The sequence below is a fragment of the Arvicanthis niloticus genome, chromosome 2 (assembly GCF_011762505.2).
Source record: "Arvicanthis niloticus isolate mArvNil1 chromosome 2, mArvNil1.pat.X, whole genome shotgun sequence".
In the NCBI taxonomy this organism is placed as follows: Eukaryota; Metazoa; Chordata; class Mammalia; order Rodentia; family Muridae; genus Arvicanthis; species Arvicanthis niloticus.
Window position 1 is genome coordinate 41,294,489 of NC_047659.1, and position 144,179 is coordinate 41,438,667.

Genomic DNA, 144,179 nt, shown 5'->3' on the forward strand with positions numbered 1-144,179 from the left:
GTGTGTATGTGTGGGGGGGGGCATGTAAAGCAACTTATGTTTGGCACCTTGTGACAGGTTCGGAATCCATAAAGGGGTCCTTAAAGGCCATTGTTGAAGGAGAAGCAGCCATTAAAGTAGATAACCCAGAGCTGTGTGGCACCTAACAAGGAGAGCAGCCAATGGGAAGTGGTGCCAGCTTAAGCCTGGGAGACAAGCTGAGGTGCCACAGATAAGATGGTAGAACAGCAGTAATGAGGCTGCCCAAACCGCTTGGAGCTCAGAAGATGGCACGCACATATGTTAAAGTTTAATGTGTAACATTTAAGACTGTTAGGAATTTTACAACTATTTATGTTTTAATAATGCAAACATACCTCTTTTAACTTTGTTAGTATTTTCTGGTATTTTTCCCATTATACTAGATAATTACTCATGAGACAATCTAAGGAAGGAATGATGTGTCTCATGGTTTCAGATGGCTCCTTGTTATGTTAGAACTTACAGGACCTAACCATCTAACTGAAATACCACACCCCCCGGTGTGCTTTAGTAACCCCCTAGGCATTTTAGTTCAATTAAAATTAACTACTGCAGCAGGCAATCCAAAGCAAGCAGCACCTCTAGAATAAGGACTGCAGAGCAAGGACTTCAGAGCCCTTTCACCTTGCTCTCCTAGCCTGAGAGAATTTCTCTGGAATGATTGTGAATTCATCCATGCATGACTACAGCCTATTGAAAACCCTTTCATCTCTCTCCTTAAATATCTGATGACCCCAAAGACTTTAGGGTAGTTGTCTCATCGGGTGCTGAAAGTATATGTTCACTATGCTAAATCCTGAAATTATCCTTGCCCTGCCAGTGTACCTGTAAATTATTAAAATGAAGATCTACATGATTAAGTATTGAAATAAAACCTCAGTCATACAACATACTTCTAATTGAAGATGAAACTACTGTTTCACTAATAAAGTTAATTTAACTAAGTTCTTTGGTCCCATAGCTTCTGCTAACAACAGCTATTATTTGTAATCCATAGATATGAGGTACACAGTATTTTTCGTGTGTGTGTGTGTGTGTGTGTTTGTCATTTTCTCACCTGATCATAGGATGAGCTATGTGAATGTAGATGATAATAAGCTGAGGAATTATATTTATTAAATATTTTAAAACTGTTATTTTCATTCACATTTCTGAAATAATTGGTTTTACTGCTTGTGTATCTAAATATTGACAGTAATATACTCTGCTGATCATAGTCGATGAAAGAAATAGAGGAGAGGAAATTAACAGTTATGTATTCCGTATCTTGTGTACACTATGATCTATTAACAGACTTAAATGAAAAAGGAAGCGGCGACAACATGGGTTCATAAACGCCAGTGCACATGCGCAGTACAACCATAGGCGAAGGGCAGCTCTCCATCAATCAAAGTCGGAGTTTTCTTAAAGGATGATGGCATTTGAGATGGCCTAAGAAAAGTTGGTAATGATTTGTTCTGAAAAAACAATTGAGAGGCGAGAGGGGGAGAGGGAAGAACGTGCAGGTGAAGAAGTAGCAAGTGCAGACGGAGAGAGGTCAGAGCATCAGGGTGCTGGAGAATACGTATTTTGAGGGGTGGAGGGGTGTGGATTTGAAGTGTTTGATAGATGGTGGTGGTGGAGCATCTGTAGAGGACATTATACGATTATTTCTTACTTCACGACAAGAATTGATTTCCTACGTGTTTGAGTCCTGATTAGGTTTCAGGGTTTTAGATATGTCCTCCAGAAGGTCGTTAGAATTATGGAGGACAGAAAAGCTCTGGGGATGAGCAAAAAGAAATATTGCAAACAGAAGGACCAGAGGAGCAATGATGGATACATCAAAATATTACCTACCTTGGCTACAGTGGAGTATTGCTGTGGGTGTTGTTATAAGAGAATGACATACATGTTTAATTCTTTTATTATGGTTGAAAATATGCATTAACTCAACCTCTTGGAGTAGTATGTTAAATGTTTTTTTAATGACAACCAGATTTATTCCTCTGGGACAATTTCCCAAATGACTAGTGATTTACTGGCTTTGATATAGTGTATTGTATACCAGATGTCATCTGTTAGAATTCTGTAATATACAAAAGAAACAGTAACCCTTCTTTCAATTATTTAGAATATCATTCAACTCTAAGAAGACATTTTTATTCATTTGATTAATGTCAGAATGAATGGTATGTTTCTGATTATTATTTGTTTTCTGAGTAATTTTTCAAAGGCAGATTGACAATATACATTTTTCCAGGTTAATGTTACCTCTTTAAAGAACACAATTCACTTGAATATGCAATTTGTTTTTGAACATAAAATTGAAGGCGTGATCATGACAGGAAAATACAGACTATAAACTGAAATATTAACAACAATAACAACCATAATAAGCTAACTTTCAGAGAAAGGTTGGTAACCAATCCCTACCTGAAGCGCATATAATGAACAGAACAGGCTTGGGAAAGCCCAATATACAAACTTGGAAGAGGTAGATGTTGTGTCAATGTCAAATAAAGAAGTATACATCTTGTGGCCCAATGCCTGGGCTTCTTCAGCTGTCCCGCCCACTCCCATTCTTGGTTGTATTTTCCATTTTAATAAACTGTCTACATTTCTAGTCACATGTTCCTAGTACAATCCTTTGTCTTGGGAAAAAGGGGCTTGCCTGGACCTGTGGTATCTTTTTCCTTTTCTCTAATTTTGCCTCCCTGGATACTGACCCAAAGTCAAAACATGCATTTTCTCTGACACTCTTGGCTTTCCTCGTTTCTCTGACTCCCATGCATAACTTTCTGTCTCCCCAACTCCACCTCCCTCCTCCAGAAGCTATTTAGAATTACAGATTGCCCAATTCATTGTTTGTCTTTAAGACTCTACTAAAAATTGTTCTCAACATTTCTTCTGAGTCTGTTTTTAATTTTTTATGTTATTATTGTTATTGTTTATTATGAGATTAAGAAGTCAAATGGGAGCTTTTGACTCTCTGGTAACAATGTATAGAAAACAACCCCAATTCAAGGTCACCATGCTAGAAGAGAGAGAGAGAGAGAGAGAGAGAGAGAGAGAGAGAGAGAGAGAGAGAGAGAGAGAGAGAACTGAAATTGCACTGAATTACACCTTTAATCTGATGCCAAAAATGGAGCTGAGGACACAGGTCAGGACTTCTGGCCCGATCATATTACATTTTTAATAAAATGTCACTATTGATTTCCTCAACAATTACTCTGAGTAGATACAATACATAGAAGTGGGTTTCATGGTGTTTATTGTGTCCTACATACTTGAAATGTCAGTCAGAAGCATTATTTTACATAGTTCATTATCCTTGGCTGCAATTATTGAAAATCAGAATGCATATTTCCCTTACATTTCTCAAAAACAAAAGAAATCAAAGCTATTTATACTAATATCCCTTGTTACTAAAACTAAGTTTTCTTCATGTCATAGTATTGTTGCTTCTGGAAGAAAGAATTTGATTGACTCACTGTTATTTTTCACACAAAATTCCAAAATAAAAAAAATTTTAACTGGAAGGATTTTATTATTCACAAAAGCAGTTATTTTAAAAGTCTATCAAATTATATCTATGCCTCTATATTTGGATAACAACACTTTTCTAGAAAGGTATCTTTCAGAGGAGTTCTTTTCTCAACTGAAGCCATTATACACTACATTGGAAGACAGTGGCACTGATGTAATGCATATTAATTGTTTGCTTCCAGAGGCATGGTTAGTGATTATATATCACGGTGCTTTAAAAGACTTAGGATTTGGCAAATCAGTATTTCTGGTATTGGTCAAACCTGTAAATTGACTTGAAGAATTGGAAGAAGCCAATAAATGAATCCCATTAGTCACTTTATGGGATTTATTTTGGGACAATTATGAAATACATATTTAGATCTAAGTCTTCTTAAAAGCATTCATTACAATGTGAGTTTTCTGTTGAGATATATAGGTTCAGGGTATTGAATGGACAAAAATGTAAGAAACCCTGAAAAGCTAATGCAAATTCTTAATGCCTGTGTCATTTATACTTCATAGGCTACAGAGCGTGTTATGAAATGAAGTGTGAGTGAAATGTCATTCACCAACATGTTAGGACACAACACTATGGATACCCAGAGTGTCGAGATTAGATTCTTAGGAATTCATTAAATGAACTGAAATTGACAGTCAGTGGTGAGGGCTACTGCCAGTATTGTCAAACCGGAAGGTGCAATCACATGGGCTGCTCTTTGGATGAAGGAATAGTTCACAAAATTGCTTTTAACTAGTCTTTATTTTGACAAACTTCTCGGTAGATAATGTAGCAGGGTGTTACAAAACTCGTGTGAACTCCTATGAGTACAAATGTTGAATCCAATACAGGTTTTCTCTAGTTGTGTAAATTTTTAACCTGCCAATAATTAAAAAAAAAAAAAAAAAAAACTCAGTCCAACAAATAAGATACAGTTAAAAAAATGAAATATTTATTCTTTTGGCTCAATAATGAAGTAGCTCACCATTCTTTTAGTAGTAGCAATTCCCTGCATGCAGTTCATCAGTACACTACAGTAAATAGTTTTGTAAAGGAATAAACAGTAAACTTTTGGTTTATGAAAAAAAAAAAAAAAGAAGAAGAAGGAAAAGAAGAAAAGAGTTGTATCATGTTAGGTAATTGCACAACTTTCCCACGTTGTTCCTGGTTAAAAAGGACAGAGCCATTGTTATATCCGTGATAGCTTTAGAGCAACAGGATTTAAAAAAATAAGCCTAGTCTGCATATGCAAATACTACAAAAGTTGAGTTAAAAAAAAACCAAACTTCCATGAGTGAAGGATTCTCTGCAGGCAGCCAGAGTTGGTAGAAAACGGTCAGGGTTTGAGAATGTGACCAACATATGTCTTATTAGAATGGTAGAAAGTATACTGTAACAAAGAAATCCACAAGACCCATTGTCTAGCTTTTATTTTAGGAAATTATCTGCTGAAAAGTCTTCTGGATGCAAAAGTTTGGAGTTTTGATTTAAAAAATAAGAAGCAAAAGGATAAGGTAAAATAAATTGCCATGTCATTAACCTGAAAATAATTTTCTTATGTACAAATGCTGACAAAGAAAACCGATTATATTTTACATTATTTATATTTAAACAAATTTTGGACTTTTTTTTTTCTTAGCAAACTATGAAGTATAGGATCTGGTAATAGGCTATACAGTGTGTCTCCTTTAAATAATAAAGACACATTGTGATACTCAAGTTGAATTAACAATGCAAAAAAATAAAGGTGTTTTAAAGTAATATCAATGAGAATTTCTTGACAGGTAGACAGAGAGCAGATTGAATTCATTCTACCACCAACATGTGAGTCTTCTCACCAAAACTGTGATAAATGAACTGATTAAAATAGAGCAGCTTAGGCAATATTAGCATGCATTAGTGATAGCCTCCCAACTATTTCTGTGTAATGAATGGTACAAGATACCTTCCTGTTGGAAGCTTGCAAAAGACACATACACTGTGGTACATATGTGATTTAATAGAATTTGTGTATTAGGCTATATATACGTTTATATATATATTTGCCCAAACATGCACCACAGGATAAAGTAACTATTTACATAACAGAGGGTGCTTAATTGACATAAATTGTCAGTGTTGCTGAGAGCAGAAGATGGCAAAGAAATACTGCCACACTAAGTGGAGCAACTATTCTAAAGTGATACTTTGGATAGATTTTTTTTCAGAACAGAAATATTAGATAAATTTTTTTGGAGGGAGGACACGTAACAAAAATTAAATATAGAACTCTGAAACTTAGAATAAAATTTGCACTTGTTGAAACAAAATATTTTGCATAAAAATAATCCTTTAAATATTAGAGGAGTCTTTACAGGCACATAACTGCTCAGATATAAACAAACATAACAGACTAAAAATACTTGTAAGCTAACACCATCCAGAAAGTTTAAGTATTTGAAACTGTTAACATTAGAATTTATTTTTTCTTTGTTTTGAGCAATAATTTCATCTCTCAGGCAAAATATTTTTTTATGATTACTGGAGAAACTTGTGGACTTAGCAACATGGGATTCTTATATATATATTTTCCCTTAACGTAAACTTCATTTACAAAAATAGTGACATAGTATTATGAACAGACTATGAGTGGGAATCAGGAAGATACACCGGGGCAGATTTTGTAAAAATATGGCAAATGTGAATGTTAAAAACAGATGACAGGAACGTTGTACTAATGGTGTTTGGTGGCGTGATGATGGTCACTTTCACAATGGAGTTCTCTTCAGCAGTGTCAGCTGGTAATGGAAGCAGCAACCTCTTGTCAATGTTGATACCCTGTCTCACAGAGTGGCAGTGACAGAGGTCACTGTCTGGTATAGGCACTGACCTTGAGTATTTGTTGAAACAGTCAGTTTGGCATGGACCTTTCCTTAAAGTCCAGTTGACACAGACACTTTACCTTCAGAGGCTGTAAACAATTGATTACAAAGACATTTCTTTGTTTCTTTTTTTACTTTTGATTCTCTCTGACCTCTTTCCCTTTGCTTTCTTTTTCCGGTTTGTCTTTCTCGAACTTTTCCTTATCTGGTTTTGTTACACTGTCATAGGAAGGAGGAGAGGTGGTAGAGGAACTCCCATCAGTCTTTTCTGGGGTGGAATTCCCATTTAATTTGTCAATAACCATATCTCCTTTTATAGGTAAGTCAATCCTTCCCTTGATTGTCTCTTTGTCATATTTACTTGATATGTTTTTTAACCTTTGTTTTAAAAGATAACATCTGTAATTACGCTGAATGATAGCAGCAGACACCTCCTCTTGTTTGCGTTTCAGAGTCGTGGTAATGGGCTCATAAGAGACCTTGGAGGGATTAGAAGCCATGAACCGATCTTCCATCTGGATTCGAAGGGCATCCATCTCTCCGCTCTCACCCAGGACCCGCTTTGTAAAAGCAAATAAGATGTCCAGGCAGTGGATGCGGTCTCCACTCACCATGGGCAGGTCCATGGCAATGAGCTGGACTTTGTTTGGCTTTGCGATGAGGAGGGGAGGATCCAGGGCAGCCGCAAAGTCAGAGAGCTTGCAGAACTCTATGAACTGAGTGGCGTCAGGGTCGAACTTCTCCCAGACCTCGTAGAACATCTCAAAGTCGTCCTCACTCAGGGGCTCAGCACTTTCTTCAGTGGCAACGCTGAAGTTCTCCAGGATGACAGCGATGTACATGTTCACCACAACCAGGAAGGATATGATGATGTAGCTGACAAAAAAGAAAATCCCCACAGATGGATTTCCACAGTCCCCCTTCACCGAGCTTCCAGGGTGAATTGCATCGGGGTCACAGTCGGGGGGTGCACTGTTAAGGATGGGAGCCAGCAGTCCATCCCAGCCTGCAGAGGTGGTGATTTGGAACAGGCAGATCATACTGTTGCCAAAAGTCTCAAAGTTGAACATGTCATCAATTCCAGCCTCCTTTTTAACATAAGCAAAGTTGGACATCCCAAAGATGGCGTATATGAACATGACCAGGAAAAGCAGGAGGCCGATGTTGAACAGGGCAGGAAGTGACATCATCAGAGCAAAGAGCAGTGTGCGGATCCCCTTGGCGCCTTTAATCAGGCGTAGGATTCGTCCAATCCTGGCCAGGCGGATGACTCGGAACAGGGTAGGGGACACGAAATACTTCTCTATCAGCTCAGCAAGGAACATTCCTATGGAAAATTAGAGAAGCCAGATGAACAGTGGGTATATTGATGTTTATAGGAATGTTGTATGTGTGTTCCTCCTTTTAAAAAATAAACTTACCGAAACCCGAACTTCAAGTTTGAATCCACTATAACATTGACATTTAAATGCCTAAGAGTCTTATTAAAATGATTTTATAACATGATTTTATAAAGGAATATAATTTTTTGTAAATTTCAACATAATCTGAAATATTACTATGCCAATTCAAGGTTATACTTATTATATTTCTCTACTATACATAAAATATGGCAATGAAAATAAAGATTCTTTCTGAAAGAAGTTAATTTACTGTTCTCAGCAAGAGTGATACTTTTTGTAGTTGGAGAAAATGGATCACATCTGAACTAAAGTTTCTACATTTGGAGCTTTATAATATTCTCATTTTTCTTTTCCTCTTGGTAAGACCCCCTCTACCTTACAAGAGCTGTGTCAGATGCCACCGCTCTTTGTTCTGAAAGGCTATTGAATGCTTTGGGCAGTGTTCGTTATCTCCTCTTGATAAGGAGCCTCAAAGCAGGCAAAAGAGTCAGAGACAGCCCCTTGTCTCAGTTTTAGGAGTCCCACAAAAATATCAAACCACACAACCATCACACATATGCAGAGGACCTAGGTCAGACCCATACAGGCTCCCTGATTGTTGCTCCAGTCTCTTTGAGCCCCTATGTGCCCTGGTTAGTTGATTCTGAGGATCGTATGCTTATGGTGTCCTTGAACTCTTTGGCTTCTACAATCCTTCCTTCTCCTCTTCCACAGGATTCCCAGGGCTCTGCACCATGTTTGAATATCTCTGTATCTGCTCCTATCAGTTGCTGGATAAAGTCTCTCTGATAAAAAACTGTAGAGCTGGATCAGCAGTTAAGGGCACTGACTGCAATTCCAGAGGACCAGAGTTCAGTTCCCAGCATCCACATGGCAATTCACAATTGTCTCTAATTCCAAGATCTGACACCCTAAATAGACATAAACACAGGCAAAGGAACAATGCACATAAAATTAAAATTAATGTTTTTTTTTAAAAGACTCTGACGATGATTGTGCTAGGTTCCAGTCTATGAGCATAGCAGAATAGTATCAGAAATCATTTCATTGATTTTTTTTTTTTTTTTTTTGCCAGTCCTGTCTAGGGCTTTGAGGTTTCTAAAGCCCATACCAGGTCTGATATCCCACCCCTCCTCTTCCTACTGCCTGTGAATCAGGATGTAAAGCCCTTGGCTAATGCTCCATTGCTGTGCCTCTCTTCTTCCTGCTATGATGATCATGAGCTAACCCTCTAAAACTGTAAGCAAGTCCCTAAGTAAATGCTTTCTTTTTTAAGCACAGTGTCTTCACAACACGAAGACAGTGACCAAGACAAGTGCTAACACTACTGTTAATCATGATGTGTTTAAAAAAAAAAATGTGCCTAGCCCCTAACCTGACTCTGTTTACCACTAGCAGAACACTGTGGTTTGAATAGATGCCATTGCCATCAGCTCTGAGTGTTTTAGACCCCTGCTGATGTAGCTGGTTGTGGTATTATGGAAAGTTGTAGAACATTCAGGACGTGAAGCTTTATTAGGATAAATGGCTTTGGGTGGGGGCAGGGTTTGGCAATTTATATGACATCCGAATTTCTTGTCCTCACTTTCATTCCCAAATGCAGATTCACCTTAACCAGCTGTACCTTGGGCCCCATGCCAGGCTTTCCACATAAGGATGGAGTGTGTCCCTACTCTTGTGAGTCAGAATATATTCCTTCCTTTGTTAAGTTACTTCTTGTTTATTCTGTCCCAGCAAGGAGAAAGTTCCCCCAATCCAATATTGATAATTTAATTTCTCACCAGTTAGCTTTGTTAAGAAACACAAGTTTCAGGATTTTATTGAAATACGTTAGCATTTAAAATTTCACTCCACACACCCCACTCTCCTCCAACTGCATTTCTATGTCAAACTGTGGGCAGGATTTGGGGAAAAATGTTCTCTAGAAAGGCATGTCTCTGTAACTGAACTGTTCTTACCCACAATCGAGAGGATCACCACCACAAAGTCAAAGATGTTCCACCCTATTGTGAAGTAGTAGTATCTGAGAGAGATGAGCTTCAGCAGAAACTCCCCAGTGAAGAGGACGATGAACACCAGGTTGATTCGGGACAAAACCAGGGTCATGTATTTGCTCTGGTCGTCCGTTTCCACCATCATGGTCACCATGTTCAGACAGATGAGGATCATGATGCTGATGTCAAACACTTGTCTGGTTACAAAGTCGAAGACCATCCCTTGAAATTTGTTCTAGAAAGAAAAGAAATAGTGTCAGTGCACACATTGCATATTCAGTGGTCTGGTTACACTGCAAATAAGACCTTTCCACATCTGCCTCTGGGGTATCCACCCACCTTACTACACACTACATAATCTCTAAGTTCCATTTCACTTCATATATTTTTAAAAAATGAGAGGTACCATACCACATGCCCATAACAAACATATTTTGTTTACTTGTGTCTCATAGGAAAACAAAGCAAAATAACCCTGAAACTGGTGGCAACTGGCTGAAAATATTCAGAGGCTATTTGTTAATTATGATCATGTCTATAAAAATGATTTTAACTAGTAGTGAAGGTTTAAGAAAAGGTAAACATAGACTTTCAGATGAATAATCTACTTCATTAATCAGTATTCTAAGAATTTTCTGATATTCCTCATTTTACCCCTCAAACAATGGAAGTTAAATGTATTTAGTTCTACCATTTCTACTTCTGTATGCTTGTGAGTTTATTTGTTAATTTATCGGTTTTTCCAGAGGACCAAGGTTCAATTCCCAGCACTCATGTGATGGCTCATAACTCTTGGTAATTTTAGTTCTAGGGTTCTGGACTCCATCTTCTACCTTCCATGAGTACAGGCACGCACACGGTGCACAGGCATATGCATAAGCAAATTATCTGTGCCCCCCCCCCCGTATCGTTTTAAAGATGCATGAGAAATGCTTGTATAATTAACACCCATTTCAGAAAACATGTGCTTTTAGAGTCCTGTGTAAATACAATGTTAAATGTGGTTTTATTAGATAATTAAAATAATTTATAATAAGCACACAAAATCCCATGGCTTATGGAAAAATCCAAGGTCATACACCAACTGTGTTTCCAGATATCAGTGACCAGATATCAGTGAGTGGGTTCATTCATTTCTTTCTGTGTGAGGTACCTTCCCATCCTTCCTCCCTACCTCATATCTCCCAGTTTTAATTATTTTAAATATATAGTAAGGTGAAGTCACCAATAGGGTTCATGAACCTTTCAGGTATGAATTTTGCTGATCATGGGTTATGTAAACAGGGGTACAGTTATGTTATGGGCCTCAACTGTCTTACCATTTTCTCTATCTGAGAAGGCAGGTGAGTTAGGGTACAGTTCTGCGAATGTGACCCACTATCATCATGCCGTTCCACATTAGGAAGCATCACAGACTATACATTTGAATGTTTTTAATTCTCTTTCAGTGAAAGTAAATTCTTAGAGACAGTTTTCCTTTCCAAGCAAATTGGGAATATTCTCTAGCCTCAAGAATGAGAGAACCCAGAAAGACAAATGGTTTTCTCATGTGTAGAACCTAAACTTAATAATATATTAAGTTACAAATAATATGAAGAGAAAGAATGTCATGAATCTAGGGGAGCACGGCAAAAGAAAGGTTGTAAGGGATTGTGGAGAGAGCTATAGAGTATGTGTAATATGAGGTGGAAACAGGAGGTTACTAGTTACAGGGAGGAAGGCCCCTGGACTGAAGGGTACAGACAGCATAGGAGAGGCCAGAAGGAGACAGAAGTTATAACAGTCTAATGATTCATATGTATGAAAATTCTATGAAATATTGTTTACTTTGTATGGTACCATAAAGGGTAATAAAAGAAAAAAAAAGCTAAAATGGGCTTTATGACAGGGAGGGGAAGAAAGGAAAGGAAGAAGCCATAACATGGAGAAAAGATGGAGAGATGGACAGGGATATCTGGGAGCCTAAAGGACACATCAATACAGTCAGAGGGGCATAACTACACGTGTCTGCAGCAGGAGGATGACTCTTGCTTTGGTGCCAGTTCTTGGGAACTCTTGAGTTGGAGGTCTCAACTCACCAACTATCAAGAATGTCCCAGTATTTTAGGAACTTGACACTTGCTACCAAGCATTGCGGCAGCTTGAGAGTCTGCCGCACAGCACAGTATGGGATTCGTGATTAGATTGGTGCGATAAATTGGTGACATCACCCAATGTGTTCTGATCCAGATACTAGAACTGAAACACTGTCTTAGAATTTTAATGAGTACAAGGTAGACTTCTTACTGCAGGCCGAGGGATGGGCTTCTGAGGTTTTTTGGAGCCAAGTTTCTTCATTGCATTGTAGTATTTTTTCTGTTCTTCTGTCATAAAGATGTCTTGACCTCCAAAGTAAACACACAGAATAGCATGGTTACAATCCTAACCTGTGTTACAACAGTATTTTAACTGAAGTATTTCTGAGCTTTCTTTTAGTCTTGTCTCAATTTTGAATGGATATTATCTTGATAAATATAGATTTATTTGTCTGCTTCTCCCATTTATGTGAAATGCTGAAGACTTTAATATTATGCAAAACCCATAAGCACATAAAATTCTGATTAGTCCAGCATCCTAATTGGATTATATTAGGTTCACAATGAATTTTAAGGTCCTTAAATATATTTTCAGGGAGCCAAATATGTTTTCTTCCTCTCTTGCTGTTTAAAGTTTTCCTGTTTTTGTGGGCCAAGCAATGTGATAGGCATAAGAATCACATAGGTATATAACATGGTATCATGTTCCCTAAGGGGGCAGGTGGAAAAAATGTACAATATTGTGCAAAAGAGGGTGAGGTTAAAAAAAAATCAAGCAAATGAACAGGAGGAAGGAAGGAAAGTCATTGTAGACACAGCAAAAATTGAGAGAGCCTGGCTTGAGCTTAAGGCTTTAATGTACAATAAAGAGTTTGCTTGGCAATGCATCTCAGGAAGAGAAAATATCACTTATAAAGCCATGGGGAGACCATTGTGTGGCTGAGTTCTGAAAAGGTCAGGGAGACTTGTGCAGCTGCCTTGTAACGAGTGCTGTTGGTGATGTTGGTGCTGAGGGAAGGAGTGCAAAATAGGAAAAGGATAAAAATGAGGTGAGAGAGAAGAGGCTGAGAAACTGGGGAGGGTTATTCCTGCAAGACCCCATCCGCCATGCTAAGCACTGGATAACTGTTGATGTGCTGAAGCAATGGTTATACTACAGAGTCAGAAAGACAGCTGTAACCATGGATGAAAGGAGAGAGCCAGTAGATTACCAGGCATGTAGTGAGACTGAAAATCATATAAACAATCTAAGTATGTCATGACTCCAATGGTCTGGTTGGCTCTATGACGGATGGGTGCTTTGAGTAGGGAAGGGTAGGAGGTGAGAAATACTCATCTTTTTCTTCTGCTGGTTAAAGTTGTCTATGATGACACCGATGAATAGATTCAGAGTGAAGAACGACCCGAAGATGATGAAGATGACAAAGTACAGATACATGTACAGATTTTCTTCATATACAGGCTGCAGTTTGACCTAAACAATAATGAAAATATTTAATATCATTAGCAAAGAGGACCCTCGAGCTAAATAATATAGTGAGTGCTGTTACTTAACATGAACTTATTATGTCTTTAGATATCATTTTACAAAAATAATTACTTTCTCTAACAACCATGAGTTGTTCAAAAGTAAAACCATTTTACTTTTGAAATGGAATGTTTTTCCATTGTCTCCTGCTTGACAAGTATTCCTCAGTACAAGTAAAACTGATACAAATTCAGCTAAAAGTTTGGGCCTGTTATTTTATTATCATAGTCATCATTATTATTATTATTATTATTATTATTATTATTATTATTATTCCAACATTTTTGGCAATGTCTTCACTTTGTCTTCGGAAAAGCTTTAGTAGCAGAAAATCAACTAAGAGGAAAACACAGGATAAGCAGACATGCTTTAGCTATTTCTTTGTATCTCTGAGTTTGGTTTCCTTGAAGTCTCCTAGCATGTCTGTGTTCTAATGTTCCTGGAAGCTGCTTCATAGACTGGCCGATCATGTCTTCTAAAGAAACAGAAAAGCAAGTGACTCCTTTACACTGAGGTACCTTCGTACTCCAATTAGTTCTATTTTCAGGGCTAATCTGATGTCTTCTACTCATGTAACTTGAGAATTTTTCACAGTAGACATGTTATCTATTACATACCATACCTGTAGCAACCAAACTACTATCCACACTGTGAGCACTCTGTCAATCATTTCTACTGTACTGGTAAATACTATATGTGGATTCTGAGTCTCTCAGTTCACTTTTTACCAGTGTTTACCATGCTAGTAGCTGTAAAGAGCATCTGAGAGCTACTTACATCCCGTGAATCAACAGCTGCATACATAATATCCATCCAGCCTTTGAATGTGGCCTGTATTGAACACATATTAGAATTATTTATGAATATCTCACTCAAACTCATTGCATTTACCCGACTTTAATACAACAGTATTTTTATAAGTATTTTTTCATATGATACCATGACATTTCACAGGTGTTCAAATGAGTTGAATGGGGGGCGTCATCAAGTACCTCCCTACTACTAAGAAACCAAATTTGTATTTAGAATTTAGTATTTCTTTTCTTCTCTTGGGAGCTACTCTATGCTATTTTTCTATAATAAAACATAATGGAGACTTGATTAATGAAAATCCCACTTTAATCTCGTCTTAAAACCTTCCAGTAAGAAGATAAAACCTGTGGTTGACAGCTATGGTTGTATTCAAGCACAACTCCTTTTCACTAATAACTGATTAACAAATATGCTGTCATGAAGTTAAGAAATTAAGCATTACATATTTCGTAAAGTATCCCTTGAGATTTACATTTCTGCATATAATAGCATCTTATTATTTTAGACACTACTATGGAAAGTCTCTGGCTAAAAGTTTGTACACTTAATTCATTCATATAATATATAATTGATATTTCAATATATATAATTTTACAGAAAAGTAAAAATCAAAACAATGATTAACAATATAACAAGAAAGATATAGGAAGAAGAAAGGAATCCTGTAAAGACATTAAAAACTGCATTCCTGGGGAAATAAAAAAACTGCAATGACTTCCTAAGAGCCAAATAACTAATTTGAGGGGTTATCAACTACCTTTCTACTGTTAAATAAGAATTATTCAGAGTGCAGCAGGAGGGGTCTTGGATAGCATGCTTTGAAATGTTTTCAGGCTCATACAGTAGCCACATACCACTTGCAGCAATGCCAGGTAGCCGGCCCCAACGTTGTCAAAGTTGACTTTCACATTCTTCCACCGGGCTTGCTTGCCAAGAGCCTGACAGTCGCTGAAATTGTTGACTTCACTCATGTCAAACATGTTGCCGGTAGTCATGTTAACACAGTGATAGAACTTTCCAGCAAACAGATTTACACCCATGATACTAAAGATCAACCAGAAGATGAGGCACACCAGTAGCACATTCATGATGGAGGGGATTGCGCCAACAAGAGCGTTCACAACCACCTGTGGAAGGGCAGGACAGCAATCACTTGGTAAAGTGGAAGCCATTGCAGATGTGTATGCATTCGGCATGAAGATACTATTTGGATAGGGTTAAATGCGTATCTCCATAGATTTCTAGCCCTAGAATGTTTGTTCCAGTGTTTTTTACTACATATTGTGGAGGGTAGACAAACAACAATACAGCTAAAGAGTTAAGCAAGAAAGGAAATCAAAATGCAACAAACATTGAAAGGAAACAAATACAACCTGGATATAGTAAGATCTTCAAAAATATACACGATGTGCAGGGAGAGTGGTAAGGGTGAAAATATGCATTAAACGAAATAATCATTTGCTGTAGCATGTATTAAGTCTTTTGAACATGTGTGAATTAGTGACAATCTGAAAGAGGAATTATGTCGCCTCTTCACAAATAAAGCATGACAAAAATGAAGTAAATTTGTATCCTCAGATCAGGTATATTTATATGACTATGAAGGTCAGGACTAAGGGTTTTCAAGTCTTTTTGTTTCATTCTAGAAAAATCTTACTCTTTTAGACATAGAATGAATTACCATCAGATTTATCTTCAGATGCATTAGTATCAAATATATCCCATTATTATTACTTGGCAATGTCCCGAGTGTTCTCCTTGAGCCTATGCTATTTGTTTTTATAAGGCTGACCTGCTTAGTGAAGAAAAACACTCACCCTTCTTTTGTTTTTCTGAATCTAGAAAAGGTGAAGATGTGTTTTAAGATCTCAAAGATAGCAAAAGTAGTTTTTCTAACACCACTTACTCTAATTGACAGTGGACTACATGGTTAAGTGCTTATAGTCAATGAAACTATTGTTTATTTAAAATATTATAAACATTATTTTTTAGAAATAAATTTGAAATCCAAAATTCTAGTGGTTTCCTATATTAATTGAATTTTATTTCCTTTAGAAATTAAGTCATGTTTGTTATACTTGTCAATTTTCTTTTCAGATTAAAATGATGTACAATGGCCTTTTCCATACCCTTACAATTTTTTTTTATCTTCAAATAGATGTTGCTACATTTATCTGAATTAAAATACTAATCTAGAATACTTTTTAGATTAGAGGAAAATTGTAAGTCTTCAGACTTGTTCAACTGATATTTTTTCTCTCTGATATAAGTTATAAATATGTTTGTTGGCCAAAGAGTTCCCATGGAAACCCTCAAACAACCCAGGTTATTACTAAGGCTTTAAGTTGCTCTCAAACTGATGACAAGGCCCCATTGCTGAAGACAACATCAAACACAACTCATTGAACACAGAGAATCAACTTGGTGCCCAGAAAAAGCCATCACTCCTATGTGCTAGTATCTTTGGTACAGGAAAGTACTTTGCAGGATACCAAAAGAAATGTAAACCAACCCAGCTACAGACCCTTTTATATATAACAGTGTTCTGCCTGCAAGTTAAACAGAAGTTTTATGGCAGTAAGCAACCAAAATCTGATTTGACTTAAGGCCCACTCCACAAGATAGATTCCATGTCTGATACTGCTTGAGTGACCAAGAACCCGTATCTTAGTCCGGGAACCTAGGTTAAAACCAAATAGTACTGTTCTAAACACAAAAACAACAAATAAACAAATAAAAATGTAGCATTAAGATGACATTCTGCTATACTCATAGATCAGTGTCTTGCTCATCCATCATCAGAGAAGCTTCTCCCTGTAGTAAATGAGAATAAAACCAGAGACCTACAGCCATACATTATCCAGAGGGTAAAAGACCTTGGAACACACTCTCAGCTCTAAGTGTCTCTATCAACTCCCTCCCCTCAGGGTTCTGGGAATTTTGCATAAGAGTAGACAGAAAGTATGACAGCCAGAGGGACTGGGGAACACCAAGTAAACAAGGCCCTCTAAGTCAACAAGATCAATGTACTTGGGAACTCACAGAGACTGGGGCAGCATGCGTGGGGCCTGCACAGGTCTGCAGGAGATGGGCTCCTAGTGATGAAAGAAGTGGATACATTCCCTCATTTCTAGCCTCAAAGCTATCTCCAATCGATAACTACTTGAAAATGAAAATTTTGTTTTCTTCAAAGGGAGTCTCACGGGGAGGGGGTGTGTGGGGGGGAACAAACTATATGAGGGGTGGGCTGCATACCCAGCAGTCAATGGCCAACACAAAAATAAAATCAGTGTCATCTGCGGAGGCTCCTTGTCTCAAAATGTCATGTCAAGGATTTATTTTCTCTAAGCTTTATTTTTTTATTTTAATATACATTAGTATATATAACATGACTAATGATATATATTCTCTCTCTTGTTTTTACTCTACAGGTCATTTGTGACTATATTATGGTTTCCTGTTTAGTGTTTTTATGGATTCCCGAGTGTACCAATGAGGGGGTCTTTGCATCTATATATGTTTCTTGAGCTTTTTTCCTATTTTTTGTTTGTTTTTACCCTATTTAAATGTTTTAGGTTTTTTTTTCCATCTTTTTTTTTTTTTTATTGTCCCTTAGAAGCCTGTTTGTTTTCCAGTGAGAGATAGAGGGGTTGGATCCATATGGGAGGGGAGGTGGCGAGGAACTGGGAGGAGAAGAAGAGGGGAAACTGAAATTAGGATATAGTGTATGAGTAAAAGATCTATCTTTTATTTAAAAAATAAAATTAAATAAACCATCACTATGAAGTCACGAAGCATGGCGTAGGCTCAGATGATGTCAGCACTGAAAGAAGATTGTTATTTCCAACAGATTTTTATGAGTTTGTTAACATAGGCAATCAAATAGATTTTGAACCAGGCAAGCCAAGCGTATCTCTCTGCTCAGTGCTGCAGGAGCAGCTGGAGGGTGGTTTCATTTTCCACGATGAGTAAATTCTTCAGTCAAGGCTGAAGGGGTTTATTGCCCCAAACAAACCACCTCCTAATATAAAAACCCCATGGCCTTGAAGAAATTCAATATCCGTGTGCATTTGCAAAGCAGATTAAACAAAGCTGGCCTTTGTGCAAAGCAGTTCTGAAGGCGTGGCAGCGTGCATTTTATATTGTGAGACAAGATACACTTGCTAAGGGAGAGAGCAGGGGAGGATGAAGCTGGGGCTGTGGAAAAAACAAACCTCACTCAGAATGGTGCTTAAAAAAAAATCTGTGAAGTCAGGCTTGTTAGAAATATGTAGCTAATTATCCTAGCAACTTGTTTCAGATATGAGGGATGCACTGGTTCTTCTGAATTCTATGATTTACATTAATTCAAGAAACAAAAGCATTCTGAAATTACTTTGCCTTTAAAAAAAAACCCTGACACCTTTTGAAGACCTCAAACTTATCTACTGAAGGCTTTGGTAGGATGAGTGCTGTCAGCAGTCATTCCAAAGAACCCAAACTATAAAAACAGTAGTGTGTGGAGGTTCTGTGTGTGTGTGTGTGTGTGTGTGTGTGTGTGTGTGTGTGTGTGTGTGTGTGTGTGTAAAGGTGTAAAGAGACTACCACGGCTCTGAGTCACTATTGGCTCATAACTCTGACTTGAGTTTTAAAAAGCATCATTGTATTTTCTTACCCTCATGCCTTCAAAACGGGATAAGGCTCGGAGCGGCCTGAGAGCTCTCAGTGTCCGGAGAGATTTGATGGCACCAAGTTCTGAATAACCAAGAGCAGTGGCTACCAGGCTAACCAAAGAAACCTGTAGATGGAAAACAAATAGTTGATCTACTACGAAACAAACTTTTAGATAGAGGCACAGCATGTACTGGCCATTCTTTTGTGAGAGCCAATAACATAGGAATATAACTATTCTATCTTTATCTTCTACATGGTTGTGCCATCTGATGCTGTCCTTTTCCTACCTGCAAAATGTGATAGTTGATCATACTAACACTTACAGGTATGCCATGTCACAGAACTCTTTGCAAAATATGTGTATTTTTTACCACAGAGCTTAATTCAAAAGCCTGATCCCTCATAGACCTTTGCTTAACCCTGTCAATTAAACTGTACACTGCTCTCCTGAATTTTATGATATTAAGGTTGTGGATCATAGAGATATTTGCCAGGTACCAGAGTTGGCCAGCTGACTTGATGTTTAATTTCTCCCTCTGTATCATACTGTATCATTCTGTATCATATTATTAGCTGGGGTGAAACTCTATTCTTAACATACCTAATGTGGTCTGGCTAGATATACATTAATGGAGCCATTCGTTTCCCACTGAATAATTTAGCATATCACTTATCAAATTCAAAACAACAATGCTTTGGACTAATAAGATGACATTTATGTGAAAACGTTTTATCTGCAGTGGTTGTTTAATAAGAATACAATGCTTCTTCACAGTGATCACGCTCACTCATCTTTTTGATACTTCTAATTATGTTGAATTTTAGTTAAACATATACAACATTAAATAACACATATCTTTTTAGAGTTAGGGGAATTACTTTGTTTTGATGTTCTTTCAATATACTTTGATGCTACAGGCACAAGGCTGAAGGAATCTAAACTGCTATTGTCTCCTATGCGTTGGTGAGGAAGCTGAGCATCAGTCTGACCACACATATCCTGATAAAAAAGTAAAAAGTAAAATAAGGGAAGGAAGAAAGGATGGGAAAAAGAAGGAAGGAGGAGAGAAAGAAAAGGGGGTAAAGATGGGCTAGAGAGATGGTTCAGCAGTTCAGAGCACTGGCTGTTCTTCCAAAGGACCAGGTTCAATTCCCAGCACCCACTGTGTATGGCTCACAACCATCTGTAACTTCAGATCCATGTCTAGGAGAAATAAAACAAAAACAAAATAAAAAGGAAAGGAAAAGAAAGAACAACGTTATTCACAGATAGAAAGGGGCAAAGTTGGAGAGGACTGGAACCCAAATCATCTGACTTCAAATTGTATTTTAACCTTTACAACCACTTAAAAAGTGCATTCCTCATCAGAGTTGTAGAACACCTAAAATGACTCCTGTGACCACTTTCTCATTCTTTGTATGGGTAACACATCAAAGTTATTCTGTCTTCTCTCTCTCTCTCTCTCTCTCTCTCTCTCTCTCTCTCTCTCTCTCTCTCTCTCTGTCTCTCTCTTTCTTTTTCTTTTGAGAAACATTAATTCATTATATTAGGGGCATGAGAGCTTAATGTTCTGTGTGAAAAGAAATTGGGAGACTAAGGAAAATCTCCCTGACACTCTGAGGAAGACAGAGTCACTGATTTACTCAAGCAAACATTTCTTTACTCGTGCCTGGGCTTGTCACTACAGAGGACCAGGGTGATTAGACTGGCTATTAGTGAGCTCATAGGTTTCTATGTTCTGAGCTCCTTATCTCAGGAGATGTTAACAACTGTTTAATTCTATTTTTCTGGAATCATATCAAAAGATAACTATTTCTTATTCTTGTTCTGCTTGTTCTTGTATTTTTCCTCCTCTTCTTTGTCCTTTCTTCCTTCCTTTTCTCATTCATTCTCCTCCTGTGCCTCCTGTGCCTCCTGTGCCTCCTGTGCCTCCTGTGCCTCCTGTGCCTCCTGTGCCTCCTGTGCCTCCTGTGCCTCCTGGGCCTCCTGGGCCTCCTGGGCCTCCTGGGCCTCCTGGGCCTCCTGGGCCTCCTGGGCCTCCCTCTCCTCCTCCTCCTGGGCCTCTTCCCTCCTCCTTTTCTTCTCTGTGTAGCCCTAGATGTTCTGAATTTTTTTTTTTTTTTTTTTTTTTTTAGACCAGACTGGCCTCAAACTCAGAGATCCACCTGCTTATGCCTTCCGAGTGCTGGGATTAAAGGCCTGTGCCACCATCGCCCAACAATCTGAAGTCTTCCTATCCTCCCAACCAAGCCCTTTATGTAAGACTAGGGCTTTAAATAAGTAAGTGGCTGTTGATGGCTCATGACCATAAAGGATATCAGCTCATACATTAAAAGGAAAGGAGTAGACTTTCTTCTCATGTCTACACGCAGTGGGTTCTGGAGCATAGGAAGCACTATCTTTAAAGGCTTGATGCAGGACTAGCATTTATTCACCCAGGACTGGAATGGCAATATTGCTTGAGAAGCTGATAATAAAGCTCAGTTTCTAATGGAACTTAGAGTTGAGGAGACAAACCATCAGAACTGCACTGAGGCACAATGAGAGCATTACATTTTATACATATATACATGTGTGTATATGTATGTGTGTATGTGTATATATTATACATATATATTTAATTTCATATATTTATATAAATATCTCATATACATACACATATACACACATACACACATATACACATATATACACATATACATACATACATACATATATACATACATACATATTCTGTGTGTGCATGTGTAATGTCTAGACCAGAGATTGGCATCTAGTGCTTTCCTCAATCCCTCTCTCTCTTATTTATTGAGACAGGGTCTTACACTGAAGCTGAAGCTTACTGCTTCAGCTATATTGACTTCAGCTATATTGACTGGTCCCCATCTCTCCAGCATCAGGCTTATGGGTGCATGTAACTACACTTGACTTTTTGCATGAGTGTTGGAGTTCAGAACATGGTTCTTCCTGCTGCAGCAAGCAGCTCTCTGCCAGAGCCAGTTTTTTAGCCCTTTATTTCTATAATATAGTTTTAGGGCAGATCACCAAAACTTGGCTAATCTTCTCTGGATTTGTAATGAATTTGATTTATTTGGGAAAACAAAGGGGCTTTTTAAAAATGGGGAGGGGGGTAGGTTTGTTTAATCAAGAAATTTAAAATAATTGTTTTTCATGCCAATAACTCTAAGATTGTCACAATTTTGATAGTTAATACCTGTATGCTTTACATTTGACTTAACTTAAAGCAAGTCTCCCTATATGGCAGTGAGATGACAATGTCCTAGAATGGTGGCCCAGGCCCAACTAGGCCTGATTCTTTGTGGGTAGACAGGAGAACTGTTAGCAGGTAAACACAAAACCCCACACAGCATTCCCTAGAAACCTTACAATGCCCGTTGCAAGACAGAAAGTGTTATCTTCCACTGCCTCTGCATCAGTATCAGCTCCTGACTCCAGCTTCCTGTCTTAAGTTTCTACCTTGGCCTCTCCAGAAGCCAAACAATAACACAGGCAGATTCTATCTAAACCCAAATTTTAACCTATCTTTTGAGTAAAGATTTACTTCTACTCCCTATCTGGATGAAATTCATGAAAGAAAAGGAAGGCAGAGAAATACAGAAAAGAGAGCAGGAGAAAATGAACTGATTAATGTTAAAACATGCTGGATCATAGAAAGCCCAGACATGATGACTTTCTCTTTAAAGGTAGAGTGACAGAGAGCCACGCATCTACAGGAGTAAGAAAGCAGTTTAATGAGCTTGCAAAAGGCTCTGGACCTGCAGCCATTAGGCTGCTTGAAAATAAGCTGGAGCTACACAGAAAAGTGATTGCTGAATTTTATTGCTTGCCTTCATCCACTCTGTGGAGGCTACCTGTGGAGCTGTGACTAAAACTCCAGTCTAGACAGGTAACAATTCTAATCTGGAATTGAATATCTGAATTTTCATATATATATATATATATATATATATATATATATACATATATACACATGTATATATTCATAAATACACACATGCAATTATATATTTATAATTTATTATATATACCAAATCATATAATTTATAATATATACAAAATTAGATGTTTTATATTTTATTGTATATGTGATATATAATATATAGTTATTTATATATATAGCACACAATTTTTAGCTAAATTAGAGCAAAAGAACACAAAATCCACATGGGACCATCTAAAAGCCTAGAAACTCGCTGTTCTTTGCTTCATTATAATAAATTCTTTTTTTGCCTTGCAAAATTGTCAATCCCCTTCATTCAGATTATGTTATCAGAAAATATATAAGGGCAGAAAAATAGGATGTTGTATGGTATGGTGCTTTTACTTCTGGTTACAATATGGCACTGTTTTTGGACTTCATCCCTGGTAACCATGGCAATAGTGGACAAGTCTAAGGTAATGATAATGACACTCTCCAGGAAAAAGAGAAAGGGAGGGTCAGGAAACGCTCACCAAATATTGTTTCTCTGTCCCTTCCTTCAGCTGTAAAGGATTTGGTGATTATATGATGAGCAAAAGATTAGTTTCAAATGGACACTGCCACACAGTTTCCAAGATGTCACCACCCATAATGGGTGGGGCTTTGCTATGGTGTCTGTGTGCTTGCTTGTTGAAAGCTACTCATGCTCTTTGGGTCACACCCAGCATGGCAAAAATAGGGTAACAGCAGGACTGGGGGTGGGGGTTCTACTGTAAGCATCCCTTCCTCCCGAATACTATCAAGTACTGGATTTCATAGATAGCAACCCACCCTGCTGACTACATGCTCTCCAGAAAGCCAAGAGCAACCTGCATAAACTACTCCACCAATGAGAAAGCATCAGAGACCACCACGGGAGGGTAAGAACGGCCCACTGTGAGATCTACGGGACAAGCAAATATTCTCATCTCTGTGGTTTATCTGCTCCCCCCACAATGCTTTAGGCTCTATAGGAAAATCTGGTAAATTCAATAGTATTAAGTTGGGCTTTCTGTCTTTAATGCTCCAGAAGAAAGGTGAACTGAGTCTGTAGGTCTCCTCCAAAAATTTGGTGCAACAAAGGAGTAACCTTATTGTGGGAAATTCCCAACACATTCCGAGGATTCCATGTCTTCTCCTTGCTGTAACTGATCTTTCCCATTAAAGTTTACCAAAAGGAGCTATCCAAATCTCTGTGACCCATTGCTCCCCCTGTCCTCTGACTCGATGCAGATCCTCATTGCTGAGTAGTGCTGAGCTGGTTAAGCACAACCCCAGCCTTGCAACCTTCTCTTCAAATATCCACAATCGCTTCTGAAGTGTGTACTGTGTCCTATGGTAAATTTTCTTCCCATTCGTTGTTCTGTTTTATCTTTGATTGTTTGCTCATTTCATTACCAGTAATTTGAACTGGCAAACACTGGGCTGAAGCCTCAGTTTGCTCTCTTAACTTGAGAACATCCCTGCACCCTAACACACACACTATTCACTACCAGCAACAATAGGGGTTTATACCACAGGACATTTGAACTTATTTTCTTCTTCAGTCTTATAGCATATTTGTTGGTCTTGATTAGAAAAATCCTAAGGCTCTGAAGTTATGGAAATCCTGATCATTGAGGGTTTGGTTGTGAGAAAATGACCTCTCATTTTCTCTGGGTAAGCTCATCTCTGGGTAAAGGGTAAGTCCAGTGTGGTAGACACATCACTGGGGAGTACTACATGGTACTTACAAGTCATGGCTTCCACAGGCATTTTCCATAAACATTTTAAACACTATTTTTGTTCATTTAAAAGTGCGTATTTTAAAACATGTGGTTTCTCCATGTTTACTTCTTTAATCCTTTAAGGTGATTACAACAGAATCACACTGCATGTTATTTATGCTAAAAAAACAAATCACAGTGTCTTTGTTAATGGATACATCATCTTTAATCAAGTGCAAGCCTGGATTTGAAGTGTTGATTTGACTGTGAGAATGATTACGTTTGTTTATAACATCTATAATTATAAGTGATGGCGATGAGTTGGCTGATAGATGATGCTTTGCTTGCATAAAAACTCACAAGGACTATACGGATTCTGATTGTTTTCAAGAAACGTCAAGTAAATATTAATTAGGTCATGCATTTAGTCTACCAGCATTGGTTTAAAATATAGTTTCTATAATTCCGGAAATATTACAGCATATTATGCAATTTGTGAGGATGATATCATTTCGATAGGAAAAAGTTACAGAAATGGAAAAGGGGATCTGTCTAGTACAGTATTGTGGTAGACAGAGACATGGTTTGGGTGGCCTTCTTGATTCTAAGTTGAATCATCATGTTTGCTGTGGGCCTCTTTATTCAGAACTTATTCTGTATTTTTTTGTTTATTTATTTGTTTATTTGTTGTTGTTGTTGTTATCTTTTGCCCAACTTCTTAATGTTAAAGTTCAGACTTTATTTCTGTGCTCCTTTGTTCATTTTTATTCTCTGCCTAGGAGTTAAAGCATGTTTGTAGCTTCAAAAAGGATCTCTAGCCTGGTAGCCCCTAAATTCATGCATAGGGGTCTGGCTTCCCTCTTCAGTGCAAGACATGTATAAAATTCACCATCTACTCCTCACTGTCTGGTAGATACACCTCCCCCTCTCCTCCACCCACTGTGCCAAACTTGTTTTTTGATAGTCCACTTCATAGGTGATGGTTCTGTCTGATACTCTTGGGTTCAAGGTAGAAGAAAACCCATATGCTGGAGCCACTCTGTTTCTTCATTCCATATGCTCATGAGTAAATCATGACCTTGGTCTGAGACAAAATCTCCTTTCCTCGATGACTAAAGCAACTTTCTCATCCACCGCCCCACTTCCATTATTTGCTTTCCTTCCTCCAAATGTCATCATTTAAAAAACGTTAGTTACACCTCTGCATGACCTGACTCCCCAAGTCTTTCTCTCATAATTCTGTATCATAAACTGTCAAAATATTCTGCATATACAATTAGAGTGTCTGGTGAGGCCCCTGGTCCATTTGGGACTAAATTTCCATGTTTCCCTCTGTGTTTCATTCCAGGTTAGTAGAGCAATTCTCTTCCTTGTTTATTCCATTTCTACTTCTCATTCTCATGTTAGAGCCAAGCATTAGAGCCAAGTGACTTGTTCTTTCTTCCCTCCATTCTCTGAATGAAGGCTGCCTCCCTCTGAGCACCTCTTAGGGACACCTACTTGGACAGTAACTGACAGTGACTTCCTGCTCCTAACAGGGAGTCACATCCTGTCCTAGGACTCTTTGTTATTACACAGCAGTAATCTTATTTTAGATTTAGTTGGTTTAACAATTAAAGCTTATTTACAGTACTTCTCATCCCTTGGAGTACAGTTTCTGCTAGAAGTTTGCTTGTCTCCACCTATCTCCTTTGTCTCCCTTGTCTCTGAGTCTGAAAACAAGAAGGTTTTCACATAGATTTACAGAGTAACTGGATTCATTTTAGGAGGTTAAAAAGACCACTATGGTCACATTTAGTAGGATCTGAAAAAGTAACATTTTAAAAAACAGCTATATGCCTCAAATATATGAATGCATTTTTCAAAGATAAATATTTCTTGCTGCAAGTCTTATCTTTTTGTGGCAGTTTGGTATAGGCTCAGCAATTTTCTTTTAAGGTATTTTCTTTAGGGTTTAGAGATGTGGCTCAGAGGTTAAGAGCAGTAACTGCTCTTCCAGAGGAGCTGGGTTTGATGCCCAGCATCCACATGACAGCGTATGACCATCTCTAACTCTAGTTCTGGTGGACCTAATTTTTCTGACCTGTGTGTGCACCCAGCACATGTGTGATGCACAGACATATACTCCACTAAGGTACCCATACACATAAAAAGAAAAATAATAGAAAATAAAAAGATTTTTTTTTACTTTAAAAATATTATCTAGTGTATACTGAAACCTAACTCAGTCGATCTAGTTCTTTGAAGTTAAATTGTTATCATCTGTTAACATGAATTCATATGTTTCAGATCTTGTTTGAGGTTAGAAGATGAAAATATAATATAAATATAAGTAGAACGTTTTCACTAATCAGTAGCAGTCTGGCATTTTTTTTACTCACTAAAAGACAAATACTTTTGGCATAATTGGCTTGTTCTTTTAAAATATCATTCAATAGAAGATACCGAAATATCTGTATTACATAGTTTATATGTGTTATATAATTATAACACACACACACACACACACACACATACACACACACACACACACACACACACATATATATATATATATATATATATATCCTTGTGGTTACCTCATTAGTAAATTGTTGTCATACATAGCAAAAATAAAATTGTGAACAGTTAGACAGGGAACGTAGAAGGAAAAAAAGCAATCTAGTTGAGAATCAAGGAGTTTGGAAACAAGTGTCAACTTTGTGATTAGTAGTTATTTCAGGAAAATTATTTAAACTTCAGTTTTCTAATGTCTAGATTACAGTGAAGGCCATCTTTAAAAATCCATTCCAGCTTATACTTAAGAATATGAAACTTCCCTTTGTGGAGAGACATTTTTAAGGAAAACCTACAAATAGTCTCTATTACTCATGAAAGACCAGCCATGAAGACTGGAAGTCATTTATGGAGTATTCAATGAAACTTAGCAGACTTCTGGTGAACTCAGGGGGCTGAACACATTTTGGCTGTAGAACAATGAGTTAGTGTAGGTAAGAAGGTCAGTAGGAGTTGGACAGACCTAGGTTTGCTGAAATTGCTACAATGAATGGATGTGCATATACAGCAACCACTGCTTCATATTCAAGTGTTACAGCTAAAAATGGCGTGCTTTTTGACTGCCCAGAAGGCAGGGCATGGAGAACCTTGTTTCGTTTGGGAGACTATGTGGTCTTTACAGTGAGACATCTTTGACTACAGGGCAGCACCAGCTGACCATTATTTCTCTAGTGTGTCTCTATTACTTAGATTAAAAAGATAAAATAGTCCCAAATCCAGACATACTCCATGTTACGATATTCCTCTCACCACTCACCTCAGCTGAATAAGCAGACCTTTGTCTTATTCTTTGCATGGTAAATATTTCACTAGCTACAGGGATTCCTAACTACCTATTGTAAAATAAAGAAGTACTTTATTGTCTCTATACACATGTGACTGAAGGAATACAGAAAACAAGTTAGTTTATTATTGTTTAGTAACAAGTAATTTTGTTGGGACTTAAAGTGAAAAATCTCAAAATTCTTGGCCCTCAATTGATTGTGATTGAGTCTCCTGAAGATTGTTAAAGATCTGTGAATAAGCTAAATGCTTAGATCTAATCCATCAGCAAATAGACTTGCTTACTTTATCTGTGACAAAACCTCAAATGTCTGCCTTTGGTACAGTCTGTGTGTTTTCTCTTACCACTTCTACATTTGGGGCACATCCTCTTTTCTTGCACAAGATCTAGGACTCCATGTGGAATTTACTCTAGGCTTTGTTGCTGTTGCTGTTGTTTGTATTGTTTTTATCTCCACAGTTACATTAGCATGAATGAACCAAGGTTCTCAGTGCTAAGGTCTCAATCACACAAGTATATGGAAACTCATTCTTAAGAAGTGATTCCTAATAGCTAAGATCAAAAACTCAGGTGATGGTAGATGCTGGCGAGGATGTGGAGAAAGAGGAACACTCCTCCATTGTTGGTGGGATTGCAAGCTGGTACAACCACTCTGGAAATCAGTCTGGCAGTTCCTCAGAAAATTGGACATAGCATTACTTGAGGATCCAGCTATCCACTCCTGGGCATATACCTAGAAGATGCTCCAACATATAACAAGGACATATGCTCTACTATGTTCATAGCAGCCTTATTTATAATAGCCAGAAGCTGGAAAGGAACCAGATGTCGTTCAATAGAGGAATGGATACAAAAATGTGGTACATTTACACAATGGAGTACTACTCAGCTATTAAAAATAATGAATTCGAGAAATTCTTAGGTAAATTGATGGAACTAGAAAATATCATCCCAAGTGAGTTAACCCAATCACAAAAGAACACACATGATATTTACTCACTGATAAGTGGATATTAGCCCAAAAGCTCACAATACCCAAGATATACAGACCACATGAAGCTCAAGAAGAAGAAAGACCAAAGTGTGGGCCCTTCAGTCCTTCTTAGAAAGAGTAACAAAATACTCATTGGAGCAAATATGGAGACAACGTGTAGAGCAGAGGCTGGAGGAGGGACCATCTGGAGACTGCCCAACCTGGGTATTCATCCCATGTGCAGTCACCAAAGGTAGGCACTGATGTGGATGTCAGGAAGTGCATGCTGACAGGAACCTGACATAGTTGTCTCCTTAGAGGTCTGCCAGAGTCTGACATATTCAGAGGTGGATGCTCACAGCTCACCATTGAACTGATCAAGGGGTTCCCAATGAAGGAGTTAGAGAGAAGACTGAAGGAGCTGAAAGGTTTTGTGGCCCCATGAGGAGAGCAACAAAAACAACCAACCAGAGTTCCCAGGGTCTAAACCACCAGCCTGGGAGCACATAGGGAGGGACCCATGGCTCCAGCTGTATATATAGGGGACGATGGCCTTGTTGGGCATAGGTGGAAGAGGAGATACTTGGTCCTATGAAGGCTGGACACTGAGTGTGGGGGAATTTGATGGTGGGGAGGTGGGAGTGGGCAGGTCGGTGGGGGCACATCTTCATAGAAGCAGGAGGAAGGATGGGATAGGGGGTTTCTGGGTGGGGAGGGAATGGGATAAGGGGTTAAAATCTGAAATGTAAATATAATATCCAATTTAAAAAAAGAAAGAAAAGAATCTTAAAGCCATTTGAGTCATAAACAAACAAACAAACAAAAAAGAAGTAATTCCTAGGGCTGGAGAGATGGCTCAGCCATTAAAGGCTAGGCTCACAACCAAAAATATAAGAAGTAATTCCTAGAAATCACCTCTGATACTCACATCAACAATCAGGAAGTCCAGCCAGCACCAGGCATTGGTGAAATAGGTTTGAAATCCATAGGCCACCCACTTTAGAAGCATCTCCAGGATGAAGATGTAAGTGAAGACCTTGTCAGCATACTCCAGCATGGTCTTGATGGTCTTCCGCTGCTCGATATAAATGTCTTCAAAGGCCTATGAATCAAGAAAACTTTATTTACTTTAATGGTCTGCCTTCCCAGAAACATTTACAGATACTTCTAGTATAATATTGAGAACCAAGAAACACTTAGAGTATTATTGGCTTAAATCACTCAAATATTTTTCATCAGGCAGAAGCTAAAGACCAAAAGCTAGCTGGGGAATATTGGCACAGGAAAGTTGGCATCTACACTGATTTTATACATACTGTTATCTTTACTTCTCACCCAAAAGTAACTACCTCAGTCACTGCCAAAAGCCATGTTTCCATTCATGGAAGATGAACTAAAGACATTCAGTTCATAAGAGATAGAACTGGCTTCTTCCAAAAATATCTTCTGTGATTCCATCTCTTATTCTCAAAAAATTAGTTCATTGTACTTAAAGGAAGCAAGATTTACAGATAATACATAAATACAATTATTAAGGTAGACTGGATGACATTTGACTGGGATGTCAGCACAGGGGAATGCCTCTACAAATGGTATGTCAGTGAGGAAAACACCTGATGGGCAAACAGCAGATGTGAAATTCCTTCTGGCTGTTTCATGGTTCTCAAAAATAAATAAATAAATAAATAAATAATTAATTAAATAAATAAATAAATAAATTGCAGAGTTCTCAGCTTTGAATGACACAGATACACCTATCCTTTCGTTTTCTAAACTGAGTGGGCACTTGAGTATTGCCAGAGAGTTGGCTACTTCAATAGAACTTGGTTCGTGCCAGTACACAGTCACTTACCAAAGCGCCACTACTGAGGAGAATCATGAACACAATGAATGTCTCAAACCAGTTGTGTTCCACAATGCTATAGCAGGTCTTCCTAAGATTCCACCAGATTTTTCCTTTACCTTCTTCTGTACTTACTTGACAGAAGGGAAATTTTTTAATGCATCCTAAAAAGCAATATTAATATAATAAATTCAGAAAAATAGACTTTGATCATTAGTATGAAAAAATAACATTTTTACTTCTTCCTTACCCCAACTTGAGCTCATTTTATAGGTAGCCGACTGCTTTACTGTCCAGTTTTGTTTCAACACTCTTTCATATAATGAGTCATACTTAAACTTATAGATTTAGAATTTGTGGAATTTCTGTACAGTTCCTTGAGTTAAAAAATGCTTTGTTTTTTTTTTTTAAATACAAGTTAGAATCTCTCTGCCTTGGGGCCACTAAGGAAAATAGAGTTGTTTTTTTTTTTTTCATCACATTAGTTTAGGAGCAAAATCAGATATGCAAGTTGTTTATTCATATTCCCATGTGACCCTGGGTACTCACTCCCTTCCTTTTGAGCATAGAAAACTGCACTGTCTCCCCAGGTGTCAGCCACTGTCAGTTTTCTCAAGCTAATTTATATTCAGCCTCGCTTCTTTTCTTAGTCACACCTATGACTCATTTTGCAGTTCATGCCTCTTATTCTGCTGTCTTCTCCTCTGCCTCCTCGACATCATATGATTTCCAATTTCTGTCTAATCTGTTGCTCTCTCTCAGCTACTACTTGTCACATCGAATCCAACTGCAATGAATCGATAAATCATTATTGATTTCTGTGCAGGTTGAGTTGGTCACTAGGAGAATCACATGGCAGCATGCCAACACTCTACAGCACAGCTCACCATTTCCAAACAGCTCTGGTCAGAGCACAAATTAGACAAATTTGGAACTGGGAGGAATGGGTGTGATTACTGTAGCTTGTATAAGTCCAGTTACCCCACTCCCGGTGTATTTTGAAGAAACTGTCATGTCAATGACGTGATAGTCCAGAATGCTGTGCATCTCAAATATTATTACATTCTGAGGGATAGGGACAACAAGAGCAAAACAGAAGAAACAACAAAAACAACATATGCTCTTAGCACACTTTCTCATTTGTCCAAACGCAGGCTCGGCTGTAGTCTAATCTGGAAATTCTAAGATCTGAAGCAACTTAAGACATATAGTGTGGATGAAACAGGGAAAACAAAATAAATATGCCTTCGCCATTTCTTTTATGTCTTTTAAATGTGGCTTATTCACATTCTGTAGGGACGGAGCATTTCAACAAGTTAGTTTCTTTACCTTCAGTAAAGCAAGCTTCTGGCTTAAGGTCCTCCTCGGGTTCAGTTTCAGCTTGTTCACCTTCTCGGGGTGGGGCAACATCAACTGTGCTTCCTTCAGAAGAGCTGGTTGCATTTAATTTCTGGAAATAAAACCCATGTCAAAGATATGAATCTTTCCCCCTTTTATTCAAGTGATTGGGAAACACTGTCATGTGTGGAAAATGGCACTAAAAGTGACATGTTTAATTCTACCGATGGCGATACACTGGTAACATGAGCAAGGTCTACTCTTCAGACAGAAATGACAGTGGTTAGTGTGGATGCTTGGAAAGACAGACAAACTTGCTTTAGAATCTTCATTTGCATATGAATGCCATGTGAAAGCCAACTATGAATACTCCAGCCACATCCCAAAGGGTCTCATAAAGTTCAGGATCCTCTTATCTATTATTTTATTATTTTAATTAAATGCATCAAATCAGATCACAACTTCCACCTCTTCAAATGGAATTTTTCAGAGGGCAAAGAACACCATCAGTTGCTTCTAAGTACTGTCCGTGTTTCTGTAATTTTAGCAAGGCAGTGCTACAGGTTAACATCAATCACACTCGTTATGGCTCAGCTTTGAGCTATATTTTTCTCTAGCTTACATAATTTTATCCTTCCTTTACTAGAAGAAAATGATGGATCACCCCCTCTCATTCTTTTTTGAACATCATAAATGAATTCAACACTTGCAAAGAATTCTAAATGAAATGGAAATTTCTCCATAAATGACATTGTCTGGAATCTTTATTAGGGGCTCATTCTGAATGCAACGTATGATCAGGCTGCAAAATTTTCCTTTAAATAAGTCATTGCGACACGATGTATGGCAAGAATAGCCACCTTAATGTTGCCAGAATAAATATCTAATAAAATTTCTGGGATCATGTGGGAAGACATCATGGATGTGCAGTGTTTTATGGAAACTGAGGCACAGACTTAACATACAGCAAAGCTTAGGGTATGTAAAACGTTTACAATGAGAGATCAGCTCATGGACACACCAATGACTTCAAAGCTCCATTAATTTCAGCAGCCAAGTGTTTGGGTCGCACTGTTCTAGCCTTTGGAAAGAGTGAATGTGCTATTCTAAAAAAAAACAAAAACAAAAACAATAAAAACCCAAAAACTATATGCTTCCCTAAACAGAAGTTCTATTGGGAGAAATTTGTCTCATAATTCCTGACTTATCTTACATCTCAATGCCGATATGGTTTTAATATTTTTGGAATGTGAACTAAAATCAAAGGGTAATTTTAGGATAGTGCTTGCTTCCTGTGTTGTTATTTTAAGTTAACCATTGAAACTAAATATATAATAAAATATATAGTTATATATATATTAGCATATATTTAATATATCATCCTTTCTAGTTAAAAGTATGCTGGAGAAGAGAGCTATTTGATCATTTTGAGCTGATGGTTCTTAGGATTGGCATACTATACGAATTTTTACCTCAAATCCCCTTCCTTTGGGAAATGTGGGAAAGCTGAGACAGACTTTCTCCTCCCAAGTTTTTTGGGTCCTTTCAGTCAAGATATTTTTATTCTTAAAAAAGAAAAGCCCAGGAAAGCTGCGACTGAGTATAGTTGTGGCAGCTTCTGCTGTAACTTGGGGCATGCTGGGTAACTGGTTCCAGCACTCAGCTTCACCAGTGGCGGATAAGGTGACTACTGTGGCTTTTGATGAGTGGGCACAAGTATGCCACTGCATACATAGCCCTGATAAGAAACCAAGATATTCAGAGATTCGTCATAAAACAGGTTCATGTTCATCTTCACCCTCTTGGCCAGCTATGCTCAGTAATGTCTTCAGAGCACGGCCATGATCTACCTTCTCCATAAATTCTGTCTTATGTGATTGCCTCAGTCAAACTTCACAGTCTGTTTGGCTTGCTCCACTTGTTACCTTTGGCCAAATATGCTCATTTATACATGTGTGTGCATGTTTATATATAGAAGAGTGAGCAGATATACATGTATATGTACACAAACGTATACTTACACATACATACCAAGTACACAGTACACATGCATATTATGTATTATAATGTCAACTTTATAACCAAATAGGGAATACACATTAAATCTTTATATTGCTTTCATGAAGAGTGAATAGATGAATGTATTTTTATGTTACTCTTATATAGAGAATTACAAAGTTTATATAACTCCATTTCTACTTTTTGATAAATTAATACATTGATTTGAATAAAGTCTAGCAATATTAGAAAATGTTTTTAATGAATATACGTGCTTTAATATTAGAAACATATACTTCCAAACGTTTTTCTATAATAACAGACATTTAATAAAGAAGTTTGAGGGGAGAATATTATTAGCATTATATAAAAAAATACATGCATATATGATTTGTCACATGAATATTTTTAGAAAATATACTTACCCTTCACTTCCTATTAACCAATAGTTATTATGTTTAATTTTCAATCAAATTTATCTTATCAATGTTATACTTGTGTCTTATATTTAAATATAAATACTCATTTAACATACTGCTTCATAGTACAATTAATACTAGCTACTAACCTGAATGACTAGCTTGTCCAACGTGGACCACTGGATATAATTTTGCTATTGTGTTGCCTTAAGATGATAAATGTACAGCTATAACTAATGCATTTGAATATCATAATATCCATATCCAGTTGGCTCTGGAGATAATGCATATATATCTTAAATAGAGAGGAAACTGTTCTATTTTTCCCCCTCTGTCTGCCCATGGCTCTGACATTCAGCATGTCTTAACAATAGGTGAGAAAAAGGCCTTCTCTTCTTTCTAGTCTTGTCTAAAGAGTAGAACCTGATTATATGGAGAACTGCTTTGAAGCCATCCAAGAGGTTTTCTGATGGATACTCATTTTTAGCTTCGGCCCTGGGAAGCTTCCCAAAGAATGTTCAGAGGGATTTTTATAAGTCCTTAGGACTTTCATGACCCAAAGGCTAAAAGATAGTATACTAGTTTCTGTCTCATAAGTGTTTTACAGGAGGCCTTTCCTCTCTGAGAGTTTAGAGTGAGCTTCCACAAGTCAGAGTGCTAGTCCTACTGAGGCCTCATTGGTGAGCAAGGCAACACTGTTTGAAACCCTCAGGCCATATTTTGGTCATAGAAAAGTGTAAATATTTTATTCTGTGAAACTATGAAATCTTGTTTAAACTGTGTGAAGACATTAAAGGTAGCCATTTTACTTGCATTAGTAAATGAAACCATGAGTTGAGTTCAGATTAAGTGACATAAACTGCCCAATATACTACCTGGTATTCTTGAATCACTGGATACATGAAGAAACTCATATCTGCATTTTCAAATCACTATTTTACTTTCTAGAAAAATAAGCACTTACATTCTAGAAATTTGTATAAAAACAATCTATACCAATTCTATAGGTTTTTATAAATAACATACTAAACATTATGAAATTCATACTCTAGCAAAGTGTAAAATTCTTATCACTATGCCAAAACGATTACCAGATTAATTGAAAAGCATATGACTTATTTAAAAGTAGTGGCTGATGATAAATACAAAGAAAAAAACTTACTTTCATTTATATTGCCAGAATTGTGGTACTACAATGACATCAAAAGAGCAAAGAAACCAGAAATGAAATTTACCATATTAAATCACTTAAGTACACTAAGTAGCCAAAGTTAATGCTTGTTCTGAGGTAGTTAGAACAAATAAACATATCTGGGACTATAGGCATAACAGCAGAAGGCCTCCAGATAAAACTCATAGTACAAGTTCAGTCTTGCTTCCTTGTACTATTTTCTCCTCAACCTGTCCAATATCACATGGCCCTTTAAAAGTTAGCGTCTTCCATCCCTTGTAGAGACTGCTGAGTCTACAGAAGGATGATGACTTAGGCTTTATGAATGCACGCCGGAAGCAGGATTTAAAATGCAACATTCTCTAGGCCGAACTCAGCCACAGAAAACATGCCTGACTATAGCAGAAGCCTGGCGCAATGCTGTGGAAGTGCTTGGTGATCCAAGAACCATGCTCTCAAACATGGTACCTGATTACGATGCTTTCAAAGTTAACTACAACTACTACTCACTCAGACGAATGGGTTATCTCAACAGAGGAATGACAGAATTAGCCACCAAACAGGCTGTGAGGACAGTTCCCCCAGATCACATGACCTTATAGAGCCATTCCTCTCTAGAGGAAGCGCATGAAGAATAGGCACTCTTGATATTTTGTCCAATTAAATAATAGAATTTAACATTCAGCGATAGAAGAGAATGTTAGCAACTGGCCTACTTCCACTGAAATGCGCTCACATTTCATTTTTCAATCAGTGCTCACATTTTTTTGACTCTTACAAACTGCTGTATGGTTCAAGAGACAAAATAAAAGATTCAGCCATTACAGATTGCCTCAAAAATCGAGCCATTACTCTCAAGAATTCTCGATTTTGTCATACAGGTAGACAGAAGTCTTTTGAGGGCCTTAGTCTGATAACTTGGATATGAAAATTCATATCCTGATTTAAAACATTTTACATGAACAACAAGCAGCCATATATTGAGGCCACTTGTTGTTGCTTGTCCAAGGCAAGAAGTGACTAAAACCAATAACTTACTTTTCAACCACTTACTGAGTGGTTAAAAAATATAAACTGCCACCATCTGGTTTCTCCTTGACATATGTTAAATGTACAATACCCTGAGTGCTCCTTTTATGTAAAAATAGCCATATTCATAAAAGCATGGTATGTAAAATGGAAAGTAATTATGCTGTAAGTGAAGAGTAAGGCAAAGGGCATTAAGAAAGTAGGAGAGAAAGACCACTTATCTTGAGAAAGGAGACAAACAGTTCCATCAGAACCAGACTTAATTGGGGTTTCCTCTGCAGAAGAACACCAAAACAGTTCTCTAAATGTCAGGATGGGTTAAAGTGGCTATTTACGTACCCATCTTTGCCTCTTGAAATGTTATTTGAAAGACATAGTCAAGAAATCAAAAGCTAAAGTCATTTCCCATCATTCATCAATGTCTGAAAATAACACAGTGCTTTTTCCAGTAGGCTCAAGAACTCAAACACTTATTCTTTAAAATTTTCACAAAAGCTTCAGAAACCAATTTCCCTGAGAGGAACATGATGAAACCTACAACTTCCCAACACTATTACATTCTACTCAGCTAAATCAACAGCAACAGTGTTTTTCCACTTTCATTTAAAAAATATTTTTTGAATTGGTTGAACTCAACAGTTAAGTCTCAATGCTCCTACAGAAGAATGCATGTATAAATTAAACTCACAGACAAATGTAAACTTAAAATAGATTTTACCCTGTCAGAAATCCAACATTTGGCAATGTTTGATTTCTGGTTAGTTTTCTGCCTAAAACTTGTACTTCGGCAGAAATCAAGGCCCCAACAGGAGACAGTCAAGTCAATAGAGCAAAGACTCAGCTAACCCAGAATACCACTGTATTTGCAGGAGATGACTCTGCTTCTCAGAAAACTATAACCAACCATCAAAACCAGTAAATGTTCCAAGTGGCATTTTTTTTTGCACACTCAGTCTAAGGTAGAACTTTTAGGGAGAAACTGATGTACACAGGGAAATACCAAGTCACAAAAATTAAGATCAAACAAACCAAAACCAAGTATATTAGAGCAATGATTTAGTGTGTGATGCATGTCACATGGCACATGCTTACAGCATTGTCTTCCATTGGACTACTTTGCAATGATCACCGTGTTTTTTTCAGACACTTGACTGAAAAATTTTCCAAACTATTCAAAGATACTTGGTGCTCAAATGCATATTCAGACTAATATCTGGTTTCATCAAGATCTCACTACTCTCCTGTTGCTTTTTATAGCACCTTTCTGAATGCATGAGAGCAAACATTTCCATCTGGAGCACAGGAATTGGTTCAGTTGAAAGTGAAATTTATTGATCTGACTTGAAAATGGCAGTATTATCACACATGCCCACACACACGCACATGCACGCGCACACACACACACGCGCGTGCACGCGCGCACACACACACAAACACATCAGGCACACACATACGCACACGCACACACAAACACAAATCATTTAAGGCTTATTTTGGTGGCACAGTTTACGTATAAGGGCTGAATCAATAACAAAAAAAGCTATGGTCTTATTTTTAATGAAATAAAAAACAGAAATTACAAATATGCATGCTCTCTTAAGTCTTTGATTTTATCGAATTGTAAGCATTTCTAGTATGTTTAAAATTGATATATTGTGGTAAATCTTATCGGGCATGCAATTATTTCTGTTTTAAAAACTAAAAGACCAAAGTGGAAAGCCCATCAGCAGAATTCAGTATGATGTTGGGACTGCCCGTCTCGCTTGACCATGCTGTGATGTGTCACACGCTTCAGCAGAGAGCACCTGGGCCAGCCTCGCACTTCCTTGCCACGGCAGGGGGAAGGAATATAGCTGTGGAGCATGCAGGCCAGTCAAAATTCATTTAGGAAGTGAGTGTACGAGAACAACTTGCTTGGGTAACCTGGGTAAAAGTGGTGGCTCGAACCTCTGGCTGCTTAAAAAACACCAGAGCGGCATTCTTGATGGCGCCAGCTTGGTCTCACCCCTGTGAGAAGTAAGAATGGTCAGAAGTGAAGGTCATGGTAGGCTATCACTAGACTGAATTTGGAATTCAGCTAATAACATGGTCATTGAAAGCATACATTCTAAATCTTTCCTTTGGGAAGATAAGCCAGTAATCCTTCAAACATTTAAATTAGACAGATCTATAGTTATCATGATTATGTGAACATTAAAACCATAAAAAAACAGAATGGTACATTGGAGAATGCTACACTCTTTGCAGAAATTAGAGTTTCCTTAAATTTAAAAAAAATAAGTATTTTGAAATTCATGTCTTAAATTTTTTTTCATGCAAAGCTTTGGGTTTGTTTCCATACCAGTCTGTTTATATAAGAGGCATATACATACACATATAATGAACACATTTATGAAGTACACATTACGTAATGAATATAATACTAGAGTTTACATCTATATCAGGGATTATTTATCTCTGGCATCAGTTGCTAGTCATATTTGATTACAGAAATGAGTGGAAATACTTGAGTAGCTCAGGTTTTCAATTCATCTAAGTTGATTGGTTTACTACCTAATGTAGTAACAAAATGTATGCAATTTAGAAATATTTTCTAGTTTTAAGGATAAATGTAATAAAACTCAGTTGTGTTCAGCCTAATGACTTCTTACTCTGTGAGCAAAACTGAAGAATATCACATGCTCTCCAAAGTAGAACTCAATGCTTTACTTCAGCTGTGGTCCAGAAACTAGCAAAAAAAAAAAAAAAAAATGAAAATAACATTCGTGTGTGTGTGTGTGTGTGTGTGTGTGTGTGTGTGTGTGTGTGCCTGCGCCTGTGCAGGATGGTACACATGTTAAGTATACTTGGTGGAATTTAGCTAAATCTGCCCTGTAATGTTAGTGTATAGCAATATTTGTTATTGTTTTTAAAAGTTCTATGTCATGTGATGTCTCTGAGCATATATGAGAATTTTTCTATTGATTTTGGATAAGTTTTTATGGTACTAACTTAAATATATCATCCACATAAAATTTAATGTTGAATAAATAAAAACTTTATTGTTTATTAAGCGAAACATACCAAAAACATACATAATAATGTTTTGATTATTCTTTGAGAATTTAATACATTAAATTTTGATCCCATTCCATCCCTACTCAGATCCTCTCTCACCTCCCTACCACCCATCTTCATAACTATATATATGTATATATATATATGTATATATATATATATTATTTTGTATGTGAGTGTTTTTCCTGTACTTATGGGTGTGAACGATCCAGTGCCTTTGGAGTCCAGAGCAGTGTCAGATCCCTTGTAACTGAAGTAAGAGACAGATGCTACTTATAATGTAGGTTCTGGGAATCTTCTGATTCCTCAGCAGACTGCTGTGGGTCTTCTGCAAGAGCAGCAAGTGCTCTCTTAATCTCTGAGGCAGCTTATCAGCCACACAGAAAAGCAATATTTAATATTGCTTTTTATGATTATTTCAAAATCTAACAAAGCATATATGTGTATGCTTATGTTTACTTTGATGATGTTCCTACTAACATTTATATATAGAAATGTCATTAACTTCTGTAACTAGATTTCATCTATTCAAAACTAGGTTGAAAGGGTATTATAGAAATTACCCAATAATAAGTTTTTGTGGAGGAAACAAATGTTTTCCAGGAATTGATGATGAATGACAAATTACATCTTAATATTCCAAGCTTTATGATGGTTAAGCCATTAAAAAGAAATATCTGTGGATCTTAAGGAGGCTTTGAAATATATTCAAAGCATTTTTTTACAGAAAGAAATGGAAGTATTTATTCTGCATAAGGCCACTGTTATCAGTCTCTGTTATTAATGTAATAGAAGTTCCTTTGTTTTGCTTTGGCTTTTCTGTCTTTTCTTGACTATACACTAGTCAAGCAATTCTGTCCTTAGCTTTACTATATTTTTGCCTTATAATTATTTTTTGACCTCTGCTATTTCCAGGGGATCAAATAATTTTAAGCCTAGCATTACTCAGTCTACTTTTAGCTCTGACCTCCAACTCTGACCAACAATGTTACCTTCAACCCAGCCATTCCTTGTTATCCACAGGGAATCAGTTCCAGGACTCCACAAAATCCAAACCAACAGATGTATACGTCCTGTATAAAAACTGGCCTAGTATTTGTAGTCCATGCATTAACCTACACAATACTCTTGTATCTAGATTATCTACAGTACAAAATACAATGTAAATAATTATTACCCTTCATTCTTTTAGGGAACAATGGGAAAACTTTGTATCTATTCAGTAAGCATATTTTCCTGTGATCTTTTTTTTATCAGAGTTTGACTAAACCCTGGTAAGCAGAATCTATGGGTGTAGTATGCAAAACATAAACTCCAAATCTAACTCTTTCCAAACAAACCTGGTCACCTTTCTCAGAAGACCTTTATCAGACAACAGAATTGCCACTTTTCTAATTCCTCAGATTCTTGCGGTCTGTTAAATTGCTTGTTACTTTCAGTTCTCTTTGTGTTTTAGCCCAGAATTTCAACATCTCATTGCTGTAATAATGTCTAAGATAATCTTCACTATCTCTCAGTCTAACATCCTTTGCTCTTTAATACCAAATGTCCCTAAGATACCCCTTGCTAATTGCTTCTGTTTTGGAGGACTCCTTCGGGACCATGCAACCAATTCTGACTTACTTTGAAAGGCTGCAGTCTGAAGCTCCAGACACACCCACACATCCTTTGCACTGTCCCCTGCTCTCCACTCACCTTAGTATTAGAAGCTCACCATCAACCCTGACTCTCCCTTTGTAGAACAATATCTTTTCACTTTTTATGATGTGACTCAAATATGAGGCCTATTTCCATCTTCTCTCATTTAATCTCTCATCCCATTCTTAAATGCCTAAGAATTTAAAACAGGCCTGTAAGATCAAACTTTTAAATAGAGTTTTAGTGATATCATGAGCTTGTTGGGAACCACGTGATAAAGACTCTCTTTGACCAAACTGAACGAAAAAAAAAATCAATGAATGACTGCTAGTCCTTTAGGGTTTCTTTTTAAGTCAACCCATGCCAGGTGATGCAAAATAAAGCCAGAACTGAGTCTCAGTTACTAGGATGAGTGACGAAAATTAGACGTGCTACACACAATTTGTGTACAACTCTGAAAATAAACATTGCTACTTCCTTTTGTTCTTATTTTTTAGTTTTAAAACACACTCTAAAATATAAAGAGAATGGGATCACTGTGATTTGTGATGCCATAAATGTCTAATGTGGATTTTTAGAGCAAATTATCTTGGTATAACTGGTTTTCAAAAGCTCCAAGAGAATTCACAAAATCAAACATCATTGGTCTGATTCCTGGGGTGTTGATGTTATTTCCCTCCAGCTAAAGATCTTTTATAACACCATCTGTGCTAGATTAACTTCCAGCTGTTACGTCCAAAGGCCATAAGTGAATAATAATAAAATATTTTAATTGAAGTAATGCTACTAAGCTATTGTCATTAGACCCAATGAGCTCAAATCATAGCACATGAACATTTTCTTTGTTCATTCTATCAACTATTCACATAGAGTAAATTTTCCATCTAAAGATTAACTATAATCTTTAAATGTTATTCCACAGTATTTTCAAGGTAATATAGAACATGTCGTAGGTTTGTTCCATCTTTGATAGGAAAAATATCAGTATGGCTTGACCCTTCCTAGTAAACACAGTACTTTCATAGATAATGTACTCTTATGATAAATGAAATACTTAAATGTGAATAAAGACTACATAAATTTTTCACAATGATGACACGCCACAATTAAAATATAGTTCACTGAGTTTTCTAACATGAATAACTAATGAGGGAAAACATGTTAAATAGTATTTCTTTTGATTAGGGTTACATTTTAAACCAGGCTTTCAAGTTATCAAGAAAATGAACATTTTAATCGTTCAAATTGTGATTTCCCGTGGAAAGCTATAATTAATGAGCTTACCTGTTTCTCATGATATTCCAACATTATCCTACGATATTAACTTGTTATTGTGTGTGGTGTTGGATACTAAAGGACCTCACACATGCTAAGTATCTTACCCTTGAATTATATACCCAACCCATTCATTTCTGTTGATAAAGCACCTACAGGCAAAAATAATGCAGAGCAGCCATTCTGCATGGATAATGCAAAAAGTGCAGCCTGAACTGAAAAGCACGCTTACCTCCTTGCTCTCTTCCAGTTCTGACTCACTGCTGAACTCTTCCGTATTTAAATTCTCAAAGTCAGACTCTCCCACAGCAATGGGCACAGTCACGGTGAGGCTGGGGTTGTTGATGAATGACATGTAGTCATTTTCATCGATTACATATTTCTCCACACTGCTTCCGGTACCTACGCCACTGGTGGTTCCATTGCCATCTTTAAGGTAGTTAAGCTCTTTGCTTATTTCAACGCCTGTGTTATTGGACATGCAGCTGTCTATTTTGTTGCCGTCGTGAATTTCTATCACTTTTGGCTTTCTAAAAAATGCTTTTCGGAAGCACTCCTGTATCTTATTTTTCACATAATCAATCCCCTTTTGCATCCTTCCCACTGCGATCTGGAGGTTGTTCATTTCGTTATCATCATCCGTAGCAGCAAGGTTGTCTGAACTAAAAGAGCTCAACAATAAGGCCAGAAAGAGGTTCAGAACCTAAAGACAAAAGAGTAAAAGGTCCATGTTAAAACTGACACACGGGTAAGAATAGTCAGTATGTGAACATGGAGCTCAGATCTTTGCTACAGTGGTTTTATGAAATGCTTTTGAATGATTAGTGTACATCAGGCTCCACATTAAAGTCACACAATATTGGAAGGTCATGATCATGTTTATCTGTGTTAAAGGGGAATAGTAACTTAGAAGCCCCTCTCCACTGAGAATAGCAGGGGAAAAAAAAGAAGAAACAATTAAATCAACTCTACCCCGTGAGAAGACAAAAATTCCACTTTCAATGACTTTTGTCATACCCACAAAACATGCTATGTTCATTTTCATTATCCAGCTTGTCCATGGTGTGTCTAGCTACATGCATACAAATAATCAGTTTATCTAATAATCTGCTAATTTGTACAAAACCAATATGTAGTAGAAACAGATTTCTTTGGTCCCATGGCTACAAACCGTAATAGCAGAGACAGCAAATTACACAAGGGTTAATCTATTTCCCACCCAGCATACTTTAAAATTTGGGTGTTCAAATACTGTAGAAAGTTTAGAAAAGTCTAAAGCATTCTAAGGTTCAGCCAGACTTATATAATGCAGACCCCTTCTCTCCTTAGATTTGTGGAGTGTCACTGTGACTCACAGCAGGGGATACCTGGTGCTCTGTGGCTATTACAGGGATAACTCATAAAGTCTGATGTAAAAGGATATTATTTATGCACAGGGATATTTTTAGTCTAAAATGCAATTACTGATTTTCCTCATGTAGTAGGAGGGCAGATGCAAACTAGTTTCTCTGGGATGTTCTCCATTCAAACATCATATTTTGTTCTGAATCTAGGGCTATCTAATTTTCTATTTTAAGAAAATAATGTGTATGTTCCGCTATCATTCTTTTGAGTATTATTTGAAGTATACCTGTCAAAAGGAAGACCTGATATGACTGTGTAGGTACTTACTATACCCATACATGGTTCGGGAATTTAAGTATTAAAACATACACCTTTATGTTAGGACTTTAAAAATCATTTACATTTGTTCTTGGACAATTTCATTCATGTACACAATACACACTGACCACGCCCACCCCATCCCCACCCCTGCTACACCTATCCATTTCTCTTCTCCCCACAAAGCTCTCTTTTGCATTCAAATCTACTCCTTTTATCCAATGTGATTAACTGGAGCATTGATGTTACCATAGCTTTTTGGAGTTAAGGAGGTTCAGTTTTGGGGAAGCAACTGAAGACAGTTTGTCTATCCTCTTCTAAAGTCTAAGGAATGGCTTAAAGTATTTAAAATCTGTTCTCTCTGTGTCTCTCTGTCATCACTGTATCTGTCTTTGTCTCTCTCTCTCTTGCTCTCTCCCTCTCTCTGTGTGTTGTATTTGTTTGTCTCTTTCTTTTCTGTGTGTGCTTGCATGTATATACATACATGCTTGTATGTGTGCAATTATTCATCCTACCCTGTTATTTCTTTTAATAAAGCAAATGCAGTTAAGAACATATTTTGTACCCTACAGTAATTATAAACCACGGTTAAAGGAGAATACTTTACTTCTTTAAAGTTTGTCTTTCGAATTTGTGTCTTATCCACACCTTTAAGAAAAACAATGTGAATTATAAGCATGTAAAAGGCTGTTGTATTTTTAGGGCTTAAAGAGATTATCATATGAAAATAATATCAGGATATAGTTAGATTAGTTGAGGAAATATATTTTTCTTGACATGAAAAAAGTGAACAGTATTCTCAACCCCCAAGCATGCTTTAAATGGACCTCTCTTCCTCATATCCTCCATAGCACGGACATTTTTATCCCTTGGTCACAAGCAAGGAGTTCAGACTTCAGAGAATTTAAATAAGATGGTCTCTTAGTGATTGCCTATAGAAGGATTTGACACTCGGCTGCTGGCAGTAAAATCGGAGAGATATTTACTGCTTAAGCCATTGCATTTCCTAAGGCCCAAACTTGTATTCACGAAGATCCGCAGTACGTACGTACCACAAGGTTCCCAATCACCATGACCAACATGAACACAATAAGGCACATGGTCTGGCCCGCGACCTCCATGCAGTCCCACATGGTCTCTATCCACTCTCCACACAGCACACGGAACACGATCAGGAAGGAATGGAAGAAGTCGTGCATGTGCCAGCGCGGCAGCTTGCAGTCCTCGTTGATCTTGCAGACACACTCCTTGTAGCTCTTTCCAAACAGCTGCATGCCGACCACGGCAAAAATGAAGACGATGATGGCCAACACCAGGGTCAGGTTGCCCAGTGCGCCCACCGAGTTCCCGATGATCTTAATGAGCATATTCAGTGTGGGCCAGGATTTTGCCAACTTGAAGACTCGCAGCTGTAATGAAATAAAAGGAAATGTAGTATGGTTGGGAGCCAGATTATTATTTTATGAGTCGATCATACTGTAGATTCAAAACAAAAAATTAATAATAACATTAGAGTTACAAATCAAGTCATATCATTTCAATGCATTTTTTCTTATAATTCTCATTTTAGATTTACTGCTTCTTATTTTAGACTTACCTATGAAAAATTACTACTTTAATTACAGACACTGATAATGCATCAACTGTCACTTCAGATTCTACTCTTAAAAATGAAAAGAAACGTTGATAATATGGATTACATTTTATTTTTCTTAAAAAGGTGTGAAATAAGATAATTCGATTTTAAAAGCTTTTGTTCAGTTTGAAATGTGTGTGTGTGTGTGTGTGTATATATATGTGTGTGTGTGTGTTGTGTATACATATATATATACTTCCAAACAAAATATAGGCACTTTTAGCAATTATTTTTGCTATAACTCAAAACATTTTTGTGATATCATTATTTAAAATACCAAATGTATCAAACATTTTTTATGTGTTGAATATGTTTTGTTTTTGTTTTAGAGACACAGCCTCATGTAGCCCAGGCTAGCCTCTAACTCATGGCATATCTGAGGATAAATCTAAACTAGTTCTTCTGACTTCATCTCCCACGTGCTGGTGTTAAAGATATACACCACTATTTCCAGCTTCTATATGCTTTAAAGTAGTTCCTCTAATAAGAGTAGAGTTGATTAAAATCCTGACATTAACTGGGGCTTAATGTTTTTTATTTGTGTTTTTCTTTTCCTTTTTCTTTCTTCACCTCACAGATATAAAGTGAAAACAATTTCAGAGTATAAAACTAATTTAGAAGGGGCATAGAAGATGTTTCTTAATGTCTCATACATATTGAATTGTAGAATATTTCAGTCATTTTTTATTATTCTAGGACATATATTATACTTATCTTGAAAGGTCATGGTTGTACATTTCCTGGGGATATTGACTTGTGTAATTAAAATGCTATTTCACAAACTATGATAATTATATAAACACACATTTAAAAAGGAATGCTATGCTAATAAGAGATGGGACATGAAGAGAAGGAGATACCAGTCTGAAGGACCGAAGCACGGACAGCCCCTCCACGTTTGCCAGGCCAAGCTCCATTAAACTCAGGCTAACAATAATTCCATCAAAAATATTCCAACCCTCTTGGAAATAATAATAGGGATCCATGGCAATGATTTTAAGGACCATTTCGGCTGTGAAGATCCCAGTGAAGACCTGGAGGGAAACAGAGAGAGACACTTGAGCAGTGCTAAACACGGTTGCTGCAGGAATTACCAAGAGTGCTAAACCATAGCAACTACAAACATCTGACCTCTAGACAAAACAAATCAATATAGACTTAGAAATTTCCTCACAAGCTGACATTGTGTGGAATAGATTTGTCTTATTTAACAAATCAGCTGGATTTCTAGGGAAAACAAACTTTAAAACCTTTCATTGTGCACGTTTTCAATCTGAGTCTGGATAATAGCTCTGGCATTATCGTCATTGTGATACATTATGCGTCTACAAAACAGTACATTTACTTTTTGTAATATTATAAAAAGAATGGTGCAAAATGCATTATTAGGAATAAGTCCACATATTACTGGAAGTCTAAAAATTACTTAAAATTGGTTAAAAAATATACATTTTTACTTGTAAATTCTGTAGTTTTCTTTAATGGGTTGCAGTTTGTTTCTGTATTTTACAGACATTCTTGAAACATAAGAGTGTCTGCCACAAATGTTTTGTAATAATGGTCTCTGGCTGCCTGCCTCAGAATTAAGGTTAATGGATTAATAGAGAAAGGAACTGTGATTTAATTGGAACAAGCAGGAGGATACCCTCAGTATTACACATCCATAATTAAGAAGAACATGGTGAGAATAGAGAAAATGTGTATTTGACAATAGAAACAAATAAAACAGAGCACATTAAACATTAATTTCAAATTCGAAACCATCGGCAATGAAAACGGAAACACATGATGGGTTGTGTGTTAATTATTCCTGCCAAAATCTTTTAAATAGTCATCCTAATTCTTTATAGGTAAAAGGTCTATTTTATGATGGTAAAGTCAAAATTACTAAAGCAAGTCAACCTTTATCTTGAAGAAGCTCTGTCAAAATAAATTTACTAGAATTATTTGGTATGTTAAAACATCGTATTTGCGACAGAAACTGAAGGAGGGGCCATCTGCAGACCATTCCACATGGGTATCCATCCCATGTGCAGTTACCTAAGCTAGACACTGATGTGGATGGCTGGAGGTGCATGCTGACAAGAACCTGATATAGCTGTCTCCTTAGAGGTCTGCCAGAGACTATCACATTCAGAGGACAATGCTCACAGCTAACCACTGATCTGATCAAGGGTTTCCCAATGGAGAAGTTAGAAAGAAGACTGAAGGAGCAGTAAGGGTTTGTGACCCCATGAGCAGAGCAACAATACCAACCAACCAGAGCTCCCCAGGGTCTAAACCACCAGCCTGGGAGCACATAGGGAGGGACCCATGACTCCAGCTGTATATGTAGGGGAGAATGGCATCCTGGTGATAGAAATGCTTTAAAACAAACTAGAAACTCTTTAGCTAAAGTATCCTCAATATTTCTTCCTACAGAAAATAAAAATTAAACTCTTTGGTTCTGCTGAGATGGCTCTCTCTCCCACAGCTAGCAACTGCATAAACCTCAAGCGACTTTCATCCAAAATGTAATGTCACCATGAAACTTCTCCTTAAGAATGTTTGAATGAACGTTCTCATTTCAAAATTACAAGCATTTGCCTTAAATGTTTCTTTTCTTTACTTTTTTTTTGGGGGGGGGGCCTTAAATGTTTCTAATGTAGGTCCCCAAAGCATTGGTAATGCTGTTGTATTTTTCTGAGGTTTTAGTACTGTCAGACAACTTGTTAAGGAAAAGCTTCTCTAGAATAGTATGATGCATGGACTGATTTGTAGGGTCCTTGTACTAGGAGCTTGACTTTTAAAATGGCCAGAAAAACAAACAAACAAACAAACAACCCAAAAGACAACATCTTGTGAAAATATGGAGTAGCAGAAAGAGACTCAACAGAGAATTTTATGTTTCCGGATACTCGAATTGAATCAATCCAATTATCCAAGAAGGAATGTAATGTTTATGTATTGTAGAAAGAAACTACAGAAAAGTGAACTCCTTGATCAAAGTCAAGTCAGAAGATTCCGTAACCCTTTTGTAGTCTTTTGTTATTAACTTAGCCTACACTTTTATGGTTTCATATATAAATCACTACATAGTTATTTGAGAAACATAGGCTAACCTATTGAAATGGTCATGCATTGAGAGCTTCAATAAACCCCCAACAAAATTTAACCATTTATCATCTGTGATGTATAATTTAGGACAAGTGAACTCTTTCATTAAGACTCAGACTTGAAGCTCTTTTGACTTCTGCTTTTCCTCCTGGTTATCCTACCATCCAAATTCTATCGTCCTCATACTTACATATGCAACAGCTTCAACACTGAAAGACCATAAAAAATCTATTTCCATCTACATTCTGGAAAATTTTGAAAATATTTCTCATTTATTCAATTTCCCCAACATCCCAATATCCTGGGGAAAAAAACATAAGGGCTAAGAGCAGAAATATTTTCCATCGACACTTCAATGAAAGGTTCAAGAGGTTAATGGTGTGCATGTGGGCGGAAGGAAGCTGCTCGGTGAGTGGGTGCTGGATGCTGGGCATACTGCTAGATTCGATCAGCTTACCTCATTTGACCTGTACTGCAGCCTCAAAGATGGGCATCATGACACCCATTTCAACGATAAAAGAACAAAGCTCAGAGTATTGTACCTTTCCTGAGAGTTTATTATTCATCTACGGTGACAGTTATAACCTGGTCTTACTGGCTGTTGACTCTAAAGTGACTGTTATTTTTACAAAAGCCTGACTCTCAAAGCAGCCTCTTTGGGAGCAGAAATACCCAGTCATTTGTTTATTGAGGATCTACAAAGTAGACACAGTCAGTGGGAGACACAAAACAAAAACAGATGCAGGGTCTGCCACTGAGAAATTCGTAACAGATGAAAAAAAAACCACACCTTCTGGTATAAGAAAATTCATTAGGGATTAAGGTACAGTTGCTTAACACGGGCTGAATACCATGGTAGAAGAGAAAGAGAAAGAGGAAGAGGAACTTGGAAAAATATGAATTGAGATGCGAGAACATTCTAAATGTGGATGTAGAAATCAATGAGCAGAGAACTATTTAAATACATAAATTTCAGTGTGGCATTTGTGTGGTGTTGTGACAAGGCTTTTCTGATGTGGCTGATGGGGGTTATAAAGGAAACAAGACATGAATGCCAGAAATATTTTTAAAGTTTTTAAGAGTCAAAGATAAATACCCTGAAGGGAGAAATAATGGATTTTCATATCAAGTAGATATGGGGAATAAAGAAAACGTTAAATCCTATTGGCTCTAACAATTCTAGCTTTGTGGCTAGAAGGGTCTGTTAAATGTGACACAAAATTGAAGTGAGGATGATAGCATTTCTCATAAGTGGTGGGAAGGATGGCCATTCAGCTGTGACCATATAGTGCTTAAAGCAATCCTTGGCCAATGATCTGTGTCAGAGGGGCACACAGAAAGGAATCAAGCTCAAGCTGCAGACTGCATCATCCCTAAAGGTTGCTGGGATGTAAAAATATTGAGTGAAAAGCATCATAAATGATGTAAGGAGTCCAAAAACCAGTAATAGAGGTCACAGCGCATATCAGGAATGGAGTGATTGGCATGGTCAAAAAAATAATTGGGAAAAATTCAGCATCACAGCATCATAGGTGTCAAAGTTGAAGAAAAGGGTGGGTGTTCTGCGTCAAACAGTACAGAGAGGATGAGGTGAGTTATAAGTATGCATATTTATGCCATTGTCTCCCCTACATCCCTTTTCATCCTTCTGGTGGGATTAATTCCTCTACTTGTGTGACTACTTGGGGACGGCCATGTTTTCAAATGGCCACACCTAGTCCTCCTTCTGAGGCTGGTTATACAAGAAGTGACTGTCTGTGAAATATGCACAACATAGTTCTAGCTTGAAAACTTTATGCTGGAATTCAAAAGGAATTTATCTCTTTGATTAAGTGGTGTGAGATGTACCACCTGTGAGCTACCCCCAGTGCTGAGAGATGCTGCAAATATTTGCACTGCCCCACCCACCCCCCAAGACTAGTTTCTGCATCCCAGCTGCATCACCAGCCTTCACAAGGCTTGGTCCTTCATCTTTTGTGTTTGATGAGGCAACTGAATCCCCATCATTCAAGTGCTCTTGGAATCGTAAAAGGAAGATGTTAATTTAGTAATATATATATAAGCTCAACCATCAAGTTGAAACTCTAGGGAAGAGAAATAGTGAAGTAGAAACAGGCAGAAATAAAAAGAGTATGAATTTTGGGGAATTAGGTATCTAACTTACAAACAATGAATTAGCCTTTACACCCTTCACACTAAAGAGACTCATGAGGTTCAAGGTTTAACTTCAAAAATGCTTTCCAACTATCAAGAACCTTAGGACTTTCATTCACTCACCTTCCCACCCTGTTTTCTTCTCTCCATCTCTCTTTCTTTTGAATCAGCATCTTACTATGTAGCCCATGCTGGCCTAGGAATCATGGCTCTTCCTGCCTGAGCCCCTTGATCATTTGGATTTTCAGTGTGTGCCACCATGCCTACTTCTGATCACCCTATTTTGAAGGCACGGTCCTCATTGGGGACTTTATGTCCCTAAAGATTGGGTATTTCTAATGCAAAACTGATAGGAATAATAAGAAAAAATGTTTCATAAAGTACATTTGTTGGTCACAATTGGGGAGCCTTGCAATTTAAAGCCCTGGTTAGAGCTCTTTGATCAGAAAGAATAATGTGATAAGCTTCAAGCCTGAACAAGCCAAGCAGCACCCACCCACCTTCATTTATGACTCCACAAAGGACTTATATGCCCCAGTTAAAAAGCACCTCCCAGAAACTACAGTGAAGAATCATTTATCTCAAATAGTTTGCGGGAAACATTTCTGGACCTTAGGTATTGAGGATTCATTGGAGGAGAATGAGGACACTCATTATAATTCTTTTATTGTCTTTAATATAGTGTTAAGTATTAATTAGTACTAGATTGGACACATTCAATTATAAGGACAAATTTATGTCTAAATGCAAAAGGTTAACACATTAAACACTCTTATAACACAGAGGTTACAGACAGCACAATTATCATGCATGTCCGTGTTTTGTGGTCTTAGAGAAAAAATGTCCATCTGTACAAAGACACAAAGGCAAGTTTAACTCATCTGAGTGAAAATGATGGATAAAACATAAATGCATTCTTTTTTAATTATGTGTTAGAATAGACACTTATTTTCTATATTGAAAAGTGCACTACAGGTGTGCCATGATGCTAGGACAAGGACCCAGAGGGAAGCAAAACACATGAATTCAGGTACTCTGGGGGAAGTATAAAACTGCTTCTTAAGTTTTTTTCTTTTTACAATGAGCTTTGGAGTGTCCTGAGCTGGACAGGGCTTCCTATAGTATGTGCTTTATTTAATACTTAGAATGCCTCTAAAGTGTACTCCCAATCATGATTTGTGGGTTCTACAAAAGACTCGGATATAAGCATGAAAATAGCACTACATAATATAATGTGGGTACAGATGATAAGTATTGTATCTCAGTGAACCAGAGAGCAAACCATTTTCCTGTAGCTCAACAGAAAAGATATCCAATAGAAAAATAGCATCTTTGAATAGTCAAACTCTCACACAGTGCAGTTTTCCCACATTTTGACTGCTACTGAATGTTTCAGAATGGAAGCTAACCAAAATAAAATAGATAAAAGTATTTAAGTGTTTTGGTGGTTTTCTTTCATGGACTTCTGTGGGTGAATGAAGGAAGCCCTGGGTATATGAAGGCTTGAGTGAATATGTATTGTTGACATGAGCCACCAAATCAAGAACCCTAGCCTCTGAACCATGGGAAAAAATGAGCAAAGCCCTCGTCCTGGGGATGAGGCTCAAAAGAAGGGCAAGGCCTTCCGCTGGTACATGTGTGGTCCATGATGTTGACAGTGTGTTCAGAAAACATCAACCATAGTTTCTGCCTATCCTATGTTTACAATCTGAAGACTGTTCCTCAACAAAGACTGGTTCTGCTGAGATTGACTAAACCTGCCTCCTTGATTCAGCTGTGTGTAATGTCCTTGCCTCATTGTTTACCTGCATGTCAGAACCCTACCTCCTTGTTCAACCATATGCAACTACTTCACCTCTCTGTTCAACTCTATATAATAAACACACTGAGCTTCCAGGGGCTGACGTTTCTCTATCAGAGAGCCCACCCCACCAAATCCCAGCTAATTCATGTCCATGTGTCTGTTTACTCTTCTTTCATCTCTCATTGTCCCAGTCAGACCCATCCCTGGAGCCTTGCAGGGATGCAACAGCCTTCACAGAAAGATAAAGCATCCAGGTATTTGCCTACTGAAGGTTAAAAATCAAAATATTTATTAGTACTTTATAATTAGCAATGAACTCTATACTGAGTTATTTGTGAGTCAGGGGCCTAAGGATGATGTTACAGATATGTTATAGGCTGCTAAAATGATTTTGAATACTACAAATCATCTTGAAATATAATAGAATGAGATGATGTTGTCAAAACCAAATTCTGTGCATATTTGGGAAAGAACAGAATAACTGATACCAGGTTTAAAGTCTGAAAAAATGGGCAGGTTACTTGTTTGAAAATACATCTTAGTATAATCTTCCTTATGGTCACTTACCTTCCTATACTGAAAATCCTACAAATGCATTTTACCAATTATATTTTTTCTGTTTGTTGATTACCACTGAGGATTCTTATTATTAACTTATTTACTTCTAAACAATTATGCCTTTTAAAAGTAGAAATTGATTCTTTGGCCATCCTTTCAATGACTATGGGTTCTGTGAAGACCCTATAAATTCAAATCTTGTGGATCTCATGTTTCCTTTGGGCCTTCATTTCCGGTACGTAATCCTTTACAGTGTAAGAAGGGGTTAACTATTAGACATTATGGTTAATCTGCAAAGATACTGTCCTACATAACCAGCCTCAACACAGATGAAATTACTCTATCTGAAGGGCACTCTAATATTCCTTTAGATGTTTCTTCTTGTGAAGAAAGAAGATTAAATTTTCAGTTTAGTACAACACGGATGGCTTTTCTTTACTACGATGCTCTTTCCCCTAGAACACTTACCAGGTTTCCCACAGCCAGCACACTGCTGAACTGCTGGGTCATGGGATAGTGCTCCATGGCCATAAACAGTGTATTTAGCACGATGCAAATTGTTATGGCAAGATCAACAAATGGATCCATCACAATTAAATTCACAAGATGCTTCACTTTTAACCATGCGTCACAGCAGTCCCAGATCAAAAACACATTGGCAAATCTATACCAGCATGGTGGACATTTCTGTCTAGATTCTTCAAGTTCTGGTGGGCAATAAAGAAGAAAAATATTAAATAAGAGCAAAAATCAATTACTGTTTCTGGTAAATAACATATTGTTTGATAAAACATGTCTATTCATGGGCATAGAAATTCACAGTACTGGGATTAATAGACTGTATAGAAAACAATCTTATTATATATTTTACCTTATTACATGTGGATATCCATAAAATGTTCATTAAAATGCACACTGATACTGACCTGCTTTCTCTTAATATAAGTAAATACTTTAGATTTACTATTCAACCTCAAAATAAGTAATAATGAAACAAAAAATGCAATATATCACTATCAAATAAAACTTGTAAAAGAAACTTTATGGGAATTTTAAAAAGTGACTAAAAATCACCAAATGTTTTAACCAAGTGTCCCTTAGAGGATTTTTACAATTGCGAAGACAGATGATGGAAAAGGCACATTTTGGGGACCCTCATTTGAATGGAACACAGGCTTGGCTTTGTCCGATTCATTCCTGTCCCTCTCTAACCCTGACATCATTGACCTTTACACACCTAGGCTGAAAGAAGGAAGAGGTTTTTTTCTGTTGGGAAATGTAACACTAGAAAATGTCTTCAATGATATGATATCAAAGGAAAGGCATACCACTCTATAGGCAAAGTAAAAATGTAAATGAAAGACAACTAGGTTAATACTCGATAAGTAATATGAAAAACGTACTCTCTCTCTCTGTTTCTCTCTCTGTTTCTCTCTCTCTCTCTCTCTCTCTCTCTCTCTCTCTCTCTTTCTCTCTCTCACACACACACAGCACACAGACACACACACACAGACACACAGACACACACACACACACACACACACAAACACCCCATAATTTTAGACTTGAAAATAAATTAGACTGTCTGCAAAAAGAACCTGTGTTCAGAGTAGCCAGTCAATGTGAAGCAGGCTCTCGCAGGCTGACTCTTACCCTCCATGGTGTTGGTCAGGATACTGGCTATGCTCATGGCTCTTTGTCTTCCAGAGGAATCCTCCAGCATTTCCATGGAAATCTGGTAAGAACTTAGCCTCCTCTTCCTGACTTCCGTTTCAGTGGTGGTACCCTGCAAACCAAATACTGATGGCTCAAACCACCCTTCTCCACTGATGACACAAGAATATATAGCATCTCTCTGGAAAATCATGCTTCGTGCAAGTTTTTTTTTTTCAGGTAACAATCGCAAGTAATAATAAGACATGAAGATATTGAATAGATTATCATATTCTATAAACAGGTTTTTTTTTTTTTTTTAAAGAACACAGGTCCTTTGACAAGAGTTCACTGGCTGGATGCAACTTTATAAAGCAACTATTTTACACAAGCATTTTAAACAACATGGCAATGTTCTGGGGGGGGAATTTTTTTTATAAGCATGCTGTAATTAGTTTTTCATTCAAATACAGATTATTCTACAACTTATAGCAGTGAGGAATAGTCAATCTTTCCACAAAACTAAATATTATTATATAGTCTCAAGGCTGGATTATTTTCTTTGAGGCTATATTGACAAACTGACATATATGGGCCATTTTTTTTCCATGCACATACACAGATGGACAATGAAATGTGTGTGCTTTCCTGAGATTTCTTTATTTCCATATGCCATTTCATCAACACATTTTATTTTGGAATATTTTTTCAAATAGCACTGTAATATCGACAGATGTTTAAAACTGTCCATTGTCAATACATTAGTCATTACAATATTTAATTTTAGTACAAACATTTCAGAATATGACCTGATGGATGATTATATAATTTAAGGGAAACATTAATAATATTTGATTGCGAAAGTGCTCATTATTTTGTATTTGTAATAAATCTACTAAAGTTGTAGATTTGTGCTTTATCTCAGATTCTAAATTTTGAGTACTTTTAACCTTAAAAAGCTAATATTTCCACACAAGTTTAGATTTTGGTTTGGTTTGGTTTGGGTTTTTTTTTTTTTTTTTTTTGCTTGTTTGTTTTTATTTTGTTTTGTGTTTTTCATTCACCTAATCATGTTATCATGTTACTTTTAAGCACTTTCATTTGGAGGAATTAGTATCACAGAACAGGCTCAACTTCCCAGGCCTGAATTTTTTAATTTCAATTGAAGTAAACTGTCAGTAGTAGCTGGTTTATGTATTATCACCTCTGGCAGAAGCTGTCCAGTAGGTGACTTAAGAGCTGAGGGTCCACCCACCAAGGAAACCACACCATTGCAATCCACAGTGCTGTGCATCTTCCCATTTGCTGGAAGCCCTGGCACCATCCTGGATGACATACTGGCCTGACTAACGTTACTGTTGCGTCGCTCTCCAGGTCTGTGCGGCACAAACAGTGAGTCTCTCCTGCTCTCGCTATCTTCAAAGGTGCTGTGCTCATCATCCGCAAAGTCATTCTCAGACCCCACGTCCTTCGCCCGACCTCTGAAGCTGAAAATGCTCGTTTTGCTATTGCGTCTCGGGGAAAACAGGGAGCCACGGATACTCAAGAGAGACTGAGGAGAAAACAAGGAAGGAAGAGATCGGGGACAGGGGCAGGGTGGGACATAATTGTTTAATAAAAATCGTACGATTGCAGAAACCGTTTGCTTTTGGGTTGCTGTCAGCTTTTTCTTTAAATGTAGGTAGATGGAATTCATAGGGGCATATCGGTTTCCTTTTTTATATTGAAGACCACAGTGCAAACGTCAGGATACATTTCATCATAAAGCATGCCACTCTAAGACTCCCGATTCACAATTGACTAAATTCACAAGCACTTCATCTAAGCTTCACTCTCGCACTGTGAGATGGAGTGTGTTATTTATTACAATGAGGGCAGGGGGTGGTACAGAGAAGTACAAGATAACTTTCACTGCTCAGTTCTGTGATCTGAAGGGCATGCAACTTGGGAAAAAAAACTGACTTGAGACTGTTAGTTCAGACTCTAAATATTTATACCAAATTCTAAAAGTACTTAAATCATCACCTTAATAACTCCAGTACGAAAAACAATATCATTGGATCCTTGTTCTCCTCTGGCTTCTACCAGGAAGGTTTTGAGACGCATTTGTCTCTGCCTAAATGGGAAGCATGTCACAGAACTTCCAGATTGTCTAACCATTTCCACCAGGGTGGCCAGCGAGTCACTTGATCTGAGGGTCTATGTGCCACAGCAAATGTAAGAGGATTTTTAATGCTCTCTGTTGAACTCTGCCTAAAAATTTTAACACTAGCTTAAAGAACCAAGGCATATAACAGGACTGACTGGAACAAAGAAGGAAATTCTTGTGACTTCATGTTAATTCCACTAATGAGAGTTAGGTAATTCAAAATAAAGACACCTTGGGCTTTCTTGATTTTTTTTCCCTTTCTGAACTGGGTAATGTAACCCTGGATCACTCAGCATTGGCTAGGCAAACATATCCCACTGGGCTACATCCCCAGCCCACAAAAATGTTTATCATACACATTTACAAATAAAGCGATAAGCTGTTCCCTAATACCAGAAAACAGGATGTAGCTCATATCCTTTTTTGACTCTTTGAATGGATTTTAAACTGTATTGAGTAACTCAGGATTAATTTTACTTTGGTGATAGTTTCTAAAAATACTCCTGGTCAAGGGACGGAAGATTTTTTTGCTCTCCTCATCATTAATAATGGTATTTCTTTTTGCTTCTTTTCTTGAACTCTTATTCCCTGCCCCAACTCTCTTCATAACCACTATTACCACACACACACACACACACACACACACACAAATGCACACCCACACACCACATAGCCGTGTCTGAAACATGGTAGGCACATGCTTGCTTATTGTGCTAGCCCTTGGGAAGCAGAAGCAGGAAGACTGAGAACTTTAGGTTAGTCAGTGTTGCACTGCAAGATTCTGTCTCAACACCAAATCAAATCAAAACTGAAGAGACTAATATATACTAATATATTAACGTATGTATATATGCTAATTCGTTAATCAAGCACAGGCAGCAACTGGTTCGTGCTTCCGTTTTCATTTCTAGTATAAAACCAAATATAATCTTAGTGGAGAAAACAGAGGAAAAAGACATTTAATTTGTTTTTGTTTTCTCTTTTTTATTTCTCTGCCTAATTAGCCTAGACTGATTGTCTTGGGTCTCATTTTTAACTCTGTGTTTATGACTTTCCCCAGATGACTGCCTGTGTCCTTTAAAACTTCTTAAAAGGAACTTTTCATTCTGAAATGTGTCTTTTGTTAAGTAAATTCTCCACAGGACCCAGTAGCTGTAGGGTGTGCCTAAACTGTACTGTGTCTCTACAGCACCCAGTTCAAATAAGAGTGTAGAACCTGTGTCAGGCACAGATTAGACAAATTGTATCCAAAGACTTAAAGCTGTGTTCTTCACTTTAAGAATACTGACATGCTTAATCCCACCCTTGACATATGCAATAAAATATTGGCTATAGGAGACTGAGTGCTTTGAAACTTCCCAGACTATCTATCTATCTATCTATCTATCTATCTATCTATCTATCTATCGACACACACACACACACATATTAGACACACACAGATATACACATATATATCTGTGTGGGTGTCTGTGTGTGTCTATGTGTGTACACCAAGAGTTCGTTAGAAACATAATTCCATGATGGGATAGTTTTTAGAGATAGAGCCCTCATGAATAGATTAATGCTTTTCTGAGTTATGCATCACAGAATTTGTTCCCCTCTTTTCTTTTTTGAGTGAGGTCATTTGCCCTTCCACTCATAAGGCTTTCTCAGAAACCAGGATGAAGCTATCATCATGTTCCAGCCTCCAGATTATATGTCAAAATACAGATCTGTATAAACCACCTGGTCTCCGGTGTTTTGTTACACACACACACACACACACACACACACAAACACATGGTGAAGACATAATAGATGTGATTACATAACTTAGATTTTTAACCCACTTTCCAGCAGATTCCAAACCCAGATAGATCTTCTATACCCAGAAAAGTATAAACTTACATTTCTCTTTGGTACAACTTACATTAATTTATAGAAAGGTTAAGTATAATAATCTTAATCTACTTGTGTTCTAAAACTGTCTCTGGAAGTGAGAATCTGCATATGTTACAATCCTTGGGGGTATGTGCTATGGTCATGCATCTATAACATGTCTGAACATGCCTTAAACTGGCATGCTTTTATGTATGGGTATTTTTCAGAGACGGTCCAGATCTTTGAGTTTATTTGAACTTCTTTTCACTCTTTGGAAAGTATAATAATGGGTGTGGGCACAGCTTTCAAGGCAACAGAACCAGAAAAAGAAGATAACAAAAATAGTATTCAGAGAAAATAAACCAAAAATAACACCCTTGTAAGATGCAGCGGAGTTAAGGGAATACCCGCAGCTGTGGCAAGCTTTTTTTTTTTTTTTTTTTTTTCTAGAGAAAGCTTTTATGCTGAACTAAAGGACCATTTCTCCTCGCCTCATGCCTCTTAGAACATAAATTACAGGTGTTGGCTTTGTTTTGTTTTCCTCTGTACTAAAAAGATAAGTGCATGGACTTTTTCTTAAATTTCAATAATAAAAGAGTAAGTGTGAGCACTGATTCTCTGTGACATAACCCAGTGTGTACGGTCCAAACCCAACATGGGTTGAGAACAATGAAGAAGATGCAGGGAATTAACAGGTGTCTTCGTAGACTTTGTAGAATGTATATTTGTTGGAAACACTCATTTGTGTCACATCTCAACTTAAATACATCAACAACTATATTTGGTTATAGCTATAAGCTCCTGGTTTAAAATGCATGGTCCCAGTGTGTCCACACAGCAGGGATAAAAGTCCTGAGGAAGAAGAATCTCCATTATACATCTTTAACTAATTTCATGATGTACAATGACTATGTGCCATGCCTATAAATGTAAGTAATGCAATACATGTAAAATAACATTCAGATTCACATCAGTGGAGGAAGACAGGGTGCCTATAACTTATGGTTTCTCTGCTTTGACATTCTCAGGAGATTTTACTCCAGGAGATTTACATTGTTTTGAAGAGTATGCCCAGTCAATTAGTGTTTGATGTTCCTGTTGCCATCTCAGACTCTCTTTCATAGAAGAGAAAGCCTTTTGACACCTACAAAACAAACACTGTAAAGAGTGTCTGGCATGGTCCTGCTGGAGAGTACTGTATTAATGCCTTCTTTTTCAGCTAGATCTGGAGATTTAGCACTCATCGGTATTTTCTTTATGTTTGAAGGTCTATCCACCAACTATTTACCCAACTAACCCAGAATCATTTGTCATCTTTCATCCGTCTATCTACAAATACACAAGGGATTGTTCAAATGCACATACCACTTTTACTTTTAGTGTTCAAATATTAATGACGAGCTACCTTCCTTCTGCTACTTCCCCTCTGTGGCTCCCCCAGCATCAGCTACCCGAGCCTCATTGCTCTGTGAGGGTTGTGAGCATATTCTCACATAAGGATTTTGCAATATCCCTTACGCTGGACCTGGAAGGGAGTCCCATGGTGTATCTTCTTCTCTTGACCTTTCAAAATCTTAGAATGTCATTTCAAACCATGCAACTTAAAATTTTACCATCAATTATATGGCTCCTGTTCCCACAGTATTTATCACCATCCAAGGTAGTGTGCAACATGTCTGACATGATTACTGTATCAACCTTTAGAATAAAGTTCCATTATATCAGTGAATGGAAACTAATTTCTCATTATGGAATTTTCAACATCTAGAGAGCTTTCTGTTGCATAAATGGCAATTGTGATGATTAGTGTTAATTCTCAAATTCATATAATCTTTAATTGCCTCGAGATTGGGCCTCTGAATATTTGTGTAGAGGATTATCTTAATTGAGTTAATCGAGGTGAGAAAACCAACCCTAAGTGTGACTGGCACCACCCATGGGCTGAGTCCTAAACTGAAGGAAGAGAGAGGGTGGCAAGTTAAAGAATCGTGGCTCTGTTTCTTGACTATGGATGACACAGTACCAGCTGTCTCCAGCTCCCGTTTGACTTCCCTGCAATGACAGACTATCACCTGGATTCATAAGCCAGAATAAACCCATTCTTACACGGTACTTTTGTTATCACAGCTACTGGAAAAGAAACCAAGACAGTGCTTAATAAATACTTGCTGCTTGAAGAAAGTAATGTGTACATTTTTAGACAAGAAGGGAAATAATCCTTTCTTGTCTAATAATCAACACTTTTTTAGTCTCTTTCATTAGAAGTAATCAGCTTTAACTTTCCCTTAAATACATAGGATTTCTACATAATGCTTACATAGCTGTTTAAAACAGAGAATTCAAAGCTAAAGTTCAAGGATAGTCTGGGCTGCAGAGTGAGACCCTGTCTAAAAGTGAATAAAATCAAAATAAGAAAATAACCAAGTACTCTACTGGGATAAAATTTGTGATTGACACTCTCTTTTTGTCAAAGTTTATGACAGTCACTATTTAATTTCCTTGAAGTATTGTTTCTTATTAGGAGGATGTTATACTCTGTGGTCGACTTACAGCTTTTTATTTGTTGTTTTTGCTTTAAATTGGTTGTTTACTATGATCCTCAATGCGCTGACAATTGTGTATAGCTTTTGAGTAAATTAACATAATTGAAGAGTCTGTAATTTATGGCACAAACTGTACTAGTAGATAAAATAGACCTCAAAGTACAATGGCATTTATCTTTGGTTTTTGTTTGTTTGTTTGGTTGGTTTTTTTTCGAGACAGGGTTTCTCTGTGTAGCCCTGGTTGTCCTGGAACTCACTCTGTAGACCAGGCTAGCCTCAAACTCAGAAATCTGCCTGTCTCTGCCTCCCAAGTGCTGGGATTAAAGGCATGCGCCACCACTGCCCGGCTTATCTTGGTTTTCAATACTACTACTTACTGTTTGAATTTTGTAATCTTTATTTAAGTTAAAAAAAAGTCAAAACTACTTTGTTGTTTCTGGCCGACATGATATGCTAACATTGGTACTGTGAACTGGAGGGCTGGCCTTAATTCCCACTACTAAATGACTGAGTTTAATGTTCCCTTTTCAAGAGCAGTTAGATTATAATTCTTCTTTCCTGTGTAACATGTCATGACAATGGAGACTCCTAAGTTGAGTTTTCATGTTAAAGAAACAGGCAAGTCATGAGACATCCATTTCCAGAACTCATATAAATGTTATAATATTATTTCCTATATTTAAAGCAGAAGGTTCATAAAGAAGCCAAGTGTATCAGAGTACTTAAAAAGGGAAAACTATTTGAATAGCTGCTTCCTATATAATCTCAGTGAAATATTTTGAGAAACAGGCTATACTTAAAAAAAATTCAATGATATGCTCTCAAAGATGTAAAATGTTTAATGACAATTATCTTAAAGTTTTCAAAATCCCTTTCTAAGACAACTAATGATAAATTTTAAAATAACTTGATGATGCCACCACCCTGTCACTCAAAGGACACATTATAGAGATCTACCAGAACCTGCTGCAGTGATTTACAGAGCATCAGACCTCAATACCTGATGAGGAGAGCACAGCTTCTTGTCGCCGGTCAGCGGGTTCCCATCCAGGGAGAACAGGAAGCTTCTTCGCTTGACGCTGTCTTCAGATTCCGACTTAGGAAACCTGTCTCCTTCGGCTCTGTGGTTTCCCTCCAAGTGCTCCCTCTGTCTCCTCTTCTTCCTCCGGTTCCTCCACTCCTTGGCACTCTTGGAGCTCAACTTGGAAGCTTCTGAAGAACTCTCCAGAAGTTCTCCTAACCCTCCTATCCCACTGAAGTCTCTGGATGCTGCTGAGGCTGCAGCCACTGCCTGTTGAGAATCAAGACAAGCAGCTTAGAGTAAGCACCCGGAGTAGGAATGCAGGCCACCATGCTGCCACCTATGACCAATAGGAGGGAGAATCCTGCATTCTAGTTTCCTTGACAATAACCTTTACCTTTTTAAAGAGCATACCGCAATGTGCATTAAAGCAAAAACAGCCCAGTATAGCGTCTGCTTTGGACCGGCCTTTAATACTAAATTCTTCGGAGGTTAGTTCAGGAGACATTTGCTGACCTGAAAGAACTTATCTACATTAAAAGCCTGTTTCCTCAGAGGTAGATCCTCTTCAACCACTGTCCCTCTTCTTTCCAGGACTGTTCCTCTTCTGTGTGATTGTGAATAAGCTTGTGGGCCTACTTCATTTGTTTGCTTTTCTTTGAATTTTGTGACATTTAAAGCTCAGGGTGTGGTGGCACACATTTGTAACCCTGGCATTTGGGAGGCAGAAAAAAGGAAGACAGGGAATTTGAAGCCAGCCTGGGCTACATGGGCCCCATCCCAAACCCAACCTAACCCAAACTTTCAGTCTGTGGCTCTTTTACCTCACATGGGAGGCCTGTCATGGATTGACCAGTTCCTTTTCATCTTTAGCTGGGGTTACACCTAGTCCTATGTTTTAATTCCAGACAGTGTGGCATATCACTTTTGGTTGTAAAATTTTAAATGTTTATAAATTTCATAAGAGATAAGCATTATCAATAAACGATTCACTAATTTTTTAAGAGTATGAGAACATCTCATATATTTTCTCTGTGTATCTCCACATGAATTCTTATAAATTTTGAATTTATGAATTTATCAATGAAACAAAGCCAGATCTGTGGTTAAAAAAAAAACCATGGCAAATATTTTGCATTTTTATTGCAGGAATAATAATTTGAGGCTGGAAATGATTTAACCATGACTTAGCAAGGATATGAAACAACACACCATGTATTGAGCCAAGTACCCATTAAGTATGTTCCTGTTTTTAAACATAAGCTCAGAGTGGAAAAGGTTCAATTAGGAAAATATTGGTCACACTTTTTACATGTATCATTATCAAGTATAAATAATTGTAACATATCTACCATTTTTTTTTCTACCTTCCTCTTGGACGTCGCACGAGCACCTCACTCCTTTACAGTGTGACACCTACTTAGAAAGCCCTCAGCAAATGCGCTGGGAGCAAAGATTTAAAAGGCATCTTACTATCAACTGTCTGACGATGGTGGACAGTGGGGGACAGCTTAGCCTTGGTTTTCAAGATCTCATGGATGGCTGTGTGAGAACAGTGTGTGTAGAGGCACTAGGTTTTTGAAAGGGATACAGGTAAAAACCTGTTTGACAAATTTTGTCATCGCTGTGTGCTTTGTCCTCTGCTGAGAAGAAGGAAGCCCTCTTCAATAATTTTGTTTTTCAACTTTATGTTCACTAAAATAAAAAGCCTTAGACTATAAAACACCATGTTTCAGCTTCTCTGGGATCAGTAGGACCTCAGTGGGGTGATGGATACTGAGTCATGCTTGAATTTGGACCCATGAAGGGTCCCAGATTTAAGCATTGATATGAGACAAGGCCTACATGTAGTAATTGAAGCTGTTTTGCAGCATTTAGCTGTCCATAATATGTATGATAGTAAGACAGTCGATAATTCTTTGGATTCTTGGTTGTCTATTATTTGTTAAATTGTGTAGACAGATGACGAATAGTGAAGATGCTGCATAATATAACCATTTCTGTTCAATAAAGCAAGGCAATAAAGCACTTGTTGGTAGCAAGTCACAGCACAGAGTGTGTTATACATAAGAGGTACACTATATGCATTGTTGAAGGAATAAATACATATGTATCTTTGCTCTATCCAAATAAAGTCCTAGTTTTGCTTTTCTCCTTCTAGAGAGACACAGACACAGAACTGCTACAGATGATCATTTATCGACTTGTTTGTCCCCGGAAACATGGAAACACAGGAAGTAGTGCTTACACCCTCTGGCCACGGTCCTGAAATTATCACTCACAGAAATCACTTCTGGAGTTTGTTTTGCATATGACACAATTTCCCTGCCTATTCTCAGTACCAGTTCAAACAATTCTAAACCAAAACGGATTTTTTTTTTTTAAGGCAACAAAAGCAACCTCCGACACAACACATTTTCCATGTCACTCATCAGCTCAAATCTGTCAATGGTTGGGCTCTCAGAGCTTGGCCGACTCCCTTAAAGGCAGATGTTTCCTGTAGTCGCTCGTGTCCGTGCACCTGTTTATGCCCAACTTGTGATGCTGCCAACTTCCTGCTTGCTCCGGTTAATAGTGAATTGTTCACAACTAACATCCTAAATTCCTCTTATAACCAATAACAAGTTAGTGCTGAATGTTTGAGTAGGTGATATTCTCTTAGGTCAATACTTTATGACTCAAGCTGTATAACTTAAAAACACAGTCACATGTCGTTTAAAACATGGAATCAAGTTAAAACCCCATTCAAAGTTATAAGACATTAACTATGCATGCTTCAGGCCTACCATTTTGTAGTACATCTACTAAATATCATGATTTCAAATTGAATCCTACAGCTTTCTCTAATATTTTTCCAGTAGACCTAATGAGCCTGGAATAGGTTAAATTTCACTTCTACAAAATGATTAACCCTACAGGACCCTTAACAAACATTAAATACAAATGAAAGCAATGCCGTGTTTCATGAGATCATTGGCTAGAAGGCACGCTCTAAAAGGTCCTAAGTAATGGAAAGATCTGAGCTTTGTTGAAGAACATACACCCTCATGGTGCACCAAGTAACTTTCCATTCCTCTCCCCATCATTCCCCAATCATTATTAACCATGTTATCAAAAAAAGCTAAAATGGACTTGGTACTCTGATTTCAAGTGCCCCTCACCCCTAAGCGATATTTTAAGTGATGGAGAGTTAACATTATATCCAATCATGTTGATTTGGCCACTACAATTTAATAATTGATAATTTAGTGGAGAATGGCACATTTTAGATGATTTAAACATGAGGTAGACAACCAGCTCCTTTAAACTCTTGTTATTTATAATAGTCTAAACCTAGTTTAGGGTTTCATTTCTCAAGTTTAAAAGACTATACATTTTAAATTTGTGTCATATTTTACCAGAAAGTAGTTGCATGTCAGGGGTAACAGACTCTTTTGCCATGTGTTGTCTATGTAGCATTTATAAGTAACTCAGAATTGTTGAAAAATTAATTTTTGGTTCTATAAATTCCAATTATCCACTGTAATTCAAATGGTAATGAAAAGATCTATGTCTATTCATCTGAAACAAACAAATAAATAAACAAGCTATAAAAAGCTGGCAGGTAAAACTTTTTACATGGACTTTTACTTCTGGTCCAGCCGGAATAGCAGGAGATTTTCCCTCTCCTAAAATAATAAAACAACAAAAAAAATGTAGGTAAGATGATGGTTCTGAAGACACAAAAGCTCTAGTCAGGATGTTCTAAAATATTGGGAAATGGTAAAGCACCAAAGCTCCAGTAGTGCTGATAGTCATAAAATCTTGGACTTGTAGATGTAAATGCAGTGGAAATGTATCTCTGTGCACTTCCTCAGTCGGGGAGATGGAGCTAAAAACGCAGGCTAACCAAGGTGGCTCTCGTTCTCAGAACAGACACATAAGGAAAGGGCTAAAAGAAGAAAGAATTATGGAGCTCTTCTGAGATCCACCTTGAGTACTCAGATTACTTCTCTCTCTCTCTCTCTCTCTCTCTCTCTCTCTCTCTCTGTTTTCCTGAGGTGAATATTAGAGTTAAGGCACCCCCCACTCACACTAAGCTACGTGTGTACTTCCATTGGTAAGCATTTCATTTTAAAGAATATTGAGTGAAGTATTTAGGAAGGGTTGTCATGCAGCTGTGGGTGACTAATCATCTTTATGTTAAATACTACTCTGGTCCTATCTGACAAATCTTCAAATATTAGAAGATGTGAAATGTCCAATTGCTGATTCATGTTGGAAATGTTTCATCACAAAGACCAAGGATTTTTATAGGAATACGAAAATATCTAGCAAATCCCAAATGACCTTCCTAGACTTCAGTTTAGGATTTTCAGAACTTTAAAAAGGAAAAAATTGAAACACATGATAAACACAAAACATTAAGCAGCATACCATAAATGGAAACAGACAGGAGACGAAAACAGTAAAGCAATGCTACTACTGCACTATACATGTTTAGTATCATGTAAACATGTATAGGGACAGTCACAATGTCTGATAAGAAAAGTAGACAAGATAAAACTAACAGCAAATTAGGCAATAATAGAAAATAATGGTCAACATGAAGATACTGAGATAGAAACTATCTAATCTGAAGTAGAGAAGCTTATTTTAAAACTCATTTGGAAAAAATCAAAATATCTTTGAAAAGAAAACCAAATACATAGTTAACACAGATGTCTATAAAACTTATTATAAATACAACAGTTCAGAGACTACAGTGCTGGTGTAAGAGACACTATAATGAATACACCAGCAAACCAGATTAGAGTATACAACCAAATTCACATAGAGGCTTTTGACAAAAATACTACATCAATTTAGCAGAGAAATGATATTTATTCCCCAAATGGCTTTGAAATAATTACCTTCCTATGTATGCAAAACAGAACATATACAACAGAATATATATTTTGCACATACATTCACTATGACTGTGAATTGAGCACAAGGTAATGCAGAAAGTTGTATAACTTTGGGAGACAATATAAGAACAAATTTGAGGGACTTATTTAAAAATAATTTAGATGCCATACCGAAAGCCTTAAATCTTAAAAAAAAAAAAGAAATGTAATAAACTCTGCTTAATGAAAATAAAACCACTTGCTTTAAACCTATTATCAGATAAATGGAAAATCAGCTTCAGCAAAGCATACGTATGTCAAAGACCTGTGCCCATAGTGCATAATGACCATGTCAGACTCAGTAAAAAGATAAACAATCTTAAAAATGAATACAAAGCCAAATAAAAGAAAAAGAAAGAAGATAAAATATCTGAAGGTTTCAGCACAAACTTCAGAAAAGAAAGGAACAGAAGGAAAAGAAAAACACAGAAAGTTGTTCTGCTTTGTTAGTTGTTAGAAAAGTACAAATTATAACTGTAAAGAAATACTTGTAATTAAGGCTCATGAAAAGACTAGCTTTGCCCAACATTATTAGTGATGGGAGGCAAGGAGCAAGGAATGGCCTCAATAACAGACATTGGTCGGTCTCCTGTATGTCTGCCCACAGCCTTCATCTTGTAGTAACTAGAGTGCCCACACACATCTTTTAATCCAATCCTGTGTTCCCACCCCTTCAAAGTATGAATGTTTCAGTTACTATATCTGTAGCCTAGAAAAACTTCAGTATTGAAAAAAAATTATTACCTAATTTTAGATGCCTATCTGGCACCTTAGTTTGAATAACAGAATATAGAAACTGCAAAGGAGCCTTTTAAAAGCAGCCATTCACAGTGGTTTCTAGAAAAATTTAGAGATGAATTAACTACAGAACGCAACATCGAAGGTTGCAATTGAGATGGTACATTAGTAGTTGGAAATCTTAATTATGTCTCCTAAATTCCACTCTCAGTTTCCATAAGAACATTTCATAATAAGCTTCATCCCTGTTGTATACCAGCCTGGTAGCTAATTACTTTATGATGTCTAAAATTTTTATGTGACTCCAATTTTATGAACAATTTTAAGTTTGAGTGGCTTGGAGTCTTCTAATGTCAATAGCTATGTTCAAGACAAAGTGGTAGCCCCAGCTCAGTTACAAAGGCAAAAATCTCTAGTAAGAAACTCAAAGAGCAATAAAGAACCAACTGTTACTCCATACCTGAGCTTCTTCCTGCTGCTTCTTAAGTTGCTCCAGCATCTGCTGAAACTCCGCCTCCTTCTGCTCTGCCTCCTCCAACGTGGCCTGGTTCTGTTCTTCATAGGCCATGGCCACCACAGCCAGGATCAAGTTCACCAAATAAAATGAGCCCAGGAAAATTACCAGGACGAAAAATATCATGTAGGTTTTCCCAGCTGCACGCAATGTCTGTTGTAGAAAACGGATAATTCCATTAATGTTCTACTGTAATATCCCCCAATAAAAATCAGAACTGCAATAGCTAGAAACCAGGAGATTGATGGTTTTTAATATCCAACTATTTTGACCAAATAGTTTTTGGTGTTAAAATGAACACAAACATTGCAATCAGTGTATCAGCAGTATGACTGCTGTATCATTTGAGATAAATATGTTTCAAAATGGGACTTGTTTAATCTACATTAAAGTATCATTATTAGGGCTCCAAAAGCAGGACAACACTATAAATGCCAGTCTATAGATTTAGTTAAATGTCATTTATATAAGAAATTCTCCATACATACATTTTCATAATGTGAGTATGTTTGTATGTTTATATGAATATATATACTTTATATAAGAATCCCCATATGCTTTTTTATATCTATTTTTAAATATCTGTACTTCCAGAAGGAAGGCCATAGGCAGAGGGTCTTTTGTCTATGAAACTTACTACATTGTGTGTATATGTGAGTGTGCATATGAGTGATATGGGGGTGAGGAAGAGGCAATGGGGGAAGGGAAGTGAAACAAAAGAAAGAGAAGGGAGGGAAGGGGAGAAGAAGAGAGGAGACTATGGAAGACTCTAGGGACAGTCACTATAATATTGTGACCTCCTTAATGTCCCTGAGTGTTATAAAGTAGTATTTAGCATTTTGTATGAGTTCATCAACACAAATCCCACTTCTATAAATTTAGTCCATACCAGCTGGTAAAGATTCTCCCAGTAGTCTTGGGTCATGAGTCGAAACAGGGACAAGAAGGCCCAGCTGAACGTGTCAAAGCTTGTGTAGCCATAGTTGGGGTTTCGTCCAACCTTCACACAGATATACCCTTCTGGACATTGTCTGGGAAAGAAAGAAGCAATGGTGGGGACAGTAGAGAAAGTACAGCTATTTCTACCAATCACCCTTTATTTATGGGAATTGACAAAAGCCAGAGTCATCATCTGTGACGAGGCTTTCATTTCCAGAACACTTTAGCTGATTGCTCGCAGGTGAAATCTGTTAGAGACACCAGCCAAAAATGGAACAAGAGAGTCAAATTTATGGCCATTTAGAAAAGCAAGGGGGAAGCAGCCAGACGTCCCTGCTCTGATGTCATGGTTATTCACTCTTTACAAAGTGCTAAGAATCAATCATTTTAAATTAAAAAGGAGAAACCATCAACAGGTGAGAAATAAATCACCAAAATCACCTGTTAGCCAGTTCTGTACAGTTATCTAAAATAACCTCACATTTCAGAGCATGTGATCTTATGGGAAATTATGAAGATGGTATTTCCTGTATCATGATGCTCAGGTTTTAATGTCAATAAATCATCATTAAGTATGGTCTTTGCTCATATCCTCAGTTTTTCCTTAGTTCCTTTCTGTCCCAGATAGGTTTCTCCACTTTTTGAGTTTACAGTTTCCTCCCTTTCTAGACTCTACTCTTTGGAATAGAACAAGAACGAACCATGAATATTTAACAACTTAGAAGTGGCAATCTCTTTAAAGGCAAGGTATGTCCAAAGTCTACCTGGTACTTTACTGTATGGGATATTTGTCTGCAATCGCTAAGTTTTTATGGGTATTTATTCTATACATTAAATGATATTTTATTTCTTGCTAAAAATTGCCATCTTTGACCTCTGAGAACTGTTAGAATTGGCCCTTGTAACAGACAACGTTCATCATTTCATACCTTGTTTTTCTTTTTACCCACTAGCACATTTTAACCTTCTTGTGTACTTCAAACTAATCTCTTTCTCTATTTCCTGGGGCAGTGCTAGATTCAGACACTCCTCTGCTAGCCCTAGTTCTTATGGAGAATAGTATCAGAAACCAAAGTCTTGGCAGCTGGCATTTATTGCTAGTAAGACCTTAGTACTTCTCTGCCCCTCCCTCAACTGATGGAACAGGAAGGTACGGGCGTGCATTTTGACTTGAAATGTGCATACACATAAGGACATAAATATGTCTACATATAACCATTTATGTTTATATTGATCTGCACTTGAAGAACCTCTTTTACCTGGAACCCTAACACATTAGTACAAGGATTATTCTAGACCTTCCCTGTTGCTTCTTTGTAACTTTCACTCTCACAGTGAGCAGTCTGGCTTCCACCATCTCTCTCCATTTCCTCAGCTATTCAACCCTAGTGTATACATGCAGGGGCGTCAGGATTGGCCACAGTTGTGAGCAACGCTTCATTGCTATGCAACTGCTCCTTTCTGCTAGTGTCACAGGCTTTGCTCACCTCCTAAAGTAAATCTAGGAAATTTTACCCCACTGTTTTCTTTACCTTACATGTTAGACGTTGTTTCAGATAATAATGCTATCTTTAAATTCTTTTTTGTCACATATATTTTTTTTAAAAAAAATTCATCATGGGATCTCCAAACCTACCTCCCAAAGTTTGCATCAATTATTTTTTTCATCTGCATTTCATGACTTGAAAATAGGGGGATGTATTTATGATAAGAATATCATATAGACTACTTTTCCTACCTAAAATATACTGTACTTCACCAAGTTTGCTCCCCTTCACGAGTCCCTTTGAACCTTGATCTTTGGTACATCTCTGTTGTTTCATCCTTTTCAGACATCACATGGTTAGAATCTTGTAGTGTGTAGCTTTTTCAGGTTGAATTTTTTTTTTCTTTCTCACATATGAATGTGAGTTTTGGATTAATTGATCCTTTAACAATGTTTCATTATATGTGCATACAACAGCTTATGTGTTTATTTGCAGATGCAAAGACATCTCGGCAGCTTCCAGTTTGTCCTGACTTATGGGTACAGCTGAGGACAATGGTTACCATGCAGATTTCTGGGTAATGTGTTTTCTAACTAGCTGGCTTTCTATCTGGCAGTGTGGTAGTGGTATGACTATGTTTATTCTCTAAGAATTTTCCAAACTCTCTTTCCAGTTATCATTTACGGTTCAGAGACTGCACTTCCTAGAGAGACATTCATTGTTATTTATACATATTTCTCCCACCTCTTCTACATCATCATCATCTATTTAATATTTGCTTCTTACCCTGCATCAGAGCCATTTCCACAGAGTAAAGGATCTTTTTGTCCATCCAAAACATAAAAGTGGCCTGTTAATATAGAAAATAAGCAATTTGATTCCGTAATTCTATTTATTTGAACAACACAGCAGAGTTTTGGGGCTGGTGCGGTGAGATGACTCACTGGGTAATGGTGACTTCTTTTGACCTTGATGATCTGGATTTGATCCCCAGGATACACACTGTAGAAGCGTGGTAACTTCCACAAGACCTCTGACCTTTTCATCTGTGCAGTTGTGCACAGATGCATCCACCACCCCCTCCCCCGAAAAATTTTTTAAACAATTCATCAGTATTTGATTATGTCAGTCATCTCCCAGTGGTTCATTAATAAAGTCTATCTAGAAAGTGGCTCCAAACATAGTCTGAATTGTTTAGGGTTGAAACCTCACTTAGCAACGCTAAGGCTAACATACAGTGGCAATGGGTCTTACTGTCATCTGCGATATAATCCTTCCAGCTGAATGTGCTCATTGTTACATTAACAAATGTCCCATTTGAGCCCATTGTGCCATTGAAGAAGGAAGTAGTGTTGGTTTCAAAAGCAGAATCGCTTGGGGGCCACTGCAAGCATTTATTCCTCAGGTTGCCCATGAACAGCTGCAGCCCGATCAGAGCAAACACACTGAGACAGAACACAGTGAGGATCATGACGTCAGACAACTTCTTCACTGATTGGATCAGGGCCCCCACGATGGTCTTTAAACCTTTGAAGAGAGAACTAGATGTCAGCTTAGGAGTGTGATATGTGACAAGAGGTCTTCTTAATAGGTGCACACATTCCACATCATCCACGAATGGCAGCGTGGCTACGTAGACATAAAAGCTTCATGTACAGTCTCATGACTTGCAAACAGATGGAAGGCTGACCACTTCTATATGAACACCATGCCACCAGAGGGTTCTGAACCAATGTTCACAAATTTTTAGGAAGTTCTGTCTGTGTGATATCAAGTGTTACCCCAAACATATGGAACACTAAATTACTTTTTCTTTCAACTTTGGTGTTTCATGAAGCTGTTTCTCTCAACCCATTCTTTTTGCCAGCCTTCAAGTAGCAGTGAATTAAAAGGCAAAAAGAATTTTAAGGCCCTAAAGATCCCATGCCACGCACATGCCGCTCCATAGCCTCTCCTCCTTTACAAATAGTGATCTATTTTTTTTTTTTTAATAGATCTAGCGCAAATGGTAAAATACAAAGCAGTCAGTCAGGGCATGACATCAAAGCTTTATCAGAATGCAGGAGAGAAGACACACATCTTAAATACAGGAGGGGGATTACAGAACACTCATCGATGATATGTGGGTATCTCATGCAACTTTCTGTTAAATAAACTCAGAGGCTGGCTTTATGAATAAAGTTGAAATTATCAACATTTTAAAGGAACTCAACCAACACTCGAAACACCATCTGGCATTTTTGATTGTGACAGACCTGAACAAAAAGCCACCTGTTCAATGGTGGGGTTGCAATTCCAATGTTATTATGGTATGATTAAAGTCAGCCTCGGTGTTTAACCTAGCTCTCACCTGGAATGACTGATATTGTTTTCAATGCTCGGAGAACTCTGAACGTTCTCAGCGCTGAGACATTGCCCAGGTCCACAAACTCTGTCACATACCTGTAATAGGGAGTCCACACACAAACACAATAACACACAAGAAAAGTTGGAGATATAAGGGCCTACCACCTTACACCGTTTTCTTCTTACCTGGAATTACAGAAATAGTTTTCAGAGCTCTCAAGACTCTGAAAGTTCGAAGGGCTGAAACATTGCCTAGGCTTACAAATTCTGTTACATACCTGTAGGATTAAATCAGAGTTACTGATAGTTTTGGCAAAGTTCATGTTAATTGACTAATGCTGAGTTGGCATCTAAAGCCCCTTGAGATACACAGATAGAATTGATATAAAGCTCAGGATGCCAAAGGCCGAAAGCTGCCTTTAAGGGAAAAAAATATATCTTTATTTGAATATAATTTTTATTTACATGATGATGATTGTTTGCAAAATTTATCATGGCAACATAGTTTCTATTAAATTGTAGTTAATAAGTAACTTGGTTTTGATGAAGAAAAAGATGGTGGGATATGAAGTAACTCCAGTTATTTCTCAAAGACTAAGAGACAATAAAATGATTCCATGTGTTGCTGATTTGTTCGACATATCTTTCTTTTAATAGTCTAATTCATATTATCATAATGTATATGGCATAGAGTTGATTAGACTAACAAGAAAGCTCTGTATCCAAAACATGTCTTAGATTGATTTTTACAGCATTGCTTTGAATTTTCCAGACTTTAAAAAAAAAAAATTTTTACTCACGCCATCACGATGACACTGAAATCCAGCCAGTTCCATGGGTCACGAAGGAATGTGAAATCTTCTAAGCAAAATCCTCTTGCCAAGATCTTTATAAGTGACTCAAAGGTATAGATCCCAGTGAATGTATACCTAGGAAAAGTACCAAAGCTAAGTTAGCAACTAGAGACAAGAAGTTAAAGAGATTGTTTTGTGAGCATGGCAAACGCTAGCTTGCTCTTTCTTTCTTTCTTTCTTTCTTTCTTCCTTTCTTTCTTTCTTTCATTTTACAAAATGTAGTTTCTTATTTGTACTTACTAAGAATCTTAATTTAATTATTTCCATTAGACTGAGTGAAGTATTAAACTTAAGGGAAAATAATACATTTGTCATAAATGTTTTCTTCAAAACTGTTGCTAAACTGCTTATATTTTTGAACAACAGATTCTTGGAAGAGTTGGGGAGAGTGGATGTGATCAAAATACACGGTATGAAATTCTCAAAGAATTAATAAAGATGTTCCTAAAAAGAAGAAGAATTTCCTATATTCTATACCCATAAGGGCAGTGCTCTCAGTGCTAGTGGCCAATAAAAAAGAACTAGCCAAGTTTTAACTTTCAGTAACCACATAGTTGGTGTCTTCTTCGATAAGCAGCATAGTATGCACTCACTTATTTATATTGAAATATTCCTATCCAAGTTTTTAGTGTCTAGGCTCATTTAAGGCTATTACAGTGAATTAGAAATAGATATTATTTCTTATTCTTAAGAATCATGTATAAAATTATAAAACTGCCTCTCATCTGTCTCTGTGTCTCCTTCAGGTATATGTTTATGATCACATAAAATATATGTTTTTAAGGATCTCACATCCATATTTGCCTAAAATCCTCAGATCACAGATATACTAAATTCTTTAATTTAATATTGTATTTAAACTTGCTTGAAATCCAGCTTCAGCCTTCAAGGGGGAAAACAGCTCTTCAGTTTGTGGTCTATCGTTATGTGTTCTAGTCCATTTCTCTAAGTGATGACAACTTAAGTTATTTCTGTTTCTTCCAAAAATAGCAGAGAGTACTTGTTTTTAAACACTACCTCCTTTAAAAGCACAATTTGAGTTTATTTTTCAGAGTATGTCATCGAAGCCATAGAAACATTTGATTGTCTATGACAACTCATTCTGTTTTACAGTTTAAATTGCTTTATGCCTGCGAAGTGTTAGGATTAGTGTTTGTGAAATGCTTTTGTGTGAGACGTTCCCTCATAATGAGGAACAAAGCAGTAGTTGCAAAAAAAAAAAAAAAAAAAAAGATGACATTTAGTTTCCCAAGCACATTCTCTCTTTATCCCCCAGCTCTCCCCAGCTCCACAGGTTACAGAGGCAGAAAGTATAATTGGTATTTAGGAAGTAGCTGAGTGTTAAAAAGAAAAGCCTTTTACCACATGATGCTTGCAAGTGGTTGTATTTCAGCCTGGATGTTTGTGAACTATGTGAAGTAACCTGTTTTCATCTCAGAGCTGAGTTATCTTACTGTCTTCTCTTTTCCTTAGGTTCCATGGTGATTTGTTTCTGTTTGGCTTCACTTGTTAAATTTTATTCATTATTTATTTGCAGTGAAAACCACAATTGTGCTTGTCTCCTACTACAATGTAAAAAACCTACCAGATGTGGTTGGTTAGAAAAATTGTACATTTGCCAAACTGAAATGTGCAAGCCAAAAACTCTTGTAACACTAAAACTGTTTTAATAGTGTGTATAGCATCTCAAAGGTACTACTTCTCCCTTTAAAAAATAAAAAGACATTCAGGGCTAGACAGATGGTTGGTCTCTCAAAGGACCTGGGTTGCATTCTGTACTCCAGTCCGGGGTATTTAAAACCCTCTTTTAGTCTTTGTGGTTACTACATGCACATGTTGTATAGACATACATGCAACTAAAATACTCTCTCTCTCTCTCTCTCTCTCTCTCTCTCTCTCTCTCTCACACACACACACACAAGATTCATATCCAAATATCCCCCCTTTACTTAGCTTTTCATATTATATTATTAAAGTTAAATGAAATTTATAGGTACCTAAATGCCTCATTTAGTCTTATTGGAAAAAGTTTATATGGAGTCAAACTTTATCAAAGTTTATAAGTGTTTCAGTTTTGTTAACTGTAAGTCATAAATGGTACCTGGTATTTCTGTTGAAAGAGCTGCTTCAACCTAAGAACAGGATCCACTATGATAGTAACATCTAGCAGAAAGTATTTTCAAATATTCTAAATGATGTGTTGCTAAAATATAAATGGTTGACAAGTGGTGGCTTCCAATGGTACAGAAAATCTTTATGGCAATCGCAGAAAGGGCTAGAAGTAAAAATTGGTGTTGTTTGCTTGGATGACATTCTCAAAACTATAAAGACAGAAGTGTTTAGCATGACTTCAAAAAACAGAAGCCACAAGTCAGACCATTACCACAAAGAGATTGCCAGAGAATCTGAGGTTGTGTGTGTGTGTGTGTGTTTGTGTGTGTGTGTGTGTGTGTTTGTGTGTTTCATTCCAAGAACATATTCCTACTTACTCCACGTTCTTTGTCCAGTCTGGAGGATTACTCAACGTCATAAATACACAGTTGGTCAGAATAGTGCACATGATAAGCATGCTGAATAAAGTGGATTGTAGTTAAGGAATGAATACCCATTCATTATAGACACCTAAAGTTTATCCATCACAAAAGACTCAGAAGCACAATTTAACTGTGGAATAAATCTTACTTGGCTGGGTTCAGACCATGGTTAATAAGAAGAGCCTTCCTTGTGGCCTAGCATTCTCCCTAAAAGATTAGGAACTGAATAGGAATTCCTTTGTAAACAGATACTGAAGCAGCCTCATAGTGATGTAACTCATTTCTTCATGGTTTACAGCATGCTCTAGGGGGTGATGTTTTGTGCTAACAAGCTAGTATCATTAGCTATTTGGGTAGAAACATTATTCCTGTTGGTTCAATGCAGATTTCACTTCACAGAAGTTCATGTGACAAATAATTTTATTTTAAAATAGAAACACCTTCTAATATCAAGCTTGAGAATGAGAGGATTCATACGGATTTCAAAAGGTTATCTCCTGTTCCTTGTGTCCATATAATGTATTTTACTTTATATTAGTCTGTTTTGAAGTTGCCTTTAGAAAATACCCACTACTGAACACCATTTTAAATGTATTTTGTCATTACTTCAGGATCGACTGTAATCTATGCTTATTCTTCCCATAACAGGAATGTTTTACTGTTATAGTTTGTACCTGTATTTGCCAAACCAAATTTGTCAACTTGAACATGCTGGGCTAGTTTTGTACCACTGAGTCACATCACAGACCCATAAAGAATTTTAAGACTGGTGACTTTTTGATATATTATTATCCAAGTACATAGACACATAGAAGTTTCATGAATGTTTCCAGAGGGAAGAAAAGAAAAGAAGGAAAAGAACAAGAAAGAAATGGAGGGGATATGGGGGAAGGTAGGAGAGGAAGAAAGAAGGAAAATGGGGGATGTAAATTTGCCGGGGATGGATAGCCAATTAAGGAATGAGTGTCAGAGTATTTGGTAGTACGTATAGTAGGCTAGGCTTCTTCAGCAATAATAAATGGTTTAGTTGAGGATGAGGAAGGAAAAGAGGATTTGCTCTTGCTCTTGTTCTGCTATCCAATGTGGTTAGTATATTGACAACCTTGCTAGCATGTTTCATATTTGCCTCTAGAACCATGATAATGATTTTATGACCAACTTTATATACTTTATAAACAACAGAAGGCCAATGGAAATCAATTGCTTAAACCAACAATGTTACCATTTGCTGTAAAGATATTTTATAAATATAAAAAGCATGAGGAGGGCATTTCATTGGAAGCCAACTGTTAGAAACGGCATTTTTCACATGAAAAGGATATGAGTGTACCAAAATCTTAATAGCAATTTTCCTAACAGGGTTTAGTGGAGTTAAAATATACAAGGCGGAGGTGGCGCTGAATCGAAAGATTGCCTTCCCTTTATTCAACACTACAAAAGTCTGAAAAAGAAAATACAAGAGAGATTACTAAATTAGACATGCAGGCTTATTTGATGCATTTACAACACACATCAAGAACTTTTACTTAATTTTTTTTATAAACTTGTTCATTTAGACCAGTTAGAACATAACCAATATCCTGTTTACGAGTCACAAGCTAAGTGTTTTCTCCTCTACACAAATAGACACATGAAGATCCAGTGGACTGCTACCTTATCTGCCGCTAAGCCTCCAAACTTGTAGATACAAACTGATAGCCTTACACATTTTTAAAAATCAAATTAAAGAACTTTACAAGGTTCATTTCTATCTGAGGCTTGCCGTCTGTCTCCGGCTTTGGTAACTTTTCAGGTCATTCGGAATATATAAGTGTTAAAATAATCTTTTATGAATATCATTATTTAATTATTGAATTTATAGAAATTAAAACTTTAAACCTTCTAACCCTAGTTCTGTGATGGCCTCCCATTATTTCTGTAGCAGCTGAATTGATCCAAGACACTTAAATAAGTTATAGAACCTGATTTTGTGTGCTGAGAAGAATCCACTTCATAGCTTATACTGAGGAAAGACAGCTGCATTGGAAATTAATTTTAAATACGTGACTTCCGAGGCCAAGCCATAGTTAAAATCTATGATCTGAAACAGACAGCGTCATCTTAGCATTTAAGCTATGCAGACCCACAGCTACTTCTCAAGGCTCCCAGGATGGATCATCCTTTATTTTTTGCCACTACAGTCATCTCTGTTCCAGCCATTTAATCCACTTGTCAGTCCTACTCAGAACCTGTCAATCTTTCCCTCCAGCTGTGATGGGAGTGGTCACAGACTCAGTGGAGACAGCTATACCTGTAGAAAGGTCTAACTATGCAAGCTTATCCTACCTATCATGACCCTCATGATAGGACATCCTAGAAGTTCTTCAGAATTGTCATTATTTAAATTTGAAGGTATTGGCAAATATTTAGGTATTTTAAGCATTCTCCTCAGGTAACTCTAATATGAAGGCAGTCTTATTATTCAATCTCTTTTTCCATCCTCAGTACCCAAATCACTTCCTCCTTTACATTTTCCCAGATAAATCACACTGCCTTCCGATCACTCCTCAGCTGCTTCTTTTGCCACTAACCTTTAGTATATTACTTTGTACTCTCTTGCATGTTGCTGGTAATCACCATTAAGTAGCAATTTCCACACAGGTTTCATTTGTGGGAGAACCTGGTTAGATGCTTTTATAAATGACTGAGCACAAAGAACCTGCGGTTTATGGCTGCATTTCCCCCACAGTTTTTAATAGCGTGCTTTGCCAATAAACGCTTTTTCTAATTAAATACGGGTTTACCTTTAAGGCACTGTTCACCTTTGTGACATCTGTTGTATGTACTGATTTACTTAATAATATGTTTTCACCCGTTGACTAAGGCTATATCCCATACATTCACAGTGACTCGCAACGGGTTCTGAAGAGGCAGGCAGGAATGTTTATACTGTGAGCAGAAAGGGCAGGAACAACAAGCAATGTTTGCACCGCCCTTCTGGGTTTAAAACCATCGAGCCAACTATTACTTAACTAACCATTTTCAATGAGCTGCACTCTACAAATTCTAGGAAGAGGGCAATAAACTATCCCTCACTAGCATCAGGACTAGCTGCAAGTGACATTAAGCCTCACTCAGCCTGCCCCTGAACTACAGAAGCGTTAGGAGGCTGTCACGAATTCACAGTACAGCAATCAAGATCCATTTAGGCATCAGCGGCAGCAATGGTGTGTAAAAGTTCACAATGATTTAAAGTGCATTAACTCACGCTCTTTGAAACAATATTCCTGAAAAAAAGCAATTTCTACTTGCAACATTAGAAGGCGTGTGTATTTTGAAATATCTCCCAAAATAGACTACGCAAGAATGAATTGCCCTTTAAACCTGAAACGCTCTGCTTCTCCTGCAAGGTTAGCTTGTGGGTGCTAGTGGCTCCTACACTGGTGAATGTGGTGCGTCTACTCTGTATGACGATGCATACTGCAAGTGTTGAGAAACAAGGAGTAAAATTCTAATGTTCTATGTAGTGAAAGAATTGCATGGAGATGTTTGAAGTCTGGGGTTCTGATGTTATTGAGTGATGTACCTACACCAAAATCTACATGAGAAAGTAAGAGATGGCTGGAACGCAGAGAAATCACACCAACTCTACAGTCAAGTTTCCAAGTAACAATAGGTGGTGAAACATTCGTGAAAACATTCGGTGCTTATCGCCAGTATTGTTATAAACACTGTTGCTGAAGTTTGTCCCAATGGTTATTATCTGGAGTGCTAATTACTTCTGTTTTTCCTGGATAAATACTAATAAGTTCACTGAAATTCTTAGTTTTCCGAAAGAAACAACAGATTTATACCTCAATGCAATATATCAAGCACCAAATTTAAAGAGATGGTACAGACCAGGGCAGCAACAGGATATCCAAGAGGAGTCCCTGTGAGGATCCAGTATTGATGATGTAGCAGAGGCCAGAGGCCTTGAACCAGACCAATGACTTATAGCAATGAACATTTGCAAGGAAGGCTGGGAAAAAAGTGTATTGTGTGATCACCATGACACACTGCAACTTCCATGGCTAGATATTTTTTGTTTGTTTTGTTTTTGTGCTTGGGGGTCATGTTACAAGGGTGGAGGGTATATACAAAGGGACAGGGGAGATGAATGGGACTGGGGTGCATGATGTGGAATTCACACAGAATCAGGAAAAGGTCTTTTAAAAGATGGTGCATCTACCTTTCGACAATCTTATTTTACATTTATGTTACTGCAGAGAGTTTGACCAGTGGTTAAGAGCCCCGAAGCTGGCCAGATGAGGCTCCAACCCTTGATCTATCCTGGATGGAGTATGACTTTGGTAAGTGAAGGAATTGGCCTTGGCTTTACTTTCCCATCTGTAAACTGAGACTAACAATAGCAACTGCTTCACTGGCTCGTTGGTATGAAATGAACTGAAGTGTTCAGTGGCTCCTGACATAGAGTGAGCCCAACAAATGTTAGCTATTATTATCATGCCACTATTTTTAAGCTGTTAACCTGGCCAACTTAAATGCTATTAAAATATATCGTGGTCTTACTCATCTAGTTATATTAGGCACTAAGATACATCACTAATCAACGACAGCAAATCATTACATGAAGCTCTCAAGCCCGATGTTGTCTTTTACACAAATTGTCATGTAGTAACATGGCTTTGTACTATGGTGACATTCTATGAGTTCATATACCATCTTCTCCCCTTTAGTTTTTAAGTCATAGATCAGTTTTCTGCAACTAGCACCTGATTCCTCATCCTCAGAGGTATTTCATAAATGAAGGAGGGGATTCTCCCTTGATGGTTTAGAGCCACTGTCAATGAATTATGATCCAAGTCTGGTTTCCAGTTTGAAGTGAACAACGCCTGTCCTTTCCCATGCACGGAGGACAATTCTGTTCTCTAGTAGCAAACCAGAAAGTTAACCAAATGTGAAAACCTGACCTGTAAAGTCAGATGCCGATCAATTGACATTAAAATGTGTATATTATATTCTCATGTAGAAAAGAGAATTATAGTGATGCTTTTGCCTCAGGAAATCTGTGGGAAAACAAATCTGACAGGAGAGTCCTCATTGAACATGGGGCCCAAACAGCTTACTTAATCAAATGGTGGGGTTAGCCCAGGGTAGCCTTTTCATAAAAAGATGATAATGTCATTGGAAAAGAAATGCTTTCAATGCAAGAAAATACAGCTCTCTTCCCATTGAGTAATAGCTCCATTTCCCCCTTTCTACCCTGCTAAGCCTACCAAACTGATTGGCTCCTTCATTTTGTTTGTTTGTTTGCTTTTAAAGGAGTAATACCAATTTCCTACCAAAGTAAAACAAACTCCTGTGTCCTGAAAATAATTTTTAAAACATATACTTTAGGGTTTGTAGCTCAGGCTGTTCTCTGTAGCTTAGGCTAAGCTGGTCTTGAGCTCATGACTCCTCTGGCTCTGTCTTCCAAGTTCTGGGCTTACAGGTATGAGACAACACACATGGCTGCAAATGTATATCTTAAGACTTTTTTTTTTTCCTCAAATGAGGTCAGTTTTCCTAGTCTCTAGGAGAAGTATCTTATTGTTTATCATCCTTTATAACGTTAGAGTTTCTAAATTTCAAATAGTTCTTGATCATCTCTGTAGTAAGTCACAGTTTATTTTGGAAGCATATGAACTATGTTTAATGCCTTCCTTTGTTAAACTTAGTAGAAAGGACTTATCGTATTTGTAAATCTTTGTTTTATTTTTATCTATGAGTATGTCTTTGTTTATATATGGACATGTGTGCGAGAATCCTGGCAGAGAGAGGGTCAGATCTGCTGAAGTTGTCATTACAGATACTTTTGAGCCACCTGACACAGGTGCTGTGAACCAAACCTCAGTCCTCTGCAGGAACACCAAGTGCTCTGACCCACTGAGCCATTTCGAATCCCCCCAGGACTTAAATTTTCATGTCTTACACTACTTAAAGAATGCAGTATCTTCAACCATTGCTTTTGTAAAGTTCTATTTTAACAAGTAAAGGTGTTCTGTTTAGTTGTTATTCCAGAAATCATCAACTTGGAATGGTGTTAATTTGTCTTTACAATAAACTGTTTTTTCCTTGTGAAGGTAAGCTATACCTTGTGATGAAAAGGTGCCAAAATATTCATTTACGTATTAAAACAAAATTCTTTATTTAGATTCTCTATGGGTCTCACAAAGCTGGTTTAACTATTGAAACTAATTTTGGCCGAACTGTGTAGTTATTTTAAATATCATAGTTGTTCCTTTAAATTACATGGAGATTCTTGTTATTATTATCACTGTGTTTTCTCTCCCTAATCTTGATATTTCTTTCCTTGTGGTAATGTTTTAACTATTTGTAGATAGCCTAGAATTTCTCCTACCATGATCCCAATGAAGATTCTTAATTGTATACCAAGTTAGAGGGAAAAGACTAAAAATGTCTGGGTAGACATGCTTCTCCATGAATTACCTGTCTCTAGGAATAGATAAGCAGATTGATGTCTTATAGAACACAAATGACTGTAAGAAATATCAAGCCAAGTATGAACTAAAAAATAAGTATAGCATCCACCTTATAGCTACAATGTGGCTGTCTATCAAGCAGTCAAATGGATTAATAATAGCAGATACTTATCTTTACTGTCAAATTTAAGTTTTCCCATTTATCTTGATACCATGAAATGGTAGAAATTGTTTACGCTTATTCCTCTGTAGCAGAGATTTCATTTCCTATCAATGTTTCTGTTCTTCGAGATGTGTAGCAGTAAAGAGTGCCATGAACTATTTCACAGATAATAATTGCAATGTTCTAATGCACACAAGTCCCTTGTTTTCACATCTAATTAAGAATGTATTTGGCCATATAAAGTAAGCACTCACTTTCTTACTGACATAGTAGGGGTCCAGGTCCTCCAGAGGCTCCGACACCATCTCTGGAGGAATGTCTCCATAGATAAATGGAAGGCTCTTTCCAGCTTCCAAGTCACTGTTTGGCTTTGGTTTGTTCTCATCATCAATGTCTTGTTCTTTCTTGGGTTTCTTGGCTTTCTCTTCTGCAGCACGCTTTTCGATAGCAGCAAGAGATTCTCGAGTGAAAAGGCGGAAGCTCTCAGGTCCCGGGGGTACCAGCAGTGCCTGGGCCATCTTTTCATCCTGCACATTTAATTACGTTTAGCTTCTTGCATAAGAATTGCCTAAGTGGATGGAAAACATGCATGATTGTTAAGAAAGCAAGAGACAGAGACAGAATGGGAAAGAAAACCCTGCAGTCATTAGCTTTGGGGGAAAAAATATTGTCGTGTTTTGGTGATTAGCTACAATTTTTATTGTGAAATAACATTCAATACGATTTTCTGTTGTTTCAATATGTTTCAGTAATTTTAAATGATAAATTTCATAAACAGGGCAGAAGCCTATTTTGAACATTTATTAGCTTAATTTAGCCATTTGCAATGTATGAGTTTTTCAAATTATATACAATACATAGGGTATATTGGTTAAATAGAAAACAATAAAACATTTATATAGTCTTTTCTGGAACTTTGAGACCAAATGTATTTAACTTTTGTTAAAACAATAATGACAGAAATGCTTGTCAATTTGTTTAAGGGGCCATTTTTCACACTTCCTGAATCACAATATACTCCCAAAATAAAGAAGTGTTGATAACAATCCAGTTACTGTGACTCATGCCTCATTCATTGCATTGCAAGACAGGAAAGAAATTTTGTCTAACCCAACCATGTTCTAGTTGTCAGCATCATCAACCAAGTCACTGAAAAACATCTTAGCAACAGCAGCATCGCAGAAGCCAGTGCTTCTAGAAAAAGAGACCCATCTTTTCAAAACACGTATGTATCTTCTGTTATTTATATGAGTGCAAATCTAAACCTGTTCATGTATATGCAGATGTGCGTGTGTGTGTGTGGATGCACATGAACCTACAACTGTGCACACACTTGTATGCCTGCGTGGGGGTGGGTGGTGCAAGAGGACCTTTGAAGCAGTGTCTCATTGGCTGAGAGATCACTGGTTAGGATAGATTGGCCAGCCAGTGAGTCCCAGGGAACTACCAGTCTCTGCCTCTGTATCACTGACACTGCAATTGTGTGCTCCTGTGCCTGGTAGTTTTATCTTGTTTCTGGGAATTGAACTCAGACCCTCGTGTGTGTAGGGCTAGCACTTTAACAATTGAGGTATCCACCCCTCCAACACCCAAGTCCTGTTTCCTTTATTTAATTAAGTCAAATCTTTTTTGTCTTTTAGTTCTTTTTCTCCTTGGACTTTTTGGAGGAATTTTCTGAGCAGGTCAAATTCTACTTAGTTCCTCTTTGGGTTTACTGCCTTTAAGTACTTGAGGCAACTTTGATGTGGTACTGGACTTTGCAGGCAGAGTAAGGCTCTGAAGAATAGTTCCTGAAACCATCTTCCCTGGGATATGCACTGTGTCTCAGTTGCTTATGAACTGTATGATATTGGATACTGTGGCCCCTTACTGCCTCATCTATAAAAAAGGAATAATAGAAAATTTGACCTCCTAGTATTTCTGAAAATAAATAAGTCCATTTATATTGTTTCTAAAAATAGTTCCTTGGAGTAAAAATCGCTTTGTTAAAGGTACGTATCATCGGCTCTGTCAACCATTTTTGTTGCTATGTTATCAGGACTTCTCAGAAGTTAACCATTCTCCTTTAAATAAGTGCTCGATGTATTGAGGCCACTAGTGTCCTGGGCTTCAGAAGAGCGTGGAGAGTTACAGAGCCTAGTGACACAAGACTCTCACCTGGCTGGAGACAGGTGGGCAGAAGGCAAAGGGAGGGAGGAGCCTGGCTCAATTTCTCAAAAAAGGTAACATAATTACTTCTGCAGGTTGTGTGACAAATTGTTAAAACTACAAGAATGTTGAAACAGAAGTAGCAGTTTCTTTATTTGTGTTGTCCACAAAAATCTCATCTTTAAATTCCAGAGGGAAAAGTAGAAACTAAGACAATAACAAAACATGATGTATCAGGCAGTCATCTTGGAGAAGAATCTGCAACTATGGCACAGAGTTAATCATCAAAGTCGTTTTGACATTTCCTCCTCTCCCTGCCCCTTCCAGCCCCCACATCCATTCTAGTCTTGGAGCAGTTTACTCCTAAACTGCCTCCTGCTTGCCAAGTTGTATGTGGAAATCCTGAGCACACAGACAGTGAGAAAATCTGGACTGTTTAGTAAAGAGAATGGATCCTATTGATTTGTTTTTATTGAATTTGTACGGTAATTACTAGCCCCCTGATGCCTTCCAATGGCAAAAAAAAAAAAAAAAAAAGTTTTCAATCCAAGATGTCTTAAAGTTAGCATTTATAACATCTCACCATCAAACCGAGTCCCATCAAAATGTTAAATTATTCTTATACTAATTTTGTAAAAAGAGATCCTGTTTTATGACTCTGAGTGTTTTGCTTGTCTTGTTTTGTTTTTCTAGATTAAGTAGCACATGGGTCAGAAAGGGAGATAACAGTTCAGATTTCCTTAGAAGTGAACTAACAGTTTCCTTTAAGTACTTTACGCATGGCAGGCTGTACAAAACTGAATTAAGGCTTGCAGTCATCTCCGGTCCATTTTGAATCCTCTCTTGGTTGTATGTTTCTAAATACAGAAGAAGTCACCATTTTCTGCTAGTTTCTAATACCCAGAGTCAGCATATACCTGCTTCATATCTCTGGTTATGAGCTTGGTGCCTATGGGGCATCCCAGTCTCTAAAATGGGAAGCTCAGCACAAGGCCAAACATGCTTTTCTAGTGGGATGAAGTTGCTTTTATATTTGAGAATCACTTTGAACTGATGTTGCCTTCCTTACTGGCAGTGAGAGAAAATAATGTTGACTATGGGGTGGGCATTTGCGGATCCTGTGGAGTCGGTCTCAGAGATCCTGTGTGTGTCATTTAGCCTTGGCAAAACCACAGCAGTATGGAAGAAGCTCAAGAAAGCTCAGTGGATAAAGGTTCCTGTGGCAGAGCTTCGAAACCTGGACTCCATTCCCAGAGCACACATGGTGGAGCGAGAGAACCAACTGTCTTAAGTCTGTTTTCCACATGTGTACAGTGTTATGGGTGCCTCTACACACAGGCACGTGCATTCATACACACACACACACACACACACACACACACACACACACACACACACACACTGAATAAATGTAAAACTATTTTTAAAGACAACCTCATTGTCTTGGTGCCAATAATTTGTCATAAGTAATGGCTGGTTGTGTATCGATTTCGTTTCACTTCGTTGAAAGCGTCTAAGTCTCCAGTTTTCAAAATAAAATTATATTTTAAGTGTCACATGTGAAAATTTCTCAAAACTCACCACAGCTCTTTTTGATTTCTATAAAATGATATGGAGCAAGATACTGTCACAAAAATCATAAATATTTACTTGCAAAGAAATAATAATTTACCTGATTTGCTTACAAGGGTACAAAGTGAAAAATTTAGTTTGGGGGCAAAATGAAGTATAAATGTGTGTGAAATTCTCAGACATCTGTCTAAACCTTGAGCAGACAGATCAGTCCCCTTTTGTCAGCTTTTCCATGACTAGGGGAATTAGAGAATGACCAATACATGGACAGGCTTCCATATTCAGTGAGCCCAGGAGCTGCTAACTTCTCTTACCACTTTCCTGTATAGTAAAGTCCCATCAGCTTTCGGGAGATCTCTTTAAATTCTTTCCCACTTCATTCTAGTTCACTGTGAGCTTATTACAGAACTCTTACATAAGTTCCTATCCATATTAGAACAGATATTTAAATTTTAATTCTTGTTGAAGCTTTGATGTGGAACATATATTATTAATGCGTATATGTGCATTATAATTTATTAAAATTCATCCATTTAATATACCATGTTGTCTCTAGAGCTATCTTCTCAGGACAGAAAAGATATAAGAAATCCAAGAAGTTGATCCTCTTGATTAAAAAGCAAGGAGCTTTTTAATGTGGGAACCTATGAGCAAAGCAAACATAGCCCTCTGCCAGTTAATAGAAAGATTGCCATTCACTGTTTTCTACTGTGGAACTGAATCATAGACTTTGATACCCAGAAGGAACCCTTGGGCTATTTATTCAGGGAATATTCATCACAGAAATAATATGTACCAGAAACTTTCCATGGACTATCAAAGATATTAGCACATTCAGCAGCCTTTTCCCTAAGGAGATTTGAAACCAGCACAAGATACAGATGCTAATAGATGTTAATACAGATACCTAAAATATAGTCCATATTCAACAGGCTGTCTGAAGTTCACAAAGTGGATCCATTTATTCTGACCAGGAAAGAGAGGGAGAAGTTTGGTTCATAAGATGTTCCAGAGGAAGTGATAGGTTTTGTAGACTAAACAGGATTTGAGAGGGGATGGTAGCATGGTGGTGGCAGTCTGAGAAGGAATGGCCAGAAGATATGTCACAAGAGACACCAAGCAAGTCTCTCTCTCTCTCTCTCTCTCTCTCTCTCTCTCTCTCTCTCTCTCTCTTTCTCTGTACAAAGAGAGTATGGAGAGCCTGGCAGGAAGTCTCAGCAGTTCATTAAGACAGACACTGGCCTACATAAAAGATGGTGTGAGGTAAACCTTGAAGGTTAGGCAAGCTATAGAGGACCAAAGGTCTTGAACAGCATCTTCAGATAAGCATTGAGAGTGAGGGACACAATCAACCTGAAGACTAGCAAGTCAGAGGTAGTATGAAGTATATACCATGGTGTCTCCAGAGCTATCTTTTCAAGACAAAATGATAAAAAGGAATCTAAAGAGATGAGCCTCTTGATGAAAAAACAAAGAGCTTGCATGTAGGTAACTACGAGCAAAGCAAACACAGCCCTCTGACAGTTAATACAAAAATTGCCATTCAATGTTTCCTATTGTGGAACTGGATCACAGAATTTGATACCCAAAATTTGATCCTCAAAAGGAAGAGAGAGAGAGAGAGAGAGAGAGAGAGAGAGAGAGAGAGAGAGAGAGAGATCTCAGAGCAATGCTTTCCATATGATTGAGTTTCCGGAACCTTTACTATCCCTTCACTGGCTTACCTACAACCAGACAATTGCCTTTCTAGGGTACTGAGAATATTTTTCTCTGTTATCAAATCAAGGCTCTACTAATGGTAATTTATTACATTGGTTACTTTGTGAAATTGGGAACAATATCCACAAACTTTTGATCAATCTAGTCTTTTGAATGTATCTTGCCTAATCATGCATGTGTTTATGCCATCATAAATGACTTACTTGGAAGGTATCAGTACATTGTTATGCAAATCTTCAAAATTTTGATGACTTTCTTTATATGACATTTGTAAAGCAACATTCCTTAATGTTGCCAGAGAATGCCTGAGAAAAGTCACCAGAGAGTGCATGAGAAAAGTCACCAGAGAGTGCATGAGAAAAGTCACAGTGTATTAAGGGTTGTCAAGCTCTGAGTGGCAGGTGAGAGCTTTTCAAAATTCCAGTTGCACTTGAGAGCTCCAGCTTTATCACTGACAACAAATGCTGTCACTTGCTTTTTCTGAGAGACAGGCTTTCCTTTTGTTCATTTTTTGAATACATGAGACAAATATCCAAGTGTGAATATCATTGTTTGTCAGTGATCTTTCAAGTGAAAATGGTGTTCCATGAAACACACACACACTCACACACACACACCCATATACACATTCACACACACACTCAATACACTCACACACACATATTCAGACACACACTCATACACACACTCACACACTCCTATACACTCACACACACATACACTTACATGCACTCACATTTACACATACACATATACACTCACACACTCATGCACACTTAACACACTCACACATACACAACATACACATACACACACTCACACACTTACACACACTGAATACACACATACAGTTGCACAAACATATTCACACACACACACATGAAAGAAAGAGACAGAGAGAAGACAGAAACAGAGATAGAGACAGAGAGACAGAAAGAGAGAAGAACCAACTTGCTTGGCTTCTTACTCCAAAAATCCCTTTGGGTTCTTTATAGAAACATCCTGGTGGCCTTAGTACAGAGCAGAAATACTTTGGGTATTTTTTCTGTTTTACTATATAGAACATTAAAAATGTGGCTTTTTGAAAAAGGATTGAGATTGATTGCTTCATTGGAGGTTTCTTTGTGATCTGACTTTTTTTTTTTTTTTCTTATTGACAGTAAGTGGCAGTAAAACACAGGGCCAGCTCAGGTCAATGCAGTTGCCTCCACAGGCACTGAGCCCCTGCAACTACTGAATGACAGTGCAAAGGCTAACTCACTAGGAATCTTGCTGAGATTATGAAAACAGAGTAGCTTCACAGTCTTCCCCTTAAAAGGTTCTTAAGACCTCCATCATGTCCTTGACAATCGTTCTGTAGAAGGAAGCAGTTATCAAAAGGGGACGAGAGGGTATGGCCACAGCCTATGTGAGCAGGCATGGATTCAGAGATTATAAATGGACTCTGGCCACTCTGCTGTTTTAGAGCAGGCTGTTAGCCTTTCTAAGCTCCACATCCTCTCATTCTATAATAGAAAGAATTACAGCAAGGACGGCACACACTTCCTGAGCTGAATGTGACATTTACATATGAAAATCCACCTGAAGGGTGAGCACAGTAGCCCATAGAGAGAGAAGGCCAGTCAGCTGGGGGAAAAACATGGCCAATGTGTCTAGTCAAGGCATGATTATAGGACACAGAAAGTCAGTGAGCTTTCTTGGCTGACTTGATGTGAGCTGTACCTCATCCCCAGGTCTCTGGAGTAAGCCACACTCACAATAACCCAGGAGAGCATCGGAGGAGGTTCATAAAGCATGGTAATAAATTCTCTTCAGCACGAGTTGGAGGTGCCTGGGGGACATCTGGTACATAATTAAAATATGTGTCTGAGATGCAGAAAAGCTGAGAGAATGTTGATTAAGCGACCCCATATGACATCATTTAAGAGCAATGGGCAAAGACTGAAAAGCAGACATGACTGTGGGTTTTGAAGGAGAGGGACATAGAGGGTGACAGGCGGCGAAGTCAGAGTGATTATCTACATATCAGAATGGAAACCTCAAATCAGGGGCCATGTATTAGATCCAGCAATTAGCTGTCCCTATCTCTGTTTCTGTCTTCTCTCTGTCTCTGTCTTTTTCTCATGTGTGTGAGTGTGTGTGTGTGAGTGTATTGAGTGTGTGTGTGTGTATGTGTGTGTATGTGTATGTGTGTGACTGTATTAAGTGTGCGTGAGTGTGTGTATGGTTATACACTTTACTAGTTGTTAATGAATCAGAGTCTGAGAAAAATGACACAGTAAACATTAGGGACATGCTGTGGAACTATCGAGGCAAAATACACATTGCCACTAATCATGTGGTCCCTGACTTCTCATCTTACGACAATTTCCAGAGCAGACAGTTGGAAAATTTCATTGCTAGCTATATGACCGGTTAATATTCTCATTCTTCCCTCTCTCCATGTGAGTCTCTCTCTGTGTCTTTTTATGATAATGTATACTAGAGACGAAATTGATTAGTTCTGGTCTGTTATGTCAGAAGGCTGCTGTAAATTTATCATCTTTGAAGATGAGAAGTTGCTCTATGCCCAGAATTTGAAATAGCCCCAAAACTTCACAACGTATTTTCATGTACTTGATGATGAATGAGTTAACAGGAAAGCTTGGACCCGTTGCCCAGGAAACTATGTGCTGTGTTCTTGGTATCAACAAAGGAGATTTTTATAGGAAAGGCAGAGTCTAAAAGATAGGTTGAACTAATTAAATATCCACTGCTAAAGAAACTGTTTATTTTTGTTGTGCTGAGGATTTTACCCCAGTTCTATGCATCCTAGGCAACAGTGCACCATGAAGCTAGATCCTCCTCAACCTGAAAAAGAGGTTTCACTTCTTCCTTTCAGTGGCGGTGGAGGTGGGAGGGGGAGACAAGCATGCACATTTGCATGCCTGCTGGGGATCAAGTCTGGGCTCATAGGTGGTAAGCAACTTCAGTAAGTGCTTGATCACTGCCTAATACCTACACCTGTCTTTTCCAACGGGCCTCTCATTTAGAATTACTGCCGGCCTTATACATATTATTAATTCTGTTAATATCATGAAAAATACTATGATGTTTTATTGAACATAATACATTGGGCTTTTGGCACACCCTTTCAATAGCTACTAAATATCCACGAGTAGAGTTACATGCTACTTTCAATATTTCAAAAGAGCTTTGAAATGATTTCTGGCTGGTATGACTTCCTAGCCAGATGTCTTTGAGATTCCATAATAACAGGACTCTGTTAAATGATTTGTATGTCTCAAATTCACCCAAGTCATTTATGTCTATAAACTTAGTCCCATGGCAAATGTATCATGTTGATTACAGTCTTGCTCTATTGATATTACTTTTATTCTTATTTTACAGACAATAAAAGTAGGTTCATGTAAAATTTCTTTCTTTTCTTTTTCTTTCTTTTTTTTTTTTTTTTTTTGAGACAGGGTTTCTCTGTGTAGCCCTGGCTGTCCTGGAACTCACTCTGTAGACCAGGCTGGCCTCGAACTCAGAAATCCATCTGCCTCTGCCTCCCAAGTGCTGGGATTAAAGGTTTGTGCCACCACTGCCCGGCTTGTTTAAATTTCTAAGGCTGTGAAACAACCAGATTCTTAAATCATGTTGTCTGACATGGGATTAGGATGCTAGTCCTCTCACTGTGGGTTTGGTATGTGAAGAATCTGTATTGGCACTAGAGTGGTCTCACATAGAAAAATATTGTAAACAGAAAAGCATTGATAATAAATATTAGATGCATTTGTAAACAGATGATACACACTAAAAATACTAGCCATGTATGTAACTTATACGTGTTCATGTATATGCAGGAAACTTCTGAGTTGTATAAAATCAAATAAAAACCCTAGGATTGCTCCTTCTAGATCATGTGTCTTTCAGTGTCTAATCAAGGACTTTGATACCTCTATTAGAATGACTAAACCCATAAGAAAGTAAGCCTACGGCCAGGGTACCATGCCATTGCCAAAGCCAAATGCAATTCTAACTTTCTTTCCCTAGTGCTCCCTCACTATCTAATGACGAGTGATTGTCAACATGTGAGCACTATTTACTAATTTCCTGTTGAACAAGTGGATTTGCTATTGTCTTTTGCTCCCATTGACTCATATCATGGAGGGGGTGGGGGGTTGCCAGAGGGGGGAAAAAGCCCAAATTCAACCTGCCTTTGGAACAATCATCTAGGAACTAATAATTAGCTTACAGAGGCTGATGGTCTCTGTGACTTTGTCCTTATCAGATCACTTATAAGCTGAGGAGACAAGAGCCAACTAATGACAACAATTAAGCCAACCTTGTTATATAGGAATCAGCCCTACTGGCTCTAATAGCCCTTGACATTTCTTGCTGAATGTTTGCAAACTGAAGTGGGTTTTGTGTGAGCCCCAGTGTGCTCTCCACCCTGGATACCTCCTCCAAGGTCCACTGCAATCAGTGCTTAAGGAAATGATACAGTGACCCCATTCTGGCCAATGAACTGTGAGGACGATTTGTCAGGGGGCAGGCTGTAAGAGCTGTTTGTGGTGGCTAGAAAGGAACTGAGGGGAAGGCATCCTCTCTGTCTTGCACGTTTCTGCATCCCAGTCGCATCCGCATCGCATCCGTAGCACTGTCTCAGCCAGCTTCCAAGCAGAGCGGATGCCACTTTGAGGGCAGAGCTGACACAGTGAGTGTGGCCGATCACAGAGACATGTTTACCCCTGGGCTCTTGATGGACGGCTCAGCTCTTGGACCCAAACAACCTCTGCACTGCTTGTTATGTCTAATAAACATCCTTCCTGATGACAATCCGTTCAGACAGTTTTCCTAGTTAGTCGCTGCCGATATACAAAGTAAACAAGTATTTACTGGCCAGTTCAAAACTTAGCCAGTGCAGAAGCCGGCTCAAATCAAATACTAAACACCCATGTGGATGTCCTTTACTCAGTAGAGACAGGTGAGCTCTGGCTCCAATTACCAGATAAATATGATAAAATCGTAAGTAAACACAATTCTAGGCAATTTATAAAATGTACAGAACAAATGTCCCTATTAAAGGAAAAAGAAATAGAGCTGGGTTAATTTCTCTCTCTGGCTTTCGGTGTCGTTCCTCCCCTGCCCCGAGGCCGTGCTTGCTGCACCTCATCTATTTGTTTTTCTATTTGGAGAAACACACGGATGGGGCGGGGGAGGAACGACACCTTCCTGCCTTCTTTTTGTTTGGGTACAGCTGTCCTTGTTAGCAATAAAAATTTCAGTTTGCCTTCCACAAACACAAATTTTCTTCTAAAGTAGTAGGTTAGCTACCTTTGAGAGTTGCAACACCTCTGTCTGGAGAAGCTCCAGGCCCCTTCTGGGAATTATCTCATTTGTTCTTGGAATATCCCTAGAAGGGATTCTGTGTTTTGTATTTTTGTTTTTTTTTCCCCCCCTAGCAAGTCATCCTGCCACGAATCCTTGACAGATATGTCATTGCTGACTAAGTCTGGTGTGCTTGACTTCAGCTCTCTTGCTTCCTCATAATCTGTGTAAACAGAGAATACAGTGAAGTAAGCCAAGTGAAGCTGGCCGCTGGCAGTGTGGTAGTGGTCTGGCTCTGCATCCTGGGTTGAGACTTGGTTTACCTGGGGCTTTTGATCAGAGAAGCAGACTTGATGCAAAGCAAGCAGGCCATTTGACCCTGGAAGGCAGCATGCCCTGGCATGCTCTAGTAAGCAAGGACCAGGAACCACTGCCAGGACCCTAGGTTGAGGGTGGAACTCTCTCCTCCAGCTTCTCTGATGCACGGAGTCTTTCTAGAGCCCTGTGGCAGGTGTAGGGATCTGTTCTGCCTTCCGCTTCCTTGTCTTCTCTCTGCTTCTACTCCCTCCCCTTTTGCTTCTCTCCCTCCAATATCTCAGAGAGCACAGAGGGAGCTAAGACATTGCATTCCGTTCCTTCTCTAGCTTCCCTCTCTGCATCTGAAAACCTGTTTCATTGATTCCTCAAGACAATGGAAAGCATATTCAAAGGCTTCTAAAGGTAACTTTTAGACAAGCACGTTAAACCAGAGCACTGTACAAGCCTAAAAATAACCATCTGATCTCGCTCTTTTTCTATTAGCAATGGCTTATATCACAGGCTAACTCAATAAACACGACTCTACTGAACAAGGTAACTAGTCCACACACTCAGAAGTTGATATTTAAAATATTACCTGCTTTAGTTCACTTACACAACATTCACAAAGCCCACTAAGAAATTCCCATTCTCTACTTTCTGGCAAAAAAAATTAAACCCTCTGTTTTAAAATTTCATAAAATCTATTAAAATTTCTGTCTCTAGATGAATGCTCTCCGAAGCTACCAATCTTCTGTCCTATCCTATCACCATATATAGAATTATTAAACCCTATCAGCTTTTCTCAGTGACTTAGAGTCACTTTAGCCAAGACCTGAAATGCCTCTGTGACCTGACCTGTACATTCCTCTCCAGCCTCCTACTTTGTGGTAACAACAGTGTTGCTATCACATTCTCTGGGTGTATGACATCATGTGTCAGCTCACCAATTCAACTGTTAGTTTCATATATGTAATGAGGATTATGTCTAGAAATTTTGTTTTTAGAATGGGATATATATATATATATATATATGTATATATATATATATATACACACACACATACACACACACAGGAGCCCAAATTAAACATGTGATCTATATATATATACACACATATGTGTGTGTGTGCGTGCGTGCGTGCACGTGCACATGTGTGTGTTCATATATACATGCACATATGTGAATTTATGTAAATTGGGTTTTCTATAAAAGCTGGGAGTTCTTAGTAGCATTGATTGTATTAATAGTATCACAAATAGTATTTTTTCTCAATGATATCCAAGTGATATAAACTAGATATGGTATATCCACCAAAGACCTACTGATGGAAAATTTAGTCCCTAGCCCATGGGGCCATTGACAAGCCTACTGGAGTCATAGCTTTGGAAGAGATATTGGGAGCCTGCTCTTCCCTCTTCCTGTCTCTGTTTCTGACCATTGCAAGGTGAACAAGCCTTTACTCCAGAATCTGAACATGCTAAACTCTGCCATCACAGAGGCACTGACAGGGTTAACAAGCATGGACTCCAGACAGGAGCCCAAATTAAACACGTGATCTTTTAAATCGATTTTCTCAGGTACCATGTCCAAGTGTCAGAAGTGTAACATACACTACCAGACAGCAGCATGCGTACCCAGACTTAAGCTTTACACTGAAATTGCAGCCATCCAATAATTGCTAATGTTTTCTCCTTCCCAGACACACCGTTGCTGAACATTGCTTCCCTTGACTTCGCAGCTCACAGAAAATTAGATTTTAAATACTCTGGCCTCTAGCTTGACATATAATGAGAATGACTTTAAATAACCAAATCATCGGCTTAGTCATATTTCTCAAGTCTTTGAAAGGTCTTCACCAGGGACATGGTGGAGGTGGGGTGTGAGCAGAGAAGAGAAGAGTCTCAGTGCACCCCCAAACCCCAGCCCAGAAAGCTGTGGCTCACCTCTGGTCTCTCTCTTCCCCATTCTTAAGAAGCTGTGTTTACAAACTGGAGGAAATGTGTCTGCTGGCTTTGGCTTCAAGTGAGAGGAGAATTTTTCTAATGTCAAGTACCCACCAGAAAGAGCAGTGATTGTTACATGTGGCCCCTCACTCTGATCTGCATTGCAACCATTTTTTTTTTTAATTTAGTATTTTAAGACAGGGTCTCACCTAACCCTGTTTCAAACTTCCTATGCAGCTGAATCAGACTCAGCACTCCAGGTAGACTGTCTCCTACCTCCCGATATTCTGTGATAATAACTCTGTGTGGCCACACCCATCTCCACTTTACTTGTGGAGACAAAGTCTCACTCAATGACCAAATCAGTCTGTCTTGACATCATTGTATAGCTCAGGCTGGCCTTGTACTTGCTATTTGGGTCTCAGCCTCCCAAGTGTTCAGATTACAGGTCTGTCATAGCAAGCCTGGCTACATTATATCATAATGTGATTTCTATCTCACTTATTTTCAAGAGAGATCCAGAGGTTACATGAGATTGAGATATAAAATTAGATACCTGAACTTCAGTATAGAAATCAATTAGGCCAATGCTTGTTTTTTTTTTTAAAAAAAAAACTTTTTAGTTACTGTGTGCACATGTGCACATAAAAAGTATGCTGGCCACAATGACGTGCATTTGGAAGTGAGGCCAACATGGCACACTCCTCCTATCATGTGAATATTGGCTTGAACTCAGGCAGGCTCTGTGGCTTTTACCTGCTGGCCCATATCACCAACTCTATTATGTTATGTTAAAAAAAAAAAGCTTTATTTTATTTATTGTTTTGTGTCTTGGGGTGCTTTGCCTGTGTGTATGCCTGTATAATTATATGCATGCTGTGCCCCCTGAGGGGAGAAAAATGTGTCAAATCCCCGGGGGACTAGAGTTGTGAGCTACCATGTGTGTTCTGGCGATTGGACCTGGGTTCTCTTGAAGAGTGGTCAGTGCTCTTTATCACTGAGTTCCAGCATCTAAGCTATTTTAAAAATATAATTTCTTTTTGCATTTAGAAAAAAGATTTTCACAGAACATATTCTTACCCCTCTCCCACCTCCTTCCAGATCCTCTCTTCTCTATCACCCTGCCTACCCACCTTCTCTCTCTCTTTCTTTCTCTCTCTCTGTCTCTCTCTTTCTCCATATATATATATATATATATATATATATATATATATATATATATATACATATACATATATATATATATATATACACACATATATATACATACATGCATATATACATATTTCCAAAGATAGGATGGGGTCTAAGAGGATCCAAGTATCTGCAATTATATACAAATTTCCGAAAGTCATGTAGAAAGAAACAGACTTGTTCTAAGAACTCAACTGGAGAAATGAAAGTTTTCTTAGCACTTAACCCTAAGAAGCAATGGGCAATGCACTCAGTAGGCATCTGAAGTTAATTTAGCAGAGGCTCATCTAAGGCTTAATCAAGTAAGTCTGCTACTGGATAAAATTAGTTCAGAACAGTGAATTTCATTTAGAAAGTGATACAATGGTTCATAAACATTGCTCTCATGTGAACGAAGCTGCATGTGGAACCAAGAGAGTCTCCTTAAATGGGGAGCCTCCTGACTTTGAGCTTTTCTTATTAGAACTTTAGCACTCTCAAAACTTTCCTGAGAAACCATATTGTGTAAATGAGGAAGCGGTAGCTCAGAAGCCATGATGGGAATTTTTCCCTGAAACTGGTTGATGATACCAGCTGTAGAGCCCGAGACAATGTTTAATCCAAATTCTTATTTTTTTTATACTTGATATCACTAACTTCAAGAATTAAATTTTCTAGAAAGATGAGTTTTTATAGTCCCTTTTGTGCAATTTGCATTTGTCCTGACAGCTTATTAAGCCTTTAATATGTTCTAATTCCCAGAATGTCTGTGGTTCGGAAGCATGTATTTGTGTTCTTATTCACATCAGGTAAGTGTAGAGAGTGAATATGTGTGGTTTGACATAGGCATGGCCATGTCAAGGACCCCAGTGCTTCAGACCCATGGGAAATGGCAAAGTCTTCCCTGGGTAAGAGTCAGAAAGACAGGAAAAACTTCCTCTGGTTCATATGGGTTCATATGCAAATGTTGGCAGTGTGTGCAGAAAACATCCACCTTAGCTTTTTCCCCCAAGATCTTTACTGCCCGGGGGTTGTTACCCTATAGATTGCTCCTACCCAGATCAGATAAATCCTTGTGGAATAGTATATAACAACCCTGCTTCCCTGTTCATCAGTATATAATAACTCCCTCCTCTCCCGGTTCAACTGTATGAAATAAGTACACTGAGTTCCGGGATGGGATGATGCAGCTTCTCCATGAGACAGCCCAGCTTACCTGATCCCAGTCTTTTGGTGTGTCCACATGTTTGCCCTTTCTTTACTCTATCACCTCCACACTTAGGTCCATCCCTGGCGTCATACAGACTGCAGCAGCTCACTATCTAGTTATTAAAGAGACGATCTCCTCTCTTTAATAGTTTTGAGCCCAGAGCTCAAAACTAATTGGCTGCTCACCTGGTTCGGCAATTCACCTTTCCTTCTTTCTACCTCAAGTTTTCAATACTGGAGTTAACAGGCAAGCCTTGCTATGCCCAGCTTCTTCTGTGGTAGCTGGGAATCCAAACTCTGGTCCCTGTGCTTGCAGAGGGAACATTTTACCCACTAAGCTGTCTTCCCAGATCCCCTCTCAGGGATTTAATGTTTTTATTTCACTAGTACTGCATTGATTTGACCATCCTTCTGCCTCCTTGGTTCGTCCTTAGGGCCATTCATGTTAATTTCTTTTCTTTCCATAGATTGTGTCTTCCTTTGTATTTACATCACAACACTGCTTCAAAACTTTCCAGTTCTAAACCGTCCTGGAGCTGTATGGCCTGGAAAACCTTTCCTCTTCAGTGCTTGGTTCAGACTGAGGTAACTCAGGGCAGTTCAGAAAAGGACCCCAGGCAGTGTTGGCATGAGAAAGAACAACCCTGTTCCACTTCTGTAACTAGGTAACAGCCCCACCTACACCTGCTCATTTGATTTTGAGACTTGAGGTCTTTATCATGAAGGTGGCTTTAAATGATCAAATGTCTGAGGTGGCTTGGTATGCAATACAGAGCAGTGCCTAGGAAGCCAACCACACATCCAGCCCTAAGTATAGCCGCCATTCTCCTTGGAGCAAACTGAACACTGTATGGCAGTCCATGTTTATTTACAACAAAAATTTTAGTTAGATAAAATCCCCTGGATTGTTCTTCTCTCAATACGTCGGACTCAGGAGATTCGCAACTAAATGCACATTCTAAAAGAACAGTAATTAACTCATGAGTTCTAATTGTGGTATATCATGTACATATTTAAAACATTTTCTCTGTCTTGAACTTCCTATTGAACATAAGTCAGGATCAAACCAAACCCCAAATCAAAACCAAACCAAAAATAAATAAATACATAAAACTAAAAACTCCATCAAAGCAATAACATTAACAACAACAAAATAACCCACCCACCATTATAACACTTATCAAAGAAGCAGATATAATAATTAAAAATCACATTGGTTTAGGTATTTCCTTTAAAAGTTTTATTCATTCTTGCTGGGGTGGTATTGCACACCTTTAATCCCAGCATTCAGGAGGCTGAAGCAGGCAGATCTCTGAGTTCAAGGCCAGCTTAGTCTCCTGAGTAAGTTTCAGGACTGCCAGGGCTACACAGAGAAACCGTGTTTTGAAAAACAAAAGCAAGCAAGCAAGCAAGCAAACAAACAAACAAAGTTTACTCAGTCTTAAGCATGAATCTTCTTCTTGTGAATAGTCATTTTCCCCCTATAGAGCTATTCTTAATTGTATACCAAAAATAGATATTGACTATTGAATTAATCAATAAAGCAACTTCAGATTGGAAAGGATCTTTCAAGCCATCTGGTTCCTCTAATTTAGTTTATAACAGGCCTCTTGAAACACAGCAGCAGAATCACCTGGAGGGCTTATTGTTGGAGCCAGGCTTTCTCAGCCCCTCCCCCAAGCCGCTGCAGCAGCTGGGCTGGGTGAGGTCTGCTCTGCGTTTCTCACTTGCACACAACTGCTGCTGGCACTCCTCGTGGTCAGAAGCCACAAGTACCATGGCCCTGCTTAGTTCATATAATCAGTATAAAATAGGAGACAAAGCAGAGAAAGGGAACCATGGTGGCGGGAACAGAGAGAAGAGGACCCCACTAAATGATTAAAATGCACAAAAAGGAAAGCCCAATGTGGACAGAGCCCAGAGACTGGTTTCTTGCATAGCTGAGGATGACCCTGAACACTTGATCCTCCTGCCTCCTCTTCCCAAGTGTTGGAGTTACAGGCATGCACCAACACAGTTGGCAATATTTTGTTTTTATTGTTTAAAGTTAGAAACACACACACACACACACACACACACACACACACACAGTGTCCTGTGCATATATGTAATGAGTCTCATTTTAATGACTTCTCAGAAATGACAAGCAAAGCTTCCTCTGTCTCATTTATCCACTTAATGTCATGCAGTGTGATTCCACTGAACCTGGAGCCTTGAAGTGATTGATGGCAGTGCTTCACAGAAGCCACCAATGGCTCACTGTCTCCCTGCTTCCAGCCTGATTGCCACACAGCCTATTTTAATCCCACCAGCCAGAGTGATCTTGGGAGAACAGAAATTCAATCATGTCATTCTGCACAGAACCCTCCAGCAGCTGCAGAGAAAAAAAAAAAAATTGCCTGCTTCATGTTGCCTGCAAACTAGCTTCTGGCTCTCCCGTATGCCTAGGAGCATATAGACTGCTTTTTCCTGAAATGTTTCTCCTTTAGGAAGCTGGAAAACTCACCTTCAAGTACTGACCAAATTTGCCTTAGTAAGGAGACCTGCTTACCTCCTCAATTCCCAACCCTGCTTAACTGTCTCCAAAGGACAGGTCCCCTTAGCCTGTGCTGCACTTCTTACTTGTAATGTTGATTAGTCATTTGCTTCCTCTCTTGGGGTGGCGCCTATGCCTCACAGAAGCTGGTTTATGCTATACTATTTGCCCTCTTTGGGGGATCACTCTGTTTACCATCCATCCCACGTTCCTGGAACAGTGCATAGCACTTGCTAAGTGCTCAATGAATTTCATTTGGATCACTTCTAGATTTAAGTCTTTTTCCACTAAATGTTTCACTGCTTTGCATTTAGAGTTAGTAATGGGAAATTCACCACACACTTTTCAAAAATCATGTTTCCTATGCATGCAGACATTTCATAACAACACCACCAGAAAAAAAAAAAAAAAAAAAAGGAAGTGTGCAGTGATGTAGAGTCGGCTAAGTAAATAAGGTAGTTTGTCCACCCATTAGGATGAAAAAAACAGGAAAAGGAGTCATGGCAATTACAAAGCCACATTCCCTCTAGGTACAGTATGTTCTCATTATGTAGTCCTATTCAGTCCAGATCAAACAAGCATTATAAGACTGTGTACCCCAAAGATAAACCTATAACTCTGCTACTGATTGGATTCTCTTCACAGTAAAGTGACCTGAGGACTGAAGATTTCATTCTAAGTATCTTACTCTAAAATACCTTAGAGAAACAATAATGATAGGTAGAGAGAACACTGCTTAAGCACTTACTGTATACCAGGCACTAATGAGCTCAAAACAACCATACAAGGTAAATGTGACAAGTGCCCTCATATTTAAAGTATGCAGACACTATTGAGCAAGGTGAGGCTGTAACTGGCCACAGGCCACAAAGGCCAATGGCCTTTTATTGGGAAAAATAACCAACTTCTCTGCAAACATTTAACCCATGTACTTCACCAGTAAAAGTGATTTAATTCCCACTGCCTGCGAAGCCTCTGGATTCTGGCGAGGGGTTCACATATGCTCATTCTGCTTGGTTTGAGTCATACCTTGGGGTCCTAAGGCACAGTGCACAGTAGTTCTGAATCAGAAGTCACTTTTGCCTTCTTCGGGCCTCTCAAAGTACACTCATGTTGTGTTTGAATTCATACAGTAATTAAAACTCTGTCTTCTGTTTCCTTGTAAAGATATGTTTCTGCCTCTCTGTCTGCCAGCAAATTCACTGAGGCTAAAAGGACTCTGATTATTTATAGTAACTAGAAAACTGTACAATAAATAAATAAATACCCGCTAAACACCACTGCCTAATTTGAATTCTGAAAATGTGTGTCCAATATAAATCCAGTGACCACACATAAGGACTCAGCACCGGAATTGTGGCACCAAATTCTGAAATCATGCAATCTTTAATAAAACCTATCTTCCATACAAATTATTCTGACTTTCGTTCATTTTTCAATTTCAGTGTTAGCATCTAGAAAATTTAAAGACACATGTACAGGCCTTGTTATATTTCCATGGGATAGTGGCTGCCTTATAAAGAGGCCTCCCTTACTCTATCACTGTCCTGCAAGCAGCTATCCATTCCATATTCCTGAAACAGTGCTTGGAACATGTTAAGTGCTCTTGAAAATGTATTACTTCAGGAAGGGCTATCCCATGTTCTGAGAAGTCCTAAAAGAGAGGGTCTTTGTCTATGGATTCACAATTTTTTATTTCCTTTAGTTAGATTGTTGTCCTTAGGGCACAAGATTTTCATATGAAGAGATACTCCAGTGAACAAACTGGCTTTGCCCTAAGCAAACATTCTCTGTGTGAGTGCAGTGGAGCAAACCTTATATTTCCATCTGAGTACAACAGAATTATGGGAAGCTTTCTGTTTTGAAATAAATTGGCAATGCTACGAATAGAAAGCAAACAACACACCCAGACAAATGGCCGGTCCTCGATCCCTGCACCCACTGTAACAGCAGCCATATTGACAGCCCTGTGAGTTGCCCTTAGCGGTGTGTCTGTTGCTGCTTGCTGATACTGTGTGCTTTAGGCAGTTCCTTTCCAGGCAAACACAGACTGTTTACTGACTGAATCCAAATGACAGCACACTGTTTTCACAACGGAGTGCTGAGGCTGAGAGTCGATTGCCTTTTCTGCTTGGCAACCTGAGGAAACTTTAGATCTGGGATCTTTGAGGTACAACTTGTTTGTGTCACTTCAAGAGAGCAACGTTGACTTCCCTACAGGTATTCAGCCACCCTTCCCACTTGAAGTTTAAAATAGAGAAGCTGGAGGTTTATCTTCTCCCAATCAGGGAGGCTTTGATCACTTCCTTCAGATCAGTGCAAGAGGCAAACCCCAATGAGGAATGGGATGATTTGAGAAGTTCTGAATTATGTACTCTGTGATTCTTCATCAGCCCAAGGCCAAGCACATGACAAGGCCTTCTCTGAATGTTCTGAGAGGAGATAGTTCTCATACCATAGGCCTAGATCACCTAGTGGTGGTACACAGACAGTGCAACATCATAGAGTATGTGTCGCTGACTCCTGCCTTTCAAGATTTAAGAAAGTAATCAATGACACAGAGAAACAGAGAGAGAGAGACAGAGACAGAGAGACAGAAAGGGAGGGAGAGAGAGACAGACACAGAGAGATAAAGAGAGAGACAGAAGGGGCCAGACTGAGATAAGAGGTACAACTAGAAAAACGAAGTGTAGAACATATATAGGTTACACAATTCAAGCAACCTGTGTTCTAGACTATTAGACTATTCTCTGCTCTCACTTGCTAGGGAATATAGTGAACACCCAAGATCACACGTATCTAATGTCTACACCCAGAGTAGAGGAAGAAAAAAAGAGAGAAAAAAATGGCTTTTTTTTTTTTTTTTTTAAATCTGGGAAAGTCTAGGTCTGTGCCCAGACTTTGGGATTTTGGGACTCTGCATGTATTCTCTAAATGTTCATCTCTTCTGAGATTAGGATTGGGGCGTTTAACAGTACTTGGTGTTTTCAGCAAAGGTCATTGAACCCTGCTTTAAAAACTTTCCCGAGACAAGAGGGTTATACCTAGTAGAGTGTGTGCTGATTTGGGGAAGATTTAAGTGAACTGAGCACTTGCCAAGGCCCTCTTTATTTCTACTTAAATCTACTTGTTGGTAAATAGATGCTGTAAAAACCTTTTGGAAATATAGATTTGAACCCTTCCTACATCTAGACACTGAATGTCTGACTATGGATATTCAATACGGTACATGAAATTATCTCATCAAATCCTTTTGTTTTCTATTTAAAATGTTGTCTACTTTTTTTTAGTAAAATATTAATAATAATAATTACTTGGTTAAAGCTCCTTGAAGGGTAGCCTTTTATAGTAAAGAGAGTGTAAAAATGGCATATCTTCACAAGGATCTGAATTCAGGACCAAGAGCATCTGCATGTTTCTTCTTCTCACAGAGCTGAGAGCAGTGACACCAAAATAGAGCAAAGAGACTGTGTGCCCTGGCCTGATTTAGGTGTGGATGATGCCACGTACTGCAGTGGGGAAGCCAGAGAGGAAGGACTGGCTCTGCACGGAAAGACAGGAGAGATGCTGGTCACTGAGCAAGTCCTTTGCAGACAAAGAAAAGCCATTACACCACAGGTAAGTGAGATTTTTGTCTTAGGTGGGAATTACAGTGGCAACATGCTCAGTATAGGCAAGGTCATTATCACTGTCTCTCTATTCTTACTCTTCGGAAGGCAAAGAATCCAGTAAGTAAGAAGCAGGCTAGAGCAGGCAGGAAGCCTAAGGGGAAACCTCAGAAGGGCAGAAGGGAAGGGAGATATTTTACGTGCACCAGGTATCTTGTCCAGGATGTGGGTGATTCAGAATTCCGAATCTGAATGGGACTGTGTAGTCACTGATTCAAGTGACCATCCCTACTCCACATTTGAAAAATTCATAAGTTCTTTCTTAGAGCTATTTAAGGTTTCTAGAAAATTGATGGGAGAGTACAGAAAGTTCCCACCTCAAGCACCCCTTCCTGTGTCTTAAATATTTAGTGTTCGGGGTTCTTAATCAGAAGAAATTGAGAAAAACAATCATCAGTAATTTCTTCATGCATAAAACTTCCTTATAACTTTCTTCTGGGGTGTTGACTATTCAAAAATATTTTTTTCTTATTAGCTTGATCTCTTATTGTCTGACACCAGCACTGTTACTGTGTATGTAAAGAAACGCAGAGCACAATGTTACAACTTGGAAGTATAAAGTAAAAATGTATCTTACAGGTACATAAGAAGTAGCCCTAGTTATTCTGGTGATATATTCTTGATTTTTCTATGTTAATTTGCATAAACATCTACACCATGATTTGCATGCATTCTGCCACTTTCCATTGACTCCTGAACATTATCCTTTCCTTTTCACAATGTACAAATTATATAGAACAGAAAATTGAAATGCTTCTCCCACCCAAATCAAATCCATTCTTGTAGCTGTTGCCATGTTGGTAGAGGGGAATGGATAAATCAATAATAAATATATTTTCAACACTGTTAAGTTTAAGGCAACCTTTCTTTGATGTTTCATTATTATTAATACTTTGACTTACTATTTATATTTCCACTATGGATTACCCAACTATTTTGTGCATATTAGAAAGATACACCTTTTAAAATAAGTAATTAGTCCCAGTGTGTGAATCGATGTACTGGCTCACAGACCTTCATCATAAATCTAACTTTGAACATGGCAATACATTCTTTGTACTTCTCCCAGAAGCACCTGCTACCTGCTTCAAAATATAGATGTTCTCAACCTAAGATTCAGCAGACCTTCTTGATATACTGAACAGTTGACTGACTTGATCAATAGCATGTTAGAAGCTGGACATGTAGCGCAGTTAAGTAGTAGTGTTGAGTGAGGAGGGCCTTACAGGGGAAAGGCCTGGATATAAACTGCTCTAAAGGTCAGAGAGTGCTCTTTGCCTCAGAGAAGACTGTGACAAACCAACACAGAAAATCACCTAAGCTGTTAACCAGGAAGTGTCTCTTTAAGGAGCTAAAAAGCTGACTCACCTGAAGGATGGAATACCTTTTTTAAAATGCATTTAATTATTAACCTACTTAGCGATTAGGATAATGCACTTCCTTCTCAGAAACACCACTGTCTGAAAATACATTTAACAAAGAGTTTTGGCTTTGGGGTTATTGTTGATCTACAGAACCTGGCTTCCTTGTAAACCTTCCAAGAATTAAAGTCTCAAAATATTGGAAATCAAAGTGTCTCATTTTGAGCTGGATGACCTGGGTATTCAAAACGTGACTAACAAACACATTCCTTTTTTATTATTTAACACTTCATTCTCAAGACAGCATTTCGTAAAGAAAAGAATAATGAAGCTGGTGAATAGGTGGCCGAGTAAGTTGAGGTTTGCTGACACTTACTATCTAGTGAGTACAACTGTCTAGGTGGTTACTTCACAAAGTGTTCAATAACCACCATTTAGGTGAGATCAACTATCAGAGTTAAGAATAAGAAGTTGTCTATCTGGATTCAATATCAGCTCATTTATTCTCATTGCATCCTCCATAGAAATGGGTAGAAGTACATTGTTTACTGGTTTTCTTACTTATCTCTAATGCCTTTATGTAGCACACGCTAAGTCATTAGCATCTTAAAATGGTTTTGAAAGTCATGGCTTTCAGCTCTCTTTAACTTCTCTCAAGCTGAAGAAGTTTCTTAGCTTTGCTTAATTTTCTCTGCCTTTTTTTTTAGGTTAACTGATGCTAAAATCTGGCTGCGTATTTCAACTATGTTCATAGGGCTTTTAAACATACTTTGAAACCTACACATGATCCCAAAAGACCCAATCAGATTGGGCAAAGAAGCCGGCCATTGGTCTTGTAGCTCTGTCAGGCATTGTCAAGGTATGGGCAGAGATGAGTGAACTCCTGGTCCCCAGTGTGTTCCTGTATCTTTTTTCTTACTGTACTTCCTGTACTCATCACTGTTGTTGATGTTGTTGGCATTTCAACTAATAAGGTTTCTCAAATCCATACTTTATTTCTTTCTGATTTTTCATCTACTGGCTAGTAATGTATTTTAAATACATGCATTGTAATCCAGTATTACCTAGACTGTGTAATACATGAAATGGTTATGAATTCTCCTTTTGCATTTTCTGCAATGATATAATTTATATCAACTTTGCTATAAATATGTATAGATTGATGGTAGAACTTAGTGCGACTGTTGGAAGCTGATAACACAGAAGAGCAAAAGGATATCCTGGGCTGGGATGGAGCTAAGTGGTGATGCACATTCCTAGCTTGTGGGAGACACTAGATTCAAGCTACAGTAATAAACACACACACACACACACACACACACACACACACACACATGCACGCGCGCACACACACGCACACATGCATATATGCACACATACACACATGCACACACATACACACATATACACACATATACACATACACACAGACATATACACATACACATGTATACATAGGCACACACACATATACACGCATGGACAAACACACACACATACACAAACATATACACATACATACACACACATGAGGGATTTAGCTTATTTAAGTAGTTACTGACACAAAATTAACTAAACAATGACTAACGTGTTCAAGATACTTTTAGGACTCGGAATATATAGGATTCAGGACGTGTAAAGAAACTGTCAATAACATTGTAAAATTCACAGCTAAAAAATTGTCTGTGTATTTTCTGTAAAGCTGTAAAAGATACATCTCAATAGCTTAAGCACAAAGTAGAAATGGGTTCATTACACAGGACCAACTAGCATACCAGGAGCAAGATGTCAACAGCAAAGGAACCATTACCACAACCAAAGGGAAATGAGGTGGCCATGAGTCTCACTAAAGTGCTATGGCGGTGTAAGTATCTGTCAGAGAAGCAGACATAATAGTGGAACAAACCTATGGAACAGTAGGCAGAGGGTGGAGTTGCCCATAAAGAACCTGGGTACCAATGTGACAGTGCTTCCACCTATGATCAAATTGTTTCTTCTTCACTGGGCTTGTTTTGTCTCTAGCAACAACACTGGTTGGATTGGGGAAAGGGACAGGGAATAAATGACCAGATTCATTCTACCAAATGCATCTCTTATTATAAATAAATTGAAGTTGAAACCAAATATTAAGAGAGGAAGTAATCTGAGGCAGTGGCAGGTGGATGTTTGTGAGTTCAAGGCTGACCTGGTCTACAGAATGAGTTCTTGGACATAGAGGGCTACACAGAGAATCCCTGTCTTGAAAAACCAAAACCAAAAAGAAATAAAGAAAGGGAAGGAGGGAAAGAGGGGTGGAGGGAGAAAGGAAAGAGAAAAAGGGGGGAGGAGGAAACAGAGGAGGAGAAGGAAACGGAGAGAAAATAGGAATTCTATTAAAACTCTGGAATTTTCAGCTTTTCTAGCCAGGACATGATTGCTCTCTTGTTTTAGAATGGCTTGGCTTCCTGGCCCCTTAGTCTCAGCATGACCAGCTTCATTCATTCCTCAGACTCGCATTGTCTGTACAGAAATTTGGGTTTCTTTCCCTTGGCTTCACTTTTTAAGGTCATTCCCACCATAGTTCTGATAAAAGGAAGATTCCTAGGATATTTTGGAACAGCTTAAATTACAGAGAAGAAGCTTCATAAAAGTAATGTCACACACAGACATGTAGAAGGCAGAAAAAACTAACAGACAAGTGACCTGTTCTCAACCTGAGGCTTAAGCCTGAAACCTGTGTCCTGTTAAACTTTATGCAAGAGCATGTCAGTCACAATGCCATACATAAAAAGAATTGTGATTTAATTAATTACTTCAACTCCTGGGAAAACACAAGTACAAAATGTTCTGCACAACTCAAGAATAAAGTATATTCTGACTACTGGGAGATTAAAATTCCCCGAAGAGAACTTCTTGGCAGAAAATGGCCAAAGTTATTTAAAGACTGACTTTTCATCTTTGAAGTCACCCACTGACTAAAACAATATTAAATCACTCTTTAATAATGTAGGGTCCATCATTTCTCTTACATTGCTCCCGCATGGGGCTTGACCACATGGAGGGCTTCCTGTACGTAATCTCAAAAAGGATGAAACCCTAGTTCAATTATTACAGAAATAACAGACATATAAAGGAATGTTTGAACTTTAGCAGTCCTGGAAAATGCCCATATAGATGACATCTGTGTTCATCTATACTCATTTTAATATTTTCTTTGTAACAGTTTTTATTCATATATTTTAGGCAACATTTTCCTTCTATAAGCTTCTTCCATTTTGAATCCAGAATTTCAAATAACAATTGGGGACCTAAGAAGACAATGTGTCAATAGTTGGCACATCGAAACTCACATGTCCAGTTGAGTAGGTAAAATTTAAATTAAATTTCTAAGTTAAATGTGGAAAATTCTTCTGAGTCTAATTATATATTCAGATAAAAAAATTCAAACATCAGGGACTTAGAAAGCCACACTGGACGTTGCAGTTCACAGAACAAAGCATTTCTTTGCTTTGCAAGTAGGAGAACTTTTATTATCATCTCACAGTGAACAAAGTGAAAACCAGTATTATTTTGCCCTGAATTTGGTGGCTACCATTTGTTACATCACATTAAAGGGCAACCAAAGACAGTGCTAACTTCACCCCAAAGCAAAACACATGTCAGGTAAAAGTGAGTGATGAAAGATCAAATAGAGGTAAGGGATGCAATAACAGCAGGTCTGACTCCTTCGCTTCCCCAAGGTTTCTGGACACCAAATATATAGGAATTCAGATGCTGTGTTGCATACCAGTTGGATTGAAGATTGTTCCAATGAAGGCAAAAACCAATTGAATTAAAGTGACTACCACAGGACCTAAAAGTTCTTAAATGAATTGTTTCTGATTTTAATTATATTTCAAGAGCAGGTGAGCAACTGATCCTCCTTGTTCTGTAAAATGAATAAAATGACCAATTACATAAGTACAGAAATGAACAATATATTTTCGATGACAAGCGAGACATTGTCACAAAGTTCGCAAAGTTTCTGTGCAAGAAAGATAACAAGAAATATTGATGTGCATAGCCACTCCAGGCAAGAAATGTCACTATCTCATTACATGCTCATTCTTTGCTGGGGGAAAAAAAAAACCCAACCATCATTACTTACTCGCCTTTACAGATGGTTTCTGATAAATTTCACCCTGCAATTAACGACTCACAGGAGCTTGGAGGAAACTGGAGCCAAGAGAAATGGCTAGCAACAGATTCCAAGCTCAGTGCCTGTCCTGCTGAGAAATGCTGCTCAGCCTCCAGTTGCTAAGCCTCTCCTGCTCTCAGCCATCCGCTCTATGCTATCCTGAGTCCATTAAGTCATCCTGGCTGCCATGAAGATGGAGCTGACAGCACAGTTACTGGAGTCAGTTTAAAGAGGCCCAGGGTGGTTGAAGGAAAGGATTAGGAGGCCTGGGGTGCTGAAAGGTCACCCCAGCTCTAGCTCGCAGAGATCCCAGGAGCACACAGCTGTCAGAAGCACCAAGCTGCACTTACAGAGTCTTTAGGGAGAAGCGGGGCCTTCGTAGCACATCAACAATTTCATCAGGCACGTTTTATCTTACCACATTTAACTGTGACCTTAACAGGATTTAAACCCAGAGAGTTTGGGACTCAGTCAGAGCTAAGACATTTCTTACATTTAGGTGCTATGATCTGACTATCATAGTATTGTTGTAGAAGTTAGTTTTTAAAAGAAATGTGATTTCTCACAAAACATAGATTTGCCTCTGTGAGTCCTCCTAGAGGCCTTTTGTCTGAAAGGCAAGTCCTCTTAAGGTAAGATGAAGTCATGATGAAGCTCCTGGCTTTGATTTCCCTAAAAAGAAAACTGAGACAGACAGACAAGCACAGTGCAGTCCATAATAACATCACTCGACAGGAAGAACCATCTAGAAGGTCCACGACCTCTCCAGAAAGGGCCTGCAATGTCTCTACTAACTGACAGCCATGGGTAACACAGTGGTCCTGTAGATGTTCAGCCAAAGCCTTCTTCCAAGATGACACTCACAGTTCAAGTCCCTTGTTGGTTTCAGCCCCCTCCACCCTTTCCTGTCGTGGTAGAACGTACTTCATCACTGGCATTAATAGTAATAATACCTATTCCTTTCTGTGGGCGCTGGGGTGGCAGATGAGAGAGGAAGATGAGAGTCACAAAGCCCTGAACAGAAAATATTTCATTTCCACAGTTTTCCAGGTAGGCATATCACTGTTTTATGGACAATGTGCTCGAGTCTAAAGAACTTTATTTGTTAGAAAACAGTGGAGCTGCTTCTGTCTGTCAGGTTCTCCACCAGTTTTCCATTCAATGCTTGGTATTTCTACCAAAGAGGGAACTGGCCAAAGACTTCCAAAATGGCTCCACTTCTCTATTCTCATGCCTAGTGAACCATTCATTGCCATATTGGAGTCAGGAGAGCCAGGGATGTCCCCCAATAGAGTTGAGCTTAGAAATCAACAGGAAAAAGAGGAAGGAATTCGAATCTGGCTTTGATTCAACATCTCAACTATCACAGACAAGGACAAGGCACTTGTGTGGTAGATGCTGTCCTTTTACAAAGCTCTCAAGTGGCAGAATCTGAACCATGTCCGCATTTCCAGCTTAGAGCTGAAGTCAACGTGAAGAAAAGAGCAAAGTGTGTCAGGCTCTTACAAATGAAATCTCATTTTTCGTAAAGAGTGAGATACACTCATTTGCTTTAGATGGCATGTAATTGGAACATTTCATTTATGAAGAGATCAAAGGGCATGTTTTGCAAGGTGGAGATATGTGTGCACAATGGCTTTTGGCATTATGAACTTATGTGTGGAAGAGTAACTCAGCAAAGCAAGCAACCAAGAGAAGTGAGCATCAAAGCCGGAAGAACAGCTAAGGAGGCATGGCAACTTTAAAAACAAAACAAAACAAAACAAAACAAAAGGTAACATTCAGGGTCCAAATATAAACATCCATTCATAAATGCAAACCAGTCCAATCAACCGGCTCTGGCATTTACAAAGAACAGTTACTCACTTCCAGTCACCTGCCGGCATGGTGTGTACTGTACAATACATCTGAGCCAATTAGCATTTATTTCTGAAAACCTTTTCCAAGGATACACTTTTCTTTACATCCTATAGTTGGAGTTCTTGGGAAATACACGAGACAGGGGCTTTCTGCTGAGGCAGGCACTATTTTGAAATGAATTAAGGGGGAGTATATTGCCACCCAATGTAATTTACCGAGTGAGATTGCTTGGTTTGTTCACACATGATGAGAAAATATACTTCAGGTACCCTCCCCCCACGAGGTTTTTTTTTTTTTTTTTCTTTAGGCCCTTTGTTTAGTACTGACCAAAGCCTGGGTTGAAACCACAGGTCTCTATTTCTCACAGGACACACTGCTCAGAATAGATGAGATGTAATATTTCCATGCAGATTGTCACGAACACTGATATCTTCATCTTTGTCCTCACAAGAGACATTGCACAACCTATTGTGTACACACACACACACACACACACACACACACACACACACAGCTTTGTAATCTTAAAAACTTGTCTTTCCACTACTGCCTGTGAGTCTTCTCCTAATGTGGTAGACGGGTGATTGCTGAATGAAACATTATGAGTTTGGTGTAAAATGTTTTAGTGACAGGCACAGACTCTACACAATGTAAATTATTCTCATTTGGTCTCAAGTGAGTTTTTCTGGTGATTGGTAGTAATACTACTACTAATAATAATAACAATTTTAAAAAGACCATGAAATGTTCCAGGAAGGAAAGAAACCTAGCCAGTTATCAAGCTTATGTGATAGTAAAAGATAACAAAACAGGAGGCTATAGAACATATAGGAATCTTTGGATCGTTTCATTTTTAACAAATCAAATGTGTTTTAATGTTACTCTGGGTGATCTCTTTCCCCCTATGCTGATAAATTTCAAAGAAAAATGAGAATGTCTAAATAGCCAAACACCTTTATATTGATATCACTGTCTGGCTATATGGCCTCACCAGAGCTACTAAATAAATAAAATAAAATAAAAAATAAGATAAAATAAAAACCCAAAGCACAGAGGATAGTTCCAATTTCACTGAGCATTTATGATTTAAAGATGCCAAATAGGCGGTGTCGTCGTGAAATCTAGTAGGTTGACATTAAGTATAACAAAACGGATGTTCTCTCCATACAATGAACCCCAAACATCTGCTTGTTTCACAGACACACACTCCTTAATTCCTAGTCTGTATTGTAAGTCACCATTTCCAGACAGAAGCTGTTTTCTTTGAAAGATAAAGGAATAGTAAGCAGTTTACAGATTAAATGATGCCTTTAATTCTTATAATTTACATTTAAACATTAGGCTTTTAAAAATGGCAGCACGGAGAGGATTTTAAAATCAGAAGATGACCTGGCAGCTAGATTCCACGGAGCAAATAATTAAATGTTGTGTCAGCTTACCTGATGGAGAGCCTTAGGAATCACAGCTCAACAAAGGACAGCATCCAAGATGGTTAGAATGGAACGTGCCACCCCCTGTAGTTCTTCTGATTTGGGCCACAGGGATTTGCAAATTACATTCAATTTTTTTTTTCTTGCTTTCTCTGTGGACATGAAAACAAAGAGACCTTTCCAGAATCCTCTCTGCTTATGCCTCCGCTTCCTGTTCTGAGATTCACTCTATGGTACCCAACATATATCAGAAAACGGCCCTGGAAGAAAAAAAAAAAAAAAAAAAAAAAAAAAAGGGAAAAAAAAAAAAAAAAAGGTGGCAGCACTGCACTCAACGTATTACTGCCATCTACTGGCAGACAGACGCCATTGCGCAAGCGACAGAACACTCCTATTATTCCCCATGTCTTTTGGAAGGCAGGAGGTAAACCTGTATGGAAACATTATGAATCATGTAAGAGCCCCACGGTGACAGCAGAGAGATGATGGAGGCGGGGGGGTAACCTAGCTACCACACGAGTGTGCCTTTCACGCCTCTTTTTATTTATTTATTTTTTTAATTTTCTAGTTGTTTGATTAGAAATCATAGGTTTTCATAAAATCTTCTCTAAGTCTGCTCTTATGAGATGGGTTTTCTTTTTCCCCCGTGGTGGAAAATCTGGCTTCTTAGAGAATAGTATAAGATATACGCAGATTTTCATATTCTTATTTCTCTGCTTTGTTTTGGTTTTGAAGACAACCTCTGATTAGAATATCTCCTTTTTATTTATTTGTGTGTGTGTGCGCGTGACATATATATGTGCTCATGTCGGGGTGTGTATGTGTTCATGAAGGGGCAGGGTATGTGGGGGTTGATCTTAGGGGTCTTCCATAATTTACCTCCAGCTCAGCTTTTGAGACAGTAAGGAAGCAAATGTTTGAGATATTGAAACACAGAATTATGTAGTCAAAGTGAAAATTTTGTGAGTTGAGGGGGCTCTAAACAGCTGTTTTTCCGTTTTACCTTTCACATTTAGAGAAAAATTATTTCATTGAACCTAGAATTAGACTGAGGCAGCAAGCTCCCTGTCTCTGTACCCACTGCTGGGGTATGTAGAATCAGCACTGTGCCAGGCCTCGTCTTGAGTGGTGAGGAATTTTTTTTTTAAACTTTGTGTTGATTCTTTGTGCATTTCACATCTTTATGCCCAGTCCCATTCACTTCTCCATCCCTTTGTATCAGTCTTTGCCAAATCCTCCCCTCCACCCCCTCCACCCCTCCCCCCAAATCTTGCTGTGATAGCTGTGGTATGTCACAAGGTCAAGCAGCAATAAACCTTTTGTCCTCATATCTTTGCTTGCAAATGTTCATTGCAGTGAGTCATGGGTGTGGTTCAAGGCCTCTGGCTTCTGCTACACTATCAATACTGGATCCTCACCAAGACTTCCTTCAGATATCCTGTTGTTGCCCTGTGTCATGAAGATCCTTCAGTTTGGATCTGCAGGACCACCCAGTCACGTGCTCCAGCTGTTCATAGATAGGGTAGATGTTGGGGTGGGCCAATGCAAAGCACTGGATCTGGGCCTGGGTGGTAGCTGTGGTGGTCAGACACCAGCTTTCCTGCTTCCAGGTGATCAAGGTTCACTTGGAGCCAGCTCCCCTATGCTGTCTAGGAGAGGGCTGAGGTCAGGAGCTGGGGATTTTAAGGAGGTCCTTATGCTTGTAGGACAGATAATTTACCAACTAGCTACTTCAGACAGCCTTGGCTTACCTTCTTCAAGGTGGATTTCAGCTATTCCTACCTAGTGTGATCCATATACTCCAAAAAAAAAAAAAAAAAAAAAATCTTGTGGTCAAAATAGGCTTGCTTCTTTGAGAGTACATACTGATGCAACAAATGTACACTTACATGCAACTATGTGAACAATATATCAGCCTAAAAGACAAGGCTAGCCCATGATTGTCTTTATCAGGAATAGGTTTACTAATAAAAAAAAAAAACCACAGGAAAATACATAGGAAACCATATTTTTATCCATGTCTTCAAGAAATATTTACTTTAGTTCAAGTAATATTTACTTTATTTTCATATTATAGTCCCTATTTTGCTTGATGGTAGAAAAGGGATGTGCTCAAGACAATCATCATTCGTCTCTGGGAACGACTTCCTTATGTCCTGTTGTCAGAGTTCTGCAATTCACAAGGGCTCTTTTCTGAGTCAGATTGTATTCTGAGATGTTTTCAGGGGGAGTTCAGATCCAGATAAACAGTCAGCCAAGGCTTTTCTGTACAATTTATCTTAAACCAGTGTAGGTTTCCGGAGGTACATCCCCATCTCATAAAGGGGTAAGCTCCAGGAAACATGCATGTGAAGAAAGCAGAATACGGTCCTGAGCTAGTCCTTTCTTGTGTAAGTAGACTGTCAGACCTGTCTGCTGACATCTAGAATCTTCCCTGAACTCACAGATGTCACCTCTCCACACTGACCCATGGTCCCAGTCACCTGAGCCCTGCTTATCAAGGCAGGCTGCCCATGCTATGGTCATTTTTTACCCAGTGTGCTTTCATCTCTGCTGACCAAGTCACACATCCTTGTGACTTATTTTCCTGCCCTTGGGAAAGAAGACAAGACATGAGTGAGCTCTTTCGAGCACTCATCTGGGCTGACATAAGCTGTTCTCCATCCCAAGCATCTACCTGTTCCCCACTGTTTTCAACATACCTGAGGTCAAGCACTTTGTGGGTATTAGCCCATCGAGGCACTTGAGAATGCTCTAATGTCTTCTCTGTCCTGTGTTTAGATAATCCTACTTGGATCTCTCCATTCTATGCCACAATAACCTGGATTCATATGTTTTCCTCTCAAATCGTTCTGTCTTAAATCTAAGTGATCGGTTACCCAGTACACTATAACAAAGCATTGTGCTGGGTGGCTCAGATCCACCTGTGGATACTGCAACTGACAACTGGGCTTGTTAAAAACCTGTCAATCAGAGCAGGTTTATGACTACACCATGACAAAATACAAATTCAAACCCCAGTATATAACAGATGCCAGGAGTTTCTTTCAGTGCTCCCTGACCTTGCATCCTAAAACTTCACTGCAGTCCTGGTTCTGAGTACACAGCACGCACACTGCCCATGCCATCATGTAGCAGAGGTAAAGAATACTGCCTGAGTCACCTCAGCTCCAGCACAAGGCTAATTTGTGCTATGAACTGCAGTGATTTTACTGTATATATAAAGTGTTCTGCTCTTATAAAGCATAATAACATAATTACTAAAAAACAAAGACTTCAAGATTTTCCTGCTGTCGTTCTTCAGCAGGTACCAATTTAGTAACCTGTGGATTGTGTTGTGTTCAAATGTTTAATATTTAAAGATGCTTCTTGCATTGCTGACTTGAGGGTCATAAAAATCATTAGGTGGATAGTATCTGGAAGTAGGATAGAATTTCCAACAATTTCTGAAATTTCCATAAAGACCCATCTGCCATTTTGATTACAAAGGTCTATTCTTGACAGTCCGCATTGACACCTATAAAGTCAAATCATAGATCAACTCCATAAAACTTTGAAGATTCTTGGTACCCATAGTATAAATCTTCAGCTAACCTCTCACACTTTGTGTTGATTCCAGATACAGAGAAGTATACAACCAAGGTTAACCATCACACTTGGTAAATGCATCCTGGATAAATCAGAGAGGTTCTAAGCAGAGTAGACTTACAGCTGTCAGCTACCTCCCTGGGGTTCATCTCCTCCTCCTTAGGATTCTGCATCCTCAAGGTCTGCAAGAACAATGTGTAAGAGCTTTCATTATGGTTGACTCTAGTTTTTAAGTTCTTCATAGCCATACAATACTTTGTTTTATTGCCTGTAGACTCTGAATGGATTCCAGGAATTTGCCCCCATTTTATATGTTCTAGAGCACGATGTCCCCCAAGCAGTGTTTAGAAGGAGACCACCATTGTGCCAAACCATGATACCCTGTTACTTATACAATGGGATGGCTAAAATTTACAATGCTGATCATTTTATTTATAAGGTTTTTCAGAGACACTCCTGGAAATGGAAATTGGTGCAACCATTTATTTTTAAGCTGTGTGGAATTAGCTCCAGCTAAACACAAGTGTACCTTAAGAGCAAGTGATGCTACTGGCCAGTATGTGGTGGAGATGTGTGTGCAGACAAGAATGCACATGACTACAAAGTAAACAAATGGGAAGCCACCTAAGCATTCCCCAACATAAGGATGGGTGAAAGAATGGTGGGGTGTCCTTGATCCGTCATAGCAACATAGACAAGGACAGGAATTCACATGCCAGGATGTCTTTCACGAATTCACAGCTGAGGAGAAAGAAGGTTGTCACATATAAACAAAACACGGGGATTTCGTTATTAAATTTAAAAGAGGGCTAAGTGGATTACAATGGCAGCAGCCAAGAACAGTGATTTGTCTCGAGCTAAGACAGACAAGCATGGTCGAGAAAGGTCATGATGAGGACTGTGCTTCTAATCACCAGCACACACTGATGGTTTGATTGTTGTCACCTCTAGAGAGGGAAAGGAGAATGAAGGAGAGATGAATGAGACCCTCAGAATTTCCTGCTTATGTTTCTCTTTTACTTAACATGTATAGTTTTATTCATGTAAGGTTTTCTAGAGCTGCATGTTGCTATGCTAACCAGACTGGACTGAAACTCATTATCTTTTTGCTGTAGCCTACTGAGGTGCTTAAGAGCACAGCTCATACATATCGGTGTTATTTAAAAAAAAAAAAAAAAAAAAAACGCAACACGCCAAGTATGCTAACGGTGCACCTTCACATCCGTCATACCTCTTTATCCCTTGGCCACTCCCCCTCTCTGTTTCATGCTGGATGGTGCCTTCGGCTATTGTGGGTATGTGTGCCCTGGAATTCTTCTTCATTCTGTTCCTCTGTCTCATTATCTTGAAGACAAAGTTGCTTCCCACGTATTTTCATTTGTGGGAAATAAGCACAGGTTAACGTCTGTCTTGGTGCTTGTGGCTTTGCAGTTCTGGAGTCAACTTTACGTTGTAGTATTCCGATGGACATAAGAGAGTGGCTCAGCGAGCTGAGTGCCTAATACAGAATGTGTAATGAGGAAAGGAGCAAGTGGTCTTATTCTAGAAAGACAACAAAATACTTTTTTTTTTTTTTACACCCGCATTCTGTGAAGTGTCTTTAAAAATTAGGGAGTATAGATGAGTTTCACATCTTTCTGTTAGAAAAAAAAACTCCAAATATTACATAGTGGTAGAATTGGTTTAAAAATCTTGATATTTGTCAGTATAAAATCTACTTACTAGACGGACTGAGGAGACAGTTCATACAGTGAAATGCCTACACACAAGCATGGGATCTTGAGTTCATATCCTTAGAACCCACATAAGAAGCCAGGCATGAGGCACTAATCTCTAACCCAACTCTGTGGGTGTGAACACATGTGTATGCCTGAAGCCCATTACTTGGTCAGCCTGTCTAGTTGTATTGCTGAGTTTTGGGTTCAGGAAGAGATTCTGTCTCAAAAAAAAAAAAAAAAAAAAAAACAAAAAAACAAAAACTGAAAATATAGAACAGTCAGGGAAAAACACCAATATTGACCTCTGGCCTCCGTATACATGTGCACACATATGTGTGTGTGCTTGTGTACACACGTGTACTCATCATTGCTAAGTAAGTATACAATACCCCACAAATAAAAAACAAGTAAAAAAATATACTTACTCAATGAGATGATTATCACAGACTCAAATGGTCCAGACAGAACTACTAATTAGGGATAATATATTAATTAAGTATATTATTAGTTCAGTAAGATTGATATATTTTAACTTTTATTATAAAATAGGAATACAGTAAAGCATATTCAATTTCCATGCAGTCTCCAGTGTAGCTTGCCTTCTGTACTATGGCTGTACAGCTACTTGATCACAATGTTATCTTTAATGACTTTGCCTGTGTGGCTCTGTTCCTTCCATTCTGAAGTTACTTTCCTTTACTGGTGTTATTATCACAACTTCCAGCTAACACCTGGGCAACTGCTAATTACTCCAGAACACTCAGCTAGGGTAATGAACTTGATATCCTGTTGCTCTTCCCATAAATGACTTCGAAAACCTTTTCTGTATACCCTAGAGACCACTTTCTTTCCACCTGTCATCAACACTTCCCAAGACTCTGAGTTCCTTGAGAACAAAACTTGCAGCCTCTTTCCTTTTTTAAATTGCCTCATACAGTTTCCTAGAACATGACAAGCATGTACTCTGCTGGGATAGCACCATGATACTGCCTACATGTTATTGTATTATGTGCCTCTTCCATTTGGAGTTACAAGAAAAAAAACTTTGCAGCCCAAGGATGAGTGAAAACAAGAATGTTCTTGTTTTTTGAGTTAGACAAGACTGTTCTGCCACCATCCATGCATGGCAGCCCATACTTCACTGTAAGACATCAACTTCACTGCTACGTTTCACAGATCTGTGTGCCTTAGATGGGGAAATGACTCAACCATTCAAATGACTAAATATTCTCAGGTGCCTACAAGTGCCCATGACTTACAGTGGGGTTTCGTTAGGGAGAGGCAGATGTGACAAGGGCAGGTACCTGGAGCTGTGCACGTCTGCTGCTCTCTGGAAGGGCTGCCAGATAATCTGTTTACCCATATGCATACACTCTCCACTCTAGGGCTTTGTGGCTAAGCAACAGGCCTTTTCATTTTTCCGACACACACTTTGTTAGTACAACACTGTCAGACTGTCAGATCATCCAAGCTAAGAGGGGGAAAAAAAACCACTGTTGTTTTTTCCACTAGGCTTTTGTATCTATTACTAATAATAACAAAAAGTCCATAACATGATACAGGTAGACAATCTTTCATTCCATCATCTAATATATAGTGTATGTAAGCAACTATGTCCAATCCATATACGATCAAGTGACTAGGAGGAGGAGTAAGATTTTAATTCTGCATGCTCTATGTTTTGTTCTTGAAAATGTGAACTTGCCTCATCTTTGTCAGTTTCCTTTATGTTTTTACTGTTTGTTTTATATTCATTAGTTCTAAAGAAGATTGTAACTTGGTACATGCTTGCATAAGGTTCCTGACTTGATGTCCAACTCAGAAAAGTTGGTCTAAAGCCAGAAAGATAAGAAACAAGGCTCAGATCACTGGTCTTCTTAGCCCTTCTTACTGTTTTTCTATAGCTTTACTCTATGAAAGGTATATTTTTATTTATTTATTTATTTTCAAAAATAAATTTAACAACTACAATACAAGGAAACTCTTCAGAGTTTCTAAGGTCACATCATAGTGAAGAGTGTACTTTGAAAAGAGAAAGGGGGTGCTGGTCATCTGAGCCAGATCTGGGGGGTTACATTTGCTATGAGTGACACATATTTTCTGAGTTTAACACCCTTTGTTTTGCTCTTGGTTAATGAATTGTCTGAATCAGGTAGTTTTCTTTAAGATTTGAAGCAAGAAATACAGTTTGAGATAAGGACCTCCTTTCCTTTGTGGCCAGAAGATGCAATCCAGAACCTGGAAAGTTTGCTATCTTGGCATTAATCTTGACTGTGGACATGAGCCTAAGGTTCAGTCTACAACCTACCTGTTTGAGAAATAAATATTAATTTTTATTATACAAAGTTGTTTTGTTTGAATTCTGCTGCCCCACCCTCGTGGAGTAGTAAAACACGCAATATATATATATATATATATATATATATATATATATATATATTATATTCAAGGATTATCTCCCCTCCTTTTCGATGCCAAAGGTATAACTGATTAATTCGTCATTTCCCTCCTCCAATCTACCTCTTCCACCCAACTCTTTAATCAACAATGAAATCTCAGTAGACACCAGCATCTTACTCAGAATTGGCTTGTGTCTGTGATCATGAACAAGTTGTTTGACGACTTGAAGATGTAGTTCTAGTATCATTAGAATAAAGACAACCATAGCACCTAGCTCATATACTTGGGATGTTTAAATAAAAACAAATGTATGTAATCTACTTAACATGGGACAGTTGTTGCCCCAATAAATAGCAGGATTTTATTTTTAGCCATATTTTAATTATGACATCATAATTGTGTAGCAGACATCTTTGTGTCCTTGTTTCTTTGAATCTGACCAATTTCTCATCACAGAAACCTTCCATTCCTTAGCTTACTATTGCTTCCACATCACTGTGGTCCTCATGGCCCTTCTTTACAGACTCATTAAGAAATCATTTTCTGGTTGATGGACCTAGCCCAGATGAAGCCCACTCTTGCCAAGGATGCTAGCTGGAACACAATTATCACCATGCTCACCAAAATCTCTAAGCAGCTTTCATCACCTGTTTTAACAAGTTATCAACCTTAAACTTATAAATCGAATATCTATGACTAGCAGCCGTTGCCCAAGTTTAATCAACCAAATATGAAAAGCTGTTTTCAAAAGGAAAAAAAAAAAGGAATTTTAACATGGTCACTCTCTTAGTTAGGGTTATACTGCTGTGAACCTACACCATGACCAAGGCAACTCTTATAAGGACAACATTTAATTGGGGCTGGCTTACAGGTTCAGAGGTTCAGTCCATTATCATCAAGGTGGGAACATGGCAGCATCCAGGCAGCCATGGTGCAGGAGGAGCTGAAGGTTCTACATCTTCATCTGAAGGTTGCTACTAGAATACTGGCTCCCAGGAAGCTAGGACAAGGGTATTAAAGCCCACACCCACAAGGCCACACCTACTCCAACAAGGCCACACCCACTCTAACAAAGCCACACCTCCCAATAGTGCCACTCCCTGGGCCAAGCACACACAAACCATCACATTTTACTCTCTGGACCCCTAGGCATGTTCAAACACATGAGTCTATGGGGGATGGGGGAGTCATATCTAGCCATAGCATAATTTAAAACGTACATTTAGTCCAACTTCTAAAGTCCCTATAGTCTATAGCAGCATCAACAATGTCAAAAGTCCAAAGTTCGAAGTCTCTTCTGAGACATCCAAACACTTAACTGTAATCCATGAATCAAGATAGGAAACCAGCTCAGAAAACTTGAACTTCTGCATCTCCATGTCTAATGTCAAAGCACTTTCCAGATCTCTAAATCCTTTTTCATCTTGGTTGATGGCAACAGACTTCTTTTCCTGGGCTGGGTCCACTCCCTATTTTCAGCTTTCCTCAGAAGATATCCTATGGCTCTGGCATCTTGAAAATCATGGGGTCTACAAGGCAACTTCAATGTTACAGCTTCTTGTTTCAATGTCTGGAATCCACACATGATCTTCTGGGCTCCTCTAAAGGACTGGCATCACTTCTCCAGCTCTGCCCTCTGTAGTACTCTAAGCCCAGGTTGATCCACTCCACTGCCACTGTTGTTCTTTATGATCATCTCATGGTACTGGAATCTCTAATACACTGGGGTCTTCTGCTACAACCAGGCTTCACCAATACCCTTTCATAGGCTCTCTTCATGATTCCAAGCCTCAAATCCTTTGCATGAGCCACATTCTTCACCAAACTACCACAAAAACAGTCTTTAGGCCACATATTGAAATTCTCCACTAAAACCTCTTGGGCCAGGTCCACACAATTCAAATCACTCTCAGTAAGAAGGTCTTCAATAGTCCTATTAGCATAGCCCATAAAGCCCAACTTTAAGCATTCCAAAGTCCCCAAATTCACATTCCTCCAAACAAAAGCATGGTCAGGTCTATTATAGCCTGGTACCAAATTCTGTCTTCATTGGGGTTTTACTGCTACTAACAGACACCATGAACAGGGCAAATCTTACAAGGACAACATTTAATTGGGGCTGGCTTACAGGTTTAGAGATTTAGTCCATTGTCATCAAGGCGGAAACATGGCGGCATCCAGGCAGCCATGGTGTAGGAGGAGCTGAAGGTTCTACATCTTCATCTGAAAGCTGCTAGAAGAATACTGGCTCTCAGACAGTTATGACAAGGGTATTAAAGCCCACACCCATAAGGCCACATCTACTCCAAGGCCACCCATCCCAGCAATGCCACTCCCTGGGCCAAGCATATATAAAACATCACAGGCACATTTTTAAATAAATATAAGATATTTTCTTTTATGCTAAATAATTATAAAATTGGGTTTTATGAAAAATAACTGCATGTTTGAAATATTCATTCTTACTGACACAGGGAAATAATATTATAAAATTGGAAATTTGTTCTAAAATAACAGAAATAGAAAGATTGATTAAACAACTTTGATAAAAAAAAAATCTTAGCAAGGATTGTATATGGTGATAAATTCACTACACTTCTTTGTTCTTGATTTTAGTTTGTATAATAAAATTGGCAATAAAACCTAATGAATTGGAAAACCTATCGCCTATGCTACATTTGACATTCTATAAGAATATCCTTCCCTTCCATCATTTATTGTGTATACATATAATTATTAAATATGTTAAACCATTTTGATAGCTTGTCAACATACGAAAGTTTAAGACTCTTAGTGATCATTGTAATCACCATGTTCTCTGAGTGGTCACTTGTGTACGCAGTACATGGTAAAGAATTTCAGAAATGAGCATAGTGATCCAATGAAATCAATGACAATCACACAGGAGAGGATTGTTTCTTTTCTTTCAAAAGCAGGAGTGCTCGCTGTAACCAAGTCTTAGCTAAGAAAGGAGGGGGGTTGGGAGGGCATAAGATGAACTTCTAAACCACTGTCAGCAGAGTTCTAATTCAAGGAATGGCTGTGAACAGAGACAATGATTTTCAAAATGGAGAATAAAGAGTTTACCAACAATGTTTTTCCCAATTTGCCCCAGTGAAAGGGCAGCAGTCACGTAGCTGCTGAGGGGGAAAGAACCTGTGGTGAAATAGGAAATGTGTTCTAATGGCTGAGGACCGAGGGAACGTAGAGGTAATTGTACACATACAAAATCTGGTCTCTGGAAAATAACTACCAATTTACCACAGATCTTATCCACTTGGATAGGTCCAAATAATTCTTTTTTCTCCCTTGGTAATTGGTTTCAAACGGTTTAAAAATAATTTGCAACACAATGGCACTAGTAACAGCACAGGTTATTTTCTTAAAATATCTATTGAGCTCCCAGGTCATTTCTAGTTCAACCCCTCTAAGACCTAGGTTGAAGTATGTGATGTCTTCATCAAGAGGGAGGCACTACCTTCAAATTTTAGGAGGCAATGGAAGGCACTGACGATAGCCTATGTTGTTTTTGTTTTGTTTGTTTTTGCAGGGGTGTGTCTCTTGGCATCTCTGATCAAAACCTCAAAAGGAGGAAATTCCTTATGCCTGAAACTGGGATTTTGATAAAAATCTATGACTCTTGGATAGCTTTATCTAATCCATATGTTATAATTCTCTCTCTCTCTCTCTTTCTCTCTGTATGCGTGTGTGTGTGTGTGTGTGTGTGTGTGTGTGTGTGTGTGTAGGTTGTACATTTGTAGTGTGATTTTAGGTGAACAATATTTTCTATGGCTTTTTCACACATCTTTAGTGTCATTATCCGTACTCTTTCCCTCTATATTTGTCCTCTCTTCTCCCTCTCCAACTAACCTCCCCTTCCCATTTCCCCTCTTATAGTACCTGTATTTGTATCATGAATTTCTCTCTCTAGAGCCTCTCATTTCTTTTCATTATTCTAGTTTCTGTGGTTACTCTAAGTTATATGTAAATACATATATATGTGTATTTATAGTCATATATATATATATATATATATATATATATATATATATATATATTCATACACACACACACACACACACTTAGAATTTGGAGCTAGGAACTGTAGATGAAAAACAACATGTGGTGTTTGTCTTTCTGGATCTGGGCTGCCTCACTCACTAGATCCATTCATTCACCTGAAAGTGTCATGATTTTATTTCCTTACAGTTGAGTAGACCTCCATTGTGTATGTAGCACGTTTTAATGATATACTCATCACTTGAAGGACACTAAGTTGTTTCCATTTTCTGGCTATTGTGAGTAGGGCAGCAATGCACCTGACTGATCAAGCATCTGAGGAGGAAGATGTCAAGACCTTTAGTCATACACCAAGGAGTAGTATTAATGGATTATGACATAGATCACTTTTTAACTTACTGAGTCTCACACTGATTTCCAAATTCTTTGCTCCATTTGGCTACTCCACTAACAGTGACTAGGGTGTCCCTTTTCACACATCCTCACAACATGTATTGTCAGTTGTTTTCTTATCCTAGACATGCTGATCAAGTGTGGCTTATGTGCAGTTAGCATAGCTGTGGTTCATAGCCTATTTTTAATAAGGTCATTATCATCAAGGTAATGTAAGGTCATGTGGGAAAAAAATCTCACGCGGGGGGGGAGGGGGGGAGTCCAGCGGCGGCGGCGGCAGGGTCCCACGGAGGTCCGGCAACAGGGTCTTAGGCAGGCTTCCCACACCGCCATTGTTGGAGGGTCTCACATTCATGCAGCCGCCACACGCTGCGTTGCCACACGCTGCGTTGGGGAGGTTCCAGGGTTCCAAAGGCTGGCCCAGGCGACACGTGGAGTCTGGTTTTCCAAAGCTTTTATTATTCATGGTGTGGTGAATGGGTGTAGATGGTGTGCGCTCCCCCCAAAAAGTCAGGGGGCCTGGCTTTTTATAGGGAGGGGGAAAAGGGGCAGGAATAACTTAATTGGCTACCCCCCCCCCCCCCGCCTTTAGATAACTCATTAATATTTTAATCTCTGGAGGTGGAGACTTGTTAATCACGCCCTCTACCTGCATCCTACGTGATTGATGGTGCAGGTTAAATGACAAAGGCCAGACAAGGTCATTTGTATCTTGTGAATTATTTAACTCTTCCTTTTTGAGTTCTTTGCATGTTCTCTATATTAATTCTCTTTTAGACGTATAGATGGTGAAGATTCTCTGATATCTCCCTGAGGACTAGTACCTCATAGTACTAGAAGGTGCTATGCAAACTGCCAAGATAAAAAAAATCAAGAGTTCTACCCCGTGGTGATGCCTATGAACTACAACAATAACCATAAATGCAAGATGTCCCCAGTGTTGCAGTAGGGGCACTTATATCTTTGGGATAACAAATAGCCATCTACTTGAATTTCAGTTCCACTTGATAGGAGGCAATTTGTGCTGTAAACCTAGCTGACTATATGTGGCTAGAAAGGCCAGGGAACCTAAAGGAAAATCCACTACTGTCAATTATCCTAAACAAGTATAATTTCTAACTTCATTCTGTATATGTATCCTTATACCCACAAATGAGGGTACATCTCATTCTTCAGCTAAGAAGCTCCATTTTGCAGCAGAGAACATTACAGAAATCAGTATCTGGTCAAAACACAGAGAACTTACCCCAGAATATCCAACCTAGTTGATATATCTACAATACAATCTCTACACCCCACCCAGGCTCAGTGACCATCCAGGAAGGTCTGGATAATGACAACAATAAGATCTGGATAATGACAACACCAGTTGAAGTGCCAGTGTAGATGAGAGAAATCTCATTTCACAAGGCTCAATCCTAGATGAAGCACTGTATGTAATTAATGACTGTAGTCAGATGGAGAATCGGTCTAACCCCCTAGTTAGTATTAGTGTTCAGTAACAAGTGGTCAAATATAACAACATTTTTTATAAGGGCAGCACTAAACAAAACCAGCAGGTTGTGTGTGTGTGTGTGTCTGTGTGTGTGTGTGTGTATGTACATGTTGGTCCACTTTATGTCTTGTTGCTGGGGTGTGGAACGAGATGCTTGGGCACGTGAAACTCAGGGAGTGCTTGACGGCCTTGACTCAGCATCTCTGCCACCACCACTGTCAGGTGCTGGGCTTACGGAAGCACCAAGACACCAGTCAGAGGGTGAGAGAACAACGTCTAAGATGGAGGAGGCTGAAGTTGGGGTTCCCTTACTCCTGGGAACTGGGTGCAGCACAGAGGAGTAGGGAACAAAGGATCAGGGGTCCACAGACCCAGATTGTTGGAGGTCCACAGACTGAGGGCGAAGATGAACCCAGGGCTGGGGAAATGGGGAACTCTAGCTTAGCTAGTCAAGGAAGGTAATGGAAGTTGTTTGGAAGTGCAGAGGGCAGAGGTGCCTTCTATGGGAGACTTAGGCTGCAGCTCTGTAGACAAAGGCCTTCTCCACGATCCCCAGGGTTTCAGTGGAAGAGACAGGGAGCCACCTACCGTTTTATGGTACTTGAGTGCCAGGGACTCTGAACCCACTCAACCTTACCAAGTTTCTTGTCATGGCCCATTGCCCCACATATACATTCATATAATTACTAATAATTAAGAAAAAGAGGCCATGAACTTGGGAGAACAGGTAGGATTCAGTACTCTGGCACTGGAGTGGCTAGAGGGAGGAGACAGAGGAAGGAAACAATATAAACACAATACTCACATATGAAATTCTCAAAAATAACTTTTTAAATCTATTTGGAAAAGGAAAAACAAACAAACAAACAAAACAAAACAACAAGAAGTGCCTTTGCCTTTCCTTAAAGCATTCCCCAAGCTACAAACAGAATTCAGAACAAATTGGCAAGGTTTAGCCTTCGAGAAAAATCTTTTCCTCCATCACCTAAGAAGACAGGTGACCTGGCTTTGGTCCTTGTTGGTCTGTGTCTCTGCACACCTGGCTACAATTGTTCAGCCTCAGGTGGAGTGGGTGGGATGAGACAGAGCTGTCATGCAGAAAATAAATGGACTCAGCGCTGTGGTTGGCTCCTGCCCCAGGCAGTCTGATGGAGTGGGTGGGCGGGCAAAGACTAAGAGAGGCTCAGGAGGGAGCCAAACAGAAGCACAGATCATGCAAACACAGACTTTTGATTCTAGAATAATTCCTGGAATTAAGACCCAGTAGTTAAATGCTAGTTAGCACCAAGGCAGGTGCTCCATCTTGGCTGGACAATTGTAAGCACTTGGCTAAACATTGGTTGTTGATTTAGTCTTACTGCTTTTAGAGTGTCAGTTTCCAGCGTTCACGTAGAGTTCACTAATTTACTATGTCCAGCCCCTTTATTTATTTATTTATTTATTTATTTATTTATTTATTTGTAAGATTGAGGCTAAGAACATAGCAGCCACAATTAAAGAAAGGTTTTTGCTTCACATTATCTGTGTATGCTTACACCAGTAAAAGGGGTGGCCTGATCAGCTCTATACCTTAGGTATGGAAAACGGGGAGTATTCATTTCTGAGGTCTGATTATTGGGAGAAATCAAAAAAGGTACTGTCAGTGTGTTTTGTGTGTAAACATAATCATATATAAAATCACTGGGAAAGGATGCAGCAAGTCAAGAGAATTCTTCTGAAATGCCAGGGAGAAATTCCAGACAATGATGTAGATGCTTTGAAAATAATTTTGAGGTGTTCATTTACTCAAAATAATATTGAGCAGGATGCTGCAGTCATCGTGCAACATGGTGGCCTGTGAATAAGAGTGGAAGGCTCCCTGGTCACAGGGAGCTTGTAGCACATGGAAGAGGACTGTCGACACAGCCAGCCAGGCTTTCAACATGCGGTGTGTGGGAAGGTGACAGCATGCACAGGTGTTTGGGGGCCCCAGATTGGGACTGCTCCTATTCATACGTTACAGAAACAGCCTCCAAAAATGGATAGCAGACTTAGAAAATGTAAATGTCCTAAAGTCAGAGACACCAAACAGAACAGTGTCTGTAAATCACAATAATGTGCACTTCGGGGAAAAAAACAGTTTAAAGAAAATTCAAATATTTAGTTTAATATCAGTTGTATTTGGTGGCTTGGTGGGCTGCAACTGGCAGGACCTGGATTCCAATGGAATAAGGACAAAGAGGTTATAAAGGCCTCGAGGAATTAAAACGGGCAGGAACTAGATGTACATCTATGTCCAAGTCCTCATCAAGAGTTCACGGTGATGCGTGCCTTTAATCCCAAGTCAGGCAAGGCACAAGTGGATTTTTATTTATAAGTTCAAGGCCAGCCTTGTCGACTTGTCTACAAAGTGAGTTCCAAACCCTGTTACAAAAATAAATATCCATTTCTCCTTATGTCTGGCTCCTGTGCTTTCTTATCTAGACAGGTTTTCTGTCCATGGACTACTCTAGCGTCATGGCTGATATCCAGCAATATTGAAAAATGGGAAGGCATGCACCTTACTCTATGTGCCAACTTAAGTCTCAGAAAACACTCCAACTGAGTCAGGCCCACAGACTGAGATACCGTGAGGCTGGCTTCTGATGGCCAAACCTGGGTTATATGACCATTTCAGGAAAGGGAACAGAATCTTCTCACCCACCCAGCTTTCCTGATATGCAGGTAGACAATTGGTTAAGCATAGGAACTGGGGTGTCACTCTTCTTCCAGAGAAAAGAAACAATATCCACAGACGTACAGACAGAAAGGAAGACTGATATAGAGATAGACAGACAGACAAAGAAGAAAATAGATCAAAAGGTAAAAACAATAGACAGATGGACGATCATATGATATACTTACTATGAGGAGCTGGCTTGAACAATTCTGGAGACTGAAGCTCCAAGGAGACAGCATTCAACAACATGGGGACTCAGGAAGCCCATTAATTCTAGTCCAGAAGCAGAAAAGGAGAACCATGTTTTAATTCTGGGATTAGATATACAGGCAGAGATAAAATCTTTCTTACTCAGTTTCTCCGTCCTTAATGAATAGAAGGATGCTCACTCACATAGGAAAGGACAGCCTGCTTCACTCTCGCAGTTCGAATGTTAATGTCAAACAGAAACATCTTCACAGACATGCTCATAAATAACGTTCTACCCAACACCTGGGTGTCCTGTGGCTCAATAACATGGACTCAGCCTTATAGAGTCCAGTTTCAATCCTCAAGTTGCTAGTAAATTCTAAATACAAAGAAAAACCTGGGATGCAAAGCACAGATTTCTGCAGTGTCTCTTTAACACATTAAGGGCATTGCAATTAGGTTCCACATTATACCTGCAGGATGCTTTCATGCCTTTGTAAATATGCAAAACAATTACAAATAGAATGGAAGACACTTTTCTAAAAGCCCAGTTCATCTGGTATGGTGTGTCCTATGCATTAGCAGAAGCAAAACCCTGGTGGATAGAAAACCAAAATAAAATGAGCCATGATTACTATGTATTATTCATAATCAAAAAGAATCTCGAGTGCTAAGATTAAAAAATGCTTTCTATCTGTTACCACTTGTCTGCTACTGTTGTCCCTGAGCAATTGAAAAACAAAAAGTTTCAGTTTCCCCTCTCTCTCTCTCTCTCTCTCTCTCTCTCTCTCTCTCTCTCTCTCTCTCTCTCTCTCTCTCTCTCTGTATGTGTGTAAATTGTAAGTGTGTGTGTGTTTAATATTGTGCTTTTCCTTTCATATGGTTTCCTCAAAGTCTGTTCAGTCACATTGATCATCAACATCATTTTTTTTTAAAAAAAAAGTCATATGTTCAGCCAACCTCAACTTGTGATTTGTAAATTTTTACATGGAACTGTAGCTGCCTACCAAAAGGACTTCCCAGTCATTTTCTGATTGCCAAGAAGCATACATCTCAGGAAGAATGATGTAGAACTAATTGGAATGGCATCTAGATCTTTGGCTCCTGACATTGGCAAGCCAGGGCTCTATTCTGTTCTCTTTCCCGTCTTCACTCACTATTGATAGTACTTCTAGAACATGCTCTCCTCTCTGATTCATGATGGCCTCCAGGAGCTCCATGTTCAAATCTTTATAGTCCTAGTACAGATAAAAGAAAAGCATATCTCCATTGAGTTGTGCCAGTGATCTGCTTTTTCAATCTCTTGGCTTGAACTGGGATTTAGATGCAATCTTGAACCAGTCTTGGTGACAAAGGAAAATGGGTTCTGACCAAGTATAAGCTACACATTAGTTGTCTGAAACTGAATGCAGTATGGGCATCACTCACGCTGTAAGAACTGAGAATTTGACAAAATTTCTTTCAAAAATTACTATGGGATGGATGTCAGAAGGTAAGGGGATAAGCACAGGGTGTCAAGGTTATCAAATGCCACTAGACAATCCTATAAGGGGACAGTGGTGAAGGCAGGGTGTCTTATGATGACATCTGAAGTTTTCAGAAAAATCCCTTTCTAGAAATGGCTTCTTTGAAGGATTATGCCTATAATGAGAATATCTGTGGAAGTTAAGCATCCAGAGAAGTGCAAACACCTCTTTGTGTCCCAAGTTCAGACAATGCCAGTAAACATGAAACCACAATCTGTGTCTTCCTATGACTTCTAATACTTGTGATTAAATTTTCAATAAAAACTTATAGAACCTGTATTTGAAAATTTTGTACATTTATTTATTGTATGTGGGATGTTGTACATACTATTTTGTACAAGTGGAAGTCAGAGGACATTTTGTGGAGTCTGTTCTTTTTTCCCAGGAAGTGGACTTTGGGGATCAAATTCAATCATCAGGCTTAGGACAAAGCACTTTTACCCCCTGAACCATCTCACCAGAATTCGTAGTTTTCATGATGTTTTCCCATTTATTCTTTCATGTGAAGTATTCTCCCAAGAATGTCCTCATTAACTAAGGTGAGTTCGCTTTGCATCAATAGTGAATGACTATGGGATGGTCTCTAAGCAGTTTTCGTTGAGATTTATTCCAATTATCCATAACAATATATTTTTCAGGTACAATTTTATTAAGCCTAATTCATTTTAAATTGAATTTTATTGCATTTTACATCCAAAGCCAGAGGTCGATATCTAAACTGTTCTGTTGTGTTTTAATCTCGTCAATTTCTTAACATTTGACCCCTTCTTCCCAGCAACTGAAATATTTTGAAGTCTAAACTGTTGTGAAACTATATCTCCTTTTCCTCTGTATCTCTCTCCACTGCATATAGGAAGGTCTGAGATTAAAATAAAGCGTCAATGAATTCCTCATTCTTTGTCATATTCTTGTTCAACCAAAGGCCTCTGAAGAAAAATATCTATCCATCTCCAAAGCCAGACTTGGAGGGAGTGGGTTCTATAGTTCTGCCCCTCTGTTGCTCTCTTTTAATGGTTTCTGTGAACAAGAAGAAGTGGGTAATATTTATAGTACACTTCTTTCCTTGATGTTCTCAAGTCATGGGGAAAATCTCTGTGCACTAGCTCCTTTGTTGACTGCACATAGACATGACTTCCTGGATGATGTAATTAAATGCCCTGCCTCACATGAATCTCCAAATGCTATCAGGAAGAAAATTAATGCTTTTTTTTTTAAAAAAAATTGTCAATGTAGCATCCAAAAGGCAAAGGTTCAAACACACTCCCAGAGATTGGTGAGATGGCCCCCATATAAAGCATTGCTATTAAATCCGACAGACTCATGTAGATTCCCAGAAATCATGTAAAGCAGAAGGAAAAAGCAATTCTACACAATTGATCTGTCTGATCGCTATACACACACGGTGTCACAAACGGACACACACATCCTACACATATGAAAATACTAAAAACTGAAAAACTTTTAAGGCTCCTATGTTTCCTTCAAAACCTTTAAGCAACTCTTGTTGGCTTTTTTTAAAAGAAATAAAATATAAAAATTAAATAAAGGATTAACTCTTCGTATTTTCAAAATCTACCAGTAAGCTATAATCATCAGGACAGTATAGCAGTTGGCACAAAGGAAGATGAATATGTCAATAGAATAGAATTTGGAGCTTAGAAATATATCCACATGTTTGAGGTCAATGGACTGTTTTAACATAGCAATTTTTTTCTCTTTATTTTAAGTAACAAAAAAAAGTGACCAGTAATTATGGGTTGTTTGATGGTCCATTGACAAACCAGCAAGTCCATTTCCACTGAAAGTATACATAGTTAAGATACACAAAATCTGTGTGTTTTCCTTACCAGAATTTGCTATTATTCAGTATAATAAGACTCTTAGGTATAATGTTAAAATTGTAAAATGTGGGCCCATCTTAGAGCCGAGATTTAAGATCATCTCATTTGAGGATGGTGACTAGGAACTTGGAACTTACGCTGTAGGAGGAGTGTTTCAATTCCTGTAACTCGGGGACCACACTGTAGAAGAGGTTACTATTATTAAGCATAGGTAAGATGTGAAGAAGAGTAAAGATTGTTCAGATTTGCAGATGTGTTCAACCTGCAGCACAGGAGTTTCATGTACTCCAAGATGGCTGAACGTGTGGCCCAATGCAAAAATCAACTTTTAAAAGAACACTGTGAGACGTTTTTTTTTTTCATTGTTTTGTGTAATTTTGAATGTATCTGGAACCTTTGTATACATAACAAGGTCATATCACAATGTCAAAATGTCAGACTAGTCAGACAGGTTGTCCTTTGCTGTGTACATCTTTAGATACATTGTCAGGGAAAACAAAACAGAAGGAGTCGTTGATACATCTCTTGCACTATCCTTGATGGTTGCAATTTAATTCTGTCTCTTCTAGTCTCCAGAAACCAATTTCCCTCAGGTTACCAATGTGCTACAATTACCAAGCACAAGGTCATATTTTTTCTCTTTGTGTCACATGGTGTTTCTGTATCATTTTGTACCCTTGACTCATCTTTTTATGTAATTTTACTCCCTGATGGATTCAGTGACTCCATTTTAATGACTGTGATGGCTAGTTTTATATCAATTTGACACAAGGTAGAATTATATGATAGGAGAAAATCTCAATTAAGAAAATGCTTTCATAAGGCTGGGCTGTAGGCAAACCTGTAGCACATTTTCTTAATTAGTAATTGATGTGGGAAAGCCCAACCAATTATAGGTGGTACCACCTCTGGGCTAGTGGTCTTCAGTGCCCTAAAAAAGCAGGCTGAGCAAGCCATGAAGAGCAAGCCTGTAAGCAGCATTCCTCCATTTCTTCTGCTTCAGCTCCTGATTTTAGGTACAGCCCTGAAATCCTGCCATGCTTTCCCTCAGTGATGGGGAATTGTGGCAGCAGGGAGACATGGCAATTAGAGCCAGAAGCTGGGAGATGAAGCTCACATCTGGAACCATCAACCATGAAGCAGAGAGGTCAAACAGGGGATGGCAGAAAGTTTTATAGCCTCAAACGTCCTCTCAGTGACACTCCCTCTAGCAAGGTCACACCACCTAACCCTCCCCAAACAACATCACCAACTAGGGCCTAAGTATTCAAATGCCCTTGAATAAGGAACCCCCACTCAACCCTCCACATCTAATTGATTAATATTATACTCTTTTTCTTTCATTTAATGGCCACTTGATATTTTCTTTGGAGAAATATCTATTGAAATATTTTATCTATTTTATGTGGTTAGGTTATTTTTAAATTACAGATATGTAAAAACTCTATATAGTCTATACACAAAACTCTCATCTGTTCTTTGACTTATAAAGGACCCTTTGGGGTGTCTTTTTTTGTTGTTGTTTTCTTCATGCATCTGAAAGATAAAGAGTTTCCATTCTTACAAAATCTAATTGTGTTTTGTTGTTTTGTCACTTGTGAGTTTGCTGTTGCATCTAGAAACAAATGACAGAAGTTGTCTGCGCCTTCGTCTCTCTTTTACAACTCCAGTTCTTCCATCTAGGTCTGTGCTCTGGCTTTCATCAGTTTTCCAGCAGGATGTCAAAATCTGTCCTGATTTTGTTCTTTTAAGTAGGTGTCTGGGATACACAGCGAACCCTTGTTGAAAAGAATTCTGACATTTTCTGGAATCCTTCTCTCCAATGGTGCTTAAATGAAGTGCATTGCAACAATAACAGCATTATTGTGTATATAACAAGAACTTGTTTCTGATACCTGAACACTGGAAGTCCAAGATCAAGGACCCAGGGAATCCATCTAGTGAGGGTCTACTTTCTGACTCACAGATGGCCATCTTCTTGTCTAACTTTACATGACACACATACAAGTGGTGTGTCAGCCCTCTGAGTTCTCTTTCATGTGTTCTACCTTCAAAGACCACATGTCCAGAATTAGAAATTCACAATATAAACCGAGGCAGGTAGATAGAAAGTGGTGTATCTACTGCATATCTGCTCCAAAAGTTTTCTTTATTTTGGTGTGTGTGTGTGTGTAGGTTACCTCCATGTGTTTCCTGTGTGACACCCAAAACATTTTTTCATGAAAAAGATGCCTTTTTCTCCATAGCTATTTAGAAGTTTAAAGGTAATTCATTTCTTCCCCATAAACTAAAGGACCAAATTCTTAGAAACCATCAACTTGATCTACTCTTTAGGAAACAAAGGCCGAGGAGAGGACAGAATGACTGAATTGTGGAGATCCAGCAAGTGTGGAGGTGCATGGCCAAATCCCAGCACTGGGAGGCAGAAGCTGGAAGATCAGGAGATCTTGATTGATGTGGGTTACATCACACCTTGTCTCAAAAACCAAAGCCACTTAAATAAATATAAATTGGGCTAGAGATGTCGTTCAGTGATTGAGGACACTGGCCGCACCTCCAGAGGACCAGGTTTGACTCCCAGCCCTCACATGTCAGTTCACAGATATTTGGAACTCTGGATCCAGAGGATCCAATGCTCTTTTGTGAGCTCCACAGGCATTGCACATCCATGGTGCACAGAAAAAAAATGTACGGTCAAAACACTCATGCAATTAAAAAACAGTAAGTATTTTGAATTTAAGATAGATATATAAAAATAAACAAAGTTTTAAATGGAAAGAGATCCTGTGAACGTATGGGAAAGACTAAGACATAGATGATGCCATATGCTACGAATACTGAGAATATGACAACCTTTGATTTGCTCGCACTTTGGAGGAATTCAAAGATTAACTAGTTCTTTAAGAGACAAAAGTATGAATCTGTTAATTTTTCAGAAGGGACTTTAAAGGATATATGGAGAAATATCTAAAATGAATTCATTCTGAACCCCATTTGTTTCTAAACATGCATTTGTTTCTCTGGCCAAAAAGATATCAAGTAGGAATGAATGTTTTTCATAGCCTAGGGTATCATTTATAGACACCCCATGCCACACAGAATCACTCTGTCTGCTCCAGGCACCCTACTACATCCTTCACTTGCTTGTCACAACTGAGAATTATCACGTGTCCCTGAAATGTCACCTGACACAAAGAGTTTTTAATCAAAGCTTCTAGGGTCACAGAACTAGCAAATAACTGGACCAAGGTTTTAGCTGTTCCAATTCCACACTCTCCTAGGCTACAGATATCAAAAAATTAATCTATTATGTATGTGCCAAGGTCAAGGCACAAACGTACTGTTTAATTAAGAAAAGCAATATGCAGCAATGTAGTCAAGAATAAGTAAGACAGGAGTAAGAAGAGTTAACTGGGAAAGTAGGGGTGTCTTACCATGAAGACTAATGTGGCATAAGGACATAATCTCTAAGAATATTCAGCTGGGCCTAAAAAGAAATTGCCTTTTGCTCCATTTCTTTGGGACAAACATTCCTGCCTGATTTGATAAAAATGGTATTTTCTCTACATATACCTCTGAGCCATAGTCTGAGATGCAGAGATATTACTTGCTGGAACCAGCTCTGTCAGTATGCTTGAATAAGCAGAATTATTCCTCTAAGCTATCTGAAATGGAGCTGACTTCCCAATAAGCAAATCATAACGCAGAAGAATGGAGAAGACAAACACGCATTCCCTGCAACTAGTGCTTACATTAATCTGATTAATTAAAGCATGAATGAAAACTATTTACTCGTGCCCGTTGTAAAAGAGCAGCATTGAATTACTTCTTCACCCTGGGAGACACACTGTGATTCTTGGCTCCCTTTCTGTTTTTAGCCTCATTGCTCTCTCATGTTTCCCACTAGTTGAAGCTGGGCCAGGGCATCCCCACGGTAGAGGGTTGTGCTGTTTTGTTGATGGCTGAGTTTAAAGAACATCGGGGCTTTTATGTCAAAATGAAGCACAATACTTTCACCAGACAAGCTTATGAGGGTGTCCACCCAAAGACTATCCAACAGGAAGCAAGAATATGAGAGTCAGTTTGACCTTTCTTAGGGCATTCCCAGGTCTTAGTTTCCCACACAAAGTAAGTTCCTCTTACCTAGTCAAGGTTTCTATAAAAATTGTTGACAAGCAGCACGTTTACTTGCAATGTTTTGTCTGTTCCTTTTCCATGAGTGTGATGGCTTATATACACTTGGCCCAGGGAGTGGCACTATTAGGGGGTGTAGCCTTGTTGGAGTAGATGTGTCACTGTGGGCCTGGACTTTAATACTCTTGTTCTAGCTGCCTGGGGTCCAGTCTTCTCCTGGCAGCCTTCAGAGGAAGATGAAGAACTCTCAGTTCCTCCTGCATCATACCTGCCTGAACACTGCCATGTTCCCGCCTGGATGATACTGGACTGAACTGCTGAACCTGTAAGCCAGCCCCAATTAAATGTTGTCCTTGTAAGAGTTGCCTTGGTCATGGTGTCTGTTCACCGCAGTAAAACCCTAAGACAATAAGGCTTGCTAATCTGTCACAGGCCATAAACCATTTCTGTTGAATCTGTTTCATAAAAAAAAAAAAAAAAAAAAAAAGCTTCAGTGGCCAGTTGTGGTCGAGCATGCTTAAAACCCAAGCAATGGAGAGGCCAGACTTGCTATATAACAAGATCTTGCCTCATATGAAGGAAAAAGAAAAAAGAAATAGAGGGAAGGTAGGAGGCAGGAATTCTTAAAGAGTTTTTGAAATACAAGACACTTATGAAACATGGTCAAAATTGTTCAGTCTTCCTTTTACCAAGGTTTCATGCTGCCTTTGGAATCTACCTGTAACCTGCAATGTGTGTCCATCCATAGCAGTCATATTAAATATCTTGTTTTCATTTAAAATAATCTTTATTTTGTTTAAAAAAAAAAGAACCACGGAGTTAGTAGGGTTTCTTTTTAACACAGAAATGAAAATAAATTACATAGGGAGCAAATTACAATTAGAATAAATTTAACTCATGATTAATTATGTATGACACTGAATGCCATAGAATGGAATCCATTAGACTGTCAAATTTCTTGGCTAGAAAAGCAAAGTCATGCTTAAACACACTGTCAAGGTTTATTTTCTTAACATCAAAATGTTTTAAAAGATTTAGACAAGGGCTTGGGAGATGGCTCAGCCACATCAAAGGCTCACAACCAAACCATCAAGATTTAGACAAGATAAAAGGCAAGAAAGAAAAGGGAAATGTTTATGTAGTAACCTACAATGTGTTGTTGTGCTTCCCCCAATTTACAAGCTATTTAGTCCAGTGGCAGATTCGTCAAACCTACGTGGGGAAGGAATCTACAGCACAAGAAGTTTCCACCGGACATTTCTATTGGTTCTTGTTTTTCTTTTTAGGGAGACTTTGGTCCCTTTCTTGCTGGTGACCTTGGAAGCTTACTAGTTATGTCATTTGTCATCCCTGCTCATGTTGTGAAATAAGTCCCATTTAGCTATTCGGTCATGTCGTCTTCTCAGCTACTCCAAGGTGTCTTGCTTCCCCTCTGGGAGCCTGCACGGAGCACATTCATGTGGATAAGCTCAGGCAGTTGATGAGACAGGAACAGTTAGAAAGGGTTTGCTCCCATGTCTTCGAGTTCACACAACAAATTTACCGGCGGGGCAAAGTCAGAAAAGGAGAGCCTGGGAGCTATTTCTAGGGTGAAAGTGTTGCTCTGATCCTTTGCTCCTGCCCACAGTGTTAATAATACTTTGTTCAGCACCCACACTCGCGCTTTCATCCCAGCTGGGAACTCTTCAGATTTGCAGTTTGCCTCTTGCTTTCACAGAGATTGAGTAAATGGGGGAGGTGCCCCAATGGCGAAATTTAGTCAACAGTGATAACTCAGTGTGACAGGGCCTTACATCCATGCCACGGGGGAGAAAAGACAAGCCAGTGCAGTTCTGAGGACGCTGCTATCTGGCTCTTGCTGCTGATAATTTCAACATAGTCTCATAGTAGTTGATCATTTCAGAAATATCCTCACAAGTATACTTTCATGGGATGGATCCTCGTGCATTTAGGTGGGACCTGGCTTTTAGGTGTTTGGGGAAAATCTTCAGAGCCTCAGTGTTCAACATCAGTGGCTTGGAAGATGGATGACATTGGAAAAATGTTAAGAAAGAAGAGAAAAGTGCTTCCAATTGGCATAGTACTTTGAAGGAGAGCGAGAGCGAGAACAAGAGAGCGAGATATGAGTTTTCATCAATCTTTAAGCTCAGGGAACATCATGGAGATGGGAGATGGGGTTGAGGTCTCTCAGCTAAGAACAAAACCAAAACAAAAAACAACTCAAAACCGAAACCAAAATACAATAACAAGAAAATAAAGACCAAGAATCTCATCACAAAGTACATTTCTAAGCCCACACATCCTTGGACAGAAATGAGTCATAGAGTGATATTTTAGAAGGGACAGCTATTATTAGTTCTTTGATTAGAAAAAAACATTATTCCGAGTAATGGAGAGATGGCTATGAAGTTAGGGCCACTGGCTGCTCTTCCAAGGACCCAGATTTGATTCCCAGCACCCAAATGGTGGCTTTCAAACCCAGGGGATCTGACACTATCTTCTGACCTCCCCAGGTACCAGGAAAGCATATGGTGCACAAGTATACATGCACACACATCACCGACTAAAATAAGATAAGATATTATGAGTAGAGTTGCTTGCGATTGGCACACAGCATCCTTTTTTTTTTTTCTGCCTCAAAATGAGTCGCTCCAGTTGAGAACCCATTCCATCATCCTACCCAAAGTGCGATGTCAAACCTGCTGATTGTAAATATTTTCCTTCCCCCCCCCTCTCTCTCTCTCAAAAAAGAAAAAGCCACTCTGGGGAAAAGTGAGTGGAATTTGTGCTAATATAGAAGAAATCTTTAGAATATGCTTTCAGCTATATTAAAAAAGTATGCATAACTATTAGTCCATTAGATATGATGTCCAAATTCAGTGTTGGCTTGAATTAAACATGATGTTCTTTACACGTAAGAGGCTGTTATCAGATGGGAAGTATGGGAAGAGGAAGGGAGAGAAGCTGTCAGAGCTGAGGAGCAGGAGGCCTGGGCACATGGAGGGAAACCTGAGCTTTGTTGCTCTGAGCAGCTCAACCACCATTCTGTTTGTCCCAACAGCAGACTCCCACTCATGTATTTTAAGCTCTCCGTGCTGGTACTCTGTTCTAAACTTACAAAGCTGGATGACTCCTAACTAACAAGTATTAAAAATACTGATTGTAGCTTGGGGATTTTTTTTTTTTTTTTTAATGTGTGGGTGAAGAATTTTTCTTCTTCCCAAAGTTCAATTGAAGAAGGCTTTTTTAATGTTTATTTTCAAACACACAAATTAGGGAGCCATGAGGTCAGTTTCCTGATGTTATATAGATTCACTCTGTTTCCCCTTCAGAATCTGAAGACATAAATGTATGCCAGGTTCCACTTCACTAGGCATATTCTCACCACCCTCGAGGAGATGGTCAGAGCCAGAGAGCCCTCCATCCTTTCAGGGTAGGTGAGCTATATGGCACTCTCTCTTTATAATTCGAGCAACTTGGTGGACCAAATGTTTCCCATAGTATGTGCTGTAGAACATTAGCCCCCAGATATGGTTCAAAGGGAAAAATGGCTTCTAAGAGTCTCTGCTAAAGAATCCTCACAACTCATGCTAGTCCTTTAGAGACCTGAAGCATATTTCAGGAACAAATATATTTTCAGTTTATTATTTGCTTCCCAATTATTTTTTCTTCCCAATGGCAAGAATGTGGGCATGTATGCCAGGTAACTGCAAATACAAAGTTGAAGACAACACCCGAGGAGGGGAAAGAAACAGAAAGCAGGCACCTGACAAGCCCATGAAGCTGAGTCAATATTCTCCAGGGAAAGATACTATTTCATCCTTTTTGAGCTCAGATGTTTTCCAGTTTCCATTGTTTTGCTATGCAGTTTACACATCTTTCATCATACTCAACATCTCATTCTGGTTGATATTTAATACTGGTGTAGGGATAGTGTGTTATATCAACACATGCATACAATACACCAGTGCACAGTGATTAGGTCAGATATTGGTGTGTCTATCACCTCATTTTTATTACTTCTTTGTGCTGGGACCATTCAAAAATATCTCTTAGTTGTTTTTAAATGTAAAGGCAAAGACTATTTATCAATCACAGTTACCCTCCTGCTCAAGTGTACACTCACGTGTTTTGTACTGCAAAGCTTCAGACATATTCAACTGTGGCTATAAAAATTCATTCCTATCTTAAAAATAAAATTCATAAGAAATATATGTAGGACAACACTGAACCTGCTGAGGGATTCTTCGAGTCAGATTTACTGACTACAACCCAGACCCTGAAATGAACCGTGATTTGCCTCACCACACTCTGGTTCCATATTGGGGTTACTTCATACTTTCTAACAACCTGGGTCCTTGCTTAGATACAGGAACCAAAGGGAATGTTGGGGCTAACTTTTGTGCTTTGGAATAGGAGACCTGTTTTGGGACTGAGCTCTATTTTTTCTTAATGTTGGTTATGGTTATCATTCGGTCACTTGCTCCTGTAACTTGGCAAGGAATTAAGAACTGTACCTTCATCATGTGTTGGGCAGTGACGTGGAAGGCTTGGTGAACAGAGAGTATTATTTCTACCACTCGAGAGCATGGATTCACGTTGTCAACTGGAATGCTTTCTAGTTGTACTGTTTGGAAAACTATACTAAATGCTCTGTATGTAATAGGACAAAAAAGTCAGTCTCTACAGAGAACTGCTCATTCTCTCTAGTCGGGCATTAGCTGGTTTGGTGGAAATACATTGGCTTGGAAATCCAGTGGACAGGTTGCTCGTTCTCTGTCCGGATGTGATGCTTCTGTTAAGTCGTGATTTTATTCAAAGTTCTACAGAAAGAAACAATCTGTAGGAGACAGAAGTAGGGAGGAAAAGGGGGAAGTGTTGGTAGCTTGGAAAAGCATGAAAAGTGTTGGTAGATGATAGATAATAGATAGTATTAGATTATAAATAGACAATGAATACATGATAAATAGATGGATGATAAATAGAAGATGGATAACAAATAGCCTGGCTTAAGATTTATTACAAGAAGTGGCTCATGAAACTATAGATGCAGAGGAGAGTCCCAGCAAGCCACCTTCAAGTTAGAGAACCAAGGAAGGTCGTGTCAGGGCTCAGAGCCATGGACTAAGATCTATGTACTAAAGAAGCTAATGGTATAAGATCTTACTCTAAGGTCAAAGGCTTGGGGCTTGATAACATGGTAGACCACTGAACCAAGCCTCAAAGTTCAAGAGCTATGGAATCTAAAAAAGAAAACAACAAAACAACATAACAACAAAACCCAGGTATTTAAAGGAAGAAGGAAAAGGATATCTCAGGTCCTGAAAGAAAAGAAAAACATTTCCTTTCTGTGTTTTTCTTATACATGATCATCTTCCATTTGGATGGTACCCTCCCACACTGGGTGAATGCAGATTTTCTTTACCCATTCTGTTGTTTCAAATGTTAGTCTCTTTTAGAGACAACCTCAGAAAAAATACTCAGAAATAACATTGTGCTATCTCTTAATACAGTTACATTGGAACCTAAAACCAGTGTAATAATGACAGAAATGTTTGCTGAGGAATAGTTTCTTTATATGTGGAACAAAAATATACTTATATCTTCATCTAAACACAGTGTTATAGTTTGTATATGCTCTGCCCAAAGAGTGGCACTATTACAAGGTGCAGCCCTGTTGGAGTAGGTGTGGCCTTATTGGAGTAGGTGTGTCACTGTGAGTGTAGGCTTTAAGACCCTCATCCTAGCTGCCTGAAAGTCAGTCTTCTAGTAGCAGCCTTCAGATGAAGATGTAGAACTCTCAGCTCCTGTATCATGCCTTCCTGGATGCTTCCATGTTCCTACCTTGATGATACTGGATTGAGTCTCTGAAACTCTAAGCCAGCCCTAACTATATGTTTTCCTTTGTAAGTCTTGTCTTGGTCTTGGTATCTCTTCACAGCAGTAAAACCCTAAGACACACAATATATTGTTATGCAATTGCTAAAGTGGATATCAGAGCTACCTGGCTCTTAGTTAGAAATCATTTTAGCAAACCTCTGACTGAGATTTAAATTCTT

At 38.5% G+C, this 144,179-nt stretch overlaps 1 protein-coding gene and 1 long non-coding RNA gene across 8 annotated transcripts; both read right to left on the bottom strand.

Annotated features, from left to right (window-relative positions):
- Positions 1–4,272: 4,272 nt before the first annotated feature.
- Positions 4,273–114,372, bottom strand: Scn3a (sodium voltage-gated channel alpha subunit 3). 7 transcript variants are annotated; one of them, XM_034494522.2, is made up of 27 exons: positions 114,128–114,372; positions 83,984–84,297; positions 78,425–78,543; positions 77,058–77,147; positions 74,515–74,643; positions 73,719–73,810; positions 72,623–72,895; positions 72,155–72,218; positions 69,832–69,973; positions 68,889–69,095; positions 62,742–63,032; positions 56,538–56,738; positions 55,187–55,319; positions 54,002–54,240; positions 46,782–46,955; positions 45,338–45,694; positions 42,856–43,326; positions 32,028–32,148; positions 30,708–30,862; positions 29,784–29,957; positions 18,858–18,980; positions 15,058–15,330; positions 14,168–14,221; positions 13,199–13,336; positions 12,074–12,178; positions 9,752–10,022; positions 4,273–7,717 (listed from the first exon to the last, which is right to left on the bottom strand). In XM_034494522.2, the coding sequence occupies exons 2-27, from the start codon at positions 84,245–84,247 to the stop codon at positions 6,522–6,524; spliced, it is 5,856 nt and encodes a 1,951-aa protein (XP_034350413.1). In that variant the 5' UTR covers positions 84,248–84,297; positions 114,128–114,372; the 3' UTR covers positions 4,273–6,521. The 7 variants fall into 7 exon arrangements, with proteins under 7 accessions (XP_034350413.1, XP_034350408.1, XP_034350404.1 ...); XM_034494517.2 differs by having other exon boundaries at positions 56,442–56,738; XM_034494513.2 differs by having other exon boundaries at positions 56,391–56,738.
- Positions 114,373–116,114: 1,742 nt separating this feature from the next.
- On the bottom strand, positions 116,115–120,761 carry LOC143441147 (uncharacterized). The gene is made up of 3 exons (XR_013108372.1): positions 120,684–120,761; positions 118,938–119,204; positions 116,115–117,888 (listed from the first exon to the last, which is right to left on the bottom strand). It is a non-coding gene; the product is annotated as an uncharacterized LOC143441147 (long non-coding RNA).
- Between the last annotated feature and the right edge of the window lie 23,418 nt (positions 120,762–144,179).

Coding starts and splice junctions, on each gene's coding strand:
- Scn3a (XM_034494513.2), bottom strand. CDS start 84,247: ATGGCCCAGGCACTGCTGGTACCCCCGGGACCTGAGAGCTTCCGCCTT. Junction 43,327..45,337: donor TGGTGATTGGGAACCTTGTG/GTACGTACGTAC, acceptor TTTTGTCTTTAG/GTTCTGAACCTCTTTCTGGC. Junction 15,331..18,857: donor CCCGTTTTGAAGGCATGAGG/GTAAGAAAATAC, acceptor GCCCTTCCACAG/GTGGTTGTGAACGCTCTTGT.